Source organism: Phragmites australis, chromosome 10 (assembly GCF_958298935.1).
Source record: "Phragmites australis chromosome 10, lpPhrAust1.1, whole genome shotgun sequence".
NCBI classification, from domain to species: Eukaryota; Viridiplantae; Streptophyta; class Magnoliopsida; order Poales; family Poaceae; genus Phragmites; species Phragmites australis.
The window spans coordinates 4347433-4491611 of record NC_084930.1 but is presented as its reverse complement, the minus strand read 5'-3'; the positions used below and the strand labels follow the sequence as shown (position 1 = coordinate 4491611).

At 42.9% G+C, this 144179-nt stretch overlaps 6 protein-coding genes and 1 non-coding gene across 10 annotated transcripts; 3 read left to right on the top strand and 4 right to left on the bottom strand.

Annotated features, from left to right (window-relative positions):
• Nucleotides 1–26798: 26798 nt before the first annotated feature.
• LOC133931325 (protein RGF1 INDUCIBLE TRANSCRIPTION FACTOR 1-like) lies at nt 26799–30798 on the bottom strand. Its single transcript, XM_062378179.1, has 4 exons — nt 30348–30798; nt 28020–28094; nt 27748–27888; nt 26799–27604 (listed from the first exon to the last, which is right to left on the bottom strand). Exons 1-4 carry the CDS (start codon nt 30516–30518, stop codon nt 27257–27259), a joined length of 735 nt encoding a protein of 244 aa, XP_062234163.1. The 5' UTR covers nt 30519–30798; the 3' UTR covers nt 26799–27256.
• Nucleotides 30799–45104: 14306 nt separating this feature from the next.
• Nucleotides 45105–48990, bottom strand: LOC133883519 (thioredoxin O, mitochondrial-like). The gene is made up of 7 exons (XM_062322866.1): nt 48778–48990; nt 48626–48691; nt 48446–48496; nt 48279–48358; nt 47298–47342; nt 45653–45747; nt 45105–45437 (listed from the first exon to the last, which is right to left on the bottom strand). The coding sequence occupies exons 1-7, from the start codon at nt 48959–48961 to the stop codon at nt 45428–45430; spliced, it is 531 nt and encodes a 176-aa protein (XP_062178850.1). The 5' UTR covers nt 48962–48990; the 3' UTR covers nt 45105–45427.
• A 9411-nt stretch (nt 48991–58401) lies between these two features.
• LOC133930021 (aluminum-activated malate transporter 12-like) lies at nt 58402–61109 on the bottom strand. 3 transcript variants are annotated; one of them, XM_062376707.1, is made up of 7 exons: nt 60976–61109; nt 60565–60847; nt 60316–60456; nt 59948–60220; nt 59735–59862; nt 59455–59625; nt 58402–59308 (listed from the first exon to the last, which is right to left on the bottom strand). In XM_062376707.1, exons 1-7 carry the CDS (start codon nt 60976–60978, stop codon nt 58682–58684), a joined length of 1626 nt encoding a protein of 541 aa, XP_062232691.1. In that variant the 5' UTR covers nt 60979–61109; the 3' UTR covers nt 58402–58681. The 3 variants fall into 3 exon arrangements, with proteins under 3 accessions (XP_062232691.1, XP_062232693.1, XP_062232692.1); XM_062376709.1 differs by having other exon boundaries at nt 58403–59308; nt 59455–59598; XM_062376708.1 differs by lacking the exon at nt 60976–61109 and having other exon boundaries at nt 58403–59308; nt 60565–60956.
• Nucleotides 61110–74288: 13179 nt separating this feature from the next.
• On the top strand, nt 74289–81120 carry LOC133883212 (cation-transporting ATPase HMA5-like). 2 transcript variants are annotated; one of them, XM_062322449.1, is made up of 9 exons: nt 74289–74660; nt 76848–77462; nt 77727–78156; nt 78279–78604; nt 79020–79078; nt 79157–79499; nt 79696–79896; nt 80216–80473; nt 80591–81120. In XM_062322449.1, the coding sequence occupies exons 1-9, from the start codon at nt 74370–74372 to the stop codon at nt 81065–81067; spliced, it is 3000 nt and encodes a 999-aa protein (XP_062178433.1). In that variant the 5' UTR covers nt 74289–74369; the 3' UTR covers nt 81068–81120. The 2 variants fall into 2 exon arrangements, with proteins under 2 accessions (XP_062178433.1, XP_062178434.1); XM_062322450.1 differs by lacking the exon at nt 74289–74660 and adding an exon at nt 75702–75895.
• A 16840-nt stretch (nt 81121–97960) lies between these two features.
• LOC133883210 (probable allantoate deiminase) lies at nt 97961–102274 on the top strand. The gene is made up of 12 exons (XM_062322447.1): nt 97961–98151; nt 98255–98337; nt 99041–99144; nt 99219–99303; nt 99389–99505; nt 100186–100295; nt 100380–100485; nt 100583–100669; nt 101237–101476; nt 101554–101679; nt 101778–101942; nt 102045–102274. Exons 1-12 carry the CDS (start codon nt 98043–98045, stop codon nt 102177–102179), a joined length of 1467 nt encoding a protein of 488 aa, XP_062178431.1. The 5' UTR covers nt 97961–98042; the 3' UTR covers nt 102180–102274.
• Nucleotides 102275–131774: 29500 nt separating this feature from the next.
• Nucleotides 131775–131913, bottom strand: LOC133883790 (small nucleolar RNA Z247). The gene has a single exon (XR_009902998.1). It is a non-coding gene; the product is annotated as a small nucleolar RNA Z247 (small nucleolar RNA).
• Nucleotides 131914–138683: 6770 nt separating this feature from the next.
• LOC133931114 (protein ABERRANT PANICLE ORGANIZATION 1-like) lies at nt 138684–139988 on the top strand. Its single transcript, XM_062377927.1, has 2 exons — nt 138684–139324; nt 139403–139988. Exons 1-2 carry the CDS (start codon nt 138684–138686, stop codon nt 139986–139988), a joined length of 1227 nt encoding a protein of 408 aa, XP_062233911.1.
• The last annotated feature ends 4191 nt before the right edge of the window (nt 139989–144179 follow it).

The following is a 144179-nucleotide window of genomic DNA, read 5'->3' as shown; positions in this document are numbered from 1 at the left end:
TTGATATTTTTCTCTTTAAATTTGTCGTTAGAGCATTGTTGCACCACATTTGTGCTATACTATTCATCACCTCATTTTGTATGCACATCCTTAGCCTGAGCTTTCTCCTGAACATCAAAAGACACGATCAGATTCTTAATAGAGATTTCTTATCTCATGTGCTTTAGAGTAGTGAAAAATTTAGCAATGATGCTCCAAATCACAAACTTATCGGTAATTCACACTTTAGGAGTTTGAGTTCTTTTATAATACACTGAATCTCATGAGCCTACTTGACTACCGATCGATTATCGACCATCTTGTAACCATGATATACAGTTCGCTGCTTGCACTTGATGCACCAAATTTTGCATTATGTGTGTCTCACAACTCCTTGTGGCCTTTATGTGCATTACACATCACAGAAATTGGCAAGAGCACTAAGTACGTATCTACAAAGAGTGTGTTGACTTTCTCAAACTTCTCTTCCTTAGAGAAAAGAGTTCCTACAGGCATGCCACATGCAACCTAGTAGCAGTTCATAGCCGTAAGACATAGAGTGGCTTGGACTGTCATCTCTTAAAGTACACACCGGTAAATTTATTCGGCCTCAGCGTATCAGCAAAACCAATCATTATTAAATCAAAGTGACTATAATACGGTTTTTGGATTGTTGAATAAATGTGCGCCTTTAGATTTAATTCCTAAATATAATATGAACAGGAGCAGATCAACTACCATCATCGTATTACAGAAGTCTATTGTAGACATATATCTCTCTCATATATTCAGGACAAAAGTGTAAGAAATTTGGCATGCTAAACATGACGGATCACAGTGAACGTACCTATTGGCAGCGTGAGATGCAGAAGTCCCTGTGATGGCGATGTAACAGATGACGATGAAGAGGGTGTAGAGGAAGCAGATTGTGATGATGTAGAGTAAGTAGATCGTAAGCAATTACAACAAACGCTTCTCAAAAACCTTATTCGCCTTCTCAAGATGCATAACCCCAAGAACGACGGGTTCCAGAGACCTACACGCTAGCGCATCGTGATGGAGTAGACTATATATGGCGACGTAGTAGAGAAAGGGGCAAAACCTTAATTGCGTGTATTCTTTGAAGCGGCGTCCAATAGATATATATAGAGAGAGAGAATTACGTGGCTAAGACGCGCTGTGATCGGACTCGTTTTCGTGTCACGATCATGTTCTTAACCGACATGATTTCTATATATGTTTGCTCACGTAACAAAAGGAATTAAACTACAAAATAATTTCGTACTTACGCAAGCTACTGAACCTGATTTCGAAAGATCATTTACACAGATGTCGTGCACCCACGCGCTACTCGACACAGTGAGGCGAGCGAGCACATGTGTTTTCCGTTTTCCTAGTCCTCTAATGCACATATGCTAAGTAGGTAAATACGATAGTTTCTTATAAGTTAATCTCTCCTCACTTCTACTGTCACAGTAAACTTAAAAGATTGGTATACAACTCTATTTAATTAGATCTTTAAAAATTATTTAGAACAACTCAAATATAATAGGACAATATCATATATTCTAACAGGCGGCCACGTGATTCCCACCCGGCCTGCCGAAGAATGCGGAAATTCCCCTACCGCATGCCGGCACTGTTCGCCGGGCAGCGGCTTTGCATCGATCGGGCCGCGCGCGAGCCGTGCCTCTCGATCGACGGCACTGTAGGGTCGCGGCTGGATTGATCAGGGAACAGTCGTTTGTCGGGCCCCACTGTGGACGTCGACGCTTCGGCCGCAAACCAATGGCACCGAGCCGAGCCGAGGCGCGCGGCGCTGAGAGAGTTTCGCCGGTGCAGGGTTGCAGCTCCGCTCCGGACGCCGCGATAGCGACGCCAATTATTGTGCGGCCGCGCCGTTGTCTCGTAGCGGTACAATTCAAGCTGAACGTACAATGGTGTGACACACGCGGTAAGTAGCCAGGAAAACCGGTTGCTCTGTCTGGTCCGAAGGGGGTTACTGACTTCAGAACTCCGTAGATACTCTCAATAATAATACATGTGCGTGGTTTGTGGATTGGATCGGCGGTATTTGCTTTCTTTTTTTCGTCTCTAAATAAGGTCCTATTTATTTCATAAATTATAATAAATTAAATTATGATAAATTAGAGAAAAATATCTATGAGCTATTTGTTAATCTAGATTAGTAAAAGTCTGCAATATCTATGAGTCTAAATTATTAGCAAAAGTCTGCAATATCCTCAACAGAGGGCAGGAGATTCGAGTGTAGAGTGGAGAGTGGCATGAACAGGTAATTTTTTCTAAATTTGATAGATAGTATAGTAAAATATCAAAATAAATTAAAATAAGCTTTTTTGACAGCTTATAAAATTATTATAATTTAAACTTCAGTTTATAATAATTTGAATAAATAAGCTAGCTATTTATTTTAATTTAAAGTTAAAACAAACGAGACCTAAATGACAATCATTTATTTGTCATCTTACTTATACTCAACACGGCACATATATTATTTTTAACCGGTAATTATTATTTTTTAAGTGGTAAATGATTAATTACTCCAGTGCGGAATGCATGTGCGTGACAAGAAATTTCACGACCAAGCTGCGGTGATATCATGCGCGCAGGTGTAAGATTTTGCCGGGAAAGGAAGTTATCCTACGTATCATCATCACCACCGCCGATGAGATGACAGGAGACAGAGGTTAATAAATGGAGTGGGCGATCACATGGAATGAGAAGATTGACTGGATGCATCGCAGGGGCGCGATCAAATCCTCCTCATCCTGAGTCCTGTCTACAAGCTGGCGCTGCACCTACCTACTCCTCCTACTGCCCCTGCCTCCGAAGTGACAAATCATAGTAGTAGCCCACGTTAAAACACGGCCGCCGTATGGCACAGCCCTGTGCCCCTGTCCATCCTGCACTACACCGGACTTGTCTGACACATTTCTTACAGATACAGAACACTAGGGTCTACGAGTAGAACTCCATTGTCTACGCCTGAAAGGTAGTCTAGGTTGGAGCAGTCGAAGGAGATGAAGATGTCAATAACTAACCGGGAGCCTGCCTCGTGGCTAGAGACGAGGTGTCGAGACAAGACTGGACATGCTCCAACAGTACAGCGGAATAGTGTCGATCGGGCAGAGGCCATGTCCGGCTGTGGATACTGCTCGTCGTGCCACGGATGCATCTAGCCGCTGGACACTGTTGCTGCTACCTTCGTGCACGGTAGTATGAGCGTACCAACGAGATAGTCGATTTAAAAGGAGTTAGTGGTCTTATATATTATTTAAAATAGATAGACTCTATTATTTTATTATTTAATGTTTCTTAAAAACACACAAATAGAAGTATGAATTATACGCTCTATTTAACTTGTCACTTGCTCACATATTAAGTAAACGTTCTGATGTCGACATATGTACTCCATCTTTCGATCCTGACCGTCGGTAAGTTTTTTCCACTTCTAATCCCTTGGGTCTTTTTATCACTTGCACCAACATTCCATTCTCTTAATTTTATCAACACGTCATCTCTATCCCTCGTTTCATGGTTTGCTTCAACTCCACGTGCACAACTAGAATCATTCTTGACAACGTCCAACCTCCTTGATCATCCCACACCAAACACCTACCTAGCTCCTATCATTCGCCGTCAACCATTAAGTTGCATCTGTCACCTGTACATTATAACAAAAGAAAATACATTCTTCCAACTCCAACTCGAGTTAGTTTATAATCAAAATACTCAAACTAAGCTCAATCAATCCACGACAAACCAAATCGACAACTTTATTAATCACTCATTATATATAAACTAAGACACATTTCAACTTGTTTTCTCAATCTCTCGTTGATGAGTGCATTGACAACACCTCAAAGCATAAAAGTTTTGTTTTAAAAAAGATAGGTTCATTCAAGTGACAAAAACTCAAAAAAAAATGCAAAAATATATCACTTGTCATAAGAAATATTGGATAAGGAGGCAAAGACGATACAAAACCTCAAAAGAGCAATAACAACTAAAAAAATAAAATCAAATGTTCCCCCTTGATGAATGAACATTTTTCATTTATGCAAGATTTTTCTTTACTTTGGTGCAATTTTTCCACTTCTCATCCTTTTCATTCATTTCTCCCCTTCTGCGATACAAATATTATGTAATACATGAACATGTAATCTTAATAAGCTTTCACAAGTATACTATAAAATATTTACAAATTTTAGAAACATCAAATGACTATAGAAAGTAGAAGATGGTGCTCACAAATACACAAATGCTAAAAAAAAACAATGACACAAGAACATGAAGTTGTACAAACTAAATCTAAATAATTAGTTAGCGCATTTAATTTCACATAGTCGAATTATGTTTAATGCGACCACCACATAAGCATCCACTCGTGCTGAGATAATACAAGTATTAATAACTAGCCAACTTCAATCTCAAATTAGGCAAACAAACATTCATAATAGTAGGCTTTACAAACGCTCACATATGAAACTAAGACTTAGTTAGATCATGTGATTTAAAACAAAATTGAGTAATTAGACATATATCTTTCATTTTTATTCCCAAGTTGTCTCTTATTTAAGCAAAGTGTCGGGCAATTATGTACGGCAAACACCTTGAGGCTTCAAAAGAATCGTATTAGATCATATTTTAGCATAAGATATTTGATTTCATAAGATTATTCATATTTTCACAAAGAACCAAGTTTCTACATGATCAAGTCAAATAGTGTCTTTGCGACAAAAAAACATATGTTCTCCCAAGATTCTATCATGAGCTAAACATTTGACACAGATAGAAAATATAGTACAATATTCTCTAGCCCACTGACTTGAACCAAGAAACCTACAACAAAATATTCATCAAGCTAACCATAACACAAGAATTGACTAAGCCAAAGTAATTGTGAACATAGCGATCAAGAATATAGCATTTTATAATCTGTATAGTTCATAAAATTGTTAAATTTTATCTTAAAGAAAACTAGCTTGCTTGAAATATTTCAGGTCAAAGTATAAAGGGGAGCCTAAGATTAAAAGCTTGCTCCGTATAACTACTCAACTTAGTTCAAATTCAAGTCTAGCAATCGAAAATGCTAAAGACATAAAAGTCAAAATTCAACTATTATGATTATCATATATGATACTGTCGGAGGGTGAACTCCTAAAGCAAGGATCCGGAGGGACCCCCTTTGAGATTCGGCCGATGGATGATTCTGAATCTGTTTGCCGGTGAAATAAATGGGTGTAAATGCGATGGCAGGTGGAATGGAAGGATCGGATGCAGAATGCAGTAAATGCACTGGAGGTTTTTAGATAGGTTCGGGCCGCACTGAGCGTAATACCCTACTCCTGTGTGGATGCTATAAATGAACTGAGAATGTCTCTCAGGGATGTTGCTGGTTACAAGAATATTTGTCTATCCTAGAGCTTCGGGCTCCTTGTTCTTCGGGGATCTCAGCTTCAGTGTTTGTACTGGGGTGTTCTTCTGTCTTTGATCTTCGTCTGGACTTCGGATGTGTCTGGATTCAGGCACTCAGGGAGTCTCTCTCTGTCCCTGTCCGTGTCCACCGGCTCTCTTAAATACTCACCAGTGGTAGCGTGCCCCGAAAGGGAGGGCACGAGTTCCAAGGCGCCATAAATGGAAAAGCAGCCATCATGGGCTACTGCGCGAAGTGACGGGGGGGGGGGGGGGGTTGAAAACACGCCCTCCGCCCGGTCTCGGTCGTCATGATGACGTTCTGCAACGGGCGCCGCGAAGAGGGCCCACCGGGCAGCCACCAAGCAGCCCGACGTGCCTGCCCGGTCTTGTACGCCTGACATAGCAGGGCGGCAGTCAGGGCACCTTGGGCCTCACGATGCTATCCCAAGACGCGCCGGATGACGCGTGATGGGACCCGTGCATTAAATGTCCCCACACCCTCCTGCCAGAATGTGGCAGGGACTGACACCGAGCGTGGCTGGAGCAGTTGGAAGTGACAAGCCACGCGCTCTTTTAAATGCGGCATCGGGCCTTTCACTGGCTGACACCTCACCGCTGGACCTCTGTGAGGGCCACCGGCGAAGGACTTCTTAGGCCGTCGGGGAACCGAGTGCTCGGGGGTCATTGTTCACATCCCCGAGCACTCCTTCTGGGATATGCCCTTTCTTGGTCCTCGGGGAACCGAGTGCTCGGGGGCCACTGTTCGCGGCCCCGAGCACTCTCTCCCGAACTGACTATTCAGGTCCTCGGGGAACCGAGTGCTCGGGGACCGCTGTTCACGGCTCCGAGCACCCTCTCCCGGAACTAACTCCATTGGGTCCTCGGGGTACTCGGGCGCTCGGGGGCTGCTCTTCGCAGCCCCGAGCACCTCCTTCCCGGTACTCTGCTTTTCTGGTCGTCGGGGGACTTGAGTGCTCGGCGGGCACTGTTCATGGCCCCGAGCACTCTCTTCCCGACACTTGGTCTTCGTGGATCATCGGGGAACTCGGGTACTCAGAGACCACTGTTCATGGCCCCGAGCACCCCCTCCCGGGACTTAGTCTTCTCGTACCTCGCGGAGATGATCCCCGCAGGAGGACGCCATGTGGCAAACTGCTGGCCTAGCCTCGGGACTCGGGGACCCCTGGTCCTGATTCACGGACAGATACGATACAATATAAACACAACAAAAGTAATATAGAGTATATACAAAGGTAACTCTTCCTCACATAATGCCATAGCAATGGCACACACTAAGCTCTCTCCTTAAATACGCAAATCTAGTAGCATCTAGAGGCTTGGTAAAAATATCGGGTAGCTGGTATTGGGTACCAATGTATTTTAAGTCTATATCTCTTTCTCATTGTGGTCTCTCAGAAAATGTAATCTCACATCTAAGTATTTAGTTCTAGGGTGTTGGACTAGATTATTGACTAAGCATATGGCACTGGTATTGTCACATAAAAGTGGTACATCCTGAAATCTAACCCAAAGTTCCTCAAGGTAGCGAACATCCATAAAATCTGTGAGCAACAACTAGTGGCAGCTACATATTCACCTTCAGCGGTAGATTACGCAACGCTAGACTACTTACGAGAATACCAACACATAAAAGAAATACCCAAGAAATAACACATATAAGAAGTACTCTTCCTAATAATTCTACACCTAGCAAAATCCACATCGATAAAACCTCGAAGAGAAAGTGAAGAGAAAGTAGAAAACCAGAGTCCGTACTCGAGAGTGTGCTTGAGATACATCAGAATGCGTTTCACCGCTTGCCAGTGACACATCCTCGGTGAAGCTTGGAAGCGTGTCCAGAGGCAGACGGCAAAGTGGATGTTCGGTTTTACCGCCGTTAGTACAAGATGGAGCCAATCATGCTCCTAAACTCCCGCTGGTCTACCGTATCGTCATCTTTATCTGGATAAAGTACAATCAAGGTAGCCATCAGTATTGCCAAGGGCTTCGCGTTGCTCATGTCTAACTTCTTCAACAACTTCATGGTGTACTTTGCCTGGCGGACGAATGTACCCTTCTTGCATTACTTGATTTGTAGTCCAAGAAATAAGTTTAGCTCGTCCATCATCGACATCTCAAACTTACAGCTTATAGTTTCTGCAAACTTGGTCACAAATGTATAATAAGAGCCCCCAAAAATGATATCATCCACGTAAACTGAACAAGTAGGAAATCTTTATCATGCCTGAGAGTGAATAAAGTTTTATCAACTGACCCCATGACATACCCACACTCTAACAAAAAAGATCTAAGCCTATCATACCAAGTCCTAGGTGCTTGCTTAAGCTCATACGAAGTTTTCTGAAGCGTGTATACTCTATGTGGGTACTTAGTATGTTCAAAGCCAGGAGGTTGCTCGATATAGACCACTTCCTGTATGAATCCATTTAGGAACGCGCTGTAGACATCCATTTGATACAGCTTGAAACCCTGTGATGTCACAAAAGCAAGAAGGATCCTAATGACTTTTAGCCTAACTACCGGTGCAAAGGTCACTCCAAAGTCTATTCCCTCTATTTGAGTGATACCCTGAACTACTAGTCTAGCCATATTTCTCACTACATACCCATCCTCCCCATGTTTATTTTTGAAAACTCATTTTGTGCCTACGGTGTGAACATTAAGGGGCGGCTCTACAAGGGCCCAAATTTGATTTCTCTCAAAATGTTCAAACTCTTCATGCATGGCATTGACCCAATTTGAATCAGATAAAGCATGTCCAATATCATAGGACCAAAAAAAGCAACAAATACAGAATCAGCAAAATAAGCATGCTGAGTGGACTTGGACCTAGTTACCCTCTCATCGAGATCGTCGATCATCATATGTGGAGGGTGTCGCCGCTGAATGTGTTGAGGAGCCACATGTTTTGAGAGAACCTCCCCCTCAAACACAGCTGGTGCAGGCTCGAGAATAGTTGAAGTGTAAGTATGGGCTATAAGACCCTTTGCTGGAGTAGAAGAAGTAGTAGCGTGCTCTGGAGCAGGTGTGGTCGAGGAAAGTAGTGGACCATCCTCGTCGTTACCAAGAGATAGAAGGTCACTATCTATAAAGATGCTTTCGCTTATCTCATGATCACTTTCACACTAAAAGACACAACTAGCATAACGGATTGATTCAACAAAAGTCACATTACAGGATTTCATGATGGTGTTAATGTCAATTTTGTAAACCCGGTAAGCATGATTACGAAAAGAATACTCTAAGAAAATTCCATCGAAACAACGTGACTCGAACTTATCGAGATTGCCACACTTTAGGATGAAGCACTGACAATCGAAAACTCTTAAATGTGAAACATTTGGCTTCCTCTCAAAATATTACTCATAAGAAGTCAAAGTCAAGATCGCGTGCAAGAAAATCCGATTAGAGATGTAGCACATTGTGCTAATAGCATCAGACCAAAACATCATATGAGTCCTATACTCATCGAGCATCATCCTAGCCATCTCCATCAAAGTCATGTTGTTTCTTTTAACCACGCTATTCTGCTGTGAAACGTGTGGAGCAGAAAATGCTCAATGTCACGTTCAAGATAGAAAGCATCAAAGAGATAGTTCTTGAACTCGATGCCGTTATCAATACGAATAGCTTTCAATACACCTATGAGTTCTTTGAACAATCTCAAATCTAAGCTCCGAAAGAGTAAGAACACTTCATCCTTGCTTACAAGAAAGAAAATCCAAGAGTAGCGAGAGTAATCGTCCACAACAACAAGTACATATCACTTCTCACCCACTGAACAAAATCGAGAAGGACCAACAATGTCCATATAGAGAAGTTCTCTCGGTCATTTAGTTATCACTAGGTTGACCAGTGGATGAGAAGCGACAACCATCTTGCCATACCGATAAAGAGCACAAACAAGGTTCTTCTCAAACTTGAGCTTGGGTAATCCTCGGATCAAGTCTAGGGCACTCAAATGAGTAAACAAATCAAAGATCATGTGCCATTGTCTCCTATACCAAATCCAAATCTCAAAAGAAGGTTGAGCAAGTAAACGCCAAGAAGAACTAGAAAACTCACAAAAATTAGCTCTAAAAACTCTTCCAACTTGAGAAATCTTGCAAATCAAAATATAAGAAGAATCAAGAACTTGAGAAGTATCATGCTTGAAACGCACTTCCAAATCGTCATATAGTGACTGGAATACAAAAAGCAGGTTGTATCCCAAATGCTCAACTAAAGCCACATCTTTAAGAGTTAATCTCTTATTTACTATGACAATACATTTGTCCTTCACTCTACCTTTCCGATCATCCTCGAATGTGATGTACTCGTGATGTTTTATCGGGGCGAGGCTGGAGAACCATGATGATTGTTGATCATGTGTGTCGGTGAATCAGTAACCAGGGGTCCACGAATCCCGAGGCCAGGCCAGTAATCCGCCATGTGGCGCCCTCCCGCGGAGGTCATCTCCGCGAGGTAAAAAAGACTAAGTCCCGGGAGAGGGCGCTCGGGACCACAAACAGTGGTCCCCGAGTACGCAGGTTCCCCGATGATCTGTGAAGACCAAGTAACCAGGAAGGGGGTGCTCGGGGAGGTGAACAGTGACCCCCGAGTACCTGAGTCCCCCGACGACCAGGAAAGCCGAGTACCAGGAAGAGAGTGCTCGGGGAGGTAAACTGTGGCCCTCGAGCATTCAGTTCTCCGAGGACCCAAACAGTCAAATACGGGAGAGAGTGCTCGGGGTGGTGAACAGTGACCCCAGAGCACTCAGTTCCCCGAGGACCAAGAGAGGGCGTTTTCGCGAGAGAGTGCCCAGGGAGGTGAACAGTGACCCCCGAGCACTCGGTTCCCCGACGGCCCAGGAAGCCCCCCGTCAGTGGCCCCCACGGGGGTCCAACGATGAGGTGTTAGCCAATGAAAGGCCCGATGCCGCATTTAAGGGCGTGCGTGGCCTGTCACCTCCAACTGCTCCCGCCGCGCTCGGTGTCAGTCCCTGCCATACTCTGGCGGAAGGGCGTGGGGACATTTAATGCACGGGTCCCATCCCGTGCCATCCGGTGCGCCTCGGGATAGCATCACGAGGCCAGAGGCGTTCCGTCTGCCGCGGTGCTGTGGTAGGCGAACAAGACCGGGCGGGCACGCCGGGCCGCTCTGCGGCTGCCCGGTGGGCCCTCTCCACGGCGCCCATTGCCAGCGCCATCATGACGACTGAAGACCGGGCGCGGAGTGCGTTTTCAACCCCTGTCACTTCGCGCAGAGGCCATGATGACTACATTTTCCATTTATGGCACCTTGGAACTCGCGCCCTCCCATTCGGGGCACACCATCGCCGGCGGATATTTAAGGGAACCGGCGGGCGCGGACAAAGACAATTTTTTCTTTCAGAGGTTCGGAGAGAGTGCAGACGCCAAGACTCGAAGAACCCTCAGTACAAGTACAGAAACTGAGACCACCGAAGAACAAGGAGCCCGAGGCTCTAGGATAGACAAACATTCTTGTAACCAGCACATTCCTGAGAGACATTCTCAGGGTATTTATAGCATCCACACAGGAGTAGGGTGTTACGCGCAGTGCGGCCCGAACCTGTCTAAAAATCCCCCCAGCGCATTTACTCTTTTCTGCATTAGATCATTCCACCCCACCTGCCATCACATTTACATCCATTTATTCCTCCAGCAAACATATTCAGAATCATCCCCCCGGTCGAATATCTAAAAATGGGTCCCTCAGGGTCCCTGCGACAGGAGCTAACCCTCCGACAATGTGGCACAAACAACCGGAGTCGATGAACCACTTGTTCTTCAGTCCTCTGTCTGTCACCTTCATATGAGAAGAATAGAAGGTGAATGGCTCAGTACTTGAGTTAGTCAAAAATCTCTTAGGAATCTAGTACTGGGTCATTCGTCTTGAAGCAAAAACAACATGTGCATGCTACTTAATCTAACACGCTGGGGGCGAGTACCACGATAAGGAAAATATGGTCCTCCAAAGTGTTAGGACTCAAAATCTCTTACACATGAACCAAAACCATATGAGTCATAGTAAAATCTACACCAGACAACGCCTCTAGGAAAAAAACTAAAAAACGCTATAAACTCGTGGGTAGGAGCAGGGAAAAGGCTCAGGTACATGACGAGAGGAGCAATACATGTCTCAGGTACTCCACTCTCACTCACACCACTTATCTCTCCTACGGAGAAAGCAAAACCCAACCAAGCGATCTTTACTCAGATAGTAGATACAATAGTAAAGTCTCTCGGGAGCTTGTCTGTCGGTAACTCTGAGCTCTCTCAAAGATGCCCTCTTCATAGTCTATGGAGCTCTCTTAGGTGTGGGTTTCTTCTATGTAGGTTGAGGTATAGGCTTGTTCTTTTCTGGTACAGATTGTGAGGTATTAATCTTGGCTTTCTTCGACTCTAGGGTAATGGGTGAGGTGAAAATAATCTTATCAAAATAGGTGTAAGCAACCCTCTCAAAGCTCAAACCTAAAGCTAGCTCAGCCTTATCAGCACACATCTTGATCTTGGTCAAGATCAAATCAATTTTGCCCTTGTCTTCTAAGCACTTCTCTATAAGAGAAAAGATGAAAAGATGTACTCATTCTTAATCATGAGCTTTTTAACTTGCCCTCTAACTCAGCTGAGCATGTCCTTAAAGATTATATAGGTGGGACACTTTGGTTACACATCCGTAGAACTCTCAGCAGTCTCCAATCTAGACTATAGTTCCTTTATGTAATTGTCTTTCACATCAGCATTTTTTGAGAGCAAAGGGCAATTCTTGCAAGCGTCTAAGAGAGTAGATCTAGACTCCTCAAATAGCTTCTTCTCGACAGTCGTAAGCCGACTAATGACTTGAGCATTCACAGTTTAAAGCACAGCAAGCTCACTCACGACAACCAAATAACTCTCACAATGCTCATCCTCAATCTTAAACCTAGACCTAAACAACTCAAGCTTAGAAAAAACAGACTCATACTTAGTCCTAAGCTCTTTCAACTCACGTACAGCTTTCTTAAATAACCTATCCTGGCCAATGAGAGCATCATTTAAGGTATCGACTTGGATGAAAAACTGATCATAAGAAGGTAGTACCTCCGAGGGATCAAGCTCGGGGTTGTTGTAGTTGTTGTCGTCCATCATGAAGTAGAGGACGGTAAAGTCCTTAGCCTTTTTCTTGTTCTTCACTTGTGGTTCCTCTACCTCTAAGCACTCCTCCTCATTTGAAGAGGTGTCGATGTCGCTGAGAGTCGCCACAAACGCCCTAGAAGTCGTCTTGGCCGCCTTCTTGACCATCTTGTCACGATTCTTCTTGAAGAATGGCTTCTTGTTCTTCCTCTTATGCTTATTGGAGTCATAGTTGTGATCCTCCTCTTCTTGAGCTTGAGGCAATTTGCCTTGAAATGAGTGGTATCACAACACTCAAAACAAGGGCGGGAGCCTCTTCTCCTCTGGTCTTTTCTGTTATTGTAGAAGCGGCTGAACTTCTTCATAATGAGAGCAAGGTCCTCATCATCTACTGCATCCACATGCTCCTCTATGATAGAAACTAATAAAGACAAAGCAAAATAACTCGGTGAAGTGTAAAGATGGCCAAATGGGCCAATCGGGCCGGCCCGGCACGGGCCCATCTCGGCACGGCCCGAAATCGGCACAGCCCGATTGGCCCATTTACTGTTACGGGCCGTGCCGTGCCGGTCCACGTGCCGAGCCGTCGGCCCACGGCACGGCCCAACTGTCACCGTGCCGTGCCGGGCCGGCCCACGGCACGGTCGGCACGATGGGCCCGGCCGGCACGATGGGCCCGTTCGACACGGTGGAGGCACGATAGGCCCGTTTGGCACGACGAGCCCGACCGGCACGGTGGAGGCACGACGGGCCAGGTCGGCACGGGAAGGCACGACGGGCCCGGCCGGCACGGTGGAGGCACGTTGGGCCCGTCAGCACTCAAAAAAATAGGAAAAAATAAAAAATAATAGCCAAAAAAATCCAAAAAACAATAAAAAAAATATGGAAAATAAATACATAACATCTTTATTGATTGGTTGCCTCGTTAAAAACCTTTCTACTAGAAGAAAAAAAGAGTACAACCAATGATTATGCTCCGAAAATTATATGGTTTCATTAGAAACCCCAGAATTTTGCTTGCAATTTTTAATATGCTTCCTCAAGTGTCCCGTTCCATGTGAAGATCTGGCACCTATTTCTATACTGCATATATTACACTTAGCAAATCTTACCTGTTCCCCGTTAATTTCTTTGAAGACCTTTTCAAAATGTTGCCACACTTGGGACCATGCACCTGAGTTCTCGGCGTTTTGATCCATGAATTGAAATATGGAATTAGTTTCTTGATGTGAAGTGAATAGTGGCTACTTGGCTAGCAAATAGGAAAAGAGAGATGGGTGGGCAGGGTGGGCAATGAGAATACATGGAGTTTGAGATGGAGTAGATGGTATTTATAGGCCACGATGAGAGGAGAGGTAGGTGGGGGTGGGGCCGCGGGGGGTATTTTAAAAAAATAAACAAAAAACATGAATAAAAAAAACTTAGAAATAATAGGGGCACATGATTAATTCTAAAAATGAGCTTTATTGATAGGTTGCCTCATTAAAAACCTTTCTAGCAAAGGAAAAAAGAGTACAACCTAGCTCAGAAAATTTAAAATTACACGTTCTCATCAGCATCTAGATACAAATTTTGGAATGATTCTTCAAGCTTAGTATTTTCTGCAGTGTGTTGCATTCGTGCTTCAGCTTGTTCCCAATCCTTTACTATGGTGAGTATTTCAACCATCTCACTTGACAGATTTGTCCTTCTCTCTTCGATTATCCTTCCTGTAAGACTGAAGGCAGCCTCAGAAGAAACTGTAGATACAGGAACCGTTAACAAATCTCGCGCTAACAGTGAAAGGACTGGATAATTCATCTTGTGCTCATGCCACCATTGCAGTATGTTGAAGTTTTCTTATTCGTGGCTGATAACGTCACTGTCGATGAAGGTAGTTAGCTCCCCTCCAGATGTTGGAATTCCGGTGCCCGTAGACGATCGTGACGAAGAGTCTGAACTTCTTGATGAGGAACCTGCACCGAATATTTTCCCCCACGTTGTCGTCTTCTTACTTGTTGTGGGTGCTAGTGGAGGTCGTTGTAGGCGAACTCCGTCATACTTTATTTCATATTTACTATAAACTTCGAATAACTTAGAACGAACATTAGTATAATAATTAGAATAATCATGGCCAAGAGCATCACCTAGAATTGCGAGAACTCTACAGAAAGCTGCAATTTTAGCTCTAGGATCTAAAATTAAGGCAAAAGATTATAACAAAGGAATTTCTTTCCAATACTTCAAGAATTTAGATTTCATAGGAACTACACAATCTCTTAAAAGATTGTCATTTTCATAGTTGTTTAAATGAGTAGCAATTTCAATAATATTATACACTACTAAACAAGATGTTGGATAATAAACTACTGATAAACTCACAGTTGAATCATAAAAAAATTCAAGAAACTCCAGTATCCTTTCAGCAACATACCAATGCGCTTCCGTGAGTAAAGTTTGACACCCATGCTGATGGTAATGTGTATGAATAAACACACCAAATGTCCTCTTATATGGTATAATATTTTTAAGCATCAAGAAAGTAGAGTTCCATCTCACCGGCATGTCCAGAGCAAACTTACGTGGACGCACACCCATTGCAACACAATACTGTTTATATGATGCAATTCGTTGGTTAGAGGAGTTCACAAAAGATATTGCAGTACGAAAATCTTCTAAGTATCGCGATAACCTCTTCAAACCGGATTTTACTATAAGATTGATAATATGACAAGCACAACATTGATGTAACAAGAAAGATTCAGCATAAGTACTAAACAACGGAGTAAGAATATCCATTGCTCTAGAATTTGCACCGGCATTATCTAAAGTGATAGAAAATATTTTATTCGTGAGGCCAAAGTCTGCAACTACTTGAGATATTTTTTCAGCAATATTTTCACCGGTATGCGCGTTGTCAATCAAGAGAAAACCTATTATTCTCTTTTCTAATTCCCAATCATTATTAACAAAATGAGCAACCACACTAAGATAATCCTCTCTAGCCCTACCTGCCCATACGTCCGAGGTCAAAGCAACTGAAAATGTACATGTTTGCAACATTTCTTTAAGTTTGCTACGACACGTATTGTAGTATTTTACCATATCCCTACTAGTTGTCTGTCTAGAAACATGCGTGAACCTAGGATTATGAGCTTGCTTAATGTAATCTTCAAATGCAGCAGACTCACCGATTTTGAGTGGTAGATCCGCTCTTGCAATGAAACGACATAGCTCTTTTCGAGCATTGGCAGAGTCGTACTCCCAATGATGAACAGAGCCGTCGGGGTTGTACTGCAACACCGTCTGCTTCATGGCTGCTCCACTCTTTCGCTTGCAACTTATGGCGTGCCTCTTCAAGTGCCCCGTTCCACCCGAGGGCTTTGCAGATAATTCATTTTTACAAATATAACACTTAGCATACCTGACACTTACCCCATCTTCCTCTTTGTAGATCTTTTCAAAGTCTTGCCAAACTTCGGAAGTACCGGCTCTTGATCTTTTAGACCCGCTGCTTGCTAATGTGTGCGCACTTGTAGAGCCTGACGATGGCACTCCTGCTGCATCACCTGGATCTGGATGTGAACCAACCGGAGGTTCACCGTCTGGTCCATCATCACCTGCAGCACTAGTATCAAAGGGGCCGTAGTCCCCTGTGAGTCCTTGGAGAAAAAAATCATGATCACCGGCATCCATGATCAATGTCGAATGACACTACAAAAATTGCAAATATTCAGAGTTAGAAATAATCAAATAATAAAACTAATAATAAAATAAGACTCAACAACGATGCAAAAAAATCACCAAGATTTCTTCAACTTCAAGATAGCAAGTCAGCAGGATGACGATTTTGGAATTGCTCGGATTTTTTTGCAACAATTCAAACTAATTTTGCCAAATTATCGCTAATTCTCACGAACTTTGAGACAAGAATGAGAGGAGGAAACAAGAGAGAAAATGGTGTTGCTGGTGTGGAATGGAAGGGCAAGGTGCTCCTCTATTTATAGGTGACAAATGGTGATTTTTGCAATTTTTTTCAAATTTTTTGGAGCTCAAACGGTCACAAAACGGCTATAAAATTCAAAAATATCGGGTTAATGGGTTAAACGGGCCGTTCCCGGCCCGTTTAACCCGTTAACCCGCGTGGCCCCGCCGGCCCATCGTGCCCCACGTGCCGGCCGGGCCGTGCCCCCCGCGGTGGGCCGTGCCGTGCCGTGCCGGCCCGGTCGTGCCGTGGGCCGCCGCGTGCCGAGCCGGCACGGTGGGCCGCGCCGTGCCGGGCCGGCCGTGCCGTGATGGGCCGCCGCGTGCCGTGCCGGCCCGGCCCGGCCGTGCCTCCTGGGCCACCCGTGCCTGAGCTGGGCCGTGCCGGGTCGTGCCGTGCCCGTGCCGGCCCGTCGTGCCACGCGCTCGGCCCAGGCACGGCCCGTGGCCTCGTGTCGTGCCGGCCCGGCCCATCTCGGCTCGAGCCGGGCCGTGCCTACAGTTCCGTGCCTCGGGCCGGCCCAGTAAGCACGGCCCATTTGGCCATCTTTAGTGAAGTGTTAGTACAAGAATAGCTAGCTCCATCCAGATTGCCACCATTAGTTCCAAAAACTAATGTCATGTTCTGAGACAGGGGGTTTACGAGACCAATACAAGCCATATTGGCTATCTTGATGGACTTTAGCTTGCTGAAGAGTACATCACAAGTTAACGTGTCGTAACTTGGTGACTCTTCAATGCTCAAGATCTTCATTTCTCAGATTCTACGATCGGGAGCATATGGAAGCTTGATCGCCCTCTCATAATTAGAGTAAGCCATAATATTAGTGGATCTCATGTTGCTAAAATTCCATCAAAACGAGCGACCAAAGCATCTTGAGATTCTCCAGGTCTTTGCACAAACATTTGATATTCTTAGCTGTATGTGATTTTGCGTCTGGCCTTAATCTAATTAGTATCTTCATGAAAGATACTCAAAGTAGTACAAATATCCCAGGCACTACGGAGATGCCACACACTATCGAACTCATTCCGACTCAGACTTGTTGTTAGTCATACTGTTCGATTTGAACCTGAATCGTGCGAGCAACAGGGACTATATAGTTGGAATCAACTATTTCTCACATTACACTTCCTTGGCTTAGAAAATAAGCCTCCATGCGCACCTTCCAGTAAAAAAATCTCGACCATCGAACAAAGAAATCTTCTCACTTCTCTTCATATCATCTATAGATCACAAAGCCAATTAGGGTTAACAAGTGATCAAACCAGTTCTGATATCAATTGTAGGACCGAGATAGGCAACCAGAAAGGGTTAAATAAGCATCATACAAATTTGTTACGAAATGGATGATATACTCCTTGTTTACCCAACGCTCCTAAAAAACACGAGACAAAGTGAGAAAAAAAGCTATAAGGTAATATGATTCCACAGATGGAATATTAATCATAGGCTCTATTTAAGACAATTTCATGTCTTTTTGTACACAAAAATTTGAAACTTGAATGAATAACAAAGTAAAAAGACATTCACCGAAAAAATCAATTCTCCAAGTTGATGGTCTAGAGGCAAGGGGATTCAAGACCCTTTCAAATACATGAGTATATAAACGTTTATATCAATAGCAATAAGAAAAATAACTTTCTAAGGTTAAATCACAGCTCAAAGACAAAAACGAGAATCAATAAGAAAATCATAATCGAAAAAAGAGAACTTGCGAACTTGCAAGGGAATCAATAGAGAGACTAGAAGAAGAGAAATTCAAGTATATACAAATCTATTAAACTCATAATTTATTGGATCCCCTCTTAGATCTTCTTTCTCTAATGTTGGGTTAAATATAAACTTCATTACTCAAAGAGGACAAATATATTTTAGGTGGATTATAAGGATTTATTTCTCAAAAACTCTCACTAATACACAGGCTAATCATTCATCTTTCTCTCCTCTAAAACCCTAGCACTAGATTCTCAAATGGGTGGCACAAGGGGCCCAGGTGACTGGTTCAAATATTTCTATAGCATTATCCCTCTATTTATAGGCCTATGAAACTTGACCTCTAAATTTTATAGCTTGTTACCAAAATATTATTCTCTTGTAGTACGATCCTACCTACTATCGAGTACATTTTAGTTTATTTCTTACTCTATCTATCGAACAATCATGGCGCCTTCACGACTTAGCTTCACCTCGAGCAAGCTTCGCAATGGTACGACACGCTCCTCCAATCCTTCCACAGCTTTAAGGCTCAATGGTGAAACTCTCTGCATGCTTCTAAAAGCGTGACTCGCCATTTCCTCACACCTTAATGAAGCGCTCTACTGTCAACACGTGTATTTTATTTTACGATCCTGACCACCGGCAAGTCTCTCTCGCTCCCGATTCCTTAGGCCATCTTGTCATTTGTATCGGTATCTTTTTTGCTTGACTTTATCAACACACCCTCTTCAACTTTCATTTTGTACTTTGTTTGACCTCCACGTATACACCAAGGATCATCCTTAACTCCGGCCGAACTTTTTAATCGTCCGACACCAAACAACCGTTTAGCCCCGATCAGCCATCGACCGTCAAATTGTATCCATCACCTGCACATCATGAAACAAGCAAACTCATTTCTCTAACTCTATTTAATTCATAGTCAAAATACTCAAACTAAATTCAAACAATCTAAAACTCGACCAATCAAACCGATAACTTTATTAATTACATATCATATATATATATATATATATATATATATATATATATATATATATATATATATAAATTAAGATACAGTCTAAGTTCTCAATTATTGTCTCTTCTATCATAGCCGATGCCGATCAACATGCAGCAGCAGATGGGCTGCATGGACGAACACATGGACGTCGTACTTGGTGCGTGAGTGGGTGATCAGAGGTGCCGCATGCATCAGTCTTGTCAATCCGTCACTTCAGTCTCATTCATGTCTTTATCGGTCTCCTTGATCTGTTCAATCACGTTGTTCATCGGCCAAGCCTCTGTTTGTTTGGCGCCGGTCGCCATAAGACGAACGGCAACATCACACCCTATCCAGCTTCCTTGCTCGACGACATGGACTCATGCTTGTACGTGTATGTATAGTGCAGCTTTTCTAGGACAAGGCAGCATGACAAAGAGCATATGGAGGGCCCTGTCTAGTTATCCCCATGCCATAAGAACCCCGTTACAGCAGTATGTTCCGTGCTCTATTGCTCTCGTTCCCTGCAGTGTACAACTGCTGCCCTTTCCCTCCTCTTCTCTCTCGGACAAACAAACTAGTACTACTATCGATCCAGCATATAATGATAGCCTGCCTTTTGTCCGTGCCCGATCGAGCCCCTGATCTGATCCCGTAGGTAAGGTACGGACGTAGTAGCTGCAGCGGAGGCCTCGCTCATCCCATGCATGCTTGTCATGTCAGGCTCGGCACATTGCCACGCTAAGCCAGGAATGGTACAAACACAACAGCATCTATCGCGCGCGGCGTCCCTGGAAACTGCACGCCCTGCAACCAGCGGCGCATGCGGTTCCCTCCCTGGCCAGTTCGTTAGAGCATGCAGTGGTGAGATCGGTCCCTTGCTGGGAGATAGGAACAGTAGCTAGATGGGAGTTCAGGTTTTGTGCCGCTCCTCCATGCCTCCCCTGCTGCTCGAGCATGGAGCTTTTGCAGGACCATGCCATGAGTTTTCTCCCTGCAGAGTTCAGAAAGATATACAAACGGCGAAGAACCTAAAGCATTTGGCATAGGGTACTAGCAATGATTAAAATAGTGCCGATTTTCTTCCTGATATGTATACTACTAGTACCGGTTTCTTTTACCAACTGGTATTGAGATGTATTTTTTGTCATTTTTAAAATGTGGCGGTTGCCGCCAATTCCATGGCGTTTTCAAATTTTAGCGGTTGCCGAGAATAATATACAATATATTTATGGACATACACATATAAATTTAATTTACAAGACATCGAGTTTTATCGCAACATATATACACAAGCATATATAAATTTCATTTCTAAAATATCAAATATCGACCATGTGGTACGACGCGTCTCCATTGAATCCGTGCATGAATTTTATTAAGAAAACTACATAAATTATTGCCTGAGCCCTGCTTCCTATAAGGAAAGTCAAGTCGAATAATCCATTCTTTCGCGAATGACCGGTGCCTGATACTCTTCTTGATGTATCATATGTACACTCTGCATGTATGTGATTATTACCGTAAGTAGATTTAGATTAAATCTAATCAAATATTACAAGAGCAATAACGAAATGGTCGGGTTTTACCTTTGTAGTAAGTCAATGACGGGTTGGTAGGTTTCTTTTGGATTATTCTATGAGTCAAAAATAACGATCTTGCTAATGTTTGGCTGAGTGACAAGAAGGATCCAATGATAACTACACATAGATCATTATAGGTTAGTTGGTCCTAATTTCTAACTATGTATTGCTCAAAAATAGTAGAACATTTATGGAGGGAAACACATACACGAAGTGGTAGGGCAAAAGTGTGTATTTCTTCAATTGTAGCTCCAGAATACACTTCAATGCATAGTCCTCGGTTTTGCTTTTGGATCGGATTGCATCATTGTTGGGTTTACATGATGTAGGTCGATGAATCCCATATGGTCGATGCCCTCTGTCTTGCATCTTTGTACTTCCATTCTGCATAAGGAATAAGTTAAGACATTCAATCCAATGATACATAAATGTATACTGTAAATTATACATATACGACACTTACAGAGTCCAACAACTCAAGATCATGTCGAGGGCATCTTGCTGGTACAGTCGATACATTTCCTCAAATAATATATAAATAGAGTCGTCCCCATGGAGGAAATCTCGATTCTTGTATCTGGCCTCGAACATTTCTCTACCATCCCGCGATTCCTTCATGTACCACGCATGGAATTTTTGAAGTTGAAAGGTCAATCTGTCCCACACGTTGGCGCGACCAAGAGTTCACCCAACTTAAATTGTCATCCCTCAGCTGCTTTTGGTTCCAAGGACTCGTCAAGAAATTACTCTTTTGTCATTTTAGCATCTTCAAGAAATCTTTTCTAAATTCTGTTCTTATCGTATATGTTCGATAGAAGACCCTTTCAAGTATTTCTTGCTTTTGATGCGCGTATAGTCTGATTTACTCTTACGCTCAACAGTTTTGGCCATCTTTAAGAAAAACTTCTGTGTTTCTGCACAAATTGATTTTTTTCTTCTTTGGCTCTGGCTTTTGAAAGAATTTCTTGACACTGGCGTCCACTATCGCAATGGTTTTCCACATAGGAGCATGTTGCCCAGCCAAGATTTTTGTACTGCCTGGCCCCATTCCAAGTACAACTCTAAGTGTCTTTACCATCTTAAATATCTATTCTCCAGTGCGAATCTTCAGAGCTTGACGATGCTCCACGGTCCCGTCAAAAACTTTTTAATTCTTGTGGTATGGGTAATTTAGACGAAGGAACCTACGGTGACCCATAAAGATCATTTTCCAACAGTTCGTCAACCATCGCCCCCCCCCCCCCCCCTGTTTTGCTCAAGCACTGAATACATTCATTGTACCTTTTTACATTCTTCCTTGATAGGTGACCAAGAAGATCGTTACAAATAGCATTGCGCGCAGGGTGAATCTGAGATCGTTACAAATAGCATTGCGCGCAGGGTGAAACTCTCACGTCTGTACTCATCCATACATGTACGCCATCTTTACACAACACAAGAAGATCTTCAACCAATGGTTTGAGGTACACATCGATATCGTTGCCTGGTTGATTCGGCCCACTAATCAGCAAATGCATCATAAGGTACTTCCGCTTCATGCACATCTAAGGTGGAAGGTTGTAGATACAGAGAGTAACGGGCCAAGTATTATGAGTACTTCTCATGTTGTTGAAAAGATTCATCTCATCCGTACTCAACCCAAACCTTATATTCCTCACTTCATCTCTGAATTCCTTGTATTTTGAATCGAATCTCCTCCATTGCATGCCGTCAGCAGGGTGTCCAAGCATTACATCTTTCTTGCGCTGTTCGGCGTGCCATCGTATCAACTCGGCATTCAGCCTGTTAGCAAACAATTGCTTCAAATAGGGGATTATAGGGAAATACCAAACCACCTTAACAGGGGGGGGTCTTTTCTTTTTTCTCTTCACCCCCATGCCATCGCTCTCAATGTCATCAACGTTGCGCTTGTACCGTGGTGCATTGCAAATGCAACATGCTTCCAAATATGCATCCTCGTCGTGAAACAACATGCAGTCATTTCCACATGCATTTATTTTCTCTACTTCTAATCCCAATAGGCAGACAACCTGCTTGGCATGGTATGTATTTTCAGGCAACATGTTATCCCTTGGAAGCAATTCCCTCAAGAATTCTAACAATTTATTAAAGTCATTATCGGCCCAACCATTGCTAACCTTCATTTGCATCAGTGTAAGCACCATATGCAACTTGTTGTGCTCATCTTTACAATTCAGGTAAACTGGTGTTTTAGAGTTCTCTACCATACGCTAGAACTTTTGATGTTGTCTTTCACTGGTGAAGTCCCCCTCCCCATCGCGCAACATTTGCTCTAAGTCATCTCCATTGTTGCCAACAAAAGTGTCTCCTCCATCGTTCTCGACAAAAGTATCTTCAAATACCGACATATCGAAGTCTTCGTTAACTGTCATATCGTTGCTTATGTCTTCTTCAACTGTTGGTTGCCCTTCATGCCCAACATCTTCAAGTTCACCGTGCTCAGTCCAACAGATATAGCCAGCCTTGAAACCCCTGCGAATCAAGTGTGCATGGATTTGCTCTATGTTTGAAAACTGTTTCTCATTCTTGCAGTCGACACACGGACAACATATATAGTGATCGGCATGCTTCCTTTTTGGCTTCTTGTACACTGCGGCAGCCCTCAGAAAATCCTCAACACCAACAAAGAACTCTGCCTCTCGATCCTTGTACATCCATGACTGATCCATCTGCAAATCATTATAATTAAACACATTCAACATATAATCATTAAACATTTAAAAATCTACAACAAATTTATTTAATTACCTCGCATCTTGATTGATCCCTATTTGAGGGTTCATCTCTTTTCGGTACTTGGGCCGGGTCAGGGACCCGCCTTCCAAAGGCTGCCACGTTCGGTTGCGACCCGTGAGTGGACGTGTCATCCCGACAACATGGTATTCTATCAATTATGTTAAATTAACTATGTTGATTAATGAACAGAGAAAATCCACTGGATTATTATTTAAATTCAAAACTTTGAAAATATACGCAAACCACATACTAAAAAATTGGAGCTACATTTTAGGGGCATTTGCAAATACCTCTCTGATTTTTTATTCTTTGCAAAGATACCACTTGAATGACAGTTCTAGTGGTTTTTTGTAATTTTTTAATTGCAAGAACGGTTCTAGTAGTGACAAATTTACAATTATCCATAGACTTAAATGTATGCACCCACATCTATTTATATGTGACTATTAATCTACTCTTTAAATCATCTAAAATGATAAAATATGGATCTTTCTCTAATTTATATCATAATAGAGCTCTTGCAAATTCCAAAATTCAACACCAAAGAATAACCATCTAAATTCAAATCTAGAGCAATATAGCAACTAAATCCAACTAAGAATTAAATGTAGATCATCGCTATACATCTAATAATGACAAAGTTGTGAACTTTTCCTAAATTAGATCTCAATTGCATCTCTAAATCCAAAATCGTAGAACAAACACCAAGCATGAACTCTAGAGCAATCTACCAAGTAAATCTATCTTAAAAAGAAATATATAACATCATATTAACCTTAGAGCACTTGACTCCTCCAAATCTTGATTCCTTCAACAGTAGAGATGGCAAAAATGGCGAACGGCGCTGTTCTGGTGGGCTTGTGGTGGCTCTGGTCGCGCTTAGTGGAGAAGGCGGGCTTTATACTGTAGGGCCACATCAGTGATGGTTAGTATATGGAACCGACACTGATAGACACAATCGGTGCTGGTTCTCAACTCCTTAGTAGATGTTCATGTGCGGGAGTTTAAGAACCGTCACTGATACATCAATAATACCGGTTATTGTTGAACCGGAACTGATGGACCGACACATATGTGATGTTTTGTAGCAATGCTAGTATCTTTCTCTTGTGTTAGGATTAATTGTACGCAAAGGTACAATTTTAATATGAAAAAACTCTTCAATGTGAAGGTAAAACCACAGAAGACAAATCTGTTCGAAGCGTATGCGATTAAGAACCTATCTATAATTTTAAGGCATGATATGAATAAACCTCTATTTGACTCAAAATCCTTATCAATATATTTGTGAAGAAATTGTCTCCGAAACCCCGAAGAGCAAAACAATGACTATGATCAGTTGAGTATTCAAACACTTGATATGAAGCGAAATTGAGTAAATAACCAATATCTCTCAATGCACAGTTATCAACAAAGCAAATGATAATCTAGGTCTTCACGAATTCATAACCTCATAAAAAATATGAGTTAATATAACTAACTTTGCTATCAAAAATCGAACAACGCTCAATCATCAAAAGCATAAGCTAAAATATAATATACGATGCGAAACAAAATCTTCAGGGAAGAACTTATCTCATGGAATCATATATGCTCCATCTAGAACACAAAACTCTGAATAGAATACTCTTATAAGAGTAAATTACATGTGTAACTATCATGTACACCAAACTGACGGCTATAAAAGAATATGAATCACATGATATAGTTATTAATTGCTCCTTTAAAATAGTAGTATGAATAAAAATATAATGTATAATTAACAGAATATAAAAGACCTCACGAGCGAACGTCCACGTCTCTAATACAACATGAAAGTCCGATGCAAACCGGTGACCTTTGGGCCTCAAAAGGTCTGTCCCGTTACATTTAGGCTTTGCTGATTGCTTTCTCTGTCTTAGAAATAAAAGGCTTTGCCAAACGCTTACACCGACATGGCCCGCAGTCCCGAATGCACCGTAATTCGGAACACGTTGGATCTGATTTGTGCTATGAGATGTGTTTGGCGGTCGTGTAGTAGTATTGGTTTTTAGCCCAATCGGAACTTCACACAGTTTAGACTGGTACTAAACTGATGATTGTCATGGCTGGCAGCGTTTGGTTGCTTCTCGGGCAATTGTGAAAACGGAAGTCTTAAAAAGGCCAGCAACTGATATTACAGATTTTAAATTGTCAAGTTTCAAAACCCAGAAACTAAGAATTCAAAGTCTAGAAATTCAAAAAAAAAATATTGCAGTGAAGTTGGTATGGTCCAGATTAAATAACTCTCTGAAAAGATAAAGACCATCGAGTCACGCGACCACGGTTCTCGTCTCGGTGAAAATCTATCGTGCTCCAACCTCTCATCTTCTACGCCGACAAGGCAACAAGCCAACAACTCTTACCTCGAAGCCATGATTCTTCACGTGGAGGGCACCAAGTTGCCGAATCCCTTGTTGGATTACGAGCAGAGCTAGCTGCTGAGCTGCAAGTCCAGCCAGCGAGCTGATGTTACCTCAGGCAAGCTAGCAGATCGAGGTGACAAGTTTGTGTTGGGTAGTGTGGGAGTAGCAACGTACCAAGCTGGCGTATCAAAACTCAACGATTAGTGAGTGGCTAGTCCTTAAAAAAAACAAGGATACGTCCAGTCTACCCTCTACAGTAGTATAGCTTGGAACGGGGTGAGTCTGAGTCACGACGGATTCAAGGGCCGTTTGACGATTCTCGTGGAAATTGAACGAACCCGGTGCTTGCAATTTTGCAGGGAACTTGAATTATTCGACGTTACTCCTACGACATACAAGAGGTTGAAAAAATACGGAAGATCTATGGTCGTTTCTGCAGCGAGCAGTGAAGCAACAAGACAATAGATTAAAAAGTATCGGTAGCTCAAATTTATCACATCAAGCAGACAATAGGGTAAAACCTTTCTTTCTCAGATTTGGGTCTGGATCGATCTGGTCACCGCCATGCATGCATGCACGACCCCATCCATGCCAAGAAACAAGGTCACCAAATTAAAGGGACACTTCAAGGGCACATTTTTTCGCCAACGCGACACGGAGGACGAGCACGCCGGCCCGTCCTTGCCGGTCAAAGGGGACACGTACGACAGACAATGAGTATGAAACCGATGGAGACCTAAACACAATGCAAGTACCATTGTCTACCCTACCCATGCATGCATGGGTGAATCACGATTCTCCATCACAAGATGCAACAACATTTTCGACAACTCACAATTCATCAAACATCTATTATATATAGGTCCTGGAATTAATGGTGTACGCATGCATGCAATCGAGCAAGCGTAACCCCCGTTACATCGAGTACAAAATTGGTAGCCACGTATCCTTGGGGCCACCCTGCAGCAGGGGACCCACGAGGAGCCTGTGCCCACCTGGGCTTGTAACAGGGGGGTTGCTACCAGCAGCTGCTTAGCTTTGCTTCTCCCTGCCTCCTCTCAAGTCTCGTCAAAACACTGGAACAAGATGGCCCTAGAAAAGGCCATCCGTCTCTCTCAGACGTCTCAGCAACCAGCATCCAACCAACCAACACACCCTCTCTCTCCTCCTCACTCTCTCTCTACATGGCTAATCATAGGATTACACTTAAGTACTGAACGGAGTACTACTAACACTACTAGGCTAATGGTAATAAACAACATAATAACACACATATATACTAGCGCGCGATGGGGTGGCTAGCTGCAGCTCGGTTAGGCGAGTGGCGCCCTATGGGGCGCGCCCTTCCTCCTGTTGCCGAGAGACAGGACGATCTGAGGGAAGAAGCCGCCGCCGCCGCCGCCTTTCTTCTTCCTCGGGACGTCATCACTGCCGCGCCGTGCGTTCCTGGAAGCGTTGCTGGAGCCGCCGCTGGCGCTGCCCCCGTTGGTGCGCTGTGTCGGGTCCTCGAGGATGGAGTTGGGGGTGACCTGGCCGTACTGACCGGCGTCGTCGTCGAACCCGTCGACGCGGAGGTTCTCGAACCGCGGGAAGCCGCAGCCCAGGTCCGGCACGTACACGATGTTGGACAGGTCCCCTCCCTGCATCATCACATGATCCACCTGCATGGACGCGTGCGTGCAACCATTCTAGCTTAATTACCTCATGGATAATCATAACTAACTACTGATTAACGTGCCAGGGTGGCACACTGGAATTAACCAAGCTGCTGTCACGTACAGTACAAGATCTATGCTATCTCTACCTTGCAAGAGAGGCAGCAGAAGTGGAAAGGCTCCTGGAGGATCCTGTCACATGTCAAGCAGACGTTGCCAGAGCCCTTGAAGGGCCTGGACTGAGGCCGCGGCTTCAGAAAGATCACCTTTGCACTGTTGATCGTGTAGGGCTGCATGCATGCATGCAGAGAACCAAGAGATAATAAGAAAAAAGATCAGGCATGCAACGATCCATGTCCAATCACCGTTGCAGCGGCAGTAGCAGGATTTTAGGCCTGGCTGCCTGGGAGTGGTAGATCACCTGAACAAAGGAGCAGTCGACGAGCCTATCCAGATCGTCCAGCCGCACCACGTCATTGTACACGTACCTCCGCACCTGATCAAGTACAATACACGAAAGAAACGTATTTATACGGTCCCGGGTACAGCACTTGTATACACACATGGAGAACACGGTAATGATCACTAATCAACAAAGAATCTTCTCGAATTTTAGTATCCAGGCTGGTGTGTGTCGTGTGTGAACTTGATGAGGTACGTGACCACAGTAACAATTCCATCCGGATGCACGCTGAAGGGCCTGGTGAGTCGCCGGTAATAATTGCGACGCTTTGACCCGCGGCTCGTCGCCATCCTTATCGCGAAGAAACCAAGAGCGCTTCCACTGTAGGGAGCCTCAGCGAGGAGGGACGGAACGACGAAAACGCCCCTGCGCTTGGCCGCAAAATCCAAGCAACATCCAGAGGGCACAAGGGTCAAAACTCACCCTCCGGATTAACCCCAGGGTAAGAAGTAAAAAGTCAGGAGCGCAACAAGGAGCCTCTGGTTCGGCCACTCGGCACGCAGCAGAGTCCAGAGAGCAGCACCACAACCAAACTGTAGCCTGAATGGATGAACAGCATCAGACCATCAAGGTCCTACTCCTTGGAGGGTAGCCGATCGAGCCGGGATTACACAGAGGGGAGCAACAGTGCCGAGGCCCTTGTTTGGTAACAGGAGGACAGGACCCCTCTTTTACCATGCATGCATAGTAACTTCACCAACTCAGGCATGGCCATGGGCGCAGTAATAACCAGTGGCAGCAGCAGCGGCACTGCTACTGCAACTATTTTACGTGCCAGTAGTTGCCCCAGGATGCCCACCCATTTATCAACCAACCAGCGCCTTCGTTGCGCCGGGGAGTGGGGGGGGGGGGCTTTGCTATACATGGCAAAACAATCTGGATAAGTCCCCAGCCCATGTGTGTTACGGGCTTACGGCTTGCAAATGTTCTTCGCAGTGGTTGCAGCAGCACACTCTGGAATTAAGGGCGCGGCCTCGACTTCAGAATACAAGAATTTCACAGATATCTTGCAGGAATTCGAGTAGCAGAGAAGAGAAGACGTCTCCCAGCAACAGTTGATTCACTATTAGCGCCGTTAAAAGGCAGGCCACAGCTTTAGGATCAAGAGATCAGCGAGAGTGGAAAGGTCAAGGCGCACCCAGACCCAGGGATGAGAGGGAGCCGACGGTGTCAGCCTTTGCTGCGACTTTTGCAGGCGAGCGAGCAAGCCAGAGAGCAAGAGAAGAAGGGAGCAACGGAGCATGTCAGTGGTGGTGAGATATAAATTTTATAGTAACTTCCTATGAAAGATTTTTATAAGATCTTAATTCAGTCCTATATTTTTTATTTAACAGTTAGATTGAAGATAAAAGAAAAAACATATATTATCACAGAAAAAGAAATCTTTGTAGGACTTAGTAGTATTCTAGAATTTACTTCGTGGAGCATTGGTTGGATGGGAATTCGGCTTAATTCTAAGGCTGTGCTTGCTTGGGTTGTGTGGCCAAGGCGCATCAGCACTCGCAACTTGTCTCTTCCCGTCTCCCAATAGAGTTACTCCTGCCACCAAACCGAGCCAGAGCAGGACGACAGGGCACACAAAGGGAGAGGGAAATGCAGCGAATTGGCAGCGAGAGGCAGCGCAGGAAACGAATTGGAAAGAGGGGAGTTGCAAAAGAACTACTACAAGTTTTCATTTACGCACACACGGTTTTGTGAAACGATTCATGAAGACGCAGTTTTCAAAATCGGGAAAGAGTAACTAAAAGTCGGCTTTCGGGGTAATTAGGCGAGGTGTGAGTTAAACGAGGGCATCCGGATTGAGGCACAGAAAACGACAAGGGGAAGCCGAAAGATGAGTGTGAGCACAGGGTTCCAAAAGGGCTACGGTGTTAATTGCCTAGGAACTGCGCTAACACAAACTCCGCCGCAATTAAGCCCAACCAAAGCCACTATACTATAATCAAGACCAAAACCTAGCAAGGAGTAGCTACAGTTCTCCATCTAGTACGCATACCAAAAGGCTAATCAGGCCAAACATGTACAAAGCCTCCCTGCACCCACCGAAGCACAGAATTCAGCAAGAACAAATGAACAATACCCAACTAAGCACAGGATCAGCAGTAAGTAACGGACCATGTACATACTGTACTAGCAAGAGTTGCCTGCGTGCTTAAACATGTCATCAGAGAGGAATCAGTGTGTGTGCAGTGACGCATGGCGAGTGAGTGATCAGCAGATGGTTGCCGGACTCGATCGTGAGCATGCAGCCCGCAGGAAGGGGACGACTGGCGAGAGGAGGATTACCTGGATGAGCGGGTGGTGGCGGTGCGCGGGGGCGCAGTGCGGGCAGATGCTGGCGCAGCAGCCGAGGCAGAAGATGTTCTTCTCGTTCTTCTTGCGGTTCTCGTGCGCCGCGCACCCCACGAAGAAGCTCTCCTCCACCAGCGCCCCCACCCACCCAGGCCTCATCCCCATCCCTCCTCACCTCGCCAATTCTCTCCTCTCTCTCACTCTCGGTAGACGATGCACGAGGTTGTTTTTCGCCGAGGCTTACGAGCGGGCTAGTAGTGGAGTGGCCAAGTGGGGAACGCGCGAGCGGACCGTTTCCCCGGTGGGCGGCTATATAGAGAGAGCCGGAGGCGGAGGAGGGGGAGGAACGGAGCTGAACCGTGGGGAGCGGCGTCCGGGGGACAGCCAGCCGTATGGGTTCGGTGGTCAAAGGAAAGGAGGAAACACTTGGGCGTCACGGTCCAAGTGTCGGGGACGGCCCCGTGATTCTGGCGCCGTTGGAGGGGGGTTTCCGCGATTTCGTACGCGAGGGCGAGGGTTTTGGCGAGTTTTTGCGGGCGATGCGCTGCACTGGCCTGTGCCGATTCCAGTATGGGCCGCGCGCAGGGGCGTCAACAAACGATCTTGTTCGTTGATCTCCGTGGAAGATCGAGCAACAACCGGCACCAGTTTGATTCATCGAGTTGTTCGATCTGGCACTGGCAGGAATTTTCAATCGGATATGCGAACTCCAGGCCATTATATATAAGGGCAATGCACCGGTGCTATTGTTCAAGTGACTCAAAATTTGGGGGCTTTCAGCCCACGAGGGACAACCATTAAATTAGGATTATACACTCCTCTCTTCTTCTTCTTCGTGTGCCAACGTGGGGAGCTCACCTGCCCCCTACCTGCACACGTCTCCAACGGCTCGTGTGCTCGCAAACCCCCCTCCAGCACATCTCAACTCGTCTTTGGCAGCGCTACTGCTGCCGAACCCACCGTCGCTGCGCTAACCAAGTTTTGCTGGTCGTCTCCACTCGTCCCCTCCCCTGCATAACCCACTAGTCGTCATTCGCCACCCGGAGCAGACGATGCCCCCACCGCTTCGCTGTTGCACCCCCACGTCTGCCCCCTTCGTGGGGTCGGTCAGCAGCCTGCCAACCTCCTTTTAAACTTGCCGTTCGCTGAAAAGCCACCGTCGTCACTAACCTTGTTGCCTAATCACGTCTCCTAAATTTCAGGCAACTGAAAATTAAAAGGCGTGTGGCGTGGATATATAATCATGAGAAAAGTCCAAATTACTCTTCTAAATTATTCCTAGTGTCCGAATAACTTCCGAAACTTTAAAACTGTTTATTTAAACCCTTGAACTTTAAAGGATTAATCACATGACCCCTTAAAGTGGTTTGTAACAATGGTTTTAATGATGTGGTAGCTCATAATATCATTTTCGCTGACATAGTAGTACATACGTGGCAAGTAGGCCCGCATTTCATATTTTTCTCGTTGGAGCGAGGGCAAGGAGCAAGCCCATGGCGGGAGGTAGAAGCCGAGGATCGATGGCCGGTGATGATTGATCTTGTTCGACAAAACTTGGGCATCCCGGGCTTGGTTTTTTGGTGAGATGCTAGAGGAGCGAGAGGGGGGAAAGATGAACTCCTCCGATTGGCGAACAGCGTGAAAAATCCCAGCGAGCAACGGTGGCATGGAGGTTCGGCCACTAGAGAGAGGATAGAAGACCAGGAATCTTCGGGCCAATTGGCATCGGCTAGAGCACCTACGGGCCATTGCGGAGCAAGGCCGATGCTTGGATTAGAGGGAGGTGCCTCCTACAAGGCCGGCGATGGCGAGCGACGGCCAAGACAGAGGCGGCACGTTATGGGCTCACCCCGATGTTCAAGAGCACAAATTGGAGGTGCGGGGAGCTAGGTGGGGGCTAGGAGATGGTGAGGGAGAGAAGAATTGGCTCGGGGCCCTACCGGTGAGAAGAAATCGATGGAGGCGACGGTAGTGGCCTAATTTGGGCGTTTCAGGCTCGGCGTGAATTGAGGTGGGGGGAGTGGCCAAATGTAACCATGAGAATTAGGCGGTCACGGTGGTGCACTTGGTTCGAGCAATGGAGCTTCGAGAAGGTGGCGCGGCGTTGGCCGGAGCTTGGGAAGAAAGGGGATGACATCTTTGGTTTTTGGTTTCGTTTGAGGGAGAAATGTAGGAAGGAGAGAGGGCTTCAAGGCCTGTTATAGGCGCTGCTCGGCGGATCACGACAAGCTAAAGAGGTTGTGGTGCAAGGCGGTAGCAAGCAGAGAGAGATGACGTGGTAGCCACATGGTAAAAATAGGTGACGTTGCAACCACACCATCAAAAACGCTGTTACAAACCACTCGAGGGTTATGTGATCCAATATTTAAAGTTTAAGGTTAAATAAACGGTTTTTAAGTTCAAGAGGTTATCCATACAATAGAATAATTCAGATGAATAATTTAGACTTTTTTTTCTATAATCATCTAAGATCTAAGAAAATTGGCATGTGAGTTTCTACAACCTTTTCACCTTGCAAAGTAGGAGCACACATGACCTGCTTGTCTTGCAGACACAAGGAATATAGTCTAACAATCATATGGTGTCACTGTACACCGTCATTTCCCGTCGTAATTGTCTGAAACACCCCCGTTTTTTGTTACGACTACGCCACTCGTTGAAAGTCCCCTTCCATTTGTTGCAAAAATATTGCAGTAAGTATGCCTAACAGTTTTTTCGCTGTGAAAAGAAAGGATGGACCGATTTGCTGTTGCTGTTCATTTCGCACGCATGCTGCAGTACCACCCTGCATTTCCTGTTCGTGCCTTTTGGCTCTTGTGTTACGCGGCCAGTTTTTTCATGCTGCCCACTAATCTCAAAGCCCTTTTCCACTTCCCCAGTTACTCCAACTTTAGCATGCAGTAGCCTCGTACTCGTACGTATCAGTTGCGCGCCATTTCCTTCCTCGATCCGTGGAAGTAGTGGAAGCTTTTCATCCGTACCTGCAACTTGCATCCGGGTTTAACCTGCGTGGTTCTTCAAAGTTTCGTTCGTACAGGCGGATGGCACAGGTTAGAAAACCCAGAGGGGTGTTCGAACGAGGGAATCGATCTAGGAGTTCGTAGGATTTGATTTGAATTCCAACGCAGTCGTAGGAATTCGAACCCAGTCCAATTCGTCCAGACGGGGCTAGACAACTGGTACCAAGGTCTGAAACTCACCAAAGCACCTGTTGTTGACCGCCAGTGCACAATGGATCCACAAAGGCTAGCTTGTGCACGCACGGACCTATATAATCCTGCATATTTTCGGAACGAAGTGTTGGTCGATGATACTTCGCAGTTCCCGTCTCGCGAATCCTAAGAAACCCAGGACAAGGTGCATGCTAGAGGTGTCCAATTGCGTGGGGTCAAATAGATTGGCACGAGGCATGATATTTTTGTTCACCCCAAGCATGACCTCGCCTGGTAGGAAACAGGCTGGCCAATATGGCATGGTTAGATGGACCGTGCCTGGACTGGCGATGCGGCACACCATGTCAGTAGGATACGGTCTATTTAAGTTTTTTATTTTTTAAGAATATATATGATTCATTTAGAGATAACATTATATATGAATTATAGTGTAGTGATATTACATTTTACTCTAAGCACAAGATCTTGGATTCGATTCTGAATAGCACCTATTTTTTTTATTTTTGATATGGTAACAGATTAACGGGTAAAAAAATTCATTAGACCTACCGTACCGTGAGCCGACACAATACGGCCCGATCATAAGTAGGTCGTGCTTAGACCTAAGGTTTGGCACGCGGATCGGTATGGCTCAGCCCGCTTGGCTAACAGGCCTAAACGGGCTATGCCTAAATGGGCCCGGGCCGTTCCATGCCGGGCGACTCAGTTGGACACCTCTAGTGAATGTAGCAATCAATCTGTTCATCTCATGCGGGTCGAGGTGCGTGCGTGAAGAGTATGATTGATTGTATCTTTCTAGACAGATTAAGTTGAGTTTCTACTTATTTAATTGAATTTAAGATCATATAAATAAATACAGATATTGATAATATAATTAGTTGTTAAAAAATAATTTTATAATATTAATAAATGAGCTGATCTATATGAGTGGATCAAAGAGCGGTTAAAAATCGGGCTCGCTGCTTGAGCGTACAAACAATCAGCCCCTATGCGAAACGGAGGCTGTACTTGACGCATGATTGCCCCGCCCCGGGAACGACTTGCAACGGCTCCCATCACCTGACGGCCGGCCACAACGCTGTTGGATCCGATCCGATCCCCTTCTCCAATGATTAGGCCGCGCAACCGGCCGGAGCCGCGGACCTAGCAGCTAGCCGTCCGTCCGTCCGGCGACATGCAACTCCGCGACAAGGCATGCAAAGGGCACAACACAACACAACGTAACGTTTAGCAGGCGCAGCACCTGAACGAGACCACACAATCAATGCAGTGACGAGAAGTGATGATAAACCAAGCCGATTCAGATATGGATGGATCAGTGCAAGTGCTACATATCCATCACATGCGTGCTACTTATGGTAGCAGCAGCAGCTAGTAGGCCCCTCCCAATACTCCATTATGTAATATGTATAATATCGTATGAATCAAATAGACAGGTAGATCAAAAAATGACGTGTCATTGTATTAAATGAAGAAAAAAATGAATTAGTATGTTTCATAAAATATTAGCTAGGTTCAAAATCTAATGGATGAATCTAACATGGACATGTATTGTGATAGCTTTTGTAAGACCTGAGGAGAGAATGCGTATCACAATTTAAATACAATGTATCGGGATAATTGATGTCTATTATCTATTTATATATGGTGTGGCATTGGGATTGGCATTAGTACCACAGGTGATGGCGATGGCCAACAAGAAAGCAAGCCATCTGACCGGCCGGACGTCGTTATGGTGGCTTGTCACGACGCCCGCTTTTGGCACGCCTAGCGCGCCCTAGGGACGACCATTTCCGGCGAGCATGTGGCTTTCAATTTACTCGCCGGCCAGTACGTTAACCTGATTCAGATTTCGGACGCATGCAGTTGCCTTCGCTCTGTTTAACCGATGGATCGATCGATCGAATTGTGGGTGGCCCGGCCATGTGAACCTACGGGCGTCACATGATTCAGATTCATCATTGTTGGCACGGGCGCATTTGGATTGATATTTTTTGAATGGAGATTTTGATTGATATATACTGCAGCAGAAAATAAAATTAAACACAGCGATTTGGGGTTCAATTTCCGAGCATTTGTACGTGGGGCTTGGATGCAGAAAAGAGCTGAGATCACGAACAGCGTCCTGGATATTTACGGTGACGCACCTTGTCAAATCAGGATCACAGATGATCATGAAGGTGAGGCGCCTAAAATCTAGGCCCCGAACATGCCTTGCTGCAATGTCGTACTCTAGTCAATTCCTCGAGGAAAGAGCGGCCCAGTGTGCTTGGGCTTTTGGCGACTGCTGCGGTGTTGCCTATTCACCTAGAGTTCAGAACACAGATTTGGTGGATATATATAAATCAGCCGTGCCACTTTCTTTTTGATGTGACGCTTATTTTACAACTCGAGAAACCAACCCGCACATGTCTATTAAGAAGGACGTGCAGACAGTACAAGAACAGAGATCCTGAGCCATCACAGTTCCTGAGATGTATTGGCGCAATCTTAACGCATCCAAGTTCGTGAATTTTTGCCCACATAATGAACAGTATCCATAGACATACAGTCCTACCAGCCTCTTCTCCTTCCTTCTTAGACCATCTCCAACCATATTCCCTTCATTTCGTTCCCTTCCCTATTCCCTTCCCCGTTCTCATTCCCTTTATTTCCTCTCATCTCCAACAGCTTCCCCTGGAGGGGAATCGCGAAGGGAAAGAAGAGAGAATCCCGTCCTGAAGGGAATGACCCTGGGAATCCCGTCGTGACGGGAACCGTGAAGGGAAACTGTTGGAGCGCTGAAGGGAAAGAAAATCCCGTCGTGAAGGGATTTTGGTCCCTGAAGGGAAACCGTTGGAGATGGTCTTAGACTCTGTTTGTTTTAGATTGTAAAATCTGAATTATGATCAAAATCTAAAAGCTGAAATAAACAGCTAGATTGTAAAAACTGGATTATGATCACAATTCAAAAACTGAAACAAACAGCTGGTTAGAAAAATTGGATTGTTACAATCTAACACACAGATTGTAATAATCCAGCAATCCGTCTTCCACCAAATTGTAACAATCCACAATCCAACTTTTACAATCCAGATTTTACAATTCAGCTTCTTACAATCCACAATCTATAAGCTGTTTTTCACAATCTCCAGCTCAAACAAACAGGCCCTTAGTACTCTATTCGGACATTTATCTATTCGGACAGTGAGGCTATTATGCTTTAGAATTCATGAACTTTTTCTACGTGCTCTAACATTCATGATAAATCTATTTTAAAAAGATTCACCTTAATAATTTGTGCAGGTTTCAAAATAAAACTTGTTGTAATTTTTAGAACTTGTTGTAATTTTTAAACCCTCAAAAAAATCCTCAGAGATCTAGAAAAATTCACTAATATTTCTCTCATGTGCTATAATAATTTTTAAAATTATTTTTAACACTAGATTACTTCGTGAAAATGTATGTTTCTTTATGATGGTCAATTTAAATACATTTTTACCATTTCAATATTGTATCCATATTACATAACATGTATATACACACACGGATATTACATATTACCACATATAATTGTAATTGTATGTATATAAATAGTAATACATATATATATATACCATATGTGTTACAGTAATATATACAACATAACATATACGTTACAATATTACATATTACTAACAATTACGTATGTATGCATAGTACATGATCGCATAATATGTACCATATTACATATTACTAACAATTACGTATGTATGTATAGTACATGATCGCATAATATGTACCATATAGATACATGATACTATATTGTTAGTATATACTACATGGATATATATGTATACAACATATAATTACATATATGATATATAATTACACATGAATACATACATGGATATATATTATATAACATATATAATATATATGGTACCATTATCTCTATATAACATATATGGTATATAATTACACATTGATACATACATGTAATTACATATACATATATGTTATATAATATGTATCCATATGTACTTATATATGTAATTATATAGTATAAAATATATTATATATGGTATAACATATATGATATGTATACAATATATATATTATACCATCTTGCTATATGGATACAATATGTTATACCCATACATATAATTTGTTATATATAATATATAGTTATTAGTAACGTATTATATATTAAGACATATGTTATATATGGATAATGGTACCATAATAATGCTATATTATATTGTACATATTATATATTATATGGATACATATGTTGTTTTTTTGTATAACATATCATATGGTTGCATATTACATTGTATATCCATATATTATGATGGTATAACATATATACATATATATTGTATATATATCATATAACATATTATACATATAGATGTTACATATTAAAATATATAATGGAATAATATATATATATATATATATATATATATATATATATATATTATGACATAGCATATTATATGCTATATATAATATATGGATACAATATATAACGTGTTATACCATATTATATAATATATGCTATGTTGATACGTATATGTTATACCATATACAATATGTTATATATGGTATAACATATTATATGTTATGCTATTACATTGTACATATATGTTAATGTAACATACCATATTAATATGTTCATATGTGTCCACTATAATACAACATATATGTTATGTATGTATATAATATTGTAACCATATATTATATGCTATATGTTACATATAATTACATGTATGATTAATAAATATGTATGTCTAATATATTTGCAATATGTTGTATACATATACATGGTTTGGTATCCATATATACCATATACCACATTACAATGTTGTTATATTTATATGCATATTACACATATTAACTAATAGCATATTGTATATGACATATATACATATTGATATAGTGATATACATATGGTATATAACTCATATTAGTTAACACATGTTGTGTGAGCTAACTACAATAGCATACATACCATATAATATAGTGTCATAATACATACAACAATATTAGTACATATTGGTATTGATATTGGGTATACACTAACAATATATAGTATATGTAAAACATATGTAGATAGCAATTTACAATCTTGACTCGTCTTGTGGCAACGCGCGGGTGCCAGCTAGTTTATATTATTGACCCCAACAATTAAACAATGTACAGTGATACAGTCGCACTATGTTGGTTCTATTGGGCATGGCACGGGCTCCGAAAGACAGAGGAGACAAATCCAAGCACAAATAGGCCTGCTTGCTTAGGCCCATATTGTCATGCTTGGGCTGAGCACCATAAATGGCATTTCGTTTCCTTTTCTTTCGTTTCCTTTTCTTCTACTACAGTAGGGATGGATCAGAACAAATTGTTAGGGGCTCATCTTTGACGGGCAGCCGCGGACTTGTCTTCTTCCCCCTTGGAGGCGCCCAGCAATCTTTGACTCCATGGAGCATGGCAAACATTTGGAAGGGGCTCCCATGCCCCCCACCGATCAGCTAGGTAGTGCGTGCAGCAAGAACAGGATTACAGGACTAGCCGCTGCCGTTCATCCCTTGACTAGGGTCGTCGTCGTACTACATGCTATTGCACTCTGCTGGATCCATGCATGCATAATTGGATCGATATCGACCGAAACGTGCATAGATCCCATGGCCATGTCAGATCAAAGCACTACGCATGCAATGATCGTTCAAGACAAGCGATAGCTCGTCGTGCGTTTGCCTGGTGCTGGGACCTCTGGGCCAGGACAGCCCACGGTTATCACATCCATCTATCCGTCATGTCGCTCACCGATTCCAAACTCGGCACACACTTGACTGCAGTGGCTTCAGTTTGGCACCCGTTTGACTGGGGTCAGATGCTAACAGGATAAAAAGGTTTGGATCCCATATGCGTCCTGTCGCCTCTCCGCTAACATTAATCTTCCACGAAGAAGCATAAGTTTGTTCCCTAATCCCGCTCCATCATGAAGAAGCCATCGTCCGCATCTGACAAACTAGATTAGGAAGTTCTATTCATGTTCAAAAAAGGATTTTGAACTGAACTATTCATGACTGGATTCGATAATGGAGGAGCACCGCAATTTGCGGAGGAAACTCACACGTCGTACGAGATCCTACCATCGCCGCTGGCGCCGGGGAGGCGAGAAAATGCAATAGCGCGGGCCGTTGCCCGTTGCACATCCCCTGAGAGCGGGCCATGCTGCGCGCGGTCGCCATGTGAGCGCCCATGTGTCCCGATAGGGTTCCAGGATGTGACTTGCGTGGGGGGCGTGTGGGCCGGTCGCCTCGCCCAGCCCCGCCCACTCCGTCGTCCGTACGGTGGGCTCCGAAAGAGACCAATGGGTGGGGTCCAATCTGTTGCTAGGGGCCCGCGTACAGGGAAGCCTCGTGGCGCCACGCTGAACTGGGCCCGACGAGTGCCACCATGCATAGCGATGGTTAGAATTTAATTGCAGTTAGTGATTAATTAGTAAATAGATGTCTTTATCGAATGGATATATCTTTTGGCGAAGAGACTTCAAACCTTTGCATTACGTTCATTAGAGAGATATGTCTCTTAAATGACACATCTTCATCATATATATATATATATATATATATATATATATATATATATATATATATATATATATATATATATATATATATATATATATATATATATATATACATGTATACTATACATATACCAAATCCCGTACCAAATCCCGTACCATCTGGATTATACTATACATATACCAAATCCCGTACCATATATACATATATATATATACACACGTGTATATATATATATACACACACGTGTATATATATATACACACGTGTATATATATATACACACGTGTATATATGTATATAAATATAAATAATTTATTGAATCAATACAAGAGTTTATTTCTATCTATTATGTTCGTTAAGAGTTCATTGGACGCAATATTATGATCGTTGGCACTGGTTGTGCCATAATCATTCTCCCTATGGGGTGCTTAAATCACAATCGATAATGCTCCATAGTGTTTGATTCAACCCGTACCTTATTAAGTTATAGAGATATTCGCTAGAATGGTTTTCATATTGAAGTCTATGCTAACAACAAAAGAGAAATTTCTCCTCTTAATTATCGTATCTGGCAAGCTTCTCTATATACCATCTGGATTATACTATACATATACCAAATCCCGTACCATATATTGTGTACCAAATATTTTTTCTATCTTGATCAAATCAAGACTTGTCATGATTGTCTTGATCACTCTACGCTAGAGATGACAAGAAAAATTATCAACAGTTCTATTGGTCATAATATTTCTAAAATCTTCATATTTTTTGCACCGCATATGTCATAGGGAAATTAATTTTAAGGCCTTACCTATAATTCATAATGTGGCACCTAATTTCTTGAACATATTAAGAACATACATGTAAATCTATTCGGTAATTTTATGGATCATCTAGTTACTCTATAATGTCAAACTCATTGATCAAATAATTATAATTAGAGCAAATCCATTCATATGGATAATGTCGTTCCTTAACATGCATTCAATTATTATTTAGCTTTAGGCATTACTACATTAAGTACTCTATGTGCACATTCATAATGGTCTAGCTTAATCTCTCATTAAGAGAATCAAATCATTTGTATGATCAATCATAGAATTGTAATTTGTCAATATCTTGCTGGTGACATATGGTTTTACACACCGCGTCATTAAATCAAATTCATGCAACTGCAATCATACGACTCCCTCCGTTACAGTTACTACGTGAAAATTTGGTCTCAACCAAGTATTTTCCATCTGGGAATCTGTTATGTTCTGCATGTACTGATATCACCACCGTACAACATACAACAAAGGGCATTGAAGATCTATATTAGGTATAATTATCTATCAATCATATAATACATTGAGTCTATCAAATGGGACATATTTATTATTACCCGTATACTCATAATATTTTGAAGACAATTCTTAGTATTAGGGGGAGATTAATATCATAAAGAATACCAGAACTCATAAGAGAATGTCACATACGTTCACATTCAATTCTCAGATCCACGTACTCAAAGAATCTGAACTTCAAGTTCAGATAATTAAAAAATTATAACATATTGCAAATAACTTATCAGATGCATTTACTGAACACAAAGGTATCACAATATCCTATATTTCTATTAGGAATGTGCCAGAAAGAGTGAAGATACCAAACAAAATCACTCAACTCCCAAATCAAAATAAGAGGGGAAGAAGTACGATCACAAAGGATAAAGCTTCTTGCAAACTATCACGAAAACATAAGAATCTCCTGCAAGATAGTAAATGCAAATCAACACAAGTTGATAGACACCTTATGTATATTCACTATCTAAACGTCTATGGAGTTTGTCATCCAAATGACTAGCACAAATGTGTACATAAATTCAGACGCTGGGTCATGAGAACACCCTAACTCTATTATTTTGGAAAATACACGGAGTTAAATAGAATAATATTTATACAAACTATATTGATTCCATAAATCAATCAATATTAAAGACAACAAATTGTCGACATATATTTCTCCTCAAAATGGCCATATACCTTTAATTGGATCCTGACCAAAAGTCCAAGGCAGAGTGCTTCAGCACTCAACTTGGTCATACCAAAGGGTTGCCTCAGCCAATTGAATTTTGTATTATCTCTAAACCACACACGACAAAGTTTATAATTATCTTATAATGGAATTTGATATGAATGATTTAGTTAAAACCAAATTTCAGTTAAGTTTACAACTTGAGCACATTCTTTCATGAATATTTATCCATCAGTCCACCAATATCCAAATGATATTTGACACTCATATACATCAAAACACTTATGGTCATTCAATCCCTAAATATGAATCAAGATCCATTCATACTTTGGATTGATGATGAAAAGATATTGAACCTAAAGTTCTATATCTTAATATCATCAAAGCGCTAATGTATCTTGCAAATCGCAACATGTCTGATATTGCATTTGCAGATAACTTGCTAGCTTAAAGAGCATAACTCCAACAAAACCATTAGATGGGAGTCAAAGAGGATATCCAAAGATATTTTTATGGCATCAAAGATCTAGATTTTTCTATCAGAAAAATCAAGATACAACCATAGTGTGATATCTGTATACTGGCTATATAACTGATCCCTATAACACTAGATCACAGACTGATTTCATGGTGATTTAGATTTCTTATAGGAGTCATCAAAACATATTTCAAGTGATACTTTCACCTATCATTCTAAAATATCGCATACATGTGTATGATTTCACAGAATAATCAACCACATATAATAATCATGTGGTATTGGTTCTATTGAATCACCAATAATTATCTATGAAAATATTTCTACATGCATTTCTCAAATACAAACATGTTACATAAAGAACAATATAACCAAACATATTGTCCCTAATTTATTCTATCCTCATAATGGGGAGATAGAAATCTTGCAAACAAAATCATTTGATAACCTCGCTGATTTTGTCACGAAGTCCTTATCAATTTCCACATTACAAAATATATTCATAGAATTGATATGCGGTGACTACGAGATTTACAAGGTTCAAAGGGAGTTAATCCCTGATAAATAATATGTTCACATTATATTGCACTATTTTCTTTTATGAGTTTTTCCTATACGGTTTCTTATATAAGGTTTTTAATGAGACAATTTCTATACATGATCATATGTCATATCTTTTTTTTAGGGTTTTTAAATGAGGTATCAAAGACATATCTATTATTCTCTAAACTCGTTTATGGGTTTTTCCTTTTAAAGGTTTTCTATATGAGTTTACAAATAGATAATAATCAATATATGATGTACCATTTTTTCCTTATTTTTCAATTGGATTTTAAAGGAGTTTTAACGGTATATCACTATTATTCCTCCTATTTTTCCAAGAGGGTTTTCATATATTTTAATATGAACCGTAGATCATAGCTATTGTTCACTAAGCTCACCATGAGTTTTTTCAATGTAAGTTTCTCATATGAGCTTACAATGAGACAATAACTGATATATGTGATATCATTTGTTTCTTACATTTTCCCACTGAGTTTTAAAGAAGTTTAATGGTATATTAACATATTATTTTCTCCTCATTTTTCCTACAGGATTTTAGAGGAGTTTTCAACGAAAAGTTTACAAAAGACAATTGATCAACGCGAAGTGTTAGAATTTGATTACAGTTATTAGCAAATATGTGTTTTTACCAAAGGGACATATCCTTTGTGAAGAAACTTTAAAACCTTTCATTACGTCCATTAAAAATAGGCATGTCTTTCCAACGACACTTCTTCATCATCATCATCATATATATATATATATATATATATATAAACAATTCATTAAATCAATATAAAAATTTATTTCTATCTATCTTTACTGTGTTCTACTTTTTATCGGCAACAGCAACCAGTACCTCACGTGCCGCCACCACTACGGCACCGGCTTTACCGACGTCCGCCTCCACCGCTCGCTGTCGGCTGCCGCTGCCACTTCGACGGGAGACACGCTCCGCGCTGCCAAAGCTTGGGGGACAGCCAGCCCTTGCCACAGCTCGTCGGTTCTCCTTCTCTCTCCAGCTCGTCAGTCAACTGCCAGTGGGTGGGCGCAGTGTCCCATGATCGAATGACCGGTGCATGCAGTCGCATCAGCTGTTCTCCGGCGTCAGTGGGGTGTGGGAGCAGGGGAGCCTGCGCTGCTCGTGGCGCTGCAGGAACGGCATGCATGTGTGGTGGCAGGAGATGGCTTTTATCGTCTCGGTACAGAGAGCAGAGCACAGGGTCGATCGGATGGGTAAATTTGGTACAGAGAGCAGAACACAGGGTCGATCGGATGGGTAAATTTGGCAACGGTCTATGTTGCGTACCTTGCGCTCGCCATCTACATCAGCAAAAGCATCCACTGCTGCTTTGTTGCTGTGGACGGGTCGCTGTGCCCAGTACTTGTGCTACAGATTAACAGCGATCCAAACGAGAGTAACCACGTCATCCGAATAGAGCAAAGAGCGTGCGCTGCTTGGAGACGACCGTAGAAATTTCGATGCGAACTGCCAGTCCAAACTACTGGTATGGTCGTGTACACCATGGAACGCATCATACTGTCAGGTGCAGACGGCGGACTGGGGTATCTCACTGCTGGAGAAAACTAAGACGCGGTATACAGAAAACCGTATGAGCAAAGGATGCTGGTTGCAGAATGAATTATAAATTCTAAATCAGGCAGGGGATAGATCCTCCCAAGGGGAAATATATCTTCCATGTTAGTTTTGTTCCAAACAGGGTCTTTTTTTTTCCATTCACTCGTTTCCAAACAGGGCCTAGTCCTGCCCCTCTTTCTCCCGGAAAGGGCTGAGCTGTGAGTGTGTCAAACGCCCAGAATTCGTACAGGTCCAGCCCAACCAGGCCTACCACGACCGTTTGCCTCGTTTAAACCGTCAGGTGACGGCAACACATTGCACAAAATCATTGCGCGATCCTGCCAGACATAACCACTTCTCAAGCAAACACTATGCACGAAAATCTGTACTGCTTAAGAAAGATAGTTAGAAAAGAGCATAAATCAAGGCCCGCTTTATTTGTGCCCCATTTCTCTCTCAATCCAAACATGAGAAATATCTGGACAAAGTTGTCCATTGCTGAAGACCCAATTTCAAACGCGTCGATAGGAACCACAAGCATCACGACATCTTCACATGGACTGATTTTGCACTAAAACACAAGATAATAGGAAGCTATTTTTTGTTGAGCTCAGGAAAGAATTTCAGGAAGTCGTGTAGGCGCTTTCCAGGGGTGGAAGATTTACGAAGCCTAAAAGCGTACATGAAGGAAAACGAGTCCCTCCAGGTTAAGCTCTTCTCTGAAACTTCTACTGCTGCCTGTACAACCAATGTATGATTTCAGTTTCAGGAGCATTGCAAAAGGTAAAGAGCTAAAAACCAGGTGTTCTGTTTGTTCATAGTTACAAAATTAAATTTAGCTTGGGCAGGTTTCTTTTGTTTTGATGTTAACTGCACATAAAATTATTCAAGCAGCAGCGTACTGTGTTTTTAAAGCATCCAACAAAACGAAGGTAGTGAATCAAAGAACTTACTTGTGGAGATTTTCCATGGCAGCTTCAAGTTTTTTCACATCAGCACCCACTATCTCACTAGTCTTCTGACCTTTGTGATAGAAATGGAACGTAGGCTGTGGAAGAGTCAATATCCAGCATGAGTCAAATATTTGCAATATGGATTAGTATTGAGGGCTCAAGAAATATTTTTACATAAGATACACAAACATGCTGGCAAAAATGGATGCTCCACATGCCCCTGCCATCTACCCCCTCTGATCCCAAATACAAGTCCATTTAGGTTTGTCCTAAGTCAAACTTTTTTAATTTTTGACCATTAATAGCTAAAAAATCATATAGATTGACAACATAAGGTTGGTGTTACTAGATTCATCATGAAAAATGCATTCATAATATATAACTCTTTCTAATTAAAATAATATATTTTATCGATATTATTAGTCAAAGTGTCATATTAGAGATTGTGTTGATGTCTTAATGGACTTATATTTGGGATTGGAGGGAGTATAATGTTTTAAGCACTATGAACCATAGATGCGACAGCAATCAATAAAACTAGAGATTTTTGTGTCTAGGACACTAATAAAGCGTGGTTTAGTCCCTGGGACACTTCACTCGTCGATTTTGCCCGATGGATACTACAATTTTGTGGTTTGGTCTGCAGGACACCGCACCGTATAAAATAATCATTTAGGAGAGAGAGGGTGAGTGAAAAGACTTTGTTGCCCCTGTCTTTCTTCTTCCTCTGGCTCACTCCCTCTGGCTTTCCGAGGAGCATCGCGACGAGCTCCTCCGCCACTTGCCCACGCCCATACGTCGTCCGCGTGTGGCGGAGTTGGCCCTCATGGATCTCCCTAGACGCAAGCAGAGTTGGCCCTCATGGATCTCCCTGGGCGCGAGCAGCATAAACATCGCGATGTTGGCGAGCCGAACCCTCCACAGCGCCAGGACATCACTCGCGTGCAGCTGCCACTCGCATGTGTGCTGCCGACGAGCGTGCTGCATGCATCGCGCCGCCGCCGTACTCGTCGCGCCACTGGCCCACGCCGACATGCCCTCCGCTGCCCGTGCGCGCATCATCCTGGCCGCACCCGCGCGTCCTTCCGCCGTCATGCGGGCTCCCGACTCGCAGCTCCACCGTGTCGCACGCAGCTCACACCACAAGCCGCCATCAGAGATCCCTCCACCCCAGCCGGCTTTCCACGCCCTCTCGCTCTTCCAGTGAGCCCCATCTCCGCCAACCACCTTCCCCGGCTCACTCCCTCTGGTTTCGCCCCTTTGCGGCACCCCTCTCCCCTCCGAAGATGCTGATGAGAGAGGGGAAATGAGTGAGGTGGGAGGCCAAGGACAGAAGCGTCCTTTCACCACCCCCCTCTCTCCTCTCAGGCTAGAAAAGATTATTTTAATCCGGACGGTATGTTGTGGACCAAGCCATATTTTTGTGGTGCGACTGGGACAAAAACGAGGAGTGCAGTGTGGTGTGGACCAAATCATGCTTTATCAGTGTCTCAGGGACAAAAATCCTATAAAACTATGTCTTATGAGTCATTGCAAAGGTGCATCGATATAGATCGATGAAGATGTTGGCAGCAAGTTGCACAACAAATAAGATAAGAATGATTACAATACGCCTTGAATTATACTTTCACAAATTAAAACTTACCACGGAGAATATTTTGAGATCACCCAGTTTGCTTCCTAGTCCTTCCTGCAAAGCCAAGCCAGGAAAGAAAAAGAACAAGTTAAACAAGAGGACTGGTATGAAGTTAAATAGGTTTTATGATCACAGAGTGATATAAACAAACATACACATAATCCCAAAACATTGGGCACAAAATTGAACCAAACACTATTGTAAATAACAACAATCACACATTACCGACATTTTAAGTTACCAACCTGTAAGCCGCCATAAAACTTTATACTCTAAACTAACGAGTTCTCCCATTCCTGGAAACCAGCACGACTCAGGTTTCCAAATGTGTTACAGAATATTCTTTTGGATGGGAAATGTTCCAAGAAACAGCCACTTTAAAAACATTTTTCTAGTCCAAAACGCAATGAACAGAATTGCCATCTCTAGATAACACGATAACACAAGACTTACACTCCCACTTGGAAAAGTTTGTCATCTAGATACCATGATATGGCCCTCACTCCCACTTATTTCCAATGGGATGCTGCTTGAACATTCACATTACTGAAGTAAATATTGTAGATGAATTTCCAGAGCAGCCTGGTTTCTAAGCAACTTTCATAGTGGCATTGAGGAAACAAACAAAAGTCAGCTTGTACACAAGTTTCCCTTAAATTTGTATAGTCACAATGCTACAAAGGTAGTAGAAAGTGAATCTGATGTGGATGGATAAAGCCTATGTCTTTTACTACTAGTCACTGGTTATAGCACAATCCTAAACAATAAACAAGCCAGACTATCCTTACGTCAAAGCAGCAGAGTTCTTCAAACTTGTAGAATAAACACAAATGGCAATGACGCAATGGGCTAAGGACTAAGATAACCAGATAATTGCAACTAAGGACACTAGTATTCTTGAGCAACTTTCCAATATGATCCAAACAGTGAATACTCAACCAGCACTTTTGTAACACATTGTAGCAGCAAAACCTGGATTCAGGTACTTACCATGTCAATGTCAACTTTATACAAGGGAATATTAGGATACTGGCTGCTCAGCTTTGATATCACAGGTGCAATCGCCCTACCTACAATGCAACACAACAAAATTGCAACACCCAGTCAATGAAACCCTATCTTTGGCACCGCAGGCATCCGCATGACGCAGCACTTACACGGCCCGCACCACACCGCGGTGTAGTAGAACACAGCCGGTAGCTTCTCATCTGCAAAACCAGCAGCCACCATAGGCATAACATGAGAACGAAACTTTGCATCCAATTCACCACCAAATACCAAAACTGCCGAGACTTAGCAGAACCGGAACGGGAGAGGCGGCGGGATCGGCGTCGCACCTTGCACCTTGGAGAGGACGCTGGTGAAGGAGTCCGCCGATCCGATGACCACCATGCTGGAACCACCTGCCAAGAACCAAGAAACTGTCGAGCCCAAGAACCACGCAAAAAGCGGAAAAGGGGGAGGCATGGAGGGGGGAGAGGAGGGGTACCCGCAGAGGAGGAGAAGAGGCGAGTGAGAGCGGGAAGCGAAGGCGGCGGCTGCGAGAAGGAAGGGAGCAGAGGCGCGGGATTAGGGTTTACGGCGAGGGGGTGAAGGTGGGGGTGGGGCTTGGCGGCGGAAGCGGAGGCGACGAGGGGGAACAGGCGAGGGAGCCGGCAGAGTCGGCGAGCCATACCGCGTTTGTGGTGCACGGCTCACCTCGTAGCTGGATTTTTTATATTTTTTAAATAAAAATTGTAAATATACACGTCTACTGTAGTGGCGAGGTCCCTGCATTTGAAATTTTTCAAAAACGGATGTATATATTAATAATTAGCTAAGTGTGCGTGTATTGCAATAAAAATATTAATATTAGACGTTTAACAGTATAAACTTAAGATATATAGATGTGAATACGACATGAGAATGTTGTCGAATGAATATATCGTGAACGATGCCGTAATTTGATTTCAGATGGAATTCAAAAAAGAAGAGAAGATTATTCGCTAATTTCTCTCCTAATTTTTTTTATTTATTTTTATTAGTAAAATAGATCTTATATTCATAGTTAGTAACGAAACAGAGAGGATAAGTTTGGATGATAAAAGTAGGTAAATTATTTAGATTTTAAAGATTTTTATTAGATATAAGAAGAGTAAAAAAAGAGGTGACGCGATAAACAACTTATATTTTATATAGTAGAGATTTTTTATTTAAAATATCTACTACTCTGTTATCAACAGGCTTGACGTCCTACCACTCGAGCCATATGGGTCGCGTAACACCGTCCTGCACAGCTTGAGCACGCCCACCTGGGCTCTTGCACCAGGGGCCACCCCACTGAGCCAAGCCACGGGAACCCTTGCCTCGTTGGGCCACCGCGCCCCTTATCTGTTTGGGATGTCCCTCTCCGCGGCACACCTCAAGCCGCACAGAGGTGCCTGAGTCGCATGGGTTGCTTTAGGCGCCTAGGTCGCTCGACCTTACCGCCCTCCAGCGTAGTCTCGCTTGGGCTCGTGCATATAGCAGCTGAATCGACCTAGGACAACACCAGCCGTCTGACTCTATCACGGCCTGCTCACCTCTGCACATGAACAAACACTTATGCACCATATTCACAGGCCCCACGCACACTTGCTAAAATAGCTGGCAACTCTAATAGCTTTTTCACGCAAAATAGAACACGATCTATACGTGACCGTGACACAAAAACACGTGGTCCGCTTGTATGTCTGATCAGGAGAGATGTTTGTTGAAAGAAAAAAACTTTATTTGGTATAATTTTTTGGTTTTTGTTGCAACGCACGAGTACTCAACAATTTTATTTCATATAAATTTCTTATGGTTCACAGCGTTTGCCAATTTGACTCGTAACTTTGATATTTCGTTGTGTATGGCTTTTATTTCTATTACAACACAGGGACGCTCGCCTAGTAATAATAATAAAAAAAGTTCCTCGTAGGGGTGGAGGGCCTAAAGTCGGCGTTGTCACGGTCCCCGCTAATGACTCTTCACAGATTGGGCCTCGTTGAAAGCGTTTTATGATAATAATCCTTGATTTCTTGGAGTGATTGGGTCTCAGTGACATGTTCTTTGGGCTTTAAGGCCCAAGTAATTTGGATCCAGTTTATAAAACTTTGGTCTCATGGTGTGGACGCTGAGAAATTGGATCTCCGTTGTCTCAAAAAAAGAAATTGGATCTCCAACTTTTTCATTGTTTGGAGTTCTATTATTATTGTGCATGACAGTTGATCAGTGATATTCCGTCGTATCAGAGTTCACAAGGATGCTTTTAGAAATTACAGCAGTTAACAGAACTAAGGTCTCGTTTGGTTACAAGAAACGTTTCAAATTCTCTGGTGATTCTCCAGAATCCCTGTTAAATGCAACAAAACGTGAAACGTTTCATCTTAAATCACCTAAAACGTTTCTCATTTTTAGCACTACGAGGAGAATCACATAAAATGATGTTTCACCCGTTTCGAGAATCACTCAGGTCATTTTTCTTTAAGAATCCGAATCCAAAATCCCTGCCAAACGTTTTCAGAAAATTGAGGGTGATTCACCAGAGAAACGTTTCCAGAGAGAATATGAAAACGAAACGTTTCTGAAAGAATCTATAACCCTGCCAAACGAGCCCTAAGTACCTGGCCACATGACCTAACAGGCTGACAATTACAGATGGCTTAAAAAGATAAGGGAAGAACCTGATCCGGCATGGGAAATTGAGGTGCAACAAAGTTCTGGGCCTACTCCAACTTTGTTCTTAAAAGCTTGTGCAAAAGTGAGGAATAGAGAGATTTTTTCTTCCTTTTGTTACTTTTTTTTATAAGCTAAGGACTACCTCAGTTATTTTTTTTTTGACAGCTCATCTTTTTTTTTTTTTGGTCTCAAATACCATTAAATGCTTCGGGAAAAATTCTAGTATTTTTTTTCTAAGTAGCCCTTTTTCATTTCAAAAGTGCATAAAAATTATATTGCCAATTCTATTTTAGTTATATTCTTTTTCTTAATGTTAATAAAAAAGAAGAAAATTCTTATTTTTTTCTTTCTAAAATTCGTATTTTAACAAATCACAAGTAGAGATATTGCTAGTACACAAAAAGTTAATGGTATTTCATAACTAATAGATTGAGCAGCCGCTCGTAGACCGCCTGAAAAATAATATTTATTATTTGAGCTATATCCTACCATAAGAAGACCAATAGAAGCAATACTTGAAATGGCAATCCATAAAAAAAACGCCAATACTAAGATCAACTAAAACAAAACGATATCTCAAAGGGATAACTAAAAAACTTAATAAAATAGATATGACTGCTATAGAGGGTCCAATGCTCAATAAAGGAATTTCTGCTCGGGATGGGAGGATATCCTCTTTAAAAAGTAGCTTAGTTACATCTGCTATAGCTTGAAGCAGTCCTAGGGGGGCAACATATTCAGGATATTATTACTGAAATAAATTGTTATTTGATTTGATACATTGTGATCGGTAACATTGATGAATTAAGAGAAACGAAAAGAGAGGGATTCGAACCCTCGGTAAACAAAAGTCTATATTCAAAATAATGATTTTGCCCATTAGCTGTAGGAAGGAATGACACTTTATGAGAATCAAAATAGGAAGAAAGTAGAGCATATACTAAAACCAGTAGCGACTTGTACTAGAAAACAAGTAAGTATAATTCCCCTTAAATAATAAAATACTTATGTTGACATGAGGAGGAACATATGTACTAGGGATTATTCAGAACAGGCTCAATAGACAATGGGGATGGAATAGCTGTTGGATGGTTAGGGCATCCTGTCTTTAGAGATAGTCAAAGTGGATTGGCCCATACTAGCACTTCCACGTAATAACTCCACTGAAGGGTCATCCATAAACCGGTGATGGGTACAAATAACATAAAGAAATGTAACGAACGTTTATTTGAAGGAGCCAATTTTATTAGAGGAGAAGAAGTTGTCAATTGGGGCTTATCGGGATCAATGTTGCGAGCTTTTGGAATACAATGGGATATTCCATCTTTAAGGCTTCCATATTCTTCTTCCGAGTCTTTCTCTAGAGTTCCTCTTGGGTCTTATATTCGTTCTCTGGGTTTCCGTATTCTTCCTCTGAGTATTTCTCTAAAGTCCTATATTCGTCTTCTAGGATCTCATATTTGTCTTCTAGGGTTTCATATTCGTCCTCTAGAGTGTGATAGAAAGAACTACATATAATTTTTTCTACCACACTTTAGATTCTTCATGCGGTTTACGAGCGTCTGCTCAATCTATTAGTTATGAAATACCAGTAACTTTTTGTGTATTTGAAATATCTCTACGTGTGATTTGTTAAAATAGGAGCTTTTTCCTCGTAAATAGCAAAAAAATCTTGCACGGCCTAAGTCTAAGAAAATAAAAAAATCTGCTTATACAATAATTTCATCCACGAGGGAGTCCAGGTCTCATGTTGTCTGTCTTCAAATACTTAAGATTATTTGTGAGCCTAAAGTTTTCAAATACTAAAGATATTTTTAGCAATATTTTTACCGCTATGTGCGCTGTCAATCAACCGAAAATCTATTATTCTCTTTTCTAGTTTTCAATCATTATTAACAAAATGAGAAACTACACTAAAATAATCCTCTTTTACCCTATGTCCGCAGTCAACGTAACTAAAATGTACATGTTTTAATATTTCTTTAAGTTTGCTACGACACATATTATAATATTTTACCATATCCCTATAGGTTGTCTGTCTAGAAACATACGTGAATATAGGATTATGAGCTTACTTAATGTAATCTTAAAATGCAACAGACTCACCGATGTTAAGTGGTAGATCAACTCTTGCAATGAAGTGGTATAGCTCTTTTTAAGCATTGTTGGAGTCATACTCCTAATGATGAATAAAACTGTCGGGGTTGTACTGTAGCACCATCTACTTTATTATTGCTCCACTCTTTCGCTTGCAAGTTACGGTGTGCCTCTTCAAGTGTCCCATTCCACATGAGGACTCTGTAGATAATTCACTTTTGCAAATATAACACCTAGCATACCTGGCACTTATCCTATCTTCCTCTTTGTAGATCCTTTTGAAGTCTTACCAAACTTCGGAAGTAGTGCCTCTTGATCTTTTGGAGCTAGTGCTTGCTGATGTGTGTGCACTTGTAGAGCCTGACGATTGAGGTGCTAGTGCATGTGAAGCAGTTGGAGGTTCACCACCGGGTCCTTATTCACCTGCAGTATTGCTATCAAAGGGATCGTAGTCCCCTGCGAGTTCTTAAAGAAAAAAAAATCATAATCAATGTATGTATCATCATAATCACCATACATGATCAATATTGAATGGCACTTAAAAAAAATCAAATATTCGGAGTTAGAAAAGAGAAATAATAACATTATAAAGAATGGACGAAAATAGAAAGAACATCTATGAAAAAAACACTAAGATTTCTTCAAAACAGCAGGATGACGATACTAAATTTCTTAATTTTTGGCAATAATTCAAATTAATTTTGACAAATTATCATAATTTCTCAAAAACTTTGAGAGAAGAATGAGAGTAGGAAACAAGATAGTAAATCTTATTGTTGGTGTGGAATGGGAGGATAGGATAATGTTTTATTTATAGGTGAAAAATGATACTTTTTTAATTTTTTTGAACCCAAACAGTAAAAAAATGGCTAGAATTTTCAAAAATTTCATGTTAATGAGTTAAACAGCCGGACACAGCCCTTTTAACCTGTTAACGGGCTGTGCCCAGCTAGGCCTCCACATGCCCAGCCAGGCTACCCGTGCCTAGCATGCCGATCGCGTGCGTAACGGCTCTAAACGGGCCATGTCATACATGCCTCCGCCTGCCATGCCTGGCACGGCATGTCGTTGCGTCCACCTAGGCCCGACTCAGCCCGGCTAAGATGTGTCACGGCTAGGTCACACCTACAGTACTAGGCCTCATGTCAGTCCATTAGACACAATCAATTTGGATAGCACTGGTTCCAGCGTCGGCAACCCACTGTTAAGATGATACACCTAGCCAATACAACTGTTAAAAAGACAAAAATAAAGGGGAAAAAACTGAAACTCCGTCTGTATAAAGCAACATTGAATTTCAAACCCAAACTACAGCTCAAAGCTCACCCTGCAACCTACACTCCAAAACAACATATAGCCAGCTTGCCGCACCAGCTCCTGTTATCGTACAGCACGAAGTGAGAGGATCACGAACTCCCCAAACTCCGTCATCCTCACGCTAATTTCTGTGCTTTGCCCCGTGATTTTTATTTTTTTTACTCGAACTTTTAATCATTTCTCGATAAGTCATCTGACTTCAGTTCAAGCATAAAAGTAACTCTGACACATCATATGAACATAAACAAGTAGTTCCGTTTCTGTGGAAGCCCTCTCTTCGGCAATGCTTCTTATTGTGCGGTCGTGTCTTCACTTCGCTTAAGAAGTAGACAATGTTTGATCAACAATAAAACTTCAGCAGCAAGAATTCGAAAGTTTTACAGATTGACATGCAGCCATGTACCTAAAATCTGAAAGATCCGTTCCTAAAAGAAAAAAAAAAGATCTTTTTTGTCTTCAAAATCCCTAAGAAAAACTATGGATCTGGTAACCAAGAATTGTGGTGAGTTGTCTGCGGTGACACAAAATAAAAGCGGAACGCCAATTCACAGCAGCATGAGCAGAGATGAAAAAGAAAAGAATAGAGAGAGAGAAAAGAAAAGAAAAGAAAGTCATGTTCAAGGTTCAATTTTGAATATATTTCAGAGCTTGAGTGTAACGCAAAATCAACAAAATGATCGTATCCTCAACTTTCAAAATTCTAGAAGTAATCCGGCACCTAGCTAACCAGCATAAAATAAGACATGAAGCAAGTCATTTTTTACCTCAGGATGTTGTTGATTTAACCTTTCGTGGAAAATTCCATGATTTTCCGCTGAATAATTTCTCATGTTCCCATATAGACTTGAACAGTTAGATCCACATGTCTAAAATCACCATAAATGACATATTAGGAATTAACTAATTATTCAGTTGCATATCATGGATTTATCCTTTTCGCATAGGTATGGCCGGATATCTCTGTGTTTTGAACCGTTCAAATTGCTAAGCAAAGTTAGGGGCGAATAGTACCGTGATTTTGCCCCGTTGTGATCCGCTGGATTGAAAATGGACTATTCAGATTTAGCGCCATAGTACCGCTACAGTACTCATGGTACAGTAGAATCAGCACAGTAATATCAGGAACGGTACTCGTGCTACAATTTTTCACTGTAAATTACTATTCACACTATTACAAATTACTGTTTACTTCTGACTTTCTTAGCAAAGTTGGAGAAGCTGGTTCCCCAACACTGGTAGTGAACCTTAGGCAAGGATATTTTCAAGTCGTCTACCAGGAAATATGGCTGCCTGCTTGCATCAACGTGCGGATGGACAAGGATGTTAACAAAAAATTTCTTGGTGGGGAATGGTTCCTCATCCTCCCCTGAATGAAGGAAAATTCTCCGTCTCCGTTCCCGCTCCTACTCGTGGGGACTATTTTCTCCCCATTCTCATCCCCATCCCCACGCGGGGAATAGGGACCCAACAGTGAACTTGTCTCCGCTAACAATTGAAGAGTCAGTCGCTTACCTGGTCTCTCTCGCATCTGCTTACCCACCTAGCCACTGGGCCACCCCATCAGGCTCCCTTGTGCACGCTTATCTGGGCCGAGGCAGCCTACTGGGCTGACCCACACTGCGCTAGGCCGCGCATGGCTCCTGCTTGGGCCGGTCGTGCATGCCTGGGCCGCCACCACGCGAGCTGTGCTGCTGCTTGCTGGACCGTAGAGGCTACTATTTGCCGCACCGAAACAAGTCCCTATGAGAAATGGGGACGGGGAATGTTTCCCCATACCCGTCCCACTAATCCCGACGGGGATATGATTTCTGCCATTTGTATTCTTACGGGGAATAAAATCTCTCTATCCTCGTTCTTTAATAGAGGAATTCTCCATGGGAAATCGGGTTCCATTGACATCTCTATGATGGAGTACTCCATCAATCACCAGGTGATAAGTGATGAGTATAAGAACTTTGTTAATACTACACTAAATACTACAAATCAAGAGGCTATCTTCAATGGCGGAGGGTCTTGAGAGTTCTTTTCCCGCTATAGTAGCCACAGGAGACTTTCAGGCGATTCGAGTTTCCGACATCGATCTCGCCGAGCTTTGCCCTCCGGTTGCCTCTTCGACACTGGAGGTGCTATGGCTTCGATGGATCGACGCTGGCTACAACTTGTAGGATAGTTAGAAGCTAGTTTTATGTGTAGATCTAGGTTTAGATAGTTCTACGTCTCCTTCGGGCAATGAGGTCACTAGAGGTTAGCTGCTTCTTTTGGCCTTTTTCGACGGTTTCACTACCGGCGTCGCACCTTACGGTCAGCCTGGTTGCGGTCCTCTCCGGTAAGGATTTGGGGTTAATCTTTCTCATTTTGTTTGTGGATGGGTTGGGGATCTTTGGATGCTCTCATGCTAGATTGAGGATCTTCGGATGCCCCTATGCTGAGTTGTTGGTCCGGGTTGCCGGCGATGAGCTGTCAGCCGTGGATGCTTTGTTGGGTCATCCCTTTTGTTATGGGTGGCAACGCCAGCCTTTCGTCCTCCTCTATCTTGGCTGACGGGCGGGTGACCGATGCTCTTTCAGAGGTCCAAATGCGTCACGATCAGAGTCTCAGGCGTTGTCTGATGCAGCGTTCTTCAAGGTTTGGAATCCCTCATCAGCTTGGATAGGTGAAGTTCGATCTTCCTGGGAAGCTGTGTGGACTACTTTGTAATTTTTCTTTGTTCCAGGGTCTTTGATGTAAAGGGGTGACACTGTTCCTTACTTTTAATATAATCCAGCCCATTTCGCAAAAACAAAACTACAAATCGAACTTGATTTTAAAGAGATATCGCTGACATTTAATTAATTAAGGGGCCGTCTGTGGAGAAGAGGAGTGTTTAAGGCCCATCCAACACCCGATTTTGCCCACGCCGCTGCCGCCACCTGACGACGCCGGCGAGCCATCCCGGGGTGCCCGAGCCCCTGCCCCGCCCTCTTTCCTGTGGTTCCCGGCCCGCCGTCGGCAGTCGCCACGCCAACCAATCTCCAGCGGACAGTCGACTGCCCACCGCACTCTTGCCGGCCTGTGTCTTCGGTGGCGCACTATCGCCCAATGTCGGTCCAACTGCGACCTAAGGCCAGAAGGCCTTCCCTCTAAGAGCATCTCCAACCGAGCCCTCTTCTCACCCCTTATCCTATATTTGAGGAAAAAACGATGAAAATCGGTCTCCAACCGACCCCCTATCCGACCCCCTTTATTTGAGGAGCCCTCAAATCTCCTCCCTCACCCCCTACATCTAGTGGCTCCTCATCCAACCCCTCATTTGGGAGAGAGGGGAGAGAGAGAGGGAGAGAGAGGAGAGAGAGAGTTACCAGATATTAATAAAATAGAGGTGATTCGAATATAGATGGTCAAATATGAGAGGTCGGTTGGAACGTGTTGAGAAATAGAGGGATGAAATCTGGATGAGGAGCCCCTAAATAAAAGGAATAGAGGTCAAATATGAGTAGTCGGTTGGAGATGATCTAAGCACGGAGGCTCTCGGGAACTCCATGCTCTAACCCCTCACCCTAACTCGCTGGAGGAGTTCGCTGTCGCTGGAGAAGAATGAGCTGCCGGCCAGAGTGTGAATCTCGAAGGTACAAGTTCGGGTGTTTGAGGGGCTTGAATCACTCCAGTGAAATTTATCAATTCTTTTAATTAATGAGGTATTAGTACCAACCAACCATGATCTAGCAGACCTCCAGGACTTCAGCAAGCCAGATGCCGCCACAAGATCTAAGCATGGCTGCTTTTACTATCCAGTGACCAAGCTTGCTTAAAAAATATCCAGTGACCAAGCCCTTGCTGCTTACATAAGTAGCCCATGGTTTTTGTTCTGGTAACAGAGTTTCAGCCAGTGCTTCAGCTCGTTATCGCTGATAGGCTTGGCTCCATGGACCCATGGAGGAAAGTTCCAAATACTCGAACCATCAGCAAAATATAAGGGGAAACTAGTAGTAGTAAGTAGTTGCATAATTATGCAATGCCTAACGCAGGCCACCGAAGGACAGATTTAAATTTGACAAAGAAAAGGCATTGCTTACTGATTTTCGTTCAAAATATAAACAGGTGCCATACTGCTCATGTGACAGATTTGACACCATCTAACTCCAATTATTTGGATGTCAACAAATAATTCAGTGGTCGGTGGAAATTATTGAATTACATGAAAGATATGTTCTGACAACTATTTTCGGGAGCCCAAGGTTCATGTTTTCTGAAATAAATAAATAAATACATGTCTCTCTCTTCTCAGAATGGTTGACACTGGTTTATCCATTACTAAGCCCTTACTCAGCTGCAGTAGAAACCGGGTTTAACGGCGCACCATTAGTGTTTCTCATCTTCTCGTTGCTTGTGAGATCAATGGCCAGATGATCATGCCCAGTGAACTCTCTGAAGTTTGCGGCCCCCTCCAGGTACTTCACTTCCTCTATGACCAGCTCCAGTCGTACCACCATCTCTACCAGCAATGATGCAAATGCGGCGAACGGAAGTGCTTCAGAAAACTCAAGACTCGTGATGGCGATCTTACTAAGTGTCGGCCGTAACGTGCTTCTCTCATTGCGGCCTGATGGTTGATCTGTCTTGGTGTTCTTTCTTTCCAACAGTGATGCTGCATCAGTCTTGGACGAAGGAAGAGTTGCTCTCGATGCCATATGCTTTCCAGAGTTCAGTTCCATTAGCATACGTCTATTGGCAGCACACGCATGTTTGGAACCGAGAAAGAGCCGTGGCTGTGATCTTATAGCTGAGTTCAGATCCTGCAGCGCTTCGTGAAGATGATCAGAGAGCACATCAGGGGCACAACGCCGGTGGATTTTTATGCTCAATGCAAGCTCCTGCAGAACCTTGGCAACTTCTCGTGCAACTCTTGTGCATGGATCTCTGAACAATGACCTGACGGATGGCGGAGTCTTGAACATCATAGAATACAATCATGTGAGCACGGTTCATTCAAAGAGAAATGAAATGTGTTGTTTACATGCTAATTGAAATGGGATAAGCAAATTAATCTGGAAAAGGGATCATTTCACCAGAAAAGTTGGGGCTTTTGTAGTACCTGAATCTCGGATTTCAGACATCCATGAAGTGCAGCAACAGTATATGCAAAGTGCCTGAGCACGGCTCCAAGCTTCACATACTTTTGCCACGGGTAACTGTAACAGTGCATCGAGTGTCTTGGCTCCCAGCTTGCATAGTGTGCCTGGCCATTTAGTTTGCATTGTTCTAACTATCATTATATATATGTGTCACTTATCGAAAAGCAGGTATGCCTATCATCAATCTCGAGAGCAAAATATTGCGGTATCAAGAGAGAAAAGATATAAAAGGTTGCTTACTAGGGTCTCATCACTGGATTTTGAGTCCAAGACCGCTCTATAACCGATGTGAATGGAAGCTCTTTCTGCCTGCTTATCAAGAACGTTATCGTCTTTGTCTTGTTCTCGGAAATACTCATTCACACAAGCTGCAACATTTCTTCGGTAAGATTTTTTTGGTGAGTTTTGATAATTATTACAAGCTTTAATTTATATTATGCTAGTGGTTATTACCTTCAATTGATGTCGCTAATCCTTCAAATTTGCGAACAGTACTATTGTGGAGGTCTTCTCCAGACCAGTTTGGCAATATCAAGAGGCTCATGAACAGACATATTGCGCACCCAATGGCAATAGTACTTAAGCGATCTCTCGTCAAAGGCAGCACATCCTGTTGCCGGTAGCTTGACACCGTTATCAGATTGAACGTTAGCAGAAAAATCACCACCCCGTAATCGTAGTTCTTCTTAATCGATGGGAAGAATCTCAGATATGTGGCAGCAAATCCTGTCAGAGAGAATTAAACAAAGGCAACATTATGAGTGTTATCATCGACGAATACGTAGTTTATGTCCTGAATATTGATTTTATGAGGTGCGCACCTATCAGAAAGACCGAAGCTCCCACGAAGAAAGCATGGAAAACCTTTCCGGATCTCACTGCTACAAGTTCAATGAGAAATGCGAGAGAGCTTGCCAAAACTGTTCCTAATCCTCTATTCAGGCCTTTGCATATGGTTGCTCCTGTTGATCAGTAATAACTTATTATTAGGTGCAAGAAGACTACATATATATGGAAACAAATATGAAGTGTTATCATCTTGATATACACTAACGGGCCATGCGAGTTACCTGCAGTGAATTCAAGCACGACAACTACTGTCATGACTGCCCACATTGCATTCTTTCCAATCCCTTTGAAGAAAGGCTCTAGTATATACAAGAGCGAGACCAGTGTGAGAGACGTCCCAGCCTTAAGAGCATGAACGGCTCTTCTTGGATCTTCTCTTCCGATACTCCATGCATGTCTTCCCCACGAAGCAGGAATCCTGACTACTTTCTTCACCGGCGCAGTAAGCATCATCAAGGTATTTTTCTTGTCGCCGGAATTCAGAGCACAAGCCATTGCCATGGCCTGAAGTTCGAGGAAGACGAAGAAGCCAATGCGAAAAAAATAGAGCTCTGAAGTCAGTGATGCCTCTCCCTATGTAAGGTTCTTTTATATGAAATCTAGCCTGCAACATTTCAAGTAACTCAGCATACCATACTATATGAATTCAACGGTGTCGCGAACGATGGCTCGTGTGCTTTCTGGAATGTTGCTATCGTGTATGCCTTCTAAAGTGATAGTTGCGCCTTTGCATGTGATCTTCTCCTACGGTTCAGCAACTCGCATCTCACACATGGCCACCTATTTTTCACTCAAGTTTGGACACCTTTTATATGGCGATGGCAAGGTGGCCTTGACTTTGTGTTGGACAACTGAATGAGCTCACGTGGAGGGGAAGTTGGTAAAGGACCCAAAATTGGCAAGCCACTCGTGTGCTCTGATGGACGACAATTGTTGGCTCCTGACGCTTTCTTGTTTTGCTTGAGGATGGCTTGTGCGGAGGTTGGGCTCATGAAGGTTTCCGAGTGTGTGGTTTCTTTGCCAGCTAAGTTGTGGTCGTGGACATTGGAGCAGTCGTCGGATTTTTTGTCAACTGTTGTTTGATATCTTGCCGGGTGAGACAAAAGATTCACACACTTGGGAATTGTTGGGAGCACCATGTCAAAGCTGGATTGAATTTGAAGGCTGGCGTTGCACTTTTAAGCTATGTACTTTTAGTTTTACTCCCCCCGTCACTGTTAGGATTTTAACGAAAATATCATCAGAATCATCAAGCCAAATACAAGATCAATACACAAGACACGATGTTTTTTAACGACGTTCGACCAAGTTGCCTACATCCTCGGGGCATGACTACGGACGCTCATCCCTAACTATTTCAGTCTTTTTCTTGGTTACAATGGTGGTGTCTTCTATTTAAAGGCTTGGAATTAGGAGTTCGACTACAACTCTAATCCTAGTCCCACCCAATTACAACTCAAGTCTATCTGTAACCTACCATGTACACATATTCCAACAAACTCCACCTTGACGAATATGCACGTCAACTTGAGTCTGCCATGTGTGAACCTCTGTGTACCTAGACTTGAGCCGTCTATCTCCGCTGCTCATCCTGAATAGTCCGACGAGGATGCTTCGCCGCCAGGAACGTATTCTGCTAAAATCCTAACAATCACAAATACATGATGTTTTGGACAACATTCTGATCAAACATTTTAAACTTTGACTGTCGATATATTTTAAAACATTTAGATTCCAGGTATGAATATCATATGTATAGATTCGTTTTGAGAAGTATTTCATAATATTATAGTTTTATTATGTTTTATAAATATATTTGAATAGAAAATAGTAGTCAAAGTTACACATTGAAAATCATACCGTTGTCCAAAATGTAAGTATTTATACCCAAGGAACTATGTGATTGAGAGGTAAGAATTTTTGGGCAATTGAAAATTAGCGAAGCTGAAAAAAAAATGCCTATGAAGTCTAGAAAGGAGTCAGACCATTCCAGTCCAGTCAAGATAGGGCACGAGGAAAGAATGGAAGAGCACTGAGACGGGGTTGACAGGAAACCAAGGTGGCACCGGAGGAAAATATGGCATCGGAGCCAGTCCGGCGACAACGGAGAGGGGGCGGGGGAGGAAGGGTGTGGTGAGCATTGTACTTTCGCCTTGTGCTGTGTATAACATTTGCAGTCATTGGCATCTGCCCAGCTTCTTGCAAATTGGGCCTCTTGAATTTTATTTTTTTTAAGAAAAAGTTCATATCACCTCTGTCAATTATTGTTCGAGTCTGTTTATCCTCTCGAGTAGCAAAACCAGATATCTCTCCTCATACAACTATTCAAACTAGTGCAATTTAATTCCTTAACTACTTTTGATGGTTATTTCATCCTACGTGGCGAAAACTCAGCCTGCTCTGTCGGCAACGTTTCGCTAATGTGGCATAAAAAATTCAAAAAAATCATAAAAATCATAAAAATTTCTAAAAGTACTAGAGACAATTCTAAGAACTTCTGATAAGTTTTTTTAATAATGTCTTTTGCATCATAGTTCATGGAGAGGAAGCTTGGAAAAAAAAAAGAAAAAGCATGCTTTAAAAAGAGTGCAACTCATTTATTAACTCACGTCAAGGAAAATATTAACATACAAACACATATTTTTGTCTGTAGGGTGTAATTTAAGAGAATATATATAACATTAGTTTCAATTCATTTAGAGTTTTATTAATTTCTTCATAATCTTTATAAAGTTTACAAGCATAAAGTGAACATGCTGGTTTTTGTTGGTTTCCTTGTAAAATCAATAACTAATTTATTTGAGTTTCAAATAAAGTGAAACAAATTTTTTTGTGTCCTTGTAACATGATATATATGATAAAAAATTTATACTCATGAAAAAGTTGTATATTTTCTATGACAAAATTTATTTGATATACCTAGTTAATGCATAGTTAATTATTTGCTAATACAAAAATCATGAAACCAATTTTTTTAGTCTTATTACATGATCCTATATATTATAAAAATATATGAAATTATTAAATAGTTATTTTAACATGCAGGATTGGGTAAATGTGTTGCAACTAGATTAATTCATAACTAATTCAAAACACCCCTAAAATTAGTGAAACCACTTTTATAAGTTTACTTAAATAATTATTTGTGTAGAAAAATAATAGTATACATGACAAAGTTAATTACAATACTTTTTCATAACATGTTCACTTTATGCTTGTGAACTTTATTAAAATCATGGAGAAATTAATAAAACTTGAAATGAAGTGAAACTAATTTTATAGATCCTCTTAAAGTGCACCATACACACAAAAAATATTTGTTTGTATACTAATATTTTCCTTGATGTGAGTTAATAAATGAGCTACACGTTTTTAAAGCATACTTTTTCTTTTTCTTTTCCCAGCTTCCTGTCCATGAAATATGATGCAAAGGATATTATTTTTAAAAAAAAAATCATAGAAGTTCTTAGAATTGTCTCTAGTATTTTTTAATTTTTTTTGAATTTTCTATGACACGTCAGCGTAACGCTGCCAACAGGGCAAATTGAGTTGTCACCACGTAAAGCAAAACCACAATTAAAATCAGTTCAAAAAGTAAATTGTACCAGTTTAAATAGTTAAAGGAGGTGAGATATCTGATTTTACGATTCGAGAAGATAAACAGACTCAAGCAATAGTTAAGGAAGAAAGTACGGACTATTTACTTTTTTTTATAGCACCGGGCCTCTTTAATTTTCCTTTTAAGAGGATTGGGCCTCTTTGATAAATTGATACTACACTAGATCCTTGTTATGGTTTATGGGCTCCTGGGCTGAAATAGCTTGGGCCCGGTTTACATAGGTTCAGTGTGTACACTAAGAAATTGGATCTTCAAACTCTTGCAATTTTGAAGTTATATTCCATCAGAGCTCATAAGGTTGCTTTTAGAAAATAGAAGCCTTTTGTAGTTATCAGCACTCAGTAGTCATCTGACCCAACGCGAAAAAGATGGATTAGAAAAATTAAAAGGAAGAACCTGATACGCCATGGGAACTTGAGTTGCAAGACGGGTTAGGACCTACCAGGCTATCCAACTTTGCTCTTAAAGGTCCGTGACCTTGTGCAAAAGAAGATATATGGACAAGTAGCTGTCATGGTGACAAGGAAAGCAGGTATGAGAGAAGAACTGAGTACACGAGTCCTTGTCAACTACGTAGTAGTACCTAGCACTCTTTGCCGTTCCAAGACCCCAAGATCATGAACACAAGAGGTTGTGTGCACTGACAATAGTACAGATGATGGAAACTCTTCTCCATTATTTGAAAAAAAAAAAAAGATAGAGAAGAGAATCGAGTGCATGACTCATGTAATCATGTTGTCTTATTTTTAAAAGTCCTTTATGTCGATTAGAGGGGGTGAATAGTCGTTTCTAAAAATTAAAACTCAGCAGCGGATTAAACAGGGTCCGGAGACTCTGGCAGTTCCGGATACTCCGAGTACTGGAGTATCCGAATTGACTCGGATTATCCGGACTATATAGAACCTTCGAAAACTAAGTAAGCTTAAGAGATTCTACTAAAGATTATGAGCTATCATAGTGACTCTAAGATGGATATATTCTACTGAACAATAGATGCGCAAATAAATACTCACAAGCAATAAATTTGAGGCAAATCCTCAAATAGCAATATGAATGAATAACTTGCAAGATTTAAATCTAAAGTTCGGCCACCTTACAAAGAAGTGCCTACGTCTCCGTTGAGGAGCTCACAAAGAGCCGGGTCTTTTTCAACCCTATCCTCTCCCAAGCGACCACAAAGATCAAGCAATGACTCTTATTCAAATTGAGGGTAATATAAACTCCCCGTGGTACTCCACAGCAATTGGATGCTCTACGGGTGACCTCTTGCCGTCTAGATGCACAAAGCTTCAAGAGAAAAAAATTCTTTTAGCAGCTAGGCAAGAACTCAAATGCTCAAAGGGTTTCTTTTGCTCTCTTGCTCAAAATCTCACTCCCCAAACCAAACTCTCAAAAACTTTGCAAAGACTGAGCACTAGAGAGTTGAGAAGGCTATTGAATGCACTAGAGAGAGTAAATTAGCTGGTGGTTCAGCAAGCATTCAATGAGAGAGGGTGAAGAGGTATTTATACTCTTCCCCCAAAACTAGCTGTTACTATGTAAACTAGGCAGACTCGGAGTCTCCGGGTTGCATAGAAAACCGCGCATCTAACATGTCAGAACTAACCGTTACACTGACCCGGAGTATCCGGGTTCACCCGGAGTCTCCGGGTAAGACTTAGAGAAAAACCAGCTAGAACTCAAGTTTGGATGATGCCGAGAAGATCCGGAACCATTAGACCTCGGAGACTCCGGACTAGCTCGGAGACTACGGTAAAAACCTTCGCTAACCGAGAGCCTGTCTCGGAGTCTCCCTCTTCAACATCATCCGAAGTATCTGAATGAACTCGGAAACTCCGGGAATTAAAATTAAATCTTAACCGAGAGCTCTTCACGGAGACTCACTCAGAGTATCCAGGACAAATGAACTGTCCGGAGTATCCGGGCACAGAAATAATGCCTAACCGAGAGCCCTTCACGGAGTCTCACTCGGAGACTCCGTAACACCTACCGAGTTCGGAGTTTCCAGACCAGTCCGGAGACTCCCGAACCAGACAAAACAACCCTTTGATCCCGGTATTCGTGAGTAATGGTGTCTCTTAAAAATTAGTTTTCATAAAGCACTTTGAGTATTGAGACACTACCAAAACTACAAAAAGCAACCCTCTTAATAGTACAATATTCCTAAGACTCAAAATTCAAATTTAAAAACAGTTAGAATCTAAGAGTCTCTTCATGTCACTTCTTCTTTCTTTTTAAAGGGCATAGACATCTTTTATCCTTTTTCAACGGGACTAACACATGTTCATACACTTGATAAAACCCTTAGTCTCTTTAATCGCTTGTCATCAATTATCCAAAACCCACAAGGGGACTAGACACACTTTCAATTTTGCATGTGCTTTCTGATTTCCTTTTCTCTTCGGAGAACATTGTGGTTTCTGGTTTTTGGCTTACACTATAAATCATCCCTGTTGCCACGTACGTTGTTCAATTCGACACACCAACATCCTTGAGCTCATTCATGCATTCTAGATCTCACACATCATATGAACAAAAACAAAAAGTCCCATTTCTAAGGAAGCCCCTTGCATCTTCGATAATGCTTCTTGTTGTCTAGTCGTGTCTTCGGTCACTTTGCTTAAGAAGGAGACATCATTTGATTATCAATAAAAACTTCAAGAATTCAAAAAGTAATACACACTTCGACATGCAGCGATTGGATTTGATCTCGCCCATCTAATCCTAACATAACCGAGAGAAAAGGGGGACCTCGTACTCCATGTACGCGTCTTGATGGGGGCACAACCAACTCGATGGTTGTGGTCCAATCTCGTGCAGTGCCATTTAAACACAGAGGGAGGAGTCTGGCGCCTATTAGCTCTGTTCATGCTAGGTCTAACCTCCCTCCACACCTTCCAAACCCTAACCGATCCTCACGGGCGCTACTACAGGGTGAAGACCGCTGCCACTTTATCCACGACCTCAAGTCCGGTGACCACATGATCGACTACCCTAACAGATGCATCACATGTGGTAGGTACAACATTGTGCTTCACTGAGCTAAACTGATCCTTGTCGCGGCTCTTCCTCAACGAAGCTATAATTTTATGGTGTCATCCGGATCATGTAAGTACTCATGCTTATGCTCTAACGAGGTGTTCAATCTTAGGGCTAGTGTTCATGTGAATTAAGTGAAGAATTAGGTTAACATTTGACATCAGAGCCTTACTAGGCCCTAATCAAACCTAGTTAGGCTTAATTATGTTAGATTATGACCGAATGATGCTAATTAGTAATTGGTTTAAGTGAATTAGTCATGATCATGTCCAATTATGCTTTGATCAGCGAGATTAGGTCACCTATGTACACATATTCATGAATTAGGGTCAATTAGTTTCAGATTGATCATGCTTAGTCCTAATTGGCCTCGATTAGATCAAATTGATAACGAATTAGTCTCTCTTTTTTTACATACATGTATGTGTGTTTTTGTGTTAATCGGCTCGGATTGAGGGCAATTGGGCGTGAATTGGCTTCGGGTAGCATATAGAAGGAGGGGATTGGGGAAATTTCAGAACCCTAAAGACTATCCCTAAGAAATATCCCCAAATCCGAAGCACTAATGGACCTTTTCCCCAAATTCGGAAGCCCCAATCCAATTTTGCACTAATTTTGAAACCCTAGAATCGCATGCCCCAAATCAGAAACCGTAAAGTAATAGGAGGAGGTATGCATACGTTTTTAGGCACATTGATGTCATCGTTGAGGCCGTCATAGCCGATTCCTATGTCTTCTCCAGCGGATCTGCCTCCTCCGTCTCGGTCGCGAGCGGATCTTGAGTCACGGTGCTTCCATCACGTTCTCGTTGCACATGCGGTTTAGAGCTCTGCCGGCATGCCCCTCCTCTCGCTACGCGCACCGTCCTAAAGCTCACCATCGTAGATCTGCTCGACAGAGCCGCATGCGACCTTGGTAGCACATGTGAGCCGACAAGCAGGCCAACGGTGGAGCCTTTCTTCTCTACTTAGCTGTGGTGCTCACTCTCTCTACGGCAAGCAGCCCTCGCTCGTCATCGTCGCCGTTCTCCTCTCTCTCTCTCTCTCTCTCTCTCTCTCTCTCTCTCTCTCTCTCTCTCTCTCTCTCGAAGGAGCAAAAGAAATGGGATTAGGGTAGGGTTCCCGGGGCGCTCGGGGTTTTTGATCGGGCAAAATCGTCGGTGCACCGTCACATCTGATCGAGCGATCGAGATGCATTGGTCTCGTCATTACGGGCTAGAGCAGGGAGAAAACCGGGGCGAAGATGAGCCGACTAGCATGAACGTAGGTCAGCGCGCGACTACTGGGTTGCCTCGTGTTAACGAGGGCCAGCACTGAATCAACAGGTCGAGCCGTTACGCGTGTGTGGGCCCCACACAAGTGCTCTTTTAGCCGTTTTTGAGCTTTTTATTCAAAATGGGATTTTCCAACGATTTTTTAAATATTTTATCATTTTATACATTGGATTTATTAGTGTTTATTGCCCAAACAATGATGTTTTATACAGTAAATTTTATGATTGAGTCTCTGGATAAATTGCCAAGGAACATATGAAATATCGACTTAAGAAATCAATTTATGGTCTAAAGCAAGCATCTAGTCAGTGGTATCTTAAGTTTGATAAAGTCATAAGAAATTTTGGCGTTAAAGAAAATGAAGTTTATAACTGCATTTATGTTAAGTTCAAAGGGAGAGAATTTTGGTTCTTTATGTGGATGATACCTTATTGGCCAGGAGTGATAAGGATATGTTGTTTGAAATCAAGAGATTTCTTTCATCTAACTTCGATATAAAGGATCTCAATAAAGCTTATTATGTTCTTAGCATTGAGATTCACTGAGATAGATCCAAAAGAGTATTAGTTTTGTCATAAAAGGCATACATAGAAAGAGTGTTGATGAATACAATATGTATAAGGGCGATAAATTTGGGACATTCCAATATCTGAGGAACCAGTTTGAAGCTGATCAAACCATCAGTGTCAAGAATATAAATACTAAGTCAATACTCGCGGTTCCACTCACTAAAGGCTTACCACTCAATATCTTTTGTGATCATGTTGCTGGTATATAGTTATTGGAAATCCTATGACTCTGGATAAGAAGAACATAAAGTAAACCATCTCCCATTAAGCATAGCAAATATCCATTTCGAGATAGAATATTGCACCATAGGTACTAAGGTTTCGATGGTATTTCATTGGCTGCTGTGATGCTTTGTCTTGGTGTGCTGTTTCATTGAAAGTGAGCTTATGATATTAGCCTTACGATTAAGAGAAGAATGTTAGATTTGATCTCAGCCACCTAATCCTAATAGAATCGAGAGATAGGGGAGGCTCAAACTCTATGTACGCGGGCACAACCAACTCGATGGTTATGATCCAATCTCGTGTAGCGCCATATGAACACAGAGGGGGAGAGGGAGGAGTCGGCGCCTACTTGATCTGTTCACACTAGGTTTAACCTCCCTTCACACCTCCAAAACCCTAACCGAACATCACGGGAGCTGCTACGGTATAAAGACTGCCGCCGCTACTTTGTCCACGACCTCAAGTCTGGCGACCATGTGATTGACTACACCAACAGACACATCACTGATGGCTGGCACGGCACTGCACTTCATTGAGCTGAACTGATCCCTATTGCGGCTCTTTTCCGATGGAGCTACATCGTTATGGCGTCATCTGGATCAGGTAAGTTCTCAAGAATCTGCTCTAACGAGGTATTTGATTTTAGGGCTAGTGTTCATGTGAATTAAGTGAAGAATTAGGCTAACGGCGGCCACCTACCCAATTTCCGACAGATCTGTTCCTCAAAAAGGAAAATAGATTGAAAAATCATGTAAACAAGAATTCGACCATGTGAGAATGCCTTCAGGGATGCAAAACAAAAGCAGGATGCCAAATCACAACTGCATCCATGAACAGAGCTGCAAAAGGCGTCTATTCAAAGTTCGAATTGTGACCATATTCTGGAAGTTCTTCTGCGTATCACAAAATCGCCGAAACGATCATAAATACACTCAGTTTCCAAAGCCCTAGTAGGAAATCCAGCTCCTAATTGACCAAGCGTTCAATTTTTTTTCACAACAGTCCACAGGCATGACGGTTGTCAAGAATTGTGGCATCACTAGGCCTTTCTTTTCCATGACGGACCACCAAAAGACAATGCCCTTGCCTGCCGGCTACCTCAAGCACAGATCTGGACAATGTCCAGTACAGATTCTCACGGATATTGCAGTACAGATACAGTAGCTGTTCGCCACCGCTAACCAGAACAAGGTAGTACTGCACTACAGTTTCGATGAGGGTGCAACTATGCATCCATTTGGAACCGACTGGTGAACTGCTGGATTGCCATCTTTCTAGCCAGCTTTGTTTCGAACAGTTAACATGAGACCAGCTCTGGAAAAGCCGGGCGAGAAAGTCCACCAACCATAAGTGGACAGGACAGTCATACCAACAACACCATCTCTGAAAATGAAGTTGAGATATATTACTGTATCATCTTTCTCTTTTGCAGTGAACTCGACGTGAAACCGAAAAGAGGTAGCAGTCCTGATAGATGACGAGCTAATCACATAGGATATATGATCACTCAGGCCAGGGGTTCCAGCTCAGTGTCCACTATATAGTGGCAGCACGACTCATGCATCAAGTGGCCAGGGACGCATGCGAGATAGATTTGCTCGTGAAGCGCTCCAGGTCAGCGACCACTTGAGCCCCTGAGTGGTTAATAATAATAGACTCATCGGCAGGATTAAAATTTTGCAGAAATTTTGATAAAATTTTGCAAATTTTAAAAATTTTGGAGGGAAACGAAATATTTAATTTTGAAATTTTCTTTCGCTGATACGTGGGAGGAAAAAATGACTGAAATTTTAAAAAAAATAGTTAACTTTAGTCTTTTCACCGGTGAAAAAATTATAAAACGAAATTGAAATCTCTGCTGATGAGCGCATTGCGAATTTCACCTCGGAAACAGACGGACCACACTTAGATTAATCTGTGGTTCGAATCGATCGATCGATCGCCTCCTTGTTCTCGCGACGATTCTCGGGCTTTTGGAGGTGGGGATCGTGAGCATTGGTGCGTGCTGAGGCGATCTGCGGCGAGGTGCGATGCAGCGCGGACAGCATTGGCCGCCGAAAGGCGCCTCCGCCTCGGCATCTCGTCTCGCCTGGGCTACCTGCATCGGGCGAGGATTAGAAAAGGCAGTGCTTTGCTTTGCTGCACGGCGCTATTTGGGCATCACTTTTGAGATGGAAAAGAGGTAGCAGCACGAATGAGTGACCATACATACGGTGTTGATCCTTATGGGTGGTGCATTATCCTGTACTTAAATAGTTAAATGAAATGGCAGCACTCTGTCCTTGGTAAAAAAGCAAAAGAATGAGTGATCTACGAATGCATCCGCTGTGGTGCGTGATGATGGCGAAGAAAGGTGCTGGTTACCTGTCTCTCTGCCAATGAACACAAAGAATGACCAAGAAACATGACTACAGGAGTATCCGTACATCTTCAGTGTTGCTACATATTAAAGGATAGCTGAACAATCTACACTAGCGGCGTTTTCATTGTACAGAGTGTTTGGTTTGAGGGATCAATCCATTCTAAATGAGATGGCCTGTTATGAATTCATCATATAAATTTTGAAGGGATGATACAATCCCTTATGTTTACACTAATTAAGTATTTAGATCACATCCAACCGTTTCTCTTGAGGATAAAAATCTCATCGTGAAGGGATTTTCGTTTCCTTTAACGCTCCAACGGTTTTCCTTCACGGTTCTCGTCACAAAGTTATTCCTAAGGTCATTCCCCCAGGACAGGATTATCTCTCATTTTACTTCGCGATTCCACTCGAGAGTAAGCTATTAGAGATAAAAAAAAATATGAACGAAAAAGAAAATAAAAAAGAAACAAAATGAAAAAAACATGATTAAAAATAACCTTACAAGAAATGGGACGATGATGAATCTACTTATATAGAGCCAGGATAAGTGATCCCTTGCCAACTCATTTCTAAACCAGACAACCTATTACAGAACCAGCCCAGGCGCCAGCTTGTGTCGGACGTATCCAGAGTCGGTTGCCGTGTCACATCGATCGACTCGTACCTTGCAAACCATACAACGTCGGCCGGGTCCACCACACGCTCAATCCGAACCAACCCACCCCGACCAAACACCAACGACGCTTGGCAGCTCGGCAACTCCCATACCCCGCCGGTCCAGAGCTCCCAAAAGCCAAGCACCAGCTCCAACCAATTATCCAAAATCCAAGCGTCGCACTCACGTGCTACAGCTAGCCCGTACGTTGATCGAGCGCACCCGCCGAGATCGGACGCAGGGCGTGCATGCAAGTGCAGATCGTGAGCTGGGATATACTCGAAGCAAATTTTATAGAATAAAATTCTATAATTTTTTTTAAAACTGTCTCTTCTCTCGTCAATCACTTAATGAGAAGATATATGACTAAATCAGAGTTATAGAGATCTTTTATAAAAAAATCTATAAAATTCGCTTTCAATCGAGGTGGTGCAGATCGGTGATGTTGACCGGGCCGCAAGCGTGAACCGCGTGGCGGTGGTGAGTCGGAGCACGTGCCATTGTTCCGCTAATCCGGGTCATCAGCACGCGGATTTCACCCGAACGAATCCACGGAAGCTGGCTTGAGGAGCGGCTCCCGACCGTTTTGTCCATTGCTGCAGCACGTTGGGTCTTGTCCAATCCCAAACAAAAACTTGACTAGGGATGAGGAAATATGAACAATTGACCTTTTGAGAAGATATTTTTTTGAAACGGTCTGTTGTATTAATTAGAATAAGCTGTTGGACGGGCTGCAAACAAAGTTACAGAAAAATGTAGCTACATGAAATACGGCCCAACGATCCCCTTACAAAAGATACGACAGACTAAAATATATCAAGAGTCGTTGACTCGTGAGAAACGAGAATGTAGCTAACCTGCTAGCTGAAAGTAGCACGGTATGTTGGTTTAGCTCAACTTCTCCTTGGACATAATCACATAACAACCCTTCTAAACATTACAGCCTTCTTAACTGCCGCATCTCTCACTCACCTACGCCTTTTACACCTGAGTCCTCCTATACTCCCATGTAACCAGTTTCTTTTTTAATATAACCTCACCAGGTTCAAATTCTAATGTATTTAGATACATTCGGGTGATTTCAACGGTAATATATAGTCGTGTGTAGTGGCGGAACCAAGATGGCCCATGGACAGGTTCTGGTCCAACAGGCAGGTGGTGAGCCAATAGAAATTGGACTGAATTTTAATCTATTGGACCTACTATTACACATATTTACTTTTAATTTACTAGGCTAGGCCTGTGCTATAGCACCCTAGTACGGGCCTGGCTTCGCCTCTGGTCGTGTGATAGGAGCACACTCGTATGTGTGAGTGTAGTGAACGTGTGCAGTGGTGTATGCACGTGTACGTCACCTTCTAATAAAAAAGAACTCATCTAAAAACTACAGATGCATGCTTTAGACCTATGATATACATATCTATTTTTTTAAAAAAAAATCTAAATATGAGCATTTTATTCTATTTTTAAACTTTTTATATGGACTTGCAACACTTATCGTGACTCATTTCAATGCATGGCAACAACAGATGAAGTATTTAATAAATAATCTATTTGTTAGCTTATCTCTTAAATGCAGTTAGTTATATAAGCAACTTTGTGAAAAATTGTAAATAAATTAAAATGAATCCGTGAGCAATTTAAGAAACAAATTAAGATAATTCAGATCAGGTGTTTAACAAATTTTGTGAACAAATTAGAACCATTGAAAAGCAATATAAAATCTAGCTGTTACATATTTTCAATAAAAAATGAGAACAATTTTGCTACAAGCAAATTTTAGAAAAATAAATTGGTTCAAACTTACTAGCAATTCAAAAGCAAAATAGATATAAATACCATAAGACTAAAGCATACACATGCAATTTTTAGATTTTATCATAAAAAATCTAGTCTTTAGCATTGCTTGTGCATCTCAGATTTGTACGACACAGTGCTAACGTCAGAAAACATCAAGCCCGTCAAATGTGAAACCAAGTCAAAGCAGAATTAAGCATCTGAAAAGTCTAGAAAGGAAGCGATCAAGGCAAATTTGTCACTCCCACCCCCCACCAAAACGCAACAGAAATTTAGACTTTTACAAAAAAAAAAAGAGTTGCAGAAGTTTTAGAAACCCCCCTGTACTTTCCAAACCACCCCGATTTGCCCCTCCGTCGCCGCTTGTTTTTCCCAGTTTATATAAGCAACCCCACCTGGCCACCTTCTGCCCCGCCGTCTCGTCTCCCAACGAAATATTCCCACCTCGTCGCTCGCTTCCTCCTTCTCCCTCCGTCTGGCAGGCATGGCCCACCTACAGCTCTCGGCGGTCGCCGGCGGCGGCCGGGCGGGCAGGCGCGGCGACGAGATGGAGGACGTGGCGCTGCTTGACTCGTACGACGAGGAGATGGGGGCGCCGCCGGGAGGAGCGGAGGGCGGGGAGGCCGAGGCGCACGTGCGGGTCACGGGCATGACGTGCTCCGCGTGCACCAGCGCCGTCGAGGCCGCCGTCTCCGCGCGCCGCGGCGTGCGGCGCGTCGCCGTGTCGCTGCTCCAGAACCGCGCCCGCGTCGTGTTCGACCCCGCGCTCGCCAAGGTAATGGCGATGCCCGCGTCGCCGGTGTGACGTGTGTGATCCTTGCGTGCTGGTACCCGTGGAGGCGAGGTTCGTGCGTCCCCGGAGCGGTTAGGAGCTCGCTGACGCTTTGGGGGGGGGGGGGGGGCGGTTATTTTTTGAATTAAGTGTTTTTTTCCCGGTTAAATTGTTGCGTCTGCGATGGCTGGGCTGCGTTTGCGTGTCAGAATGGGAAACTGGATCGCTTCTTTTGGCTCGGGAGCTTGTGACCTTTTGGTAGCGGTTGGGGATTCGGTGCATTTGCGTCGCGAAGTATTTACTTCATGTGATCCAGTGGATTGCGCATGAGCTTACAGTTGTTGGTTTAAGTTGAGGTACGCGAAATTGTGAGGTTGATTGGTAAAATGCATTGTTGATGCTGTGAACTGTGAAGTTGTATGATCGGCTATTCCAGTGGTAAAAGCTTGGTGCTCTTTTTTGCTTGAGCTGTAACATTGTTGGATGCTCGTGAGTGCTGATGAACTGTCGTTGTGGGATTTTGGGAGTTCAAGGCTGGCACTTAGCTGCAATAGAAAGGGGGGTTCTGATGTACTACATTAGCTTTTGATTGGGTGGTATGCAAGGAGGCTACTGAATAATTTTTTCATTAAAAAAATGTGCTGAAGTCAAATTTAGCTCCTTAGCTCTAGGAGCAATATTCGCCAAGTAAGTTTAGGAAAGCTGCAAAACTACGGTAAATTTTGCTCTCTCTTTTTTGGAGAATACGCAGGAGAGAGCGCTGCGCATTTTCTATGAAGAAGAAAGTTGTTTTATAAAGCCCTAGACAACGCGACAGGATGAGCTAGTCACCTATGTTACAACACAGTTTACAGAGGTTGACTATATGGTAAGAGATTTCAACCAAATTTTACATGCTTGGCCTGTCACGGTCTGCCGAGCAGCAATCCCAAGTTCTTAGCTCCAGCGCTGATCTACATATCAACCTCGGATTTGATTTTGGCAATGACCTGTGTGGCTGTGGTGGCGGTGTTGTTGAAGACTCTGCCACTTCGCTCCTTCCAGATGTGCCAGGAGACGAGCATGATCAGCGTGTCCATCCCCTTTGTCTTCTTCTTGCCGAGACCTTGTCTCAACTGAGACACCATTGCAGCAATCACCCAATCCGATGAGAAAGCATTTGTCCGGTGCACCCAGGATAAGGTCTCCTTGGCTACACTGCAATTGACGAGTAGATGATCTGTGGATTCAGTCTCTTGGTAAATTTTACTCGTTATGAACTAATGCTGTCTATCTTGCATAGTTGCATGGCAATTCCACCATATTCTTTGGGAATTACAATCACTGCTTCCTCATCGCCCTTGCCTTTTTGTTGTTGTTATGGGCAGTGAGCCTCCCTTTTTGAGAATTTCCTTCTTTGTTGGGATCTAGTGATTTAGGGTTTAGGAAATTTAACAAGCTTATTGTTATGCTGGTAATTGCACACCGATTAATTTAGCACTTCCTTGACTGGAACTCTCTGAGTGATGGTTGGTTCGTGTTCATAAGAATATTTATTGAGTTGTTGAACAAGTTATGATTAGCTTATTGCTATAGCAGCAGTGAAGTTTTGTGTGTTCCGTTCATCACTCTTTGCTGGCACTTTAAATACGGTACTGTTGACTGTTGAGAAGAGTAATAATCAAGTTGTGGAACTAGCAAGTTTGTATGTTTTTGGACTAATCCTCCTCCCGTAGTAATTATTCTGCAAAATACACCTTTGCTTGGGAACTGGAAGCTGAAACATCATCATGTAATCTTCTATCCAGTCCAATTAAGTACAGTAGCTTGCACATCATCACTTGGCATTTTTTTTTCATACTGCCAATTGAAGACACACATATAGGTTTTTTTAAATGTGGTTGTTAGAACTTAGAAGCCATTTTAGCTATAGAGTTCAGTATCCATCTGAAAGATTGTATGAGATGCACTTTATCTGTTATGATTTTCGGAAATTTTGACCATGATGACCGATATACTTGCTAGGCTCATAGCTTTTAGCTTTGGAGTGCTATTATATCACATTTATAGCTAAAATACCTAGGCACATAAGGACAGCATGTATCTGTGGTTCACATGCATATGTTTTGGCTAGATCTGTCATCCACATTGATTGGCTTATTTGGGTCACTTCAATTGCTGCAACCTTATTTTGGTAACTTATCTATGCAGGTAGAAGATATAATTGTAGCTATAGAAGATGCCGGATTCGAAGCTGAAATTATTCCAGATTCTGCTGTCTCTCAGCCTAAATCACAGAAGACTTTATCAGCTCAATTTAGGATAGGAGGAATGACATGCGCTAATTGTGTGAACTCGGTTGAGGGTATCTTAAAAAAGCTACCTGGTGTAAAAGGAGCAGTTGTTGCTTTGGCAACCTCATTAGGGGAAGTTGAGTATGTTCCTTCTGCCATTAGCAAGGATGAAATTGTTCAGGCCATCGAGGATGCCGGTTTTGAAGCTGCATTCTTGCAGAGTAGCGAGCAAGATAAGATTTTTCTGGGACTGATTGGCTTGCATGCAGAGAGGGATGTAGAACTATTACATGATATTCTTAAGAAAATGGATGGTTTGCGACAGTTTAATGTAAATACTGTCCTCTCAGAAGTTGAGATTATATTTGATCCAGAAGCTGTTGGTCTGAGATCAATTGTGGATACAATTGAGACAGGAAGCAACAGGAGGTTGAAAGCGCATGTTCAGAATCCATACACTCAAGGGGCTTCAAACGATGCACAGGAGGCCTCTAAAATGCTTAATCTTCTCCGCTCCAGCTTGTTCCTTAGTGTAAGTTTTAATCTTCAAACAATTCACAACTAATTTGACAGTTAACTAGAAAGTAAGGGGAATGCAAGAAAGCAGGGGTTCATTTTTCTAAAAGAAATATACATTGAGCGTCAGAGAATACGATTAAAATGTAGGAGTGTTAAATATTTTCACTAGTTGCATTTTTAAATTGCTTCTCACAGTTTCAAAATACCTTTTCAACTTGTGGTATGATGCTTCTTTGTGCTTCCCCCCTGACTTTGTCCAATTGTTTCCTTGCACCAGATTCCTGTATTTTTTATACGAATGATCTGCCCCAGTATACCTTTCATTAGTACATTACTAATGATGCACTGTGGACCATTTCTTATGGGGGATTTGCTGAAGTGGATATTGGTAAGCATTGTACAGTTTGTTGTTGGCAAACGGTTCTATGCTGCGGCTTATAGGGCCCTGAGACATGGCTCTACAAACATGGATGTGCTGGTGGTTCTTGGTACCACTGCATCATATGTATACTCTGTTTGTGCACTCCTATACGGAGCATTAACTGGATATCGACCTCCCATATATTTTGAGACAAGTGCAATGATAATTACATTTGTGCTGTTCGGGAAGTATCTTGAGGTGCTTGCAAAAGGGAAGACATCAGATGCTATTAAGAAGCTTGTAGATCTGGTCCCTGCTACTGCTCTTTTGCTTCTGAAAGACAAAGGTCTCTAGTACAATTTTATCCCTTGGCATATTTACAATTATACAACACCAACTTATAGTTCTATAGAAATGCATCTTATATTATAATCATACACAAACTCACATCATTCATTTCAAATCCAGAAGGAAAATATGTCGGGGAGAGGGAGATTGATGCACTGTTACTCCAACCTGGTGATGTCTTGAAAGTGCTTCCTGGTTCAAAGGTTCCATCTGATGGTGTTGTTGTTTGGGGAACAAGTCATGTCAATGAAAGTATGATAACTGGTGAATCTGCACCCATCCCCAAAGAAGTATCCAGTGTGGTAATTGGGGGGACAATGAACTTACACGGCATCCTTCATATACAAACAACGAAAGTAGGATCAGGGACAGTTTTGAGTCAGATAATCTCTCTGGTTGAAACGGCCCAGATGTCCAAAGCCCCTATTCAGAAATTTGCCGATTATGTTAGTACTGTTTTTCTATCTGATATCCTATGCTTACTTTATCGGTAGATATCAAATGTCTCTGTTGACCATGTGATTTTCCTAATGTAACTTGAAATCTCGAAGCTTTGTTTGCAAACTGCTTGCTGTTTAAAGTAGTTGAAATGATGCACATGTGACACTATTTATATGCTCATTTATGTATTTAAATGCTTTATAGAGGAAAATAATTACTCTTTCACAACTTTTGAAGTACATGTTCATTTCGTACATTGTTTTCTACTTCTATTGTTACTTGTCATAACATATTTAATTTTAACATAGCTCCTAGAAGACTAGTTTACTTGCGAAAAAGCCTTATGTCTGCTGAAAGTGTCACATCATATTTGAGATGATATTATGATTATTGCTGACATTACCTCCATTGTTATTTCAGGTGGCTAGCATTTTTGTTCCAATTGTCATCACATTGTCTGTAGTAACGTTCTCTGTGTGGTAAGTTCAATAAATATTGTGAAATTTAGATGGGTGTTATACTCAAGTTTCTCACCTACGCATTGGCTAATTATGTAGGTTCTTCTGTGGATGGTTTGGAGCGTATCCAAATTCATGGGTTGCTGAAAGTAGCAACTGCTTTGTTTTCTCTCTCATGTTTGCCATATCTGTTGTGGTGATTGCTTGTCCTTGCGCCCTTGGTCTGGCAACACCAACTGCTGTGATGGTGGCAACTGGAGTTGGGGCTAATCATGGAGTACTTGTAAAAGGTGGAGATGCATTAGAGAGAGCTCAAAATGTAAATTACGTGGTTTTCGATAAAACAGGGACACTAACTCAAGGAAAGGCTGTTGTCACTACTACGAAGGTTTTCTCAGGAATGGACGTTGGAGATTTCCTCACGCTAGTAGCATCTGCAGAGGTGAGATAGGCTTGATCTTAAACTACTCTTATGATTTGTGTTTTGCTCTTTTTATTTGTGTACTGTTTCAAATCAGTATATTGTGGAAACATGTTACATATTGCTCCTCAGTTTTTGACCCTTTTGTGGCTATGCGTACTCTACTCGTATTGAAGTGTGGCAAGTCAATTTTTTTTGTGTTTTGCTCTGTACTCAGGCAAGCAGTGAGCATCCTCTTGCCAAAGCTGTTTTGGACTATGCATTTCATTTCCATTTCTTTGGCAAGCTTCCTTCATCAAAAGATGGCATTGAGCAAAGAAAAGAAGAGGCATTGTCTCAGTGGCTGCTAGAAGCTGAAAACTTCTCTGCAATCCCTGGCAAAGGAGTTCAGTGCTCCATCAATGGGAAGAATATGTTGGTAAGTCGTAAGCTACCATTATCTTTCCATGTCCTTTATAATGTACTTCCTCTGGTCCATTATATAAGGTATTTAGCTTTTCAATTCTGCTCCAAAACATAACACATGCATGTAGATTTAATGCTAGTCTCCGTTTTGCCCTATTTATTTCATTGTCCTAAGCATTTATGTAGCATAGCCACCCACTTAAATTATCATCTCTCTCTCTCTCTCTGTGCCGTCAAAGTAGGGCTTATTTGAATGGACCAGAGGGAGATCTGACAGCAGTGTCGTAAAATGCTAGTTGACTAAATTGCTGATTACCTTAATATTTTGACAGATCGGAAATCGTACATTGATTACTGAAAACGGTGTAATCATTCCCCCAGAAGCTGAAAGTTTTTTGGTAGACCTGGAATTGAATGCAAAAACAGGCATTCTTGTGGCATATGATGGTAATTTTGTCGGGTTGATGGGCATTACCGATCCCCTGAAAAGGGAGGCTGCTGTTGTAGTGGATGGACTAAAAAAGTTGGGTGTTCATCCAGTGATGCTCACAGGGGATAATTGGAGAACCGCTCAAGCTGTTGCAAAAGAGGTTAGACTCTATTATTTTTCTTTTTGCTTCAATTCTTTCTCTTTTTGCTTCAATTCTTTCAAAAGGTTCACTTGTTAACTTACCTTCTTATTTGTTCGCGTTATTGTGCTTCGGCAGGTAGGCATTGAGGACGTGAGAGCTGAGGTCATGCCAGCCGGAAAAGCCGATGTTATTCGGTCTCTCCAGAAGGACGGGAGCATCGTTGCCATGGTTGGGGACGGCATCAACGACTCCCCAGCCCTGGCAGCAGCTGATGTCGGGATGGCCATCGGAGGGGGCACAGACATTGCCATCGAGGCGGCGGACTACGTGCTGGTGCGGAACAACCTGGAAGACGTCATCACAGCGATTGACCTCTCCAGGAAGACGTTCAGCCGAATCCGCTGGAACTACTTCTTCGCGATGGCATACAATGTTGTCGCCATTCCCGTCGCCGCGGGCGCGCTGTTCCCGTTCACCGGGCTCCAGATGCCGCCGTGGCTGGCCGGCGCCTGCATGGCCTTCTCGTCTGTAAGTGTAGTGTGTTCCTCGTTGTTGTTGAGGAGGTACAGAAAACCAAGGCTGACGACTGTATTACAGATAACTGTAGAGTAATTGTGAATACTATAGCTCCCAAGAAATGAAATGAAAATGGCCTTTTTTTGTAAGTTGTAGGTTTCAGTGGGTTTTGCTGCATTACATTGTTTTCTGAAGTTCTTACCATTCTTTGGTAATTTTGGTAACATGGTAAATTCTCATTCGTGGTTGTAAAGCCTCCTGTCTCTTTTTTCTACAGTACAAATCTCAGCAAAATGATTGATAAAGATTGATGTATTGGGCCGGAAATGACATGGGAAACCTTGAAGTGTTAGTTTTATGGAAATGCACTTACTGTGGGTCTGTTTGTTGTTGGGGGCTAATGGAGTATCCCAAAGAGATTACAGAAACATCGCAAGGCCGTAGCCTTACCGAACGGTCTAACGAATTTCTACTTTCCTAAGTCGATGAGTTTGGAGCGTACCTGTCGGCCGTGGCGCCGGCGTACGTGTCCGCAGGCGACGGCCCCGGTCCAGAACCGCGCGGAAGAAGGCGAGCCCCGCAGCCTGCCGCCCGCGAGAACGGAGAAGCTCGTGACCGCGCCCAAGGCACGGAGCCACCAGCCGCTCACCCGCCGCGCTGCTGCCGTTCGCCCCTCGCGCACGCACGGTCTCGCGCATTGCGCGCGTCCGGTCCCTCTCCCATCCCATCTCGGCGCTACGGCGTTGCCGCCAGCCGCGTCGTTCTTCCGGCGACATTTCCGTCGCTCTCACGCCGGCTGCAGCGTCTGCCGGCCGCTCCGCCCTCGTCTGGCGCACATGGAATGCTCAACGATTTTGACGCGCGCACGCTGCCACATGCCCGAGCGTCCCAAACTAACTGCAAATGACGGAAAAGGTCCGTTTGATTCCTCCCCGAAACCCAGACAACTATGGCCTCAAAACTATTATAACCGAACAAATCACCCTTCAGACCAACCAAAAGCGTGGCACCTGCATGTTCAATTTTAGCTGATGTGGATCCCAGATCAGCAAAATAAAATTAAACTATGCGAACAAATGTGAGCTGATCCGAGGAGAGCTTTCGTTGGCACCTTGCTAATCCTCCATTTGCCCGAAAGTTGTCTCTCTTTTTTTTCCAGAATGGAGCATCCCCGAATTTCATTACCAACGAGCAACGAAATTACAGATTGTTCCAACGCACAAACCAACAAACTTACAGACTGATGAGTTAAAGACTACGCTACACTATTCAAGAACTATATTGCAGCGCAAAGGCTACCACAGACAAAAGCCCGAAAGTTGTCTAGCTGCGTTCTTTGCGTAAGCTTAAGAATCGTTGATATATTTAACTCTGTTTTTATTTGTTGATTTGCTGACTCGATCCACATGACCGATACGATGACGTGTTTGAACCACACCATACATAAGCCACGTAGGATATAAACATGGTGGATTCACGGTGAGGGGTTAGTTGTCCAGTTTTAAAAGTTGGGTGTGTTGCAGTGGCGGGTCTAGCATTTTCAACTTGGGTGTACATACCCATCGTGATTGTGCCCGTGCGTAGCTGTGTACGCCGCACCTTGCTCATCCCCACGCCGTCACCGCGCCCCGCCTAGCGTTTGGATTCTCTCATAAATATTTTGGTTTTAGATTCTCTCTGAAAATATTTTTTTTCAGTAACAACAATTGACATACATATACAACATGAGCATTATCTTTGATCATTTTTGAACAATTGTTGCATGCATTTGCATTTAATTGGAATTGATCAAATTCATGAAAAGTGAGGTCATATGAAGAAGCTTGAAATTTCACTATATAACTTAGATCTGGGGATAATTTTAGAAATTAGCCCATTAATTAAGATGAATATTGGCGATTTTTTCCTTAATTTTGGAAATTCTTTTAAAGCTCTAAAAATTCATGAAATGTGCAAAAACAATCAACTTTAATAAATTTTAATTTGAATTCTATTCTAGCTTTTTAAGTGCAACCAGTTAAAATGAGTTGCTTATAGATTATACAACCTACACAAAAATTGGTAGATTTTTTGGAGCCTTTTAGAAAGTCTAAACTTATAGGGAAAAGAGATTAAAAATATGAATTTTTGAGTAATCTTGCAACAGCCGAACAAAATGGCTGAACCGAAAAAGAATGTGACAAATATTTGGCTGTACATCTGTACACCCATGACCTCACGTGTGCCCGCCCCTGGTGTGTTGTGGTGTGATTTTCGAATTCAGAAAGAAAATTCAGACTCAGCTAGAGCCGCAAATAACACAGCGACGCAGGTACATCTCCCATCAGAAATTTTCCGGACAAGTGTTGGCTCATGGCCCATACCATATTGGGCCAAACCCAGACGACAAGAAAAAAGAAGGGGCCCACTAGAAATTTGCTAACGTATAGCCCCCACCAACGATGCAAAGGCGAGTCTTTTTATTTATATTTTTAATATTAATATTTAAATAAATAAATCTCTAATAATAATATTTGTATAAATAGAGGGCAGGTAGACGCTGCCTTTTAGAGAGCGGTAGACGCCAGTCCTTTCAAAGAGTGGTAAAGATGATAACATGGTAGTGGAGCCCTCAACCACCCTCTTAAAGGACGTTTAGTCCTTACTCTCTGAGCTCGTCGGTCGTACTGCCTCTTACCATCTGCAGAGAGGGCAGATAGCCTCCCTTGCTACCCTTTCAGGGGGCGGTTAGCCCCTCACACCCGTGCTGCCCTCCACTGCCCACACACTATAAAATAGTTGAAAATTAGTCAAAATAGCAATTTAAATCCAGAAAAAAGAAAGAGAGGGGAGAAGAGGAAGGTAGCGTGATGAAGCCTTAATATTTTTGATCAGCGGATTTTGGATATCAGTTTTCAGTAATTTTTCTAGACTTATATTTATATTAGTAATTAAAGTACTATTAGATCTAGGGTTTAGCAACATATCAGTAGTTATATTATATGAGGCTTAGGGTTTATCAAGGTAATAAAAAATAGAATATGCTACTACCGTGATAGCTCAAGTTGATCACGACGATGATGATTTCATACCACAACGACTCCTCACTCCGAGGTCTTCATCTTCGGAGGATATTGATGACATTGAAAATGATAGTGGATTTGCTAGGACTCATCCTTATAATTTTTTATCATCATCTTGGAGACGACAAATATCTTACTCTAATACCATTGACTGGCACAGCTTGTATTCTTCTACTAATTAGCGTTGGCACTTGCATCCGCCATCTTGAGATGATATAGGTATTCGGCATCTATGCACTAAGAACTATGCAAATATCAGCCATGATAATTTATTTTATTTATATTTCTATTTTATTAGTTCAGTTTAATGGGTATATGGTTGGTGTCTTATATTACCGTACTATGTTATGAACTACTTGTGAATTTTATGTCTAATCAATGTTATGGTAAGTTTATTATATTAATGTATTATCCCCGCATAATTCTTTCCAATATATGAAAAGTATTACTTAGAGACAAGATTGTAGACATGAAGTGACCACACGGTAGAACTTTAATCATAAATTAAATGATAACACATCTATCTTGACACAGAGAATATATGCCTAGCATCAATACCACAACTTTTCTACCTTTCACAGGAAAGAAAGTTTCAATGCAATATGACTCCATGGTTGAAATATGAACCATATACTATATTTAAAACTATTTCATATGTCTTTGTGTACAAAAGCTTAAAACTTGAATGATAATAAAACAAAAAGATAGTCACTGAAAGAAACAACTCTTCAAGTTGATGGTCTAGATGCAAAAGAATTCAAAACCCTCACAATACATGAGTATATAAACGTTTATGCCTCTAACAATAAAAAGAATAACTTCATAAGATTGAAAAATCACACCTCAAAGGGAAAAAATGAAAATCAATAAGAAAATTACAACTAAAAAAGGCATAGAGAAGCTTGATCGTCCTCTCATGATCAGAGTAGGGCAAAACACCAGTGGATCTAAGGTTGTTCATAATTCCATCAAAACGAGCAAATATAGAGTCCGGAGATTCATCAGGCCTTTGCACAAACATTTGATATTCTTGGTTGTATGTGCTTTGACGTCTGACCTTAATCTGATTAGTACCTTCATGAAAGACACTCAGAGTAGTCCAGATCTCCGAGGCAGTATGAAGGTGCTGGATCATGTCAAACTTATTCTGACTCAGGCTTATGAACAAAATATTTCTGACCTTGTTGTTGGCCTCATACTGTTCGATTTGAACCTGAGTCGTGCGAGCAGTAGAGATTGCATAATTGGAATCCACTATTTCCCCTAATGCACTTCTTTGGCTTAAAAAATAAGCCTCCATACGCACTTTCCAGTACAAAAAATCTCAACCATCGAATAAAAGAATCTTTCTATTTCTCTTCATGTTACCTACATATCAAAAAGCTGGTTAGGGTCAATAAGTGATCAAACTAGCTCTGATACTAATTGTATGATCGAGACATGTGACTAGAGGAGGGTGAATGGACGTTTTACAAATTTCTTGCGAAATAGATGATCTAATTCTTGTTCACCCAACGCTCCTCAAAAATACACAAACGGAAGCATAAACTTTAGAGAGACAAAAAAAGAAAGAAAGTTCCAAGACAACATGACTCCAGGGTTGGAATATGAACCAAAGACTCTATTTAAGACCATTCTATGTGTCTTTATGCATAAAAGATTGAAATTTGAATGAATAATAAAGCAAAAATACAGTCATCGAAAGAATCAACTTTCCAAGTTGATGGTCTAGAGGCAATGAGATTAAAGACCCTCACAATACATGAGTATATGAACGCTTATGCCTCTAGCAACCAGAAGAACAATTTCTAAGGTTAAAAAATTGCAGCTCAAAGGCAAAAACGAAAATCAACAAGAAAATCAGAACCGAAAAAAAAACTTTCAAACTTACAAGGGAGCTAATAGAGAGACTAGAAGGAGGGAAATTCAAGCATATAAAAAAAATAAACTTTATTACTTAAAGAAGTCAGACCTGTTTTAGGCGGATTACAAGGATTTTTCTCACCCATTACATAGGCTAAGCACTCATATTTCTCTACTAAAAAATTCAAGCACTAGGCTCTCAAATAGATGGCACAAGGAGCTTAAGTGGTTGGTTCAAACTCTCTCATAGCCATACATTTCTATTAATAGGCCTAGAAAATTTGACCCATAAGTTTCCTAGCTTATTACCAAAACACCCCTCTCTTGTAGTATATTCCTACCTACTACTGAGGGCATTTTGGTCCATTCTAGTTCTATTCATCGAACCACTGCGATGTCTTCAAGACTTAGTTTCGCCTCGACGCAAGCTTCACGATGGTGCCACATACTCCTCCAATCATTCCACGATTTTAAAGACCCAACTGTGAAACTCTTTGCATGCTTCTCAAAGCGTAACTCGCCACTTGTTCTGATATCGACACGTGTACTCTGTCTTGCAATTCTAACCACTGATAAGTCTCTCCCGTTCTTGATCCCTCGGGCCGTCTTATCACTTGCATCGGCATCCCTTTCGCTTCACTTTGTTAATACACCGTCTTTATCATCCGTTTCATGCTTTGCTTGAATTCTATGTGTGCATCTAGGATCACCCTTAACTCAGTTTGGCCTCCTTGATCGTTCAGCACCAAGCACCCGTTTAACCCCGATCACCCACCGTCGACTACCAAGTTGTATCCATCACCAACACACCATAAGATAAGCAAACATATTTCTTCAACCTCAACACCAGTTAGTCCATAATCAAATGCTTAAACCAAACTCAAGCAATCTAAAACTCGACAAACCAAATCGATAAACTTATCCATCACTCATCACATATAAAACAAGGCACATTTCAACTTAGTTTCTTAATCTCCCATTGATGAGTGCATTGACAACACCTCAAAGCACAAATATTTTGGTTTGAAAAAAATATGCTTATTCAAGTGACAAAAAACTCAAGAAAAAGCAAAAACATGTCACTTAGCATAAAAAAGGTTGCATAAGATTTAAGAGAGACAAAGACAATCCAAAAATCTTAAAAGAGCTATAACAACTCAAAAACATAAAATCAAATGCCCCCTTGATGAATGTACATTTTTCATTTATGCAAGTTTTTTCTTTGATTTGGTACATATTTTTATTTCTCCCATTTTTCATTCATCCCCTTTGATAATGAAAATATCAAGGACAAAACATTACGTAATACATGAACGTGCAAATCTAATAAGCTTTCACAAGTATACCACGAAGCATTTGCAAATGCTAGAAATATCAAAGAGGTATGGAAAGTAGAGGAAGGAACTCACAATTGCACAAAGGCTCAAAAAGAGACAGTGACATAAGAACATGAAGCTTCATAAGCTAAACCCGAAGAAATAGTTGGCGCATTTAATTTCGTATAGACGAATCATGTTCAAAGCGATCATCACATAAGCATCCACTCGTGCTAAGGCAATACAAGCATTAAGAACTAGTCAACTTCAATTTTAAACTAGGCAAACAAGCATTCAAGACAGTAGGCTTTGCAAACGCTCACATATGAAACTAAGACTTAGTTAGATCAAGTGATTTAAAATAAAATTGATCATTTAAGTATTTTTTTTTCATTTTTATCCTCAAGTTACCTTTTATCCAAGCAAAGTGTCGTGTGACTGGATACGATAAACACCTTGAGGCTTTAAGACAACCACATTAGATTATATTTTAGAACAAGAAACTTGATTTTTCAAGGTTACTCAATTTTTCACAAATTATCAAAGTTTCACAAGATTAATTCAAATAGTATCTTTGCAACATAAGGAATATATGTTCCCTTAAGGTTCTACCATGAGCTAAACATTTGACAAAGATAGAAAATATAGCACAATGTTCCCCTATTCACTGACTTGAATCAAGAAGTTTAGAGCAAGATATTCATCAAACTAGCCTAACACAGGTATTGACTAAGCCAAAGTAATTATGAACATGATGATCAAGAATGTAGCATTTCATAGTCTACATAATTTATAAAATTGTCAAATTTTATCTCAAGGAAAGCAAGCTTACTTGAAATATTTTATGTCAAAGTATCAAGAGAAATCTAAGATTAAAAACTTGCTCCACACAACTACTTAACTTAGTCTAAATTCAAGTCTAGCAATCGAAAATGCTAAATACATACAAGTCAAAGCTCAACTACTATGATTATCTTATATGATGCGATGCAATACAAATACAACAAAAGTAAGATAAAGTATATATAAAGGTAACTCCTCCTCACACAATGTCATGGGGATGGCACACACCAAGCTCTTATCTTAAATAGGCAAATCTAGTAGCATCTAGAGGCTTGGTGAAGATGTCGGCTAGCTGGTGTTGGGTACTAATGTATTTCAAGTCTATATCCCCTTTTCATTGTAGTATCTCAGAAAGTGAAATCTCATATCTATGTGTTTGGTTCTGGTGTGTTAGACTAGATTATTGGTTAAGCTTATGATACTGGTGTTGTCATATAAAAGTAGCACACTCCTTAACTCTAACCTAAAGTCCCTCAAGATAGCAACATATCATAAAATATGTGAGCAACAGCTAGCGGTAGCTACATATTCAGCTTCAATAGTAGACTGCGCAACCCTAGACTGCTTACGAGAAGACCGACACACAAGAGAAGTACCCAAGAAATGACACGTACCAAAAGTATTCTTCTTGTCATTTCTACACCAGCAAAATTCGCATCAGAAAAAACCTCGAAGAGAAAATGAAGAGGAAGCAGAAACCGGAGTCCATACTCGAGAGTGTGCTTGAGGTACCTCAGAATGTGTTTCACCACTTGGCAGTGAGACGTCCTCGATGAAGCTTGGAAGAACGCGCGGAGGCAAACGACAAAATGAATGTCTAGTTTTGTCGCCGTCAGGTACAGGAGGGAGCCAATCATGCTCTTGAACTCCTACTTGTCCATCGCTTCGTCATCTTCATCTGGTTCAAGCACAGTTGAGATAGCCATAAGTGTTTCCAAGGGCTTCGCGTCACTCATGTCGAACTTCTTTAGCAACTCCTTGGTGTACTTCATCTAGTGGACGAATGTACCATACTTGTATTGCTTGATTTGAAGTCTAAGGAAGAAGTTGAGCTCGTCTATCATCGACATATTGAACTCTCTGCTCATAGTTTCTACAATCTTGACCACAAGTGTATAAGAAGAGCAAAAAAAATGATATCATCCATGTAAATTTGAACAAGTAGGAAATTTTTATCATGCCTAAGAGTGAATAAAGTTTTATCAATCGATCCCATGACATACCTATGCTCTAACAATAAATACCTAAGCCTATCATACCAAGCCCTAGTTGCTTGCTTAAGCCCATACAAAACTTTATAAAGCTTGTATACTCTATGTGTGTATTTGGTGTGTTCAAACCTTGGGGGTTGATTGGCATAGACCTCTTCCTGTATGAAACCATTTAGGAACGCACTTTTGATATCTATTTGATACAGCTTGAAACCCTAGGATGCAGCAAAAGCAAGAAGGATCCTAACGGCTTCTAGCCTAGCTATCGGTGCAAAGTTCTCTATAAAGTTTATCCCCTATATTTGAGTGAAACTCTAAGCCACTAGTCTAGCCTTGTTTCTCACTATAGACCTATCCTCCACCTGTTTGTTTTTGAAAACTCATTTTATGCATACAGTGTGAACATTAGGAGGTGTCTCTACAAGGACCCAAACTTGGTTTCTCTCAAAATTTTCAAGCTCTTCATGCATGGTATTGACCCAATTTGAATTAGATAAAGCATATCCAACTTTATGGAGCTCAAAGGAAGCAACAAATGCAGAATCAGTAAAATGAGCATAGTGAGTGGACTTGGACCTAGTTATCCTCTCATCGAGATCGCCGATCATCATGTGTAAAGGGTATCGATGTTGAATGTGTTGAGGAGCCTCACGCCTCGAGAGAACCTCCCTCTCAAACACAATTGGTGCAGGTTCGAGAACAGTTGAAGTGAAAGTAGATGATGCAGGACCCTCTGCTGAAGTAAAAGAAGCAGGAACCAGCTCTGAAGCAGGTGTGGTCGAGGGAAGTAGTGGATCATCCTCATCGTCACCAAGAATTGGAAGGTCGCTATCTACAAAGATGCTATCGCTTATCTCCTAATCATCTGCACACTCAAAGACATAACTAGCATAGGGGGTTAATTCATCAAAACTCACATCACAGGATTCCATGATGATGTTAGTGTCAAGATTGTAAACCCTATAAGTATGACTATGAAGAGAATATCCTAAAAAAATGCCATCGGAAGAACGCAATTTGAACTTGCCGACATTACCACGCTTTAGGAAGAAGCACTGGCAACCAAAAACTCTCAAATGTGAAACATTTGGTTTCCTCCCAAAGCGCAACTCATTAGAAGTCAAATTCAAGATCGAGCGCAAGAAAATCTAATTTGAGATGGAGCACACTGTGCTAATGGCTTCAACCCAAAACTTCCTATGAGTCCTACGGTCATCGAGCATCGTCCTAGCCATCTCCACCAAAGTCATGTTCTTTCTTTCAATCACGCTATTCTGCTCAGGAACGTGTGGGGTAAAAAACTTCTATGTTCAAGGCAAAAAGCATCAAAGAGATAGTTCTTGAACTCAGTGTCATTATCATTGCAAATTGATTTTAATGCACCTGGAAGTTCTTTAAACAATCTTAAAGCTAAGTTTCGAAAGTTTGAAAACACTTCATCCTTACTTACAAGAAAGAAGACCAAAGAGTAGCGAGAGTAATCATCAACAATAACAAGTACATACCACTTCTCACATGCCGAACGAACCTGGGAAGGACCAACAATATCCATATAGAGAAGTTCTCCTGATCGTTCAATTATCATCAGATTGACTAGTGGGTAAGGAGCGACAACCATCTTGCCATACTGACAAGGAGCATAAACAAGATTCTTCTCAACTTGAGCTTGGGCAATCTTCCGATCAAGCTTAAGGCACTTAAACGAGTAAGCAAATCAAAGCTCATGTGCTTTAATCTTCTATGCCACATCCAAAGCTTAGAAGGTTGAGAAAGTAAACACCGAGAAGAACCAAAAAACTTAGAAAAATCGGTCCCAAAAACTCTCTCAACTCGAGATATCTTGCAAATCAAAGTGTCAGAAGAATGAAAAACTCGAGAAGTATCACGCTTAAAGCGCACTTCTAAGTCCTCATCTAGCAACTGAGATACCGAAAGCAGGTTATATCCCAAATGCTCAACCAAAGCCACATCTTTGAGAGTGAAAGTCTTATTTACCTTTATAGTCCCTTTGGCCTTCACTCTACCTTTCAGATCATCCCTAAATGTGATGTACTTGTGATGCTTCGTTGGGGTGAGGTTGGAGAACCATGATGAATCTTCGGTCATGTGACGCGAACAACTAGAGTCGATGAGTCACTTGTTCTCCAAGCCTCCGCCTATCACCTATATATGAGAATAATAGAAGGTGGATGGCTCAATATTAGGGTTAGTCAAAAACCTCATGAGAATCCAGTATTGAGTCATCCGCCCTGAAGCAGAAACAGTAGGTGTATGCAACTTAACACCAACAAGCTGGGGGCAAGTACCACGATGAGGAAAACATGATCCGTCAAAGCACTGGGAGTCAAAACATCTTACGTGTGAACCAAAACAATATGAATTATGGTAAAATCCACACCGGGTAACACCTCTAGGAAAAAACTGAAAAGAGCTAGAGACTCATGGGTAGGAGCGGGGAAAAGGCTCATGTATACCAACAGAGGGGCGGCACATGTCCCGGGTACTTCACTGCCACTCAAAACGCTTATCTCTCCTACGACTAATGCAAAACCCAACCAAGTGACATTTTCTCTAACAGTTGGTACAATAGTAAAGTCTTTTGGGAGCTCGATTGTCGATCACTCTGGGCTCTCTCATATGAGCCATCATCTTAGGCTATGGAGCTATCTTAAGTGTAGGTTTCTTCTTTGTAGGTTGAGATGTAGATTATTCTTTTCTAGTATGGGTTGAGAGGTATTGATCTTAGCTTTATCTGACTCTAGGGTAGTAGGTGAGGTGAAAACAGTCTTGCTAGAACTGATGTAAGAAACACTCCCAAAGCCTAAACCTAAAGCTAACTCAGCCTTATCAATACACATCTTGGTCTTGACTAAGATCAAATCCATTTTACCCTTGTCTTCTGACCACTTCTTCATAAGAGAAAGGATTTACTCATTCTCGACTATGAGTTTTTCAACTTGCCCTCAACACACATCTTGATCTTGACCAAGATAAAATCCATTTTACCCTTATCTTCTGAGCACTTCTCCACAAGAGAAAGGATGTACTCATTCTCGACTATGAGCTTTTCTACTTACCCTCTAACCTAGCTGAGCTTGTCCTTAAGAATCATGCAGGTGGGACACTTTAGCTGCACATCCATAGAACTCTTAGCACTCTCCAATCTAGACTCTAGCTCTTTTATACGTTTGTCTTTCACATCAACATCCTTTGAGAGCAAAGGACAATTTTTGCAAGCGTCTAAGAGAGTAAGTCTAGACTCCGCCTTAAGGAGCTTCTTCTCAGTAGTCTCAAGCTGACTGGCAACTTAAGCATGCATAGTTTAAAGCTCGGTAAGCTCACTCATGACAACCAAGTAACTCTCATAATCCTCATCCTCAACCTTGGAACTAAATCTAAGCAACTCAAGGTTAAAAGAAACAAACCCATACTTAGGTCTAAGCTCTTTCAACTCACACACAGCTTTCTTAAGTAACATATCCTAGCTAACGAGAGCATCATTTAAGGTATTGACTTAGATGGAAAGATGATCATAGGAAGGTAGTACCTCAGGGTGATCAAGTTCGGGGTCACTGTCATTGTTATGGTCCATCATGAAGTAGAGGGCAGTAAAGTTCTTGGCCTTTTTCTTGTTCTTCTCTTGTGGTTCCCCCTCCTTCGAGCTCTTCTCCTCGCTTGAAGAGGTGTTGATGTCAATGAGAGCCGCCATGAACGCCCTAGAAGTTACCTTGACCATCTTATCATGGTTCTTCTTGAAGAAGAGCGTCTTGTTCTTTTTATTGTGCTTGTCGGAGTCGTAGTCGCGGTCTTCTCTCTTCTTGAGCTTGGGGCAATCCGCATTGAAGTGAATGGTATCACCACACTCAAAACAAGAACATGAGTCCCCTCTCCTCTGGTCTCTTCTGTTGTTATAGAAGATGGCAAAATTCTTCACAATGAAAGCAAGGTCCTCATCATTTAGTTCATCTACCTGCTCCTCTATGATAGAAATCAAGGAAAACAAAGCAAAACCACTCGATGAAGTTTTAGCACAAGAATAGCTAGCTTTAGCCTGATTGCCGCAATTTGGTCCGGAAACCAACACCATATTCTGAGATAGTGGGTTTCTGAGGTCTATCCGAGCCACCTTGGCTATCTCGATGGACTCGAACTTGCTGAAGAGTTCATCACAAGTTAACGTGTCATAACTTGGTGACTCTTCAATATTTGAGATCTTCACTTCTCATATGCTACGATCGAGAGTATAGAGAAGCTTGATCACCCTCTCATAATCAGAGTAGGGAAAAATACCAGTGGATCTAAGTTGCTCATAATTCCATCAATACGAGCAAACATAGCATCTAGAGATTCATCGGGCCATTGCACAAATATTTGATATTTTTAGTTGTATGTGCTTTGATGTCTGACCTTAATCTGATTAGTGCCTTCAGTCTAGATCTCCCGAGCAATACGTAGGTGCTGGACTTTGTCAAACTCATTCTGACTCAGGATTGTGAACAAAATATTTCTAGCCTTGTTGTTGGCTTCATACTATTCGATTTGAACATGAGTCGTGCAATCAGCAGGAACTGCATAGTTAAAATCAACTATATTCCATATTGCACTTCGTTAGCTTAGAAGATAAGTCTCCATGCACACATTCCAGTAAAAAAATTTGACCATCGAACAAAGGAATCTTTCCATTTCTATCCATGTCGTATACAGATTATAAAGCTGGTTAGGGTCAACAAGTGATCAAACCTGCTCTGATACAAATTGTATGACCGAAACAAGTGACTAGAGGGGGTGAATAGGCGCTTTACAAGTTTTTTACGAAATAGATGACATACTTCTTGTTCATCTAACTCTCCTAAAAAACGTACAAAAAGAAGCATAAACTTTAAAGAGACAAAGCGAAAAAGAAAGTTTGAAGGCAACATGACTCCACGGTTGGAATATGAACCAAAGGCTCTATTCAAGACCATTCTATATGTATTTATGTATAAAAGCTTGAAACTTAAATGAATAACAAAGCAAAAAGACAGCCATCGAAAGAATCAACTCTCCAAGTTGATGGTCTAGAGGCAAGGGGATTTAAGGCTCTCACAATACATGAGTATATGAACGTTTATACCTCTAGGAGCAAGAATAACAACTTCATAAAGTTGAAAAATTATAGCTCAAAGGTAAAAACAAAAATCAACAAGAAAATCATAACGAAAAAAAAATTGTAAACTTACAAGGGAACTAATAAAAATACTAGAAGGAGAGAAATTTAAGCATATATAAAAACATAAACTTCATCATTACTCAAAGAGATTAGCTCTATTTTAAACAGATTACAAGGATTTTTCTCTAAAAAACTCTTACTAATTACATAAACTAAGCACTTATCTTTTCCTCCTATAAAATCCTAACATTAGGCTCTCAAATAAGTGATATAAAGGGTTCAAGTGACTAGTTCACACTCTTTCATAACTTTATCCTTGTATTTATAGGCCTAATAAATTTGATCTCTAAGTTTCCTAATTTGTTACTAAATTACCCCTCTCTTGTATAGATAGGATCACTCTTGACTCCTAAGTTTTCACGTGTACAATTAGGATCTTCATTGACTTTACCCAGCCTCCTTGATCGTTCGGCACTAAGCATATACTTAGTCCTGATCACCTACCGTCGACGATCAAGTTGCATCCATCACCTGCAAATCATAAGACAAACAAACATATTTCTTCAATTCTAACTCCAATTAACTCATAATCAAAATACTAAAACTAAACTAAGCAATTCAAAACTCGATCAAAATACTAAAACTAAACCCAAGCAATTCAAAACTCGATAAACTAAATTAATAATTTTATCAATCACCCATTACAAATAAATTAAGATATATTTTAATTTAATTTCTTGGAAAAGGAAAACAGCATTTCGATCCGTGCCGCACCCTGGCTTTTCTTTCTCGTCCATGTTCAGACGCATGACGACGCATCGAGCTGCACGAAGGTGGCATCCGGCCAGGGAGGAAGAGACACGCAACCAATCGTCGTTCCTCCCGTGCTACGCGGACGTTGCGTTGCATGGCGCCTCGCCGCCCTCAGATACACCAGAATCGCGCGTGCGCTGTCACGGTCGCGGATCGTGCCGCAGTTTGACCGCTGGCGGCGGCAGCGGAATCCAACTCCAACACGCCCATCGCTGTGCGCTCACGTCACATGCGCACCATACGCTGCAGCGCAGTGCAGATGCAGTCCTGCTGGCCCCACCCGCCGCCTCGGGACCACGGGTCAGGAAAACAACTGCTCGGCTCGGGCCTAGCTGCCTAGTTGGATTCCGGATTCCGCATCAGAGAGCGGACCGGTGGCGAGATTCTGCACCACTCCTTTTGCTCTCAGACTCAGCCACCAGCCCACCATGCGCTGCGCTGCTTTCTTTCTCGTCTTGTCTCGTGAGTGCGTGCACCTGCTTCGTCACCGCATGGACCGCTTCCTGAATCCTGCCTGCCTGTGTCCCGCCGGGCGGTACATGTGTCTAGCTTGATGCATCAACGTGCTCGGGGTGCGTGGTCTAGAAAGGCCCCCTATTTCCGGGTGTCTAAGTGGCGCGCTCGTTAGTAGGACTGCTCACATACCATTTTGAACAGCAAAACGACAATAGTACGTATGAGCAAGCATCCTTATTCCTCACCTATGGCGGCTCACCCCGTCCCTCATTCTTCGGCGGCTCGTTTCCGTCTTATCCTCCTCGGCTTGTTTGTCCTCCTCCTCCTTCTCTGACGTGCTCGCCCCCGCCTCACCCTCCTACATCGTCTCCAGCGGTTCCTTGCCACCGGATCCACCACCGTCGCCCACCGTCACACTAACCTGGTGTTGTCAGGCAGTTGCTTTGCCACTCCCGTCGTCGACACCACCCACCGGCGATCCTTCACTCCCTGGCCGGTGGTGCCCTCGTCGCTCGGCCTCAGCCGCCCCGCTCGCCTCCTCCGTCTCACTGGTCGCCGCCCCAGACATCCCTCTAGGCCCATCGAGACCCTAAACCCTAACCCTAACCCTAACCCGGACCTCCCTCGCCAGCCACCAGCCGCCGTCCGCGACCGACTTGGATACGGACGAGCGCACCGTGACTTCCCAAGTCGTGTGTGTGCTTGTATCAATCTTTTCACTTTTCGAGACCCGTGATCCTAGCCAGGACTCGTTTCACTGTTGGAGGAAATCTTGTCATTTACACTAGCTCATCCTGAGAAATCACGGGTGTGTTTGGTTACTCCACCCATGCGGATGGTATAAGTAGGTTTGGGGAAAGCAGACTAAACATAGTTATATTTATTAAAAAAAGTGTTTGGTTGATTGGACAGGCTTAACAGAGTTTCTTTTTGGTCGATCGAATCTGATGCCATATAAGCTGATGCAAGAATTAGGATTGTGATTGGTTACTCGTATGAAGATAATTTTATAGCAATGACAAGTGAATTCACCTGCATGAGCGGATGCATGTGCCTACATCCGCCAGGCCAGGTTACGGAGGGCCAACCTAAAAGCGTATATTCGCATGCACCGAGCCTAGGGATGGCAATCAGGCGTGGCAGGTACGAGAAGTGCTATCCTATATTCGTACCCGTCAATTTTTTCTCGTCCACGGGCACACCTGTGAGCAGCCACGGGTGAAGAGCCGATCACAAACCCATCACCCGCGGACATACCCATTTACCCGCCATATCGGGATCTCGGGCGTGAGGGTGGATTGGGAATCAGGCATCGCAGGTGGCTCTAGTGCAGTGGGGATCTCGAGTGGCATCAGCAAGGACAGATTGGGATTCGACATCACTAGGGGTAGGGATCTAAGGCGATGAGTCTCTAGAACAGCGGCCGCGAGGAGGAACCAAATTTAGGCATCACAGGCGGTGGGGATATCAGGCGATGGGGCTTTGGGGGCGGTGAGGATCTTTGGAGGCGGGGCTCTCAGGCAATGGGGTGACTATGCTCTCGGGCGGCGGGGTGGTGGGGATCTCAGACGACAGCCGTGAGGATGGATCCAACGTCGCCGGTTGTGAGCAAGGCTATGGCCTTTGGTGTGGTGAGGATCTCGGTCGACGAGGCTCTCGGGTAGTGAATAGAGGATGAAGGACGGAAAAGTGGAGAGTTGAGGTTGGCTATTGGGCGTTGGTGGGTGAGAGCCAGAGCCTAGAGGGTGACACCAGGGATTATGGATCGGAGCCTCGAGGGTGATGGGCGTGATGGGCTTGTGAGTGGGCCCACATGTCATGTTTAGATGGGTAAACGGGTACGAGAAAGTCTTACTCATGCCTATACCTGTATACTTATCGGATAGAAGTTTTTTGTCCACGAACATATCCGCGGTAGCAAATTTGGAACATACTTGATTTTATTAGAGTATTTACCCTCAATTAAACAGGTAATCTGGTTAAATTCCTATTCCTAATCAAGTCAGACTAGAACAATAGATACGAATAATCAAACACGTGTATCTATGAGATTATATATATTCACGGGACTAGACTAGGATAAATACGCACAATCAAACATATAACATGAACTCGGTTACGTCCAAACGCATTTGCAACACGGCCGAATTTATACCTTTCCAGCTCAAAATTAGCAGCACCCGGTGTGTTGAAAGCTAGCTCGCAGTCTCACACGGCTGATCGTAACCCGGCGGCGCACGAGGCGACAGCGGCGCTATAAAAGCAGCCACCTTGCGCGTCGGCCACACCCCCTGTGGGAAGGGAGGAGCCACCACCCACAGCGGCCACACGCACTCGCAGACAAGCTGCGGCTGGCTCATGGCTCCTTCCTCCTCCGCCCCCTCCTGCCCCAGGCGCCACCACCACCCATCTCTCCTCCTGATCCTCTCCCTCTCCGTCCTCTTCATATCGCTCCCAATCTTGGGTGGTGGGTGATTCATTCATCTCATCGCCGGCCAGTCGTCCACATGTTTCGTTTCATGGATTTTTCTCGAACTTTCCTGACCAATGGTTTTGCCGAAATTCATCAGATGGACTGGAGCTGGGAGGAGACGGCCTGTACAGGGAGATTCTGAGGGACGGGACCGTGCAGCGGCTCAAGGAACTGGGCAAGGTCAGACTGTCCATCGATTCCGGGGTCCTGGGATATTCAGTTCTTGATCCACTTTTCCAGCTCCAGATAATACGGGAATCTCGTTAGATTGTCTGCCTATTTGTTGCTTGCCAGATCGGATAAGATGGAGTTCCGTCGTGTTCCTATATTAGTTGCATCACAGTTGCTAATAGGAAGGTTTATGGGGGTCGTGGAAGAATCAAAATACTGGAGATATGGGGTGCTCTGGTGTAGATTGCACCTCTCTTTCTTTCTTTTTTTCTCTGAATCCTGAGATTCTGCAGCACCGGAACATTAAATATCACTTTATAAGAACAAGAACATTAACTGATAATACTTGCTCCCTCAAGAGAAGAAGATTATTTCATCCTGTAATGAAGATATTCCAGGCCAAATCATGCAGATACTTAGGTTTATCCTTTTTCTTTTAGCAAACAGTTAGATTGGGTGTAAACAACAAAGTTTTCGTCTTTTGCTGGGTCGTGATTCCTAGTCACTCCATCTAAATATTATCCATGCCTTGTTTTCTGGGGAAGATAACCTTAGTACCCTACCCTATACTGTAGAGGTTGCTCAATTTTTAAGTTCTTCACCTCAAACGAGCGATTCCTGGTTTTCCAAGATTCGTATTTGCTTTTAGGCATAACATTTCGGGTATGCATCCGCATTTTTTTTTGACACGGCGTTGATTTGTATGAATCAGATATCTGATGGGGAAGGTTATCTCGAAAGGACTTTCTTGAGTCCGGCTTCCATCAGAGCTATTGCTGTCATCATCAGCTGGATGAAAGATGCCGGACTCACGACGTATGTGTGTCTACACTATGCAGTCATTTTCTCACACTTTGATCTTGACTTACCAATCTCTGTTCAATATAAAGGTGGGTTGATCAAATGGGAAATGTTCACGGTCGATTCGAACCGGCTAATTCTACCAAAGAGGCCTTATTGATTGGATCTCATATGGTGAGGATTTCTGTTTTGTTCTGTGCCTTCAGTAGTTAAATAATCCAATTTGGCAATACCTGATTTTTTTCCTGTGCAAAAACAGGACACTGTCATTGATGCTGGCATGTATGACGGGTCTTTGGGTATTATTTGCGCAATCTCTGCTTTGAAGGTTTTGAAAGTTACTGCGAAGCTGCAGAGGCTAACTAGACCAGTGGAAGTTAGATAATTTTCTAGTTTTTACAGTACAGTAGTGTTGTTAGTATTGTATCATATCATATGTTTGTTGTGCCACTACGACTTGTGAGTGGGGTTATGCTATTCTCATTCTTTACAAGTGGCATGATGAGCCACGTGCGTCCTACATAAACAACACTTATCTGCACAGAACTTGTCTTTGTCTTGTGTCTTCTTACTCTTTTAAATGTTTCATCTGAATATTTCACATTTTTCTGCAGTCAGTACCAGTCAGCATAGTTTTAGTACCATATTTATTCAATTTATCTGTATTTAACTAAGTTGCATCTGAATTTATCTGTATTTAACTAAGGTGCTGATTGGATAGCTAAGTTGCAAAATAATCAGGCATTGCTAAAGGCTATTCGGAATTGGAAAAGCCAGGAGGAACCCAATTTTATAATGTCTCTTTAATCAGTTGGACATACCCCCGCTGATCTCACCTTTTGTTATTCTAGCAATCCTAATAATCAGAACACATCAAGGCCGGCATGTTTTGGTGTGCATCACAGCGTCAGTTATTCTGTTACTGCTGGACTTTAATGTTTCCAGCTAATATAGCTTAAGTAGTATAATCAACGGAGCATGATTTGGTCAGCTGTATCAACATCTGAAAATATCCACAACAGAGCATGTCACTCATTTTTCCTTGGTAACCCTCAGGTTATTGCATTCAGCGATGAGGAGGGTGTTAGATTCCAAACAACTTTTCTGGGAAGCGCTGCTGTAGCTGGTACACTACCTGAATCAATTTTACAAGTATCTGACAAGAGGTTGTCCTTTTCGCGTAAACCAACCGAACTATATTGCCAAATGGTTTACTGATGCAGTCTATATGTTGTATTCGATTTCTTCAGTGGCACTGCAGTGCAAGATGTTCTGAAGTTGAACTCTTTTGAGGCTACTGCTGCTGCTCTTAGTCAAGCCAGGTACAACCCGGAGTCTGTGGGGAGTTATGTTGAGGTATGAAGGACTTTATTTAGTTTTCATGTCGTTACCTGAAAAATACAAAAAGCAGTATTTAATGTTTCTTTTTCCTTTTTCTTTTCTTTTGTGCTAGGTCCACATGGAACAAGGGCCTGTTCTGGAAGCCCTCCGTTATCCGCTTGGTGTCGTAAAGGGAATTGCAGGACAGACGCGATTAAAGGTGCACTAGAGTTCTCTGATATTCTTCTCAAAGAAAACATTGTCAAAGAACGACATTAGGCAAACTAAAATATGACTGAGCTGAATTGCACGATACACTATCTTAAGGTCAGCTTTTGCAAAACAATCAGCATCAATACCAACTATTGCAAGACCATCAGGTAGATACGCACTAGTATAACAGCTAAACAATCAAACAAATAACTACTGCAACATTATGAGTCTTTTGTTAGAAAAGAGTATCAGTAGTCTTTCTTAACATGAATAAGCCAAGTACAGGTAGTGGATAAACAATTAACCAAAGAAACACTTGGGGGTATTAGTAGTCAACATCCATCTCATTCAAAAATGGTACGTCTCGTGCTATCTTGCATGAAAGAATCACTCATAGTTAACCATTCAGGAGACAAGTATTGATATCACCAAGATTGCTCTTTAACATCAACATCAAATATTCAAGTTTGCCGCGGCAACTGTGATTTCGAACTCTGGCTTGCTTCCAAGTCCCAATACTGAACTTTCAAATGAAAAAAGGAAGTAGTTACAATGCTTAGTTTGTTTTTTCTAGGTAATAATAGATGGTTCACAAGGGCATGCTGGCACAGTTCCAATGAAATTGCGCCGTGATCCGATAGTTGCAGCTGCAGAGCTTGTTGTGACTCTGGAGAGGCTCTGCAAAGAGCCCAATAAGTTCCTGACCTACGACGAGGAATGTGGCTGTTTCACAGAGGAGTCCCTCGCCGGGCTAGTGTGCACCGTCGGCGAACTGCTGACTTGGCCTAGTGCGAGCAACGTTATACCGGGCCAGGTAAGCTTGCCAAGCGTTCGTCACCCTGCTAACCAGGTGGTGTGGTCACCTGAATGTTGGACTCCTGCCTGCAACAGGTCAACTTCACGGTGGACATCCGCGCTATGGACGACAAAGTGAGGGAGACGATCGTTACCAGCTTCTCGAGGCTCGTTCTCCAGAAATGCGACGACAGACTGGTCGATTGCACCGTCGAGCACAAGGTGAGCAAAACTGAATTACCATGCGTGTCCATGATGCATGTTTGCAGGTGCAGATTTTGTGCTAACCGAATTGAATCTGATCTGGTATCTCCGGCCAGCACTCGGCACCGGCGACACACTGCGACCCGGAGCTGACCTCCCAGCTGAAGCGTGCGGCGCGGTCGACAGTGTCTGCGATGACGGGGCGCTTGGCTGCTGGCGAGACGCCGGTGCTGATGAGCGGCGCTGGGCACGACGCGATGGCGATGGCCAGGCTCACCAAGGTATGATCGACGCGTATGCGTGCACGTAGATCAGTTAACAAACAAGCTTTGCTTTTGGCATGAAGCGGTTCGGATGGTTTACACTGTCGAGTCTGGCTGCAGATCGGGATGCTGTTCGTGCGGTGTCGCGGGGGCGTCAGCCACTCGCCGGAGGAGTCGGTGATGGACGACGACGTCTGGGCCGCAGGGCTTGCGCTGGTCAACTTCATTGACCAGAATGCAGTAGCAGAACTGTGAGGATGACGACGATGATTCTTTGGTAGGCCTGTAGCCTGCAACTGTACATAGACTGTTGTTCGACTGGGCAGAAATAAAACACTTCTCTTCGTTGAGACGTGCATGGGTTCCTTCCCCCTCCTACTGTACTCTTCATGCGTGGAGGCCGCATGGATGCTTGTGCTTGTGTCAACCGCCGAACTGCGTAGCCAGGTGCACCGCCTTTGCCCAGCAACGCGGCGGGTTTCGCTGCGGCGGCGGCGGCGAAGGCATACGGGACCGCAGGATGCGCTCGCGTGCGCGGGACCGGCGACTTGGCACCGCGCGCCGCGAAGTGAACGGCACGCGAGTCGTGCACGGACGAGGCCGAGTGTCCCGCGGGCCGGTAGTTGTGCGTGTGGCGGGGGCTACGATTTAGCGGCCCTGCGGCTTCCTTGTCGAGAGGGCCGTGGGCTGGCCAGTTGGTTCGTGGTTTAGGCCGAGATCACCTTGGCACTGCTTGGGGCGTCTCCAACAAGACCCCATCCAGGGGCGATCTACAGGAGGGCTGAGGGGTCCAGGCCCCAAACTCTATTGAAGATTAGAGGAGGGTGAAGAGAAAAAAAAAAGAGAGGAAGAGAGGTGGAGGAAGAAGACAGCGCCTCTTACCCACCAGGTCTGCGTCTGCCATGACCGCATCAGTTAGCTATAAGCTGCACATCTAAGCAAAAAATCATATGTGGAGGAGAGAAATATCTATGAGAGTGAAAAGATTGTCTACTAACTAGTAGATAGCCTACTTACGCACTCAAATGTGCTTTCTCCATACTAAATGTGGGCCTATATTGATTTTTGAGGTAGTGATATAGTTAGATTTTTGAGAAAGTTATCTATAGTGCTATCTATCAGTGACACGAACAAACCTAACAGAGAGTTATCTATAGTGCTATCTATTAGTGATATGAATAAACCTTACGGAGAGCATGTACCTATTGTTAGGGATACCTTATATTAAGAGCAAACATTTTGGTGCTAGGTTTGTAAGATCAAGATGGCATTGTCCACAAAGTCATCCCATGATTTTTGGCGGGGTGACACCATTGTTCTTCCCATGATTTTTGGTGGGGTTACACCATGCCACTCCTGCAACCAAACAAGCTTGATAGATTCTGAGCTAGGATCAGATGATCTATCACTTCTAAAACCAAGCACCTATGTTTTCACTACTATAGAAAGAGTAATCTCTGTCCCCTTTCATTACCAGTTCAGAAATAACCAGTAGTGGTAAAATATAATTGACGGTTCATAAGCTGAACTCGTGGATCAAATCATGAGCTATTAAAAACCAGTAGTGATAGTTGATATCACTGCTGGTTCTGGCAGTGATACTTCACTGACGGTTCAGAATACGAATCGACAGTGATAATCCTTTATCACTATCGGTTCATAAGCTCATGGTCAGAGCAATAATTAAGCTAATACGAATCGACAGTGGTAATTCTTATCTCTGCCGTCTCGTATTCCAAACCAGCAGCGATAAAGATTATCACTACCGGTTCATAAGCTCACCGATAGAGCAATAACTGAGCGAATAGGAACCGATAATGATAATAATTCACTGCTGATTTGTGTTCCAGACTGGCAGCGATAATCCTTCTATAAATCTCAAGCCCATCTCTCTCAGTCCGCTCCCCATCTCACTTCGCTCCCAATCTCTAGAAACTGATCCCGAGGGGTAGTGGTTGTCGAAGTGGTGCGATGATCAATGTTGCAAATTCGATCGTCTTTATCCCTCGAGCACGTCTTGCACGTCCTCCGAGCCCATCGTCGATCTCGTGGCCGCCCTCATTTCCTCCAGCCCGAGCCCATCGTTGACCTCGTGGCCGCAGTCGTTTCCCTAAGCCCTCGCCGTCTAATAAGCCAGCTGCCGGTCTCAATGTCTCCTAAGCCTGTCGTCCCGTTTCCCTGAGCCTGAGTAGTCTACCTGTCTTTTGAGACTGTCACCCCATTTCCCATCTCCCGAGCCCATCTCCCCATCTCCTTGCCGCCTTCTCCCTAACTAAATGAGTAGCAAGTTGACTGTTCAAGATTGTGGCAATAGACATATCTAAATGAGTGGTAGAAAACACATTTGCTTCAAGATGATTATGGTTCTGCCATTCATTTAAATGTACTAGTGTCACTCGGATAGAGCAAGATGTAAAATAGATGGTGCAATATTGTTGCACCAGGAGCTCTTCGACGTATGGTCCAATACTACAAGCCGAAGAGCTTCCAATACAACGGTTTTGCAACATCTATTCCTATTTGTCATTGCGATTTCAACAAGATTGTATTTTAAAATTAGGATCAAGCATGGGCATATGGATCAGTGTGCTTTGCAGTGCAAAACTGCTCTACCATGAGGTAGGAGCTCTGAGCAGTTTCACACTGTATGGCACATTAATCCTAATGCAGATTGAGTTTCTACTGCAAATAGATTTATATATGGGGTCTCTGTCTCAAGTTTCAAACTTGAGACAGATGCCCATGCCAAAGAGTTCACAATAGAGTATTTTTGCATATGTGGATGGATTATCACTACCGGTCTAGCCGACAATGATAATGCTTTTTTGTGGATGAGAAACTTGCATCGAATATATTGTACTTTGAATATGATAATATGTGGACATGTTAATATACAAAGTATATGAAAGACAAGAGAACGTTGTAATGGAAATTTGTAAACTTTATTCATTCATGTAAAATTCATAAAGTACAATTTCTCTCATCACAACGTGTTACTCTGCACAATGCACACACTAATTTGACTTTTTAACAATATGATCTAGCGATTGCTTCATCTTGGTTCCTAGGGCTTCGTGAAGTGTTTCCGATTAATCACACCCTTCTTCGGGTTACCTCCGATTAAGTTGCATTGGTGGTTGTCATATCGAGGTCATATCTGAGACTGCAAGGTTGTAGTCACACTCAATAAAGATAGAGCGGAGTGATATCATTATAAATAAAAGCATAAAGCGATGGGAGAATAGTCTAGCATCGCATCGTTGACTGTTTATGCATCCCGGATTATCATTGGCCTCGTATCATGAAAGGATCGAATGTCCCAAGAGGAGGGTGAATTGGGCTATAATTAAAAATTAATTCTACCGAATTCTAAAACAATCTAAATGGAAAGAAATGCAACTACACGAACAAGCAAGTAATCAAGCAAGCTAGAATACAAAGTAAATGTGGAATTAAAAGCTTTTAAGAATTTAAATGCTCAAAATAATTACCGAAAAGTAAATAGATGGACAAGAAGACACTGTTTTTTTTAGATATCGAGGAGTTACCACTCCTTCTAGTCCTCGTTGGAGCATCCACTAAGTGTTTTCTCACGATTGCTACTTCTCCATCTCTGGATTGGTGGGCATCAAACCAAGTATATCGCTCTTCTCAGGGCTCCCATAGAACCTCCAAGAGCTCACCAAGACACCTCCAATCACCAAAGAGATCGGCTAGGTGTTGCCGATCACCAAGAGTAACAAACCAATTTGATCACTTGATCAGGATCAAGCCTAGACTACAGCTAGATGCACACTTGCTACTCTCTATGCACTAATGATGTCGTTGATCTTCAATTAAGAACTTTGGTAATGACTCTAGTGTACTCTCTTGCTTCTTGATGACACACACAATGTTTAGGATCCTATAGGTAAGCAAGAGTACTTAGTGAGACGAAATGAGAGGGTATTTATAGGCTAGAGGTCCAAATCTAGCCGTTGTCGAACCATCTATATTTCTTGTGTACACCATCTCACATACACTGGACCATCCGATGTGTACAATTTTTAAAGCCCACACTGTACCAACTGTCATTAGCCATTACTACTGTGAAATGCTCTAGCACTTCTGCTGTCCACACACCGGACCATCCAGTGAGTAGCATCTCCACTATGCCAAAAAACAATTATCCTAGAAAATGCTCCAGTGTTGCATCCCATTGAACATTGGACCATATGATGTATTCAAATCCATCTTCTGAGAATTTGCACAAGTCCTGTAAGATGCTCTGGCGTTCTCTTCACTTTAGCACTGGACCATCCGGTTTTGACTTGTGATTTTTCCAATAAAAATGCTCCAGTGAGAGTAACTTTTTGATCACCGGACCATCCGATGTTCTTATCATCTCTCTGACTTGAGCTACGAATGCTCCGGTGAGTTTAACTCATTTAGTGACAGACCATCCAGTTTAAATTTTTTTGAGGTCGTCCAATTCAAAATCTGGAACTCATTTAGTGCTAGAACTTCACAAGTGTGCATCTAACCATGTCTAAACTCAACTAGATCAAACTACTACTTTTAGACCCTCTTTGTAGTATGGTCAAAAGACTAAGAAAAGAGGCCTATACCACTTTAAGTGTCCTTTATCTTCTTATGATACTTATAACTAGAAGATCTTTAATCTTTATGCTCATATCCTTTGATTGTCCATAGAATCAACTTAAGGACCCCCCCCATCGACTGACCCAATGGTGATAGATCCAGAGGACGTAGTCGATCACAGCACGGAAATTCCCAAAGATCCGGCGATAGCTGTTGCCCCCAACGGTACCGGCGCCGAGTTACCACCAGAAACATCAGCAGCTGGAGCCTTGCATGCACCCGACACGATCCTTCGCCGGCGAACCACGGGAGAACAGATGCCTCCTGGCCTCTCCTGGTGACTTCCGGTGGGTACGCCTCTGCCTGTGACAACTCACGACTTGAGGGAGAAGCTCCTTTCGAACAGTCACCATGAGGCTTCATCAGCTCTACCGCCACTGAGCCTTGGTAACGACGTGTTCAATACTCCGGATGCTGACATACGAGTAGCGCACCTGATCCGTCGATCCCTTCCAGAGTTAGATCCAGTGAATCCACTAACTCCTATGGTCAATCAAGTCAAGACCTTACTCGATGGAGCTCAGATTCAAGTTACTCGAGAAAATAATCCCGGCAATTCCAGGCCCCTCAATCGGTACGGTCTCGACTCGAGGAGCCACAGGCGTGAACGCTCTCGAGTAGGGGAATCTCAGACGGAAAGCTCAGGTGGTCGAGCCCGAACACGACAATATGGGCCAAACTGTAACTTCCCCGTCCGGAGGCGTGGAAGTCAGGAAGACCTGAGGAACCGTATTCCCCGCAATCGGCATGATCTACGGACGATGATTGAAAACCACCATGAAGAATGCCGTGAAGATGATCACCGCTACTATGACCGCCGATCTACAGGACAGGATGGTCGACATGACTCCCCTGCTCGAAGAGGTAGGCGTGAAAGTCCCCCCCACCTCCTCCTGATGAGTTTGACGGAGGCTGCGAGGCTTTCGTACATGAACTTCGATCAATTCGGTGGCCCGAGAAATTCAAAGCGGGTCCGATCTAGAAATATGATGGGAAAATCAATCCCAACGAGTGGTTGCAGATCTACACCACTGTTCTTCGAGCAGCCTGCAGTGACAATCGAGTAATGGCCAATTACCTGTTAACCGCCCTCGATGGACCCGCAAGGTCCTGGTTGCTGAACTTGCCGCCCAACTCGATTAGTTCATGGGCGGAACTCAAGGCTTAGTTCATACCCAATTTCCAAGGCACATTCGAGTGACCTGGAATGGAGAATGATCTCCACCAGCTACACCAAGGCGATAGTGAATCTCTTCAAGATTTTATCCGATGATTCAACGAGAAGCGTAACATGATCCCTGACATCTCTGACGAGTCGATAATCATCACCTTCAAACGAGGTGTTCAGGACACAGATTTACGTGGAAATATGGCTACTCGGAAGATCCATACGGTGAAAGAGCTTTTTGAGTTAGTCGACAAGTGTGCAAAATGAGCAGAAACGCAGGTGCGCGCGAAAAACCTTCAATCTAGCAAGGACAAACCCAAGTCCTCGAAGAGTGGAGGAAAGAAAACCAAACCCGGTGACAAGCGCAAGTGACTAGATACGACTATAGCTGTAATCGACAGGAACAAGTCGCGTAACACCGGGGACAACAAAGGCCTCAGTCGAGGTGGCGGGAAGTGGTGTCCCGTCCATCAGAGCAACCAGCATGACTTCGACGAGTGCTATGTGTTCAAAAAAAACTTGACGAAAAAGATTAAGGCGAACGCTAAGCGTGGTAATAAGTAGGCTAAGTTGAATGTTGAGGGCAGTGAGCCCCAGTTCTATGAGGCAGAACTTTGGAGGATCCGCCACGTACGAGTCAAAAATGCAGTACAAGGCGGTCGAGCGAGAAGTCAACTTGGCCCTAACTGGGCCCACTCGGTATCTCAGGTGGTCGGAACAGTCGATCACCTTTGGTTAAACCGATCATCCGGTCGTAATACCACATCCTGATCGATACCCGGTTGTGGTTCAGCCGACCATACTCAGCGTCAAAGTTTCCAGAACTCTCGTCGATGGTGGTAGTTCACTCAACCTCATTTTCTCCAAAACCTTGGACAAGATGGGAATTCAGAGATCAGAGCTTCAAATAGGAGTCGAGTCTTTCCACGGAATAACTCCCAACTCATCGACCATGCCTCTCGGACGGATTGAGCTGCCGATCACGTTTGGCACGCCCGACAATTTCCACACAGAAAAGCTGACCTTTGATGTCGCAGACTTCGAGATGACGTACAATGTGATTCTAGGTCGCCCAATGCTAGACAAGTTCATGGCGGTGGTTCACTATGCTTACGAAATGCTAAAGATCCCGGGTCCTAAGGGAGCCATTATAGTTAAAGGGGATCAACGCGCAGTGGTCAAATGTGACAAGCAAAGCCCGTATATAGTCGAACACTTCGGTCGAGTGACTGTCATCCTCAACGACCCAAATTCTAAGCGTAAAAGGTACCAAGATATCATCGAGGCCAAAAACTCCAGGCTCGTAAGTCTTGCTGGCACCTCTGAGTCTGACGATGCCAAAGGCAAGATCAACGATGGCGTTAACAATAAGAAGACCAGTGGTTGCGTCAAGGCAGTGCCCCTCGACTCGTCTGAACCATCTAAGACGGTTAAGATCGGGGACAATCTTGACCCCAAATAGGAACTCAAGCTCGTCACCTTCCTCCAGGCAAACCAAGATGTGTTCACATGGCAACCGTCCGATATGCCCGGGGTCCCCAGGGAGGTGATCTAGCATCGACTAGCTGTTAAACCCAGTGCCAAACTTGTGGTGCAAAAGTAGTGAAGATTTGCTGAAGATAGGAAGCGGTCCATCCAGGAGGAGGTCGATAAACTCCTAAAGGCAGGCTTAATTCGAGAAGTGTGTCATCCTACGTGACTCACGAACCCCGTCCTCGTCAAGAAGGCTAATGACAGATGAAGAATGTGTGTCGACTTCACCGACCTCAATAAAGCTTGCCCTAAGGATCCTTTTCCTCTCCCGCACATCGACCAGATCGTCAACTCTACGGCAGGCTGTGAATTGCTATGTTTCCTAGATGCCTATTCAGGGTATCACCAAATTAGCATGGGATTAGAGGATGCGGAGAAAACAACTTTTACTACTCCCTTCGGTGTATTTTGTTATGTAAAGATGTCTTTCGGTTTAAAAAATGCTGGTGCTACATATCAGAGGTGTATTCAAAACTGTCTACAACCCCAAATCGGGCATAATGTAGAAGCATACGTCGATGATGTTGTAGTCAAGTCAGAAACAAAAAACGCATTGGTTAATGATCTCACAGAAACATTCGACAACCTCAGGAAGTATCGCATGATGCTCAACCCTGAAAAGTGCACGTTCGGTGTGCCGTCCGGTAAGCTTCTCGGCTTCCTTGTGTCAAGTCAAGGCATTGAGGCCAACCCGTGCAAAATTGAGGCTCTCGACCAGATGCGGTCACCTCGAACACTGAAGGAGGTTCAGAAACTGGCAGGTTGCATCGCTGCTCTCAATCGGTTCATCTCTAGGATAGGCGATCGAGAAATGCCTTTTTTCAAGTTGTTGAAGAAACAAAACCGATTCGAGTGGACAGAAGAAGCGGAACACGCTTACCAGGACTTAAAAAGGTACTTGTCTTCCCCATTGATTCTTACACCTCCGAACGAGAAAGAGGAGCTCTTTTTGTATATTGCAGCTATACCACAAGTCGTAAGCATGGTACTGGCAGTAGAACGAGAATGCCCCGAGAAAAAGGCCAAGGTCCAAAAACTTGTTTATTACGTAAGCGAGGTTCTACACGATGCTAAGCTACGATACCCACAAGTACAGAAGCTAATATATGCAGTCTTGATGTCTTTTCGGAAATTGCGGCACTACTTCCAAGTGCACAGGATCACAGTCTTAACGACGTATCTGCTGAAGGATGTAATACACAATCAGGAAGTTACTGGACGAATCGCTCAATGGGCGGTAGAACTAAATGAGTTCGACGTAAGCTACGCACCACGCACAAGCGTGAAATCCGGAGTGTTAGCAGATTTTATCGCCGAATGGACAAGCGTTGAGGAAAAAAGGCCAAACATGGTCGAAGATCACTGGACGCTCTTTTTTCATGGATCGCACGTGCTCCAGGGCTCAGGGGCTGGCATTGTGCTCAAATCTCCAACGGGTGACGAACTCAGGTACGTTGTTCAGTTAGACTTTAAAGCCTCTAATAATGTTACAGAATATGAAGGATTGGTAAACAGGCTCCGCATAGTTGCATCACTTGGGATCAAACAACTTCTTATGAAAGGGGACTCACAGCTAGTTGTAAACCAAGTTCAAAAGGAGTACCAGTGCTTGGACGACAACATGGCGGCTTACTTACTCGAGGTATGAAAGCTTGAGCAAGAGTTCAAAGGGCTAGAAGTGACGCACATCAGAAGGAGTGATAACTCTGGTGCGGATGAACTTGCTAGACTCGATTCTTCTTGAGCACCAGTATGCATAGGGGTCTTCATTGAGAAACTCTTTAAACATCTGTCCCGATAGTTCGGCGAATGAATGCTGCCTAACCCGACGAGCAGTTTGGTCAGGTCAACGTGGCAGAACCCGCAGACACTGATGCTGCACTACTCAAAGGCAACCCAACTTAGATGAGTCCGTACCAAGCCTATCTCGAGGGTTGAGACATCCCTGATGATGATGCGATTGCAGAGAAAATTGCTCGTAAATCAGTGCTTTACGTTTTGGTAGATGGCAAGCTCTATCGAAAGGTGGGGAACGGAATCTTGATGAAGTGCATCACTCAAGAACAGGGCAATAAAATATTGCTTGATATCCATTGAGGCACGTGTGGTAATCATGCGTCTTCTCACCTTGGTCGGAAAATTTTCCGCCAAGGATTCTATTGGCTGACTGCCCTCTAGGATGCTTCCAAGCTGATCAAAAAGTGTGAAAGCTGCCAATTTTTCGGAAGATAGACCACTCCACCAACCCAAGCTCTGCAAACAATCCCTCTTTCTTGGCCTTTCTCTGCCTGGGGCTTGGATATCCTGGGACCATTCCCAAGGATGTAAGGTGGTTACAAGTTCCTATTCGTGGCTGTCGACACATTCACCAAGTGGATAGAGGCCAAACCTGTAGGAAAAATAACCGCAGAAGTGGCCAAGAAATTCATGAGGAGCATAATTACTCAATTCGGCATTCCGCATTGGATAATTACAGATAACAGTAGCCAGTTCAGAAGTGAAGAATTTGACATTAAGACTTGTTTTGCCTCAGTAAATCACCCGCAGAGTAATGGTCAAGTTGAGCGTGCTAATGGTATAGTCTTGCAGGGTATCAAAATTCGGGTCTTCTATAGGCTAAAGGCTTACTCAAAATACTGGGTAAAAGAGCTTCCCTTGGTACTATGGGCCGTTCGTACATCGATTAATAGGGCCACCGGTGAAACTCCTTTCTTCTTGGTTTATCGAGCGAAAGCGGTGCTCCCGACTGAGTTGCAGTTCGGATCACCGCGAGTGGAAAATTACTCTGAAGAAGGGCAGGAGCATTTACGAGCGGATGACATAAATCTACTCGAGGAGTACCAATATCGAGCGTCTATTCGAGTGGCCAAGTATCAGCAGGCATTACGTAGATCAAGGCTAGAAAATTCAACCCAGTCAACACGCTGCTGGGGACCTCATCCTACGGAAGGTACAGAAACAGGCCCAACGCCATAAGTTATCGCCTAAGTGGGAAGGACCTTACATAGTAGTCGAGGGCTCTCGACCTAGGTCGATACGGCTGTCTACTCCAAACGGCGAGATACTCGAGCACTCATGGAACATCGACCAACTCCGAAAGTTTTATTCATAGAAAAGATAGGTTACAGGTAAGTCGATTACATTCGATTTGGTTGGCTACTCAATTACATAGTTTTTCTTGTTCACGCTAATCTGTGCAGCTAGTGCAAAATTGACAGAAAGGATCAGCTTAGACCTTTTAAAAAAAACCTTATTCACCCTTGAACGAGTCAATGAAACTTTTATACTCCTCCCTCGGGCGGCAGCTGATCACCCCAAGAATCGGCCGCCAACCAGCATAAGGGCCAGGAAAAGTGGCTGATGCGAAGGCCCTGCTAGAGCTGATGACTAACGCCGGTGACGCCGAGTGGTCTTCTGCCTGGCGCGAAGGTGATCTGGCGGTTGTCAACGACGAGGACAATCGCGCCTCCCTAGCCGGTGATGACCTAAAGGCTCCATCGTCGAAGACCTCGATGGCGGCTTGGTCGATGATTCGGTCGAGATCACCACCATCCTCAATCCTCCCCTGTGCGGAGCGTTGCGCCGTCTGGCTTGAAGTGTAAGCCTTGATGTAATGGTGAACAAGCTAAATATGGGGGCGACGATTATCTGCGGTGGGCACTTCTTCCCTCTTTTTCTTAGGCCTACCACTCGAGTCCTCGTCGTCGGAGGAAACGATGATGATTTCAGGAGGGACCATGGAGAGAGGCCTAGGGGAAAGGACTTCTGGGATTAGTTCATGAGGAGGAGATGGAGTGGAGGCTATGGCTTCAAGCTCTACAAATCCTAGAAGGCAATGGACAAAGGAACGAAGGGGGGCAATATGAAAGACAGACGGCTTCGAGTCCCCTCTATTTATAGCAGGGGGAGCAGGTCTTACTGTATAAATGTAGTCGTCAGGATCCGAAATGATGGCGTCGCCTCAGGCGCATAGCGCGTTCGGCGAAGTCAAGTCATCTTTATGGCCCTTCTCGTCTCTGCAAAGAGGGATGGGCGGTCATTATGGAGCGTCAAATCAAGATTGTGGTGAAAATGAGTACAAATGGGAGTGGGTTTTTAATGCCCACCTTCCTGGTGGTTCGAGCTCACTCGATATTAAAATCTCAGTTAAAACAATAGTGCTCGAGGGCTTGCACTCTCGAGTATTCAGTCGAGGATGGTGTGTCAATGCATATGCTCTACTCTCTATCTTGATTTCTACAACAAACAAAGAGTCGGGGCTACATCGCATACCTTCGATGCTGGAACTTTACTCTTTGTTCTACTACATTATCGACCAATGGTACAGGTATGTCATTTTTTACTCTCCGATCGAGTAATTTCTTTCTTGACCATAAAGTTAGGGGCTACATCATAATACCATGTTTTTTTGCAAAATTTTATCGGGCCTTGCGTCGATCACATTGAATAGAACCAACAGAGACATGTGTTGGGTCGATGACGGACGATTATACCTCAGGAGGTATAACGGCACGGAGATTGTCAGACATCTCACGTCTAACGGCCAAAAGGGTTTTGAAATCCTAGTCTGACTTGCGTATGCTCTCTATCAAGTTCATGCTTATGTGCTGATTGAATGCGCAAGTTGGTAAAAATTCACAGAAAATCCGATATGCTCTAAGCGCTGTATTAGTCTTTTTTCCTTACTATTACAATCTTCTCGAGTACTCGAGGGCCGCGCATCTAATGACTTATCTAGTTAAAATTTCAAGTTGACAGATTCATAACTATATGGTCTTTTGAGAACAATGACAACTTGTATCTATTAGTTTTTGCATCTACTTATGCTAATCCTATTTCATCAACAAGGAAATAGCAGACAAAAGCATATTAGACAGGCAAAATATCAACATCGCGTCCAGTACAATTATCAAACAAGAAGAAGCCTATTACATATTTAAGGGAAAACCTTATGAGATATCCACCTACAAGAACGCCACTTAAAATTCCCTTCAAGGGATTTGATCGTCCTGGAAACTGTGTCGGGGTGCAAAATCTCAAGCATTGAGTATTCATCACGGTCGTAAGATGGACTTATCCAATGGAAGCCTACAGTTTGACCAGGGTTGGTAATTCCTGGTACCGGAGGGACGACCTCAGAAGTCAAGCCCAACAGAACTATTTTGTCCTTCATCCAAGGGATAGCTTTCCAGTCGAGAGGCTCCCAAATGTCATCATTAAAAGTATGAATTGAAACTGGCATTTGAGTATTGTGTTCAGCAGGATCATCAATTTGGTCGCCTCAAGATTTCAAGAAAAACACGCGAGTCTCGTCCAAGATAAGTCGAGTGCCCTCCAGAACAGCTGCCAGAGCTCGAACTCCAACATTGACTTTTCCAATGCCGCAATGATTCTAGATGGATCCCCTGAAGCAACCCGATCTAGGAAATCAGCAATGCGCCACCAGAGTTTGCTACTGGAGATTTGGGACAAGCGCAGGGGACCATCGACAAGAAACACATGCACACCCCTTGTCATCTGAAGATGGAAACATGGCATCCTTGGGCAAACAATGACGAATAGTTCCCCTTCCTTTCGCACCACACATCCCTCCAGACTTACCCAAAATGCATCATAAGAAAGTGGCGGAAGGTTGAAGAACCATCCTGTCACTGGTTTGATCACTCTGCCCTTGATCTGGCGCCCTCGCTCGATGACGATCAAGAGCTCGCTTGAGGCCCCGACTATCTCCCAGCTGTCGCCGACCGGGCCATGGAAATGAAGGTCGATAACTGCTTCACTCCCCAGACGATGCAACATGATCAAGCCATCATTGTGCACAAATGGCCCTTTCAAGATCCATGGCGCAAACTCTGCCACCCTGTGCACTTCACGCCAAGAAGTGCAGACACAGCGGAAGAAGGCAAAATTCTCCGGATGAACCAGCTTGTTGGAGATGATGTCGAGCACTCCCTAGGGAAGAGTTGCCCAATCAAAAGTCTCCGCCATGAGAATTAAAGGGAAAGATGAAGTTCTCAGAGCAGAACGCGAACAATGGTGGACAAGATCGAAGGGTAGGGATGCAATGGATGTCACAAGAGTAGGACGATAGAGCTTTCTACTCAGATAAATGGGCCCTGCCTCAAGATATGACACGGAAGACGTTTCCGCTTCGGAAAAGGAAGATTTAGCATCTCTTTGAAAACAACGCCCATTTTTACCATGCTTCGACTAGCGTGAAAAGCGGTATGATGACGACGTGCGAATCTCTTTATGCCCTTCTGCCCGCATTAAATGCCCCTGCACCCATTGTTTCAAATTTCGAAAGGTTTTTTAACTCTACTTGGAGTCGGGTGTCGATCAGTTGAGTTCTTTAGTCTTTTCCTTCAAGTCTCGAGTGCGGTTAGCCGCGGGGCGCTCGACCCGACTGAGCTTCCACTCGATACCCAAGGAAGGACCCACCTATGCTCGATTCCTTCGACCATGAGACTGATCCACTTTACTCGACCAAGCTTAAACTTGACGGTACTCGAGTGGGCGCTTATGGAAACCTCTCCTCCTGAGTAGAGTTAGGGGGCTACTATCGAATATCTAATTATAGGATATATATATATATATATGCATAATTAATATATCATATACGAACAGGGTATGTACAACACGTATTAATAAGTTTTTGATATCACATAACCGAATCAGCGGTACCTGATACACCCGGAATCACGAAAGTACATACTAGGAAGGTTTCAATTAGTTACCTAACTCAATGCGGTTAGTACTCAAAACAGATCTATCTATTTGGACATCAAGGAAGACAACTCCCTATCAACCACAACTGGATAGGAGTCGATACTCCCACCCCTATATAAGGCTGGGGGGAAGGAGAAGAAAGTAGAGGAGAACAACGCACAAGAAAAACATAGGAAGGGAGAACTCGAGGCAAGCATCAAGATCCTAGCAGAGGAGGTACTTGGCAAACTTAGCTTTAGGTTAGATCAGATCTGATATACTCTCTGTAATAGATTCAACCCCATTGCTTGTACTCGGGATCATCAATATACGACAGCAACACCCCCACAGTAGGGTATTACTCCAATCGATGGCCCGAACCTGTATACATCGATTGTCCCGTCTCGTGATTAATCCCTGCACTCGATGGTACCCAGTCTATTTACGGACATATTGTTAGTAACTAATCTTCGACAGTTCTATACTCTCCAAGTAGGTCAATAGAATGGCCTACTTTTCCTTGTACTAATTCATTCATTTGACAATAATGGGAGTGTGAAGTGTTGTAGTTACCATGATCACTCTATTAAGTGTAGTTTTTCATTCATTCATTCACGCGTTCATCAATCTGCCTATGTGTTAATCTACCATTGTCTAAAAGGCCATGTGTTGCTTTGTTGGACATGTACATGTACATGTATTCTACCTCAATTGTCACCAAGTATTTTCCATGTTCTTTGTTCATCACAGAGCTAAGTTATTTTTACATGAAGCCGGTAGGCCAAAACCATGCATGTGATGTCACTTCTTCAGAATAACCTTTTTCAGAGTCAAAAAATATTGAATCTTTCTACACACTAAATTATCCAATAAGTTAAGTTTCTAAAAGTCTCAAGCCTTTCTGAACATCCATCTTCTTATGGGTTGATATTGTCACTCATGTGGTTCATTTCTTTGTGAAACTGCACAAGCAAGATATCAATATTGTACATATAGATCAAATCACCCTATTTTTGGACTTCCATGTGGCTGCAATTCCCATAATATATAACAATGTATCGATTCCCATAATATATAACAATGTATCGAATGTTCTACCACGTAGTAACATACACAGTAGCTGCGATTCATATAATATATATCCACATCTCATTATCTTTTTTATTTTCTGTCCGAGATCGATACGCATTCTATTGCCATATATGAAGATTGCCATGCTAGAATATGGGATTCTTGTTCTATCCCAACTACCAAGATTGGCGCTCTCCCATAATGGCTTATCTTCGTGGCTACTATGAGCCCGAAGATAATGTCGAGGCGAAGCGTATGGCATAGAGAGCCAGAAAGTACAAAATTGTGGGGGACGACTTGTACAAGATGAGAGTCTGTGCACCGATGCTGCAATGTATATCCTAGGCAGAGGGGCAAAACTTGCTGAGAGAAATACATGGCGGACTGTGTGGCTCACACGTAGGCACTCGAGCCCTCGTCGGAAAAGCATTCATGCAAGGATTTTTTTGGCCAAAGGCGGTCTATGATGCAAAGTGTGTAGTCCGAAGTTGTACGCAATGCCAGTACTTGGTGAAGGGTTCACACAAGCCTTCAACAAAGACACAACTCATACCACCGATCTGGCCGTTAACGTGGTGGGGAATTGACATTGTCAGACAGTTACCAACTGCCTCGGGAAACTTGCGTTACACTGTTGTCGTAGTAGAGTACTTTTCCAAGTGGGTGGAGACAATGCCGCTAGTGAATATAACGTCAAGAAATATCCAAAAATTCTTGTGGTAGAACATCGTCTGCTGCTTCGGAGTTCCACACGAAGTGACCGTTGATAACGGCATGCAATTTGATAGCGAAGGGTTCAGACAATTCTGCGAAGACCTGGGAATCAAAGTTCACTTCGCATCAGTGTATCACCCACAGTCAAATGGAGCCATGGAAAGGGCAAACGACATTTTTTTGCTGGTGTCGTAAGACGTCTCCAAGGCTTGCCAAAAGAAAAGTGGGTGGAAGAGTTGCCGAAGGTCTTATGGTCCGTAAGAACAATGGTAACAAGACCGACTGGGTTCAACCATTTGTCTGCTCTTTGGCGAAGAGGCAATGACTCCAGAGGAATGTAAAAATAGATCATTTCGAGTCATGAATGAATCAACCCAAAGCAAAGAATTGACATCAAAAGATGCGTTGGAGGAAATGAGAATACAGGCCATCGAAAACTTGACCAGATATCAGGAGGAGACTAGAAGATGGAGAGACAAGAAAGTGTCCCCAAAGGACTTCGCCCCTGGGGATTTGGTACTGCTCCAAATGTATTCAGGACTCCTCGTCCGAATATTGCATTGTTGGGATAGTTGAAATCAACCACATCGAAGGTGATATCCTCCATTCGAAAGTTTGACCCTTCTCCAAATGACACCGGGATTGCTATCTTCCCTAAGCCTAGTAGTGGGGACCCAGCCTGGTGAAGGTCACTTCACTGCAAACCCATACTGTCGAAAGCATCGGCGAAGATGATATCTACCAAGCTTCTGCCATCTATCAGGATTTTGTGCACTTCATTTCCTAAAATGTTTGCCGTAAAGACGAAGGCGTCCGTATGTGAGTAATCTAGAACCCTCGTGTTCTCCTGTGAGAAGGTAATGGGCACATCGGACCACCTTGAATTGACATAAGTTGGCCCTACACCAACGTGGTTAACCCTTCGCACATATTCTTTTCGCTGCCTCTTCGATTCTGTTTCCTGATTGGATCCTCCAGAGATTGCCAACACAATGTTGTATCCACGGTTACTGTGCTCACCAATCTGTTGGTCTTCGGGGGGGGGGGGGGGCTTTGATCGCTGGTCTTGGTGGTGGCGGAGGTAGCTCTCCTTGGAAAGGTAACTGGCCAGCCGCCTGGTCTGGTGGGGCCGAAGGTACATGAACATATTGGTGTGTCAGCGCAACCATTGGTCACCACTGGTTAGCGAACATTGTGCTTAGGTTGCAGGTCTGATTGTTTTCCCATGCTTCGCCCTGTTTGAAATGTGTGACATGATGTACGATTCTCGCATGATCGAAGGATTGTTTCGCTAAGCTTTCTTTCATGGCCGTGACCTGTGGGCACTGTTTAGTCCTATAATCAGCACCTTCGCCATGTAACTCACAGTACAATGTGGTCGGGTCCTACGGAGCCCGTCCTCCTCAGCCTCCTCGGCCTCTAACACTCTGGCCTCCTCGAGTAGCCCCGCCTTGTGCTTCACTTATCGCCTGGGCAACTTCGACTGGTCCGGAATCTATCTGGTTGACTTCTTTTTGCTTCGATGTGTACTCAAATGCTTCGACTTTTTTGACATGCTTTGATCTGTCTCTGGAGTGTCCAGTATTTGCCTCTTTGGCTGATACATTTGTCTTTAGCATTTTTGAAGCTGCCATCTCACTCTTCCTCCGAAGGTGATCCAACTCGTACCTTGCGTACTCTTCCATCTTATTGAAAAGCTCATATACACTCTCTGGCCTCTTGTGTGTAAGCTTTCCTACCAAAAGCCCTCCTCTGATGCCCTGTATAGCGGCATCAATGATCATGTCTTCGCTCAAGCCCTTCGCTTGGTAGTGAATGTGTACGAAGCGACACATATAGCTCTGCAATGTCTCCGTGGGCTGTTGCTTCAGTGCGAAGAGGTCACTGGCGGTAACCTTGTATGCTCAATTTCTTTGGAAATTACTATATAGGGCATTGCGCAATTGCTCCCATGAATAAATGAATCCTGGAGGCAACGCGGAATACCACGGCCTCACTATCCCCTTAACCGCCAATACAATGGCCTTCACCAGTGTCGCGTCGTCTCCTCTAGCGGATTCGACTGCCGCCTCTAAACTCATGACAAACTCTCTCGGATCTGACTCTCCGTCAAACATTACCACTCTAGGCATCTTGAAGCCCGAAGGCCACGGTTGGTTCTGCAAGCCAACAGAGAGCGCTGACTCTGGATCACCCGCACATGACCGTCGTCGAACGTCCTACACCGGTCGTGTTATGACTTCTGACGGAGTCATGTGGTGAGCCACTTCATCTGTGCGATACAGCATGTAAATCTCTTCTTGCATTTTCTCCAGTGTTCTTCTGGCTTCTTCTGCTCACCGGTGATATTCCGCGGCCTTCCGACTTGCTGCTAAGCTATCCAGCATGCGCTTTTTCTGCGCAATCTGCCTCTTCAATTCTTTGGCTTCTAGCCTGGCTGTTCTTTCCTCTTCTGTCTCATCTTCGTCTTCATATTCTACGAAGTTACCCAGGTTATCCCACTCTTCAGCAACATGCACCTTTCTTCTTTCTTCTGCCAAAGCATCGAAGCAGACGCAAACATTAACTTCTATGCTTCGCACAGCTCCTGCTGTGTCTTCCAGGATGGCCGCTTCATGGCGGTCTCCGTTATCACCTGGGGGTGCCACATCTACACCATCGTGTTCTTGTTGGCTGCCGTCGGCTCCACGAGTCAAAGCGTTGCCCGGATCCGGCATCACCGAAGGGAGCGTTTCGGCCAAAGCCCTGGCTGGAATCGGGCACTCCGGCAATGTCTCCGATGTACCGAGTGGCTTCATTTTCTTTTTAGGTGGCATGGCTTCAGTCTGCCCGATCCCCATGGACGGCGCCAACTGTTAGGATCTAAGTCACCAGACAAGGAAGGCCTTCGATCAAGAGGGAAAGCTGAAGGCTTCGAAGTGTGACATGTATCAAATAGTGAAATTATCTTCATTCCTCTATTACCTCAGTTACAGTGCTAGTCTATTTATAGCCCGTACTCAACCACTCTATGCTAGGATTTACAATTTCACCCCCAACTGCCACATTCCTGGCATATTCGGGGGAAGTATGGTACCATCAAGTACGTCTGCACATTTACAACTATACCCTAAGCGGCTACATGGGCTTCGACGCCCTCTGGGCATTTTTGGCCAGCCTCGGCTCTGCACCCCGAGTCACCCTTCGATCTCCATCCGAAGGTTCGCCAGAGTCTTTGCCTATGCTGATCCTCGGCGCCGCGGGTCAACCTTCGGGCTCCGACCGAAGGCCCGCCAAAGCCTTCGCCTATACCGACTGTTGGCACCGCGGATCGACCTTCGGCCTCCGATCGAAGGCCCGCCAGAGCCCATGCTGACTGTTGGCGCCACGGATCAACCTTTGGCCTCCGACCGAAGGCCCGCTAGAGCCTTCGCCTGCACTTCCTAAAACACAACTACAATATTTATCAGTGCTCAACCACCGGCGGACTTCGACTCGCCATCCGAAGGGGTACGGGAGATCATCCCCCAACATATTCTAAGCTTTTGAACTGTCAATTTGGGCTAGTTAATGGATTGTTAGCAGATTTCTACTAAGTTTAGCAAATCTGAATTAGTAAATGAGTAGATTTTTAATAAGTTAATGGATTGTTAGATGATTTGAGCTAATTGACAATCTTCCAACCATATTGAATCAAAAGCCAATTGGCAGGGACTCTTTTGTCACAACATCTTCTACCATTATAACAAGTTCCTAATAAGCATGTGACTTTTCCTATTTTGAAGATGGTGTTTGGAGATGAACTTGAACTGCCTCAGGTCTCTTCTCCTCAACAACAAGAGAGGGTCACTACTCAACAAGATGTGGAGGCCACTTCTCAGGAGCAAACAGAAGAATCTCAAGCGCAGAAGTGAAAGTAAGGTGGCCGAGGCAAAAACCAAATACCCACGGGTCACTACACGATAACTCATGTCAACAACGGGTATGTGATGGATATACTTGCAGAAAGGATAGAACAACAAGTCGATGAGTGGGTATAGGCTATGAGGCAGTAGGATGTAGCCACGACATTTTAATCTCCAATGGCTCAACACCAGAGCAGCTGCGCATCTACACCAGATAACCCTCCAGATAACATGCTCGATCAACATGACCTCCCTATCAATGGATTAGAAGGTGACCCCCCCCCCCCCCGCCCCCGATCGATGACATTCCAAAAGAGATCCCTAATGAGAGATACCCTGTCGACGACATAAAGGTGACCACCAAGTGCAAGCTCGTACTGCCCACCACTGTTGGCTCTGATAACATCATTGAAGTTGGCATGGACTTGGCATTCCCATATGGTAGGGAACAAACGATTCACGGAGTCCCGCTACAACCTAGTTACGCTAGGGTGTCAGTGGATATGGTATACATGAATTGCACGTCCCTCACTTCCTATTCCCCTAAAGGATGACGTCAAGACATTTGGGGAGGCTGTCCACTTCTTCATCCAGTGCCCGAAGAAGTTCATAACACTGGTTCACCTCCTCCACAGCCTCTTTTCTAGTACGCAACGGTAGCAACTTTTCATTTCATCGTGCTCTACCGAAGGTCAAATCTCCTTCTGCACCACATGAGGAACAACAATTGTCCAACAAATTTGGCCAATAGTCCACCAAAACAACACCTTCCAAAAAGCGCAGCGCCAACAAACAGATGGACAAGAGCAATGAGGTAGAAGAAGAACATTTGTCAAACACCTATGTGGCAGGCTAGTTGTTACTCAGCAAGAAAGCGTTAGAGCAATTGGGCTGGGCAAGTATGATTCTGCATGACCTATACATGAGGAGGATCCATGACGAGAAACATCTTTCTCCTTGTTTCAGCGCCAAGTACCAGCGGCAACATTTTCTGAAACCAGCTGGAACCTTCCTTTCGACCTTCGAGGACTTATTCCTCCTCTACCATCATGACAAGCTAGAGGGCGGTCTAATGAGATGCTGGACACTGCACGTATTATTAATCGTAGTCTATGCTTAATGAACCGTCTAACTCATTGATACACTCATTCATGTACATTGCTCTTATGTGTAGACTTATGATTCAAGAAGCTAGGAGAGAGAATCTGATAATTAGATTCCTCGACCCACATGTCATATGTGGGTCAACAATCACTTGGTCTTCGTGGGAGGTCGAGAAATACATCACGGAGGCCATGGTCACTCTCTGTGGATCGAAGTACCTTATTCTTCTATCGTACAACTACCGAGACCATTGGTTGCTAGTTTATATCTATACACACCATCAACACAGTATATACCTCGGCTTGATGTACTACGACCCATAGAGGTATTCAAATCTGATAGACTTGTTGACAAGGGCGTTCACGAAGTATGTTTCGATGAGCGGGATTGTACAGAGAGATAAACCCTCGGCGAACCACCAACATCAGTTCCTGATAATAATTCCTCTGTCGCACATCAATTTAATGTTATAATATGCATTCCATAGAAGTAAATGTACCGTGCACAAATTTCTACAGTGTCACAGGCAGCCGCAGGGCACTAACCTCTATGTGTTCTATGTTACCTGGTATATGCTGTAAATCGTTGGCTCTAGTCCACCAGTATATCCGGTGGTTAGTGTAATTATAGTATATTAAAATGCATTTTTCATCGTTGTGCCTAACTATTTTAATTTTCTTCTACAGACAAATAAATTTCCTACAAATAATCTCAGGAAGGGCAGTCTTATGTATATTAAAAAAAAACAGCTCATCTATTTCATACATATGGAGACCATAAAGGAGAGCGGTGAATTTCATGATCGCGAAAAACTTAGGAGCCAAGGTTTGTAATCTCAACAGAAGCTGGTTATTTTAATATATTGAAAATGCTTGCATCTTGCAGTCTGTTGATGTATTATACCTTTCTAGCTAATGATATAGAAAATGAAGCAAATGAACTCATTACTTTCTTTAAATTTAGTTTGTAAAGCCAATTTATTGGTTTATATATTGTCAGGCACATGGTTGAATCAAGAATGAAAAATGAAGAATGCTTTGCAAATGTTGTGAGGCTTTGTAATATTGACATTTTACTTCTGTTTATGTGTATGACTTTGTATGGTATGTGTGACTTTGTGACATTGAATGAAGATGTTCGATTTACTGTGTGCATAATCTAGCGTGTGTATGAAGTTTGAATGCAAATGATCTGTTGTGTGTATGACATTTTACTATTGTGTGTATGATCTGTTGTTGATCTGTCAGTTTACATTTGGTAATATATGTATTCAGTACTATATATATGAATGTCTAGATGGTTCTAGGCCTACAACCATTTGTGCAAATGCACAACAGACAGACGGCTCGCAACTGGACCTGTCTGTACTGTCCTATAGTACAGAAGACTCGTTATTGGAGCCGTCTGTATTGTCCCATAGTATAGTCGGCTCGTTATTGGAGCCATCTGTACTGATATTATATCACAAACAGCTCAAAACTTTGAGTCGTCTGTGATATTCCAATGTACAGACGACTCGTTATTGGGGTCATCTATACTTTTGTACAGACGGTTGAAAAACTATATGTACAACTCTGATTTGTATAGGCTCTTTTCCACACAATTTAGAAAAGCATCCCGCACGAGGGTTCCGAACCGTTTGTACAAATATTTTCTCTAGTAGTGATTCAACACACCTCAAAAACTCAAGCGGAAGCTAAATCTAGAGAAAAACAAGTTGCCACACAAAAAGGAATCATGGCTCTCATGGTTGTGTGTGAACTCTAGGTTCCAATAAAACTTAATCCATAAGTCATCGCCACAAAAAGATTTCAAGTAGATGAGAGAAGCGCTTTGATCCAAAGAAGATCACCGGAAGGGGTCCTCCATGTTGATGATCTAGAAGTAAGGGAATTCAAAACCCACTTGTATATATTGGCATGTGAATTTTATACCTCTATTAACAAGAAGAATAACTTCATACGGAATAAAAAATTTAGCCCAAAATCAAAACGAAAATCTCGTCCAAGAAGTAAAAACTTGCAACAAAGCCAATTGAACGAAACTAGAAGGAGATAAACACAAGCATAGGAGACAAAATAAACTTTATTTCTTGCAAATGACATCCCTCTTTTCAGCATATTACAAAAGTATTTTGCTCACAAAACTATCACCTACACATAGGCTAAACACTCATCTCTCCCTCTCAAAAACTCAACCACACAATTCTCTAATAGTTGGCTCACCTTCTCACACAACTCTATCACTCTATTTATAGGCTTAGAGAGGTAGCTTAACCCTTAACTAATCCTATCCATAAACTGCCATTCACTTACAATGCACTCCCAACTAACAGCGGAGATAGTTTTGTCTGAATTTTTCTCTGTCTATCAGATGGCAATAGCACCTTCATGACTTAGCTTTACCTTGACACTAGCTTCGTGATGATGTCACGTCGATTCCATCCTCCCGTAGTTTTTGCGGTCAAACCGAGAAACCGCCCTACACATTTCTCAAAGCATGACTTATCACCACTTGCTTACCCCTTAAGCAAGTCTTCTGATATCGATGCGTGTCCTCCATTTTGTGATCTTGATCATCGGCAAGTCTCCCCCGCTCCTGATCCCTCATGTCGGCTTGTCACTTGCACCAGCATCTCCTTCGCTTGACTTTGCCAACACGTCGTCATCATCTACCTTTTCATGATTTGCTTGATCTCTATGTGCACAGCTAGGATCAACCTTGACTCCGTCCGGCATCCTTGATCATCTAACACCAAGCACCCCGCTTGGCCCCAATCATCCCGTCGTCGGCCGCCAAGTTGCATCCATCATCTACACATCATGAGATAAACAAACATAAATCTCCAACAAAATATAACTCCACATGCAGTTAGTCCAAATCAAAATCCTTAGTTTAAAGTACATCTCAAAATAAACCATGAACACCGAATGAACCGGCGCACACTCCTCTTGAGCATTGGACCATCCCGCGTGTGTAACTCAGCAGACCCCTCCGTCCAGAATCCTCTCTGCAACAAATAGTCCGGCGATCCTCCGGTGTACACGCCGAACCTTCCGGCATGTATGACGCCCTTCTATAGACTCTCTAAAAAATGCTCTAGCGAAGCATCCGGCAAACGCATTACCTAGCATCGGACCATCCAGCATGTATATGTCCAACAGAGCAAGTTTGCAACCTCTCTGCAAGAAATGCTCTGGCGTTCACTTCACCCCATCGCTGGACTATCTGGCATGCACTTCATTTTCTGCTTTTGTTTTGAAATGCTTCGGCATGTACTTTGTCTGAACACCGAACAATTCGGTGTGTTCAACTTCCAGAGCGCCAGACCATCTGTCGTGAACAATTTTCCTGGACTCAGAGACAAACATGCCAAATCCATTTCTTTTGCAACTTAGGTTAGTCATAAGCATAATTGAAGTATATCTACATGCATTTATAATCAAAAAATTATCAAATCAAATCAACACACTTGTCAATCCCTCATCATATATAAATTAAGGTACAATTCCATTTTGTTTCTCAGAAAAAAGCATACCCTAAGCTAAGCAAGGCAATGCTATTATTTTTAAAGAAAAACACATTACTACGAAAACTATTTTTCAAGACACCTAGGGTGTCTTTACAGAGATGGTTCATTTCAAAAACCACCTGAGAAGTTGGCTAGGGCCCTGTGGTTACGGACCACCTATAATAATTGATGATGATTATCACAGATGGTTCATATAAGAATCGTGTGTGTAAAAGTTCATTTCAGAGGCGGTTCACTCTAAAAATGACTATCCATGAAAAAAATTATAATTTTTTCATATGAAGTTAGATGAGAAAAAACTCTATATGGAAATTATAGCACTCGGCGAGATCTTAAATTTTGTAGTTGAAACCTTTTCATTTGAAGTCATTTAGATGTCTAAATAATAATTTTAAATCTCAAATAATTATTTAGACATCTAAATAATTTCAAATGAAAAAAATTAAACTATAAAGTTGTAGATCTCAACGATGGCTACAATGTTATATAAAGTTTGTTCTTATCCGACTTTGTATAAAAAAGTTATATTTTTTAAGATAAACTATCACTCATTATCATATGCGGTTATTTATATGAACCGCCTGTAACAATGGATATCGATCTTTAGAGGCAGATCATTATGTGAATCATATGTGGAAATGAGTGACAATTTATTTTAAAAATGTATAATTTTTTCATACAAAGTCGGATAAGGACAAACTTTATATCAAAATTATATCCCTCGACGAGTTCTACAACTTCGTAGTTAAATTTTTTTTCATTTAAAGTCATTTAGATATTCAAATAATTATTTGAAGTTTCAGATAGAAAATATCAAAAGGATTGCATATGCTATTTGTATCCCTAGTAGTTATGTGCTAGAATGTTTAGGAGGGTTCGCGCGAGCTGAGAGGTCCTAGATTCGAGTGCCAAAAATCGCATACGCGCATATTTCGTGTGAAAAATCGCGTAACTTGTGAAAAATCGCGAGGGGTGGCTGCTCGGGACAAAAACAAAAAAAAATTTCTAACAAAAAAATATCGATTTGATGACCACTTGTGAAAATAGGAATTAACATAAGTGGTGCTTAATTGAACCGTCTGTGATAATAGATTTTTACCTACGATTTCTTAAGTGAACCGACTATGGTAATCTGTTTTCACGTACGGTCTCTTTTGCGTCTGTAGTAATCGTCTATTTCTACATGCATTCAATCACATGTGAGTGTGATAAACGCATGTGAAAACGGTTTCCGTATCTAAAAATAGTTTTTTGACAGACTATATATTTTGCAGAAAATATAAAATGATAACGGTTTGATTATAAGATTTTCAATTTGGTTTAATTGTTCTTCGATCAAGATGAAAAATGTGAATTTTCTTCTCCATGTAAGGCATGCGGAAGCTTCTTGGCGCATCCCCTGGTTGACTGGTTGTCTGGTTCTACTCATCTCACCTGCAGTCTCTAGCTGGGAATCAAGGAGAGGAATAGTCAAGGGATGAAGGATTGCCTGCAGGCTCACCAGCAGGATTTGCAGGGCTTGCACAGGTCTAAATCATAGGGCTGTGTGACTAAAAAAGTCCTGCCAAGATTCTCCCTCTTTTGTAACAAAACAAAGGTTCGTTCCTTGTCTCCCTGCTGCGTGTGCGTGCATGGCGCAACGGGAATTGAATATTTGCTGCCAGAAAGAAGGCAAAGCAAAAGATATCATGGACGGAGTGTAGAAATTGGTGGAAGCGTTCACGCCTCTCACGAGGCCGCGTAGCTCTGTTGATATAGCCGATAAATCACGGCATAAGGTTTACATGGTAGTTGCGGATTAAGAGGGGACGTGATTCTATCTTAAGCACAACTAATCTTATCTTTCTATCTATAGATATACATGTTATTCTATCTAACATCCTCCCTCAATTATAACTTATATAAGTTGAGATTGTATCTAAACATATCTAGCTTACGACTACACAAAGCTTTTGTGAAGCCATCGACGACTTGATCATTTGTAGAGATAAATCTTACTTCCAGGAGTCTTTGCGCAACCCTCTCTCGCACGAAGTGATAATCCACTTCAATGTGCTTTGTTCTAGCATGAAACACCGGGTTTGCCGACAAATATGTTGCACCGATGTTGTCACACCAAATCTGAGCGGCTGGTGGACTAGGAACCTTCATTTCTCGCAACAAGGTTTGAATCTAAATTATTTCAGCCGTAGCATTTGCCAATGATTTATATTCAGCTTCTGTACTAGATCGGGACACCGTAGCTTGCTTACGTGCACTCCAAGAAACAAGATTGCATCCAAGGAAAATTGCAAAACCACTTGTGGAGCGTCGATCATCAACGCTACCGGCCCAGTCTGCATATGAAAATGCGCTGACAAGAGTAGAAGGAGTTTTCTTGAGCTTCAAACCAGTGCCAAGTGTGTGTTGCAAATACCTTAGAATTCTTTTGACGGCTGTCTAGTGATCTGTTGATGGTGTTTGGAGGAATTGACAAACTTTGTTTACCGAGTAGGAGATATCCGGTCTGGTGAGAGTTAGATATTGAAGTGCACCCACTACACTTCTATATCGAGTTGCATCTTCCGGCCCTAGAGCTTCTCCTTGCTGCAAGGATAATTTTTCAGTCGTGCACAAGGGAATTACTGCTGGTTTGCAGTGCACCATATTCACTTTCTTAAGTAGATCCGATGTATACTTGTTCTGAGTTAGCAAAATTCCATCATTTGCTTTTGAGACTTCTATACCAAGAAAATAATGTAGATCACCGAGGTCCTTTAGAGCAAATTCAGCTCCTAGGTCCTTTAGTAAAGCTGACACTGCACTTTGTGAGGAACTAGCCACTATAATATCATCCACATAAATTAACAGACATATTGTGACTGATCCCTTGTTGTAAAAGAACAATGAGGTGTCGGCTTTGGATGAATTGAAACCAAGCTGTTGCAACTTTTGACTTAGTCTAGCAAACCATGCTCTAGGTGCTTGTTTTAATCCATATAAAGCTTTATCCAACTTACATACATGATGAGGCATGAGCTTGTCTTCATATCCTAGGGGTTGCTTCATGTAAACTTCCTCCTCAAGAACACCATGAAGAAACGCATTCTGCACATCTAATTGCCTGAGGCTCCATCCCCTGCTTACTGCAATAGATAGAACAACTCGAATGGTTGCAGATTTAACTACAGGACTAAAGGTGTCCTCATAGTCAATGCCATACCTTTGCTTGAATCCTTTAGCAACAAGACGAGCCTTGTACCTGTCTAGTGATCCATCTGCCTTCTTCTTAATTTTGTAAACCCACTTACAATCAATTATATTTCTCCCTTCATTAGCTGGTACAAGGTGCCAAGTTTTGTTCTTGATCAATGCACTATATTCACAATCCATAGCTTCTTTCCACTGCTTATCAGCCAGTGCCTCATCAACACTCTGTGGTTCTCCTAAAAGTGTCAAAAAATTATATCTAATCTGACCATCAGTATAGACTTTAGGCTTGGAAATTCCACTTTGTGACCGGGTATGTGGCCAAGAAGGTCCAGCAGCCGTAGACGATCCGGTCGCGTCGATTTCCGAGGGAGCATGCACGGCAGAAAGCTGCTCAGAGCTGCTTGGCTCCTCCCCCTGATTGGCTGCATGCTCACCCGTACCGAGGCCGGAGGAATCAGCCGCCAGTCCTGACGCTGACAACGGTGATCCCGAGGATGATTCTCCTGCCATTGTGTCAAAGGAGGCGGGAAAACCCTCCCCATGTCCAGCGCCACCATGTTCATGCAAATTATGCTCAATATCATCAAAAACTGCCACATGATCACCACCAGAATTATTAGCATCATCAGGGGAATTATTAAGCGCATTAGTTGACTGATCACTTGACACTACACCCCCTTGATCAGGAAGCAAATGCGGAAAAAGAAGGATTTCAGATCGAAGGAGAGCACCGGCATTAGCATGGAGTTTAGTGAAAGGGAAACTGTTTTCATCAAAAATAACATCACGAGAAATGTAAACACGGCCCGTGGAGACATGAAGACATTTGTAGCCTTTATGCATAGGACTGTAGCCAAGAAAAACGCATTGTTGAGAGCGAAACTCAAGTTTTCTAGAATTGTATGGGCGAAGGTTTGGCCAACAAGCACACCCGAAAACACGAAGAGAAGAGTAATCGGGTTTTTGATGAAACAAACGCTCCAAAGGTGTGTCAAACTGAATGACTTGACTAGGAGTGCGATTAATCAAGAAACTTGCAGTGACAAAAGCCTCATCCCAAAATTTGAGAGGCATGCCTGCATGAGCTAAAAGAGAGATACCTACTTCCACAATGTGGCGATGTTTTCGTTCTGCAGCTCCATTTTGTTGATGAGCATGAGGACATGAGACAAGGTGCGTGATACCTATTTTGGAGAAGTAGGAATGTAACTTTTCATACTCACCACCCCAATCACTTTGCAAAGCAATAATTTTCCGATTTAGGAGTCTTTCAACAAGAGCCTGAAATTCTTGAAATTTTTGCAAGACATCAGACTTATGTTTTATTAAATAGAGCCAAGTGAACTTGCTGTAATCATCAACAAAGCTCACATAATAAGTTTTTCTGCCCACAGAACTTGGAGCAGGACCCCAAACATCAGAAAAAATAAGATTTAAAGGAGCAGCAGAAACACTAGATGACACAGGATAGGGAAGTTGATGACTCTTTGCCTGTTGACAGGCATCACATACCGACTCATTATTGGACTCATTGGAATACGAAAGTTTATTTTTAGAGACAACTTGTCTAACAATGGCATGAGAAGGATGGCCAAGCCTGTCATGCCATCGAACCAAGGAGGGCTTTGTAGCAAGGTGAGTCTGCTTCGTGTTATTGGATGTGGATGAAGGCGGCAGGAGGTAGAGCCCATCTTTACGCCTGCCTTGAAGGAGAACTCTCTGAGTGATGAGATCCTTGATCAAGAAAAAATCAGGATGAATCTCAAAGTATGCATTATTATCAGCAGAAAAATGACAAACCGATATGAGATTTTTCTTTGTATCAGGAGAGTAAAGGACATTGTTTAGATGCAAAGGACGATGGGGAGTATAGATTTGTGTGTGACCAGTATAACTAATGCGCATACCTGAACCATTGGCTGTATGGATCTGATCTCCTCCATGATATTTCTCCCGCACACTCAGCTTGTCCAGTTCGCCGGTCACATGATCTGTTGCGCCCGTGTCGACGTACCAGTTTGTATCAACCCCATAGGATTGACAGGCTGAATTTGCCGCCTTTTCTTGTGGAGCAAAATCAGGATCAAATCGGTGCCAGCATGTGCCGACGGTGTGCCCCATCTTGCCGCACAGTTGGCACGTTGGACGTTCGCCTCCACACCCTGTAGCCGGTGCTTGTCTAGCGCCTCGACCACGACCAGCGTAGCCTCGGCCACGTCCTTGACCGCGCTGATTTCTGCCTCTTCCAAATGAGGCCGAATTTGCTGAGACTTGATATGTTCCTTGACGTAGATCGTTTCTTCCTTCAAACCCTAGCATCTGGCCGTATAGCTCAGCTACGGTTATCGGCTCTGCACGTGCCGCAACCGCAGACACCACCGGCTCGAAGTTAGCATCAAGCCCAGCGATGATGTATGCCACAAGATCTTCTTCGTCAAGTGGCCTTCCTCCAGTTGTCATCTCATCACCTAAAGCCTTCATCTTAGTAACATATTCATTAACAGTCATGTTACCTTTCTTTGTGGTCGACAATGCGATCCTCGTGTTGATGGATCTTGCTCGAGTTCTTGAAGAGAAGATTTGTTCAAGAGTTCTCCATAGCTCTGCCGCTGTGGTGACCGACACCACTTGCGTCATGACGTCGCGCGTCAGGGACGTCATCAGATAGCCAAGAACCTGCTGGTCCTCGGCCATCCACTTCACGAATTCTAGATTCATCTTCTTGATAATCTTGTTGTCTTGTTGCTTTTCTTCGATCTCCTTTGGAGGGGCGACGTTTGATCCGTCGAGATACCCAAACATCTGGGCTCCTCTGATGGCAGGAAGAACTTGGGCCTTCCATAAGAGGTAGTTGTTCTTTCCCAACTTTTCTGTCACCGGCATGCCGAACGGCGATCCACCGGCCGAAGCTGAGGAAGAGGATGATGCGCTCATGGCGACTAGATGTGTTTGTGAGGAGGTGGCTCTGGTACCATGTAGAAATTGGTGGAAGCGTTCACGCCTCTCACGAGGCCGCGTAGCTCTGTTGATATAGCCGATAAATCACGGCACAAGGTTTACATGGTAGTTGCGAATTAAGAGGGGACGTGATTCTATCTTAGGCACAACTAATCTTATCTTTCTATCTATAAATATACATGCTATTCTATCTAACACGGAGTACTACATGTACTTGATGTACGTGCGTGTGAAAGCATGGCGTACGTAGCAAGCTCATCTTCACACACGAGCGAGAGTACGTGGAGACGTAGAGTAGCCAGTAGGAAAAACGTACGTAGCAAGCTCATCTTCCTGTATAACGTAGTGGTCGTAGTACTGTCGTTGGCTAGCTCGTAGACCCGCAGTGTAGAACAGTAGAGGTACAGCTACATGCATGCATGCATGCTTGTACGTATGAACTAGTGATGTATGCGCTGGTAATACCACTACCCACGATGACAACTGATGGTAAGCTGCTGATAAGTGAAGTGACTTTCAAATTTCGTATGTGATCGGAAGTATATATAGGGCCTATTCCGGAGCCGACGTGTAGACTGAATACTATAAGCTATCCAATTTTCAAATACGTGGTAGAAAAGAATCCCAAGACTAAGGTCTCTTTTGTAACAAAGATTGTCAAAATACAGGAATAGGAAAATATAACAGTCTAAATTCTTAAAACCGAAGAAATTAAGAACTTTTCTAAAGAAATTAAAGAATTTGTGAAATTAAATAATCCTAAGTGTATATATTTGATTGCTTGATTTTGTGAGCTAGTATGATATGTAAATATATGGTATATACACCATATTTATAAATATACATGTGTATATATAGAAGGGAACTAGAATATTAAAAGGAAAAGCTTTTACAATAAAAAGGTTGAAGCTCACCTCTTCTTTTTCTCTCCCTCTCTCTGTTTTGGCCCAGTCTAATCAGACCAACTCAACCCAACCCAACCGGCCCAGCCGAGCCCACCATCTCCTCTCCCTCTCTTCTCTCTTCTCCACTTCAGCTCGCGCAGCAGCAGCTTAGCTGGCCACCGCTCGTGCCACAATCGCTGTGTCCGAGCTAGAGATCAACCACCCAAGTCCAAGATGAACTCATCAGGGAGTCCGTCAGCCACTCAAAATCCCGATCAAATCCGCGAGATAGAGTTAGAGATAAGCTATAATTCAAAAGGAGGAAGAATCCAGAGTCTATGCGTGAGCTTTTGCCCAAGATATAGAAGCCCGAGCACGTTTGAACCGTCGGATTCGAGTTTGAGCCGTCGCCATTGCCTTTTTTTCAAATCTGAGTAGAATTAGAGATTAGAGAGCTGCCCGCCTATATATATGCGCCCTATGTCCTTCCCAGGTCATCCCTAACTTTTTCCTGAACTCATCGCCGATAAATCACGCGATGCCCAGTGCCTAGTTCCGACGAGCTCTGAAGCATTAAGCCACCCTTCGCCATCATCAGCCTCTCTAGAGCTTCTTCAACACCGACGTGTGCCCTAGGTTAGTTCCCCGTGTTTCCCCGATTCTTTCCTGCCACTCATCGGAGTTGTTGGACCACCGGAGCGTCGTTTTGGCGGGATTCTGGTCGTGCGCCACCATGGGAAGAGCCGTCGTCACCTTCTGTTTGCCGGAGCTGAGAGCCAAAGCTTCTGAGCCGTCAGATCTAGACTTGACGGTGATGATTAAGTCCCTTCATACTCATTTGCCAGCCAATCCAGTGTTGACACATGGCATCCATAATTATAGTCAACTTTTTGCCATGTCACCTACCGAGTTATTAAGCCATGTTAGCAAATTTGCCGATGTGTCAGGCCATATCAGCATGTTCGGCTGAGTCAGTAGCCCAGTTAGCTTTTCTTTTCTTTTTGTTTTATTTATTTTGTTGATGTCATAATTAATGTATATTGCACAATAAATAGTTATCATTGTAAAATAATTCTAGAAAATAATAATGAATAGGAAGTTAATTCCTGATAATGTTTATTAGGTTTATTTAAATTCTATTTAATAGTTTTAAAGAGTTTATAATTCAAATAAATGCTAGGAAATTTTAAAAATCTCATAAAATCATAGATGTCTTTAGTAAAATGTTAAATAAAATTCAGCAACATAATTTCATTTGTAGTTAATCTTTTTAGTTCAATTTTAATCTTTAAAAAATTATAACTTGTTAATCGTAGCTCCGTTTTGATCCGTTCTTTTGCTGGACTATCCGAAAAAGTTTGATCTTGTATGTGATGATGTTTGTTGTGTCATATTTGGTTCTTTTTGGATCTTGACGTTTATGTGTTGTTATTTTTTTGTGTCTGTTGCGAGTAGACGTCAACGTTCAGGAGGATCTAGAAGGTCTATAGGATTAGGATTTCAAGGACCCAACTGAGTTCAGTGAAAGCAAGTTGTGTTCTTGAACATATTTATCATAGTTTTAGAAATATTTTATTTTACAAACATCCATGCTAATAATATGTTGGGAATCCTATGCATTAGGATTTACCTTAGTTTTCTGTATCATCCTTGTCATCGTAGTATGGTTTTGGGTTATGGAAGGGTAGATAATGCTTAGTCTTGCTTTGGGATGGAAGTGATGATAATTTCTCTATGACATTGATAATGGTCCTATACAACAATGATAAAATATGATGGAACAATTTTTTAGCAACATGTCATAGGGATTTGAGTATGTGGTATGATCGGTATGTGATATACGGTTGAGAAAATGGTAGTCTTTCTCAAATCTAAGGACCGATTCATGGGATGATCTTTCTGTATTTACAGTACAACCACAAGCCTAGTCTGGGACGGGCCTAACTAAATAATTTGCTTTGCTCTTAGTATAGCGTAGACCATTTAGTGGTACGGGGAATGGAACGGATGGACTTCCTTAGATCCGTAAGGCGCAAGAGGGGGTTTCTGTTGTTGAGGTGGAATTACGCGGTGGTGAAACCTTAGCAGGTAGACATATACAGAGAGTGGTATTATAAAGTCTCTCTAGTGGATTCCTAGCGCACACCTCGGTAGTGTGTAAGAGTTTTCTGTCAGCAAACAGATGCTTAGCAAAATGGGAAGAAACGTCTTGTGGATAAAGTACAACCTCTGCATACTTAAAACTGAATATTCAGTCGTGCTCACGGTCACGAGCGACACTGAAAACCTACTATGATTATAACGTGATGTTTTGGTTAGTCTGATTAACTGTGATGGTGAGAATCATAGTTGATGATCATCAGTCATAGTGGTGAGAACTGTGATTGAGGTGTTCAACTTTAGTGGATGGAATTTTAGTTGACTTGGTCAGTGTTGGTTAAGTCAAGATGGATGAAATTTTGAGGTGGTTTATCATTCACTTAATTATTATTAATTTTAAAATGTTTCTACTTAAATGTTGTTTTATGTAAAGAGCGATTCATCCATATTCTAGTTAAAGCCTTCATATGCATACTATTTCTTTCATAACTTGCTGAGTACGACAAGTGCTCACTCTTGTTATCGCTAAACACTCAATTGGAGAAAGTATCGAGGAGTACGTTGAAGATGGATCGTTCTAAGATGCTTTCTACGTTGATAATACATGTGGAGGAGTCATAAAGGATTTGAGTTTTCATAGTTCGTTTAGTTTCGCTACAGTTTATTTGATTCTTTGACTATTGAAGGTTACTTTTGTAAATCAGTTAATATGTTTAAGTATAGATATTATAATGATTATCATCAGTGGAGTCACTATATGTTGGGATTTGACTATTGAATGTTACTTTTGTAAATCAGTTAATATGTTTAAGTATAGATATTATAATGATTATCATCAGTGGAGTCACTATATGTTGGGATTGATCCCTAGGCTTAGCACATCGATGAGATTGGTTTGTTTCTTGAACTGGTCTTTTGACAGAAAAACGCTTGATTAAAGTTGTCTAGCTTCTTGAATCCTTTGGAATGAAAAACATAGGAAAACAATAGATATGGCCGTTTGTATGGAGCAAGAAAAACATATGAATTTGAGGAGAGATAAAAGCACAAAGAAAACTTTTCAAGAGGTTGAAGCTCATGATAGATTTTCTCCAAAATTCCTATTATTTAGGCATTCTATAAGAATTTTATAGGATTCTACCATACTCAATCCTGTGTTACAAAGGGCCATATAGGAAAAATCCTATAGGATTTAAATCCTACAAAATTCCTTCAAAAAATCATTTGTTCCAAAGAAGCCCTAAGAGGTGAATTTGCCTGTTTGCCTCGGTGCTTTTATATTCTCCCATCGATGAAAAGGAACTGAAATATTTATGTTTCTAAGAAAATTTGGTTTTTAGCCTCATACAGGCACATGCATATATAAATCAATACATGCTTAATTGGGATATATGATTGCGCATAAGCTTGATCAATTGATAGTTAATGAATTCGACCCGGACTCTACATTCCTACTCGGCTACTCCTCTTCAGAGTACTATCTCTTTCATGAATAAATGACGTATCTTTTCTAACGCGTAATAACTGCAGGGCAATATGTTCATTTTAGCATCTCCTTAATTCTGTGCGCATGTCTAAAACAACTTATATTTAGAATCAAAGAGAGCACCACACAAGCGCGGACATATCCATGGTCTCTTTTCTAAATTATGCCGGCATTTAAGGGGTGGGCACCCAAGTTCAAGTTCAGTGGACGTGGCGCTGAGAATATTGATGGGAAATCAAACTCATAGCGACTTCTAAGGGGTATTTCGAATTTCCTAGTTATTAGGTACGTAACCCTAAAATCATGTTACTTGTATCTGTTGTGTAACTTGCTATGACAGCTCTAACTATTAGACATAACTAACAATTGCACAATTTAGGATATAGTAACCTGAAAAAGTAAAAGAGTAGGAGATTGAATGTATGAAAGGTAAATATTGAACGTCTAGATATGAAAAATAAATAATGAGAGATTAAATGTATTTTTAGAATTTATGAAAGGCAAATATTAGAAGTCTAGATAAGAAAAGAAAATAATGAGATTAAATATATTTTTGGAATCAGGAACGGGATCTAACTTTGTACGATGGCCGGTTGATCAATTTAAGTGAACAGTGGATATCGATCAGATCTACTATAACTCGTGTATTCTATAAGTATATAGATATATATATATATATATATGTACACCACCGCTACCCAGCCCCGTAAAATATGTGGCATGGATCCATATGATAATTTATTTTTCTATATTGTTATGAGGATGAGTTACATTTAACCTCACTTTGTTGCTGAAGTGCTTATATGTATAGACATGCAGAGCATAGCCAATTTGCTTGGTGGTATGCATGAAGTTACTGAATATTGAGATCATCCTATGTTACCTCGACAACGCATGCACATCACACTAGACACACCCATGTCTAAAAATGAATGAATGTATAAATATATAATCTTACGTAGCACAGGTACGCAATTTAACTACTGAATGCATTTAAGTGTACATCTATTATTCTTTTTAGATTTAATCAAAAAATATATGCAGCTGTATCAAGTCTAAGACTCGAACCAGACAGTTTTCACCGTAAGATCCAAACCAACTGAGGTACAGCTATCTTCAATTCGAATATAACACTTGGAATTTGACATAGCTAGTATGCACTGAAGAAAACACCAGCATACAGCTTCATAGATGAAATTGAATAAAAGAGACTAAAACGGCACATAATCATCTATGAACCAGTTGCTTTGTTCATGCAGTAGTGTTTTCGATTTCAGTGACACATGATTCAAACCAAAACGTCCAGTGCCTATTCAATGTTTGCCCATCTTCCCTTCCCCTGCCAACATAGAATGACAGGATAAAGCTTAACAAAGGCTACCGCCTACCCGGTCAGCTATCACAGTTCACAAAAAACCAGAACTTCCCTAACACTTTACATCGCTGTTTGCAGGCACGTTAATCGTTGTTTGCTTAATCATACGCGATTTCCGTTCCCAACCAGCTTTTGTGCCGGTTTGCCTGCAACCTTTGCAGGCTTCACATCAATCCGAAATCCCTCAGTATCGTGCATATCATTTGCCATCTTGCGTGCTCTCTCCATCTACTTCACTAGCGTCTTCCACTTCACAGTTCACATGCACCTGCATATCACTTGCAGCTAGCTCACTCACACTTCAAGCTCTCCTTCCTACTCCTCCAGCAGCAGAGCGTAGGGCAGCATGATGAACCCTCGCCACCAGCCGGTTCTAAACTCCTCGTCGTCCTCGGCGGCGACGGTGGACATGGACCCCCGCGTGTGGCGCCGCCTGCCGCAGCCGCTGGTGGACCGCGTGCTGGCGTGCCTCCCGACCCCGTCCTTCCTCCGCCTCCGCGCCGCCTGCCGCCGCTTCTACAGCCTCCTCTTCTCCTCGCCCTTCCTCCACTCCCACCTGCTCCTCTCCCCACACCTCCCCTTCTTCGCTTTCGCAGTCCCCTCCGCGCCGGGGCACCTCCTCCTTCTCGACCCCATCGGGCAGGTGCCTTCATGGTCCCGTCTCCCGCTGCCGCTCCCAGCGCCCGGAGCTGGGCAGTCGTTCTCCCCGGCGGCCGCGTCTGCTGGCCTGCTCGCGTTCCTGTCGGACGCGTCCGGACACAAGACGCTGATGCTCGCAAACCCCATCACGCGCCTCCTCGCGCCGCTGCCGATCTGCCCCAACGCGCGCCTCTCTCCCACCGTTGGCCTCGCCGCCGGACCCACCTCCTTCATCGCCGTCGTGGCCGGGGACGACCTCGTGTCCCCCTTTGCCGTCAAGAACATCTCCGCCGACACCTTCGTCGCCGATGCTGCCTCTGTCCCGCCCTCCGGCTTCTGGGCCCCAAGCTCTCTCCTCCCACGCCTCTCCTCCCTCGACCCCCGCGCCGGCATGGCCTTCGCCTCCGGAAGGTAATCCCGCACTTGTGTTCGCAATTTGTCCATACACACCACACGATAATTACATGCAAGTTATATTGGTGGTTGCAGGTTCTACTGCATGAGCTCGTCGCCGTTTGCAGTGCTCGTGTTCGACGTGGCGGCCAACGTCTGGAGCAAGGTGCAGCCGCCGATGAGGAGGTTCCTGCGTTCGCCGGCGCTGGTGGAACTCGGCGGCGGGAGGGAGAGCGAGGCGAGGGTGGCGCTGGTTGCGGCCGTCGAGAAGAGCCGCCTCAGCGTGCCACGGAGCGTACGCGTGTGGACGCTACGCGGCGGGCACGGAGGAGCAGGCGGTAGCGGCGGCGGCGGCGGCGGGGCGTGGACAGAGGTGGCGCGGATGCCGCCCGACGTGCACGCACAGTTCTCGGCGGCCGAGGGCGGGCGCGGTTTCGAGTGCGCCGCGCACGGCGACTTCGTCGTGCTCGCTCCCCGCGGCCCGGTAAGCCCCGTGCTGGTGTTCGACTCGTGCCGCGACGAGTGGCGGTGGGCGCCGCCGTGCCCGTACCCATACGTCGGGAATGGCGCGGCAGGGGGCGCGGGGCTCAGGGTCTTCGCTTACGAGCCCCGCCTGGCGACGCCGGCCATCGGTCTCCTGGACGCCACGGCACCGGTAGCCTTGCATGGCATGCAGGGCTAGCTAGCTGCTCCTGCATATGTGGCTTATGCATGGCTCAATGACAGTGCTTGCATGCATGAGCTCATTTTAGCCGTGAAATTGGATGTTTCTTAGAACATGTTCGTAACTACTGGTAAGTTCAGTAGTGACTAGTGAGATGTGTCATATGCATGGATGTTCCTTAGTAGTAAGTCTGGTATTTCATAATTTATGTATGCGAATCAGTTATTATTTTATAATTTTGTAACTGGTAACTGGGAACTGGCTAACTGCATGAGCATTTGTCATCTAAATGGAGCATGCAAGAGTGTAGTAGTGATCTGATGCAGACTCTGGCTTGTGGAACTTTGGAAGTGGTTTCTGTGGCCAATGATACTAGCTACTAGTCCATAGACCAACTAAACTGCTGGTGCTACTCTCCTACATATGCATTTTTTATTTGTCTAGTCATGAGATCATCTGACGAAGTTCATATATGTTTGTTGATAATGTCGCCCTGAAAGAATTGAAGAATTTATTTTGATGGGTTCATATGCATAATATAAATAGTTATGTAATAAAAAAACTCAACCACAGGAGAAGATGTCTCTGGCTTTGTATTAAGAGATTGGATATTGAACACTTTAGAGAGATACGCATACAACCTGCTAGCACTCAGTTTTGATCCTAGGTAGGCAGCTTTTTAACTCGAGACTTTACCAACCGAGCTATTACTTACTTTTTAAACTCGATCACGGAGAGAAGACGTCTCTTAACTTTATCTTAAGAGAGAGTATTGAACCATTTAGGGAGATACTTAAATGACAGATGAGCACCTGAGTTCGATCCAACATGAACGGTCCCTCAACTAAAGACTACGAACCAAATTACTGCTCAATTTGCAATAGTTATGCTATATTTAAATGCATTTCGCAATGACATATTGATCATAGGCCAAATTAAAGGGATGTGAGACCATCAGGTGCATATGCCATGACAGGTATGCAAAATGCTGAGGTCAGTTAAATCACATCACGGAAGCTCTTTTGATCGATTCAATAACCATATTAATTACTCTATATGTTCTGTGCTTGCTATAGAATTTAGGAGACAAAAAGTTATTTTACCTTAAATGTTTGTTTTCCATTAGATATATATCTTCCTAGAGTGGCTGTAAACTTCAAGAAGGAAATGCTATATACCCTAAAGACTGGAAATTGAACTGGATAACATAATTCTAATGATTGGGTTCAAATCAGAGAATGGGCAATGGATTGTTTGGTTTGAGGAGTCAATCCATCTTAGTTAGGGTAGTCCATCTTCGATTCATACCATGATAGTAAGTCAATTTAGGTTTGCTAGGGAGAGCTCCGAATACTGAATTCTTTTAGAATATGGTGTTTGTAGGCTAATATCAAGAAATTTAAACTTTAAACCTCTATTTTTAGTTTAAAATACAAACAAGTTAGCTTATCCAAATATCCTCATATCCCTCAGCTCTAGCTCCAAAAGGCCCTTATAATCGCTTAATAAAATCCAACACTTGTTTTGGTTTATATTTGTGGTGATATAAGTTCCTCCATATGACTCATGAATTAAGAATTCTCACAACGACAAGGTTGGTGGGATGACTCATTTATCATTCTAGATATGTACTTATGAGGAATGAGATGGCGGTAGATCAACCTATTCGATTAATCCTTCCAATCACACAAGTATTTTCGGTTTGCAAACAATAGTTATCAGCATCAAGTCTTCATGATCTCAGTGGCTTTCCTCTTATGTTTTCTTCCGATGGAGGTCAGCTAAAAGGCAATCAAAGTTTGAAGCATTCCATGTTGCTTTTCAGCTTCAGAAATCATGATACAGCTTCTTTTCAACTGTATCAAAATTCTTCAAAACCATACATTGATGAACTAATATGCACCCGATTTCGCATCATGAGCTATGCAAATCTTCATAATCCTTGAGTGAAATGAAAAAAAATCGACGTATTTATTTCACGTGCCCCAATGAACATCCACCTTATCTTCCAGATTTTTGGCAATGTACAGTGGAGCAGCATATGCGAAGAGATCAGGGATAAGGAACTATGCCTGCATGTACAGTGGGACTATTTTTGGCAATGTACAGTAGAACGGAGGAATCTCTTCTGGGGAATGCACATGAGTTTAGTACTGTAGCATATGCAGGTGGTAGTACTTGTTGGCTGGATCGGAGCCGGCCAATGCACACGGAAATCTCTCTCGCCCGGTTTGGTGCTGCGCGGATGCCTAGCTAGATTCTTTTGATTTCTTCTTTTGCTTCGAGCGCGCGCGAGAGAGAGATCAATGGAGCAGTACGTACGTGTGTGCAGGCTCGCCTGCTGGCCTGGCGCCCTGGCCTGAGCAAGACAAAACAGAGCCAGGACCCCTAGCTTGCTAGTACTGTCTGTAGCTAGAGCTTTCTTTTCATTTCACTGATCAGTGGACTGACCTTTCCAATATTGCTACTATGTCATTGTTGATTTATTGTGCGAATAACATAGTACTAGCATATATATATATATATATATATATAGGCTTAGATTATCTCTAGATACTTAAAAATTAATTTTTCTCTAACACTATTATAACATTTTTAACAATATAACAATATTCTTATTTTTTCATCTTCAGTCGCTATCATATTTTCTATCTTCTATTACTCTCCTCATCCCTTTAAACCCACAAGCATCCTCTGTGAATATTGATACGACACACTTCCTCCTCCCCAAATTTATGGACCCTCTCTCCTCTCCTGCATCTCTGTAGCAGCTGATGCCAGTCTCCGTTGGAGACGGATGTGGGCCGGGAGGCGGAAGCAAAAGTTGACACATTGATGCGATATGGCCGATGCGGTCTCCGCTAGAGACAGCCTTATATCCTGCTTGAACGAAGGATTCTCCTAATACAAGAATAGAAAAGAAACAAATAGGATTAACACTTGCAAAGTTGCAATTCTACATGAATTTAGAATGCAAAAACGTTTATGACGGAGCATCTAGATACACCACACGAGAAACATATGAACTTGGAGAGAGACATACGGAAAGTAAAGTTCCCATAAGGTTGGGTCTAATTTTGATTTTCTCCTAAACTCCTATGAGTTGAGGCATTCCATATAAATTTAATAGAATTCAAAAATATCTATCCTTTGTTTCAAAGTGTCACATAGGAAAAATTCACTACTGCAAAAATAATTTAGTAGGATACCCCTGTACAAATGTCTATTCGAAGCAGTTTATGAAAATGGTATCACAAACAGTCCAAACTAAAACTGTATGACGAGAGTAGTCCAAACATAACGAGAGTAGTTTTCACGAAGTGGAACGCTTTCGTACAGACGGTTCTCATTTAAGAACAATTTGTACTAATAATATAGGTGGTTCCCAAATGAGATCGTGTATACAAATGATATAGTACAGACGGTTCCAATAGAAACCGTCTCAACTGGGGCATCCTGCTTTGCACTGCACTTTGACACAGACGCGTGGTTATCAAACCTATCTGCGATGACCAAGCTCATCTGTTAGATCTCCAATAGTCAAAACCCTAAGTCGTCTCATCCTCTCATTTCTCCTCTACTCTCTCTCTCTCTCTCTCTCTCTCTCTCTCTCTCTCTCTCTCTCTCTCTCTCTCTCTCTCTCTCTCTCTCTCTCTCTCTTCCTACCCCACCGCCGCCTCCCCTCCCCTCCCCACCCCGTTGTTGCATCCCCACTTGTGCCGGCTTCGAGCTCTTGCTCACCGAGCACGTGAATTTGGCCGCCTCCATCCTCACCCAACACCCATCACCACCTCTGCACATTGCTCCTGAGATCTAGCACCCATGGCCACTCACAACACGGCAGGAGATGACGACAGTGGGGCGAGCTCGAGCACCCATGAAATCCATGGAGGGCCAACCTACTCCACGTCGTTGCTGGATCTAGGTGTTGGGAGGGTGGTGATAGTGGGATCTGGATGCTGAGGCGGCGACAGTCGGATCGCTACAGAAGAAGGCGTCGAAATGGAGTTAGCGGCCCTGATGAGGAGTTCCCACACCTCGATGGCCGGCATGCCACCCTAACCAGGTACGGTAGTAACCCAACCACTATGTTCCCCTCGCTTCTCCCCCATTCGTGGCTGCCTCTTCAATTCCTCGCTCTGTAGCCGATAGAGGAGTTTAGGAAGGTGGTGTTCGGGTTCTAGGTCATCGACAAGGAGGATTTAGAGC

Coding starts and splice junctions, on each gene's coding strand:
- LOC133931114 (XM_062377927.1), top strand. CDS start 138,684: ATGGACCCCCGCGTGTGGCGCCGCCTGCCGCAGCCGCTGGTGGACCGC. Junction 139,325..139,402: donor ATGGCCTTCGCCTCCGGAAG/GTAATCCCGCAC, acceptor TGGTGGTTGCAG/GTTCTACTGCATGAGCTCGT.
- LOC133883210 (XM_062322447.1), top strand. CDS start 98,043: ATGGCTCCTTCCTCCTCCGCCCCCTCCTGCCCCAGGCGCCACCACCAC. Junction 98,338..99,040: donor GGCTCAAGGAACTGGGCAAG/GTCAGACTGTCC, acceptor TGTATGAATCAG/ATATCTGATGGGGAAGGTTA. Junction 101,680..101,777: donor ATTGCACCGTCGAGCACAAG/GTGAGCAAAACT, acceptor ATCTCCGGCCAG/CACTCGGCACCGGCGACACA.
- LOC133883212 (XM_062322449.1), top strand. CDS start 74,370: ATGGCCCACCTACAGCTCTCGGCGGTCGCCGGCGGCGGCCGGGCGGGC. Junction 77,463..77,726: donor GCTCCAGCTTGTTCCTTAGT/GTAAGTTTTAAT, acceptor TCCTTGCACCAG/ATTCCTGTATTTTTTATACG. Junction 79,079..79,156: donor GTAGTAACGTTCTCTGTGTG/GTAAGTTCAATA, acceptor CTAATTATGTAG/GTTCTTCTGTGGATGGTTTG.
- LOC133930021 (XM_062376707.1), bottom strand. Junction 60,221..60,315: donor AGCTTCGGTCTTTCTGATAG/GTGCGCACCTCA, acceptor TCTCTCTGACAG/GATTTGCTGCCACATATCTG. Junction 59,309..59,454: donor GTCTGAAATCCGAGATTCAG/GTACTACAAAAG, acceptor ATGATGTTCAAG/ACTCCGCCATCCGTCAGGTC.
- LOC133883519 (XM_062322866.1), bottom strand. CDS start 48,961: ATGGCTCGCCGACTCTGCCGGCTCCCTCGCCTGTTCCCCCTCGTCGCC. Junction 48,692..48,777: donor CCTCTTCTCCTCCTCTGCGG/GTACCCCTCCTC, acceptor GGTTCTTGGCAG/GTGGTTCCAGCATGGTGGTC. Junction 48,497..48,625: donor CGTCCTCTCCAAGGTGCAAG/GTGCGACGCCGA, acceptor CTGGTTTTGCAG/ATGAGAAGCTACCGGCTGTG.
- LOC133931325 (XM_062378179.1), bottom strand. CDS start 30,518: ATGGGGATGAGGCCTGGGTGGGTGGGGGCGCTGGTGGAGGAGAGCTTC. Junction 28,095..30,347: donor GCCACCACCCGCTCATCCAG/GTAATCCTCCTC, acceptor GTACTTGATCAG/GTGCGGAGGTACGTGTACAA. Junction 27,889..28,019: donor TCGACTGCTCCTTTGTTCAG/GTGATCTACCAC, acceptor GCATGCATGCAG/CCCTACACGATCAACAGTGC.